Genomic DNA, 144,179 nt, shown 5'->3' on the forward strand with positions numbered 1-144,179 from the left:
TCTTGAGGTCAGATAACAGAACGCACATTTACCCAGGAAGAGAAATCATAGGCCTTTCTTCCCAAAATTGTGAGGCCTGATAGTAAAAGCAGCTGAATCCAGGCAGTTGATGAAGCAAAGCTCTGGGAGTGCAGCCAGCTGGATGGAGAGCCCGATGGCAGCCAGTCAGGCTGTGTTCGGAGCACAGGGTCATTGGTAGTGGCTCCTTTGCTGGGTGACTACCATGAGGGGACTTAAGAGAAGCCCCTGAAGATTATCGTTTCTACTTCTAACGAGCCCAGGAGAGAACACAGTTGTCAAGGCTTCCTAGATAGCTGACTTCTAGACCAGTGGTTCTCAAACTTCAGTGGGCATCAGAATGACCGGGTGGTGGGGGCGGAGGGGGGTGGTGAGGCTTATTAAAGCACAGACTGCTTGTCGGGCCCCACTCCCAGAGTTTCTATCAGAAAGTCTGGGGTGGAGCTCATAATTTATGTACATTTTTTTTAAACGTTTATTTATTATTGAGAGACAGAGAGAGGCAGAGCATGAGCAGGGGAGGGGCAGAGAGAGAAGGAGACACAGAATGCGAAGCAGGCTCCAGGCTCTGAGCCATCAGCAGAGAGCCCCATGAAGGGCTTGAACTCATGAACCTCGAGATCATGACCTGAGCTGAAGTCAGCCGCTTAACCGACTGAGCCACCCAGGTGCCCCAATTTATGTGCACTTTTAACAAGTTCCCTTGGTGACGCTGCTGGTGGTCTGGGGAATCACACTTTGAGAATCACTGTGCTAGATTAAGATGACAGTCTTAGAACAGGAAAAGAGTAAACATAACCTTATATTTTTCATTGAATTGTATTTGTAGAGCGGATTACATCACACGATATTGATGAACAACCACAAGACTTACTAAAGAAGCTCAAGCTCTGAGGTTGCCTTGGGTTGATGTTTTGGGAGTCTCTCACATCCCCAGGGAATTACAGACCAAGAAATCTGCCCTTTAAGGGCTGAGATATTGGTGGACCCAAAGCCACCAAGATAGCTTGAGAGGAAACTCTGGTCCTATATCCTCAAGGGTACATGGCTCACTGATTATCACAAGCTACAGTGGCTTAATTTGGAGCCCTGCCCAAGGTCAGATCTGCAAATCCAGGAGTCCATGCAAATCTTTCTGATGCCAGATTCTAGGGCAGAGCACCCGATGAGTGATATCCCCAGAGGCTGCTGACAATGACTCTCAAGACGTGGCTTCAGGCAGACCAGAGGATGATCTCAGCGCATTTGTTCTGAAATGATCCATAGACCAAGAAGAGACACATTAAAATATATCCCCAAACAATCCAGCCCTCATTCGTGCTATACTGAAGAGTTTAACAGGTATTTCCTGTAGGATGGGCCAAAGAAAGAGGGGTGGGGGGTGGAAATCCCTTGCACAGCATGTTATAGTTTACAAAGCAATTTTCACATATATTGTCATTCAGTTTTCATAATCCTGCAAGGACAGTAGCATCGTTCCCATTTTACAGATGAGGAAATGGCAATCGGCAAGGTGTGCTCAAGTTCAAAGACCAGAGATTCAAACCCAGGCTGCACAAGCTTGATGCCTGATGCCACACTGCCTCTCAGAGGCCATGAACAGATGTACAGCAGCAGCCCCGGAAAATGTGCTACACAAAAGTCAGGAGGACAACCAACACAAAGCACTTTAAATTCTCCACACCAAGCAAAGTAAGAAGTGAATGAGGCAAGGGGAAAGCTGTTTGGCCAGCAAACGATGGAGAAGCAAATAAAAGTCAGATACTATAGGATTGTTTTTTCTTTTGAAAGACATTTATACACCGATCTCACAAGAACAAAATAAGAGATTTAACTGAAGGTACACTTCAAGATTCTTACATGAATCCCTGAGGGATCCTTAAGCCGATCTCTCACTCACCAATGCTCCCACAGACATATTTAATGCTCAAATTTTGTGGGATTTTTTATTTTAGGATTTTCCAGGAAGAATTAGTACTACAGGAACTAAAATTGCTTTTAAAAGTGGTCAGTTTCTGAGAGCCAGTGATGTTGAGAATGCTTGTCGACACAGTTTTTAAATATGTATTCATGAAGTTACACTTCTCTCCTGAGCTCATTCTCCTCCTTCCTTATCTCTCTTATGTCCTGGGTCAGAGCCAGCCCTAGGCAATACTGACAAATACAAGTTTATTTTCAGCACCATCTCCTCATTCCTAATCTCCACCCTCTCCATCTTCTTATAAAAACCCCAGGTTCTTCTTCCTACCTCCCTTCACCCAAGAACTCAGTTTTCTCTCCTTTCCAATCAGAATCTGCCCTCCAGAAAGGATATGATCAAAATGTTCACATTTGTTCTAGACCAGTGGTTCTCAACTTTGGCTGCACATTAAAGTCACGTACAGTAAAACCTTGGCTAGCGGGGCACCTGGGTGGCTCAGTCGGTTAAGCATCCGACTTCAGCTCAGGTCACGATCTCACGGTCTGTGGGTTCGAGCCCCGCGTCGGGCTCTGGGCTGATGGCTCGGAGCCTGGAGCCTGCTTCTGATTCTGTGTCTCCCTCTCTCTCTGCCCCTCCCCCGTTCATGCTCTGTCTCTCTCTGTCTCAAAAATAAATAAACGTTAAAAAAAAATTAAAAAAGAAAAAAAATCCTTGGATAGCAAACAGCTTGTTCTGTGAGTGTTCTGCAAGACAAGGAAACATTTCTGATACATTTTAACTGGATAAATGAGTGATGTCTTGCAATACCAGTCGTCGGTGACACTGAACATCACATGAGCACAACTGAGCCAATGGTTCTTCTCTTTCTCTCTCTCTCTCTTGCTGTGGGACTGTGCGTCATCGTCTCCCATGCTCAGATGCTCGGTCTCAGGCCACGGTGTTTGGCAGAAATCGGTGATTTTTCAGAATGTTGGAAGATGCCCACGACCGGCACTAGTGTATTTTTTGTCACTTCAAAGCACCTATGGACAGTCCTTCGCTTTTCCATCCAAGAGGAAGCTGAGGAATGCTTTGCTTCATTCTAGGTCAGGCTGCCTGCCTGTATAGACCCTTTCCTCTGCTGTCTTATTGCCAGTTACATTAAATACAGTATATGACAAGAGTTTATTAATACTGTACTGTAGTCAACATCCATATGAGCATATACAGTGGCCCCCATGCAGAAAAAGATTCTGTTGAGCCAATAGATAGCAGTGGTCCTGTTAGTGATAGTGAAAGTCATCCTACACAATAACCCTCCTCTCTCTAGTTTCCCTCACACCGGCCATGACGGTTTTCCAAGGTAAGTGCAGGTTAATTTATTTTTCTTCATATTTTATATTTTCTTTATTATTTTGTATTATATCACAGTATTGTAATCATTTTTATATGAATATTTTTGGGTTGTGGAATAAATCATCTGAGCTTCCATTATTTCTTACGGGGAAATTCACTTTGATATGCGAGTGGTTTGGATTACAAGCATGTTTCCAGAACAAATTATGGAATTATGCTCACAAACCAAGGTTTTATTGTGTGTGTGTGTGTGTGTGTGTGTGTGTGTGTGTGTGTGTATGCCTGAGCTCCACCCTGGACTAATTGAATCAGAATTACTGATATGGAATTCTGGCTTCTGTATTTAAAAAAAAATCACCCCAACAGATTCTACATAGCCAGGGTTGAGGATCACTATCTATACATAAATGGGTAGGCTTATTATATAAGTCTTTCTGGAGATTTTTATTTCATATAGTAGCACAGCCTTAGTATTGGTATTTTCATGCAGCCTCTAAGATTAAGGCAGAGTAGAGGAGAATTAGAGGGAGAGGAGAAGCGTTACTATGAAGTCACTCCCTGTATCCTATGATTGTCATCTCCACTAGTGAGCTTTGTGGGACTGGTCATTGGAAGGTCCTTCAAACATGTGTATTTGGCTTAAGGTCATTCTATCTCATGGTTTGCCTCTCACACACACCACCCTCTGACTGGTGTTCATGTTGCCTACACTCAGAGACCCTTCAGTTATCTCTATTTTTCCTCCATGTTGTCAGATTATTTTCTTTTATAGGCTTGCTTCAAATACCTGCCTATGATTTCCAGCATTTGCCTGGAATAAGGGGCCCCAACTTATGAAACATGGTAAATGCTGTGGCAATGGACCCCAGGTCTTTCTGTAAAGAGAACAATTAAAGCTGACCGTCACTTTCTGGACAATTCTCATAGAGTGGCAATTTGGTAGGATCGCTGAGAAAGTAGGATCTGTTTCTCAGCTTTGGGGGCTCTGAACCACAGTTTTATTATTGTGCCTGAGAGTGATCCAGCTTCAAGAGGTGGCTCATACTAATTTACCCCACAAGTCATAATCCCAATGGACTCATTTTTATTGAGATATTTGATTGCTAAATGGACTACTCCCATTGTCCAGGCTATCCTTTAACTTAGAAAATTAAATTAAGATCAAGGGCTTTGTTAGTGAGAATAAAGGTAGAGCAAAAATATATAACAAAGCAGTGCCTCCACAAAGTACTTCCTGAGATTCCATCTGGAAATTCTAGAAAATATTTAGCCATACCCACTGCCTCGTTTTCTCCTTGCCTTTGAAGTAGAGATGTGCTTTCTGGAAATCAGACTTTGGGAGTGGCAGAAGGATCAGTCCAAGAGGACACTGTTGTTGAGGGATATTGCCAAAGACAATTAGTTACCTGATGTCTGATGTAGTCTCTCCAACCAGACCAGTGGTTCTCAAACTCTTCTGCACATTAGAATCACTTGGGAGCTTTAAAAAATTCCTGCTACCTAAGGCACACTCCAGACCAATTAGGTCAGTATCTGTGGGGTGGGAACCCAGGACATCAACATAATGGGGATTCTAAATATACTTTAGAAATGTGTCTCCAGTGAACTCAGGTTATATTTTTAAACTCCCCCAGAAAAGCCAAGTTTGTGAACCACTGAAGTAGGTTAAACTATTAGCATATCCACAGATTCCCTTCTTCCTTAGACAAGGCTGGAAATAACCCCCTACTTCCTTTTTCTGTCTGCCATCCTGTTTAGGAGAGTTCGGGGTAAGGGAAGTATATATTTATATGGCAGACACTGAAGAGGCCTTTATATATTTTGTCTCATCAGTCTGAATGTAAGCTCCACATTCTAATCCACAGGGCTGAGCTTCCTAAAAACACATTATGTCCACCACAACCCTCAAAACCAAGGCTGAGAGAATCACTGAGCCGCATAGATCCCTTCGATCTTTTGGCACTTATCATAATAATATCAATCGTTATATAAGCCAGATTATGGGGTGTCCCATCCAGACAGACACCTGGTAACAATATAACAGAAGTGTTAAAAATATCACAGAATATATTGCCAGTGAACTCGGGTTTGCATACATACCTCCTAAGATGAAGAGCAAAATGTAACATGGTTCCATTTCTACTGAAGTAGAAGACCTTCCAGAAGAAATTAAAATGGAGAAAAGGAGAGGAGAAGAGGGGAGGAGAGGAGAGGAGAAGAGAGGAGAGGAGAGGAGAGGAGAGGAGAGGAGAGGAGAGGAGAGGAGAGGAGAGGAGAGGAGAGGAGAGGAGGGGAAAGAAAACAAAAAGGAAAAGAAAAAAGAATGAAAAGAAAGGAACAGAAACAGAAACAGGAACAGAAAGAAAAGCATTCTTGCCAGCGTCGACCCACATCGCTAAACAAATGTTCAAATGTTACTATAACTTGCTTCTTACTAAAACCCTTCCCACGTAGGCAAAGTCCCACGTAGGCAAAGTAGCATTCATTGATTCATTCATTCACTCAACAAGTATCGACTGCCCGTTGCAGAAAAAGGTGGTATCTGATAATAGTAAGTACACAGGCTTTGGAATAATACAGCTTGAACTTGAGTTCCTGCCCTGTGAGCTGCAGGTTGTATGCCTTTGGACAAGTGATTCACTCCTTCTAATCAGAGTTTCCTCCCATGTATAATAGGATAATAACGTCACCATAATGAGCAACTCATTAAAATACTGAACATAATGTCTGCTAACTCTTCACAAAGAGTAATAAGCATCAGAGACTTATTATTGCTACTATGTGTACGAACTGTGCTGCTAGACTAGGTGCTAGACACCTTTATCTCACGAGCAAATTCACCCATCCATTTGTTTATTCATCTATTTAGTAATTCAGTCAGTCAACAAATCATTTTTTAATGCTGTGCTAGGCTGTGGGAGCTCACAGGAAAGGGAAACAGACAATAAGTAAATAGTGATGAGAGCGGCATCAGAGGTGTGTATGTGAAGCACCCTAGCCGTGCAGAGGGAGGGGCCAGCGACCTTGCCCAGGGCAGCAGGCAACGGTTCATGGCACAGGAGACCTCAGAACAGCATCTCAAAGGAAATGTGCAGCCAGTGATGTGTGGGTGGGAGGTAGGGAGGGGAAGAGGATGCCAGGCAGAGGGAAAGCAGTGTGACAAGATAGGTTTCTGGGACGATAGCCATCGATCGCTGACCAGAGAGAAAGATCCTTGACTTTTCCCTGGATATGGCATTCTGAGGAGTCGAGATCTGATTTTTGGCCCTGTAGACTTAGGTCTACCTACCACACTTCTCAGAAAATCCTCATTAAGCTTCGATGAGTTACCTATCCAATTCTTAGGAATACATTGAGCAAAGCTGTAGGCAAGTAGTGTTTTCATTGTGCAATCGCTCAATCGTTCACTGGCAAGAAACCCCAAGACCAAGGGCAAAAAGGAAATTTGGGTTTAATAACTGTTTGCAATGGATATTCCAATATGATTTTCATAGAATTTTCTATCACTTGGATTTATTTTGTTAGACTTTAAATATCAAACACATGATTCTGCAGCAAAAACAGGCTTTTGAAATGTTAACAAAAAGAGGTATTATCAACATTCACTTATTAGGTTAGAATATATTCTAAACACAAAGGAGCCCATCACCCGGGTTTCTATGGGAAGAAAGCTCTGCTGATAACAGCTACAAAGCGCAGACCAGACCTGTAGCATGGTGTTGCTCGCCCCCACTGCAGAGGCTGCCAGGCACCCTTTCTGAATTCTGCATGCTCCCAGCAGCCAGGATGTCTCCTGGGAAGTACATTTTAGCCCTTAAATCTGGATCTTTGCAACACACTAAGGAAAAAAAAAGAAAGAAGACTATACATGATAGTGATTGCCTCTGAAAACCGGGATTGAGGGCCAGATTTCTTTTTAAACTTTTCTGTGTTTTCCGATTTTTTGGGTAATGAATGGGCTTATTTCTTAAAAATTTTCCCCAAGTCATAATTAAAGACATCATAGCGGGAACACAGGTTAAACACCAAATCACTTGGGGTTCATATACAATTCTCTCTCACTTCTTATAAGCCCATCTTGTTTTGTTTAAGGCAACTGTGACAGAGACGTTAAAGCTAGTACTTACGGGCCTTAATGAAAATTACTCTATTGTTACTGTTGTAAAATTCGTCTTTCATTCTTGTGCATCTTCTTTTCTTATATTTTGTTTTGGAATTTATAATTTAATTAATTAGATTTTAATAATGTGTGTTCTTAAATCAATTTATTATCACAACCGATAAAACAATAGGAATTCAATAGCTGAAATTGATCCATTCCTTACAAAGGCTTTACTGGAAACCTTTACACAGGAGCAGGAGGCTTGGAGGTAACTTACTAGAATTTCTCCCAAGAACTTACAGCAAACTGCACGAAGTCAATAGTGATAACATTTGAATCACTTGTAAATACCAATGGCTAATACTATATTTTAAAAATCAAATCAGGATTACTATAATCTTACAGACTGCTTCTTTGCTCAAGAAATTAAATTACAAGGGAAAAACGTCATCTCCTGGTCATAGTCTTACACAGCAAGAAACATTTTAATTGTAAATGTGCCTTTTAGAGCCTTTAAATTTCAAAAAGATGATGAGGAGGACGGATCCTGTGTACTTACTAATCTGTAAATAGAGTACCAGGCCAGGAATCAATTCTGAAATGCGGCATCAATTGCACAGGCTTCCACTTAGTTTTAGTTGAATAAAAGCCCTACTAGATACGCAAATAACATCAAACTTGCCAGATTAAAGAGAGGCCCCTCGTACTCTAAATCATGATTGTCAATCATCACCCAGGATTAAGGGATATATTTTAAAAACCTAAAAGCAAGCGCTTCCTTTTAACTTCTGCCTACTGCACATTTTGGATTATCGCCCAGAAATAGTATTACTTGAAACAAGACTGCCTCCCTCCTACCATCTATGAGAAGTGCATTGTTACCATCTGCTGTTGTCTATTTGGAATAAACCTCAGCAAGGCATGCAGCTTAATGTGCAGAGCCCTTCAGCAGCCTGTGCTTGTGTTTAGAATGCAGCTTCACATTTAAATGGAGCTGATTTTCAGTGTAGTCAGTACTTTCCCAACACTCCTATCCTCCCCACCAGAAGGAAGCAAATTAGGCCAAGAACTAAGACTACCACAACATATTTACATTGTAAAGTGGAAACTTTAAACCCTGCAGTGACCAGTGAAGCTTTACTTGTAAACTCTCCAGGTTTATTCAGGTGAATAATTTTCCCATTTTGTATTTTCTCATTAGCGTCACCTGCTCCAGACATTCATATTGCTTTCACTGTTAGAAAATATTCTTTTAAAAGGCATGTGTGCTTAATGAATAACCACACCAAAGATGTAATCATCAAAGGTCTTAGATCTGTCTATCTATCTATATCTATATCTATATATACATATAATAGGGAAGATTTAAAACGAATTGTAATAGGTCTAAAAAAACCAACAGATTCCGAGAATGTGTATGAAACAGAAGTGCAAATAATCTCTCTAAAAGAAATACACAAGACACTAATAGCAGTTTTCTTCAATTAGGGGTGGGGAAAGGCTGATAGAGGGGGAAAGACATTTATTTGTCTATATTTTTTGTGCTTTTTATTTTTAATATGTCACTGTATTAAAAATTTTTTATTAATAGGTTATTTAAAATGGTGAGAAGACAAAATATATATACAGTTTCTTTAAATGTAAAGCGAAGTCACATTTCAGGCGTAATCTTACCAAAAAAATAACCTTTTAATAAGATTATTAAAACAAAGTGTTAATTTATGAAAAGTTCAGCGCTCTATTAAATTGCCAACAAAACACTGAATTACAACCCAACAGGTTGCTTCATTGAATTCATTCATGTACTCCTGGCAAAGACATTCCAAATGTGAACTTAATTAATATTCCTTCTCCTGGTTTCCATAGTTTCTTTTTAAACATGAGTACCAGCAGAAACTGGCAGTAACTTTACCCATATTCTCAATAATAACCCCCTCTGGCTGTCAATATGTATGAAAAGGAAAAATTTTTTTCATACCCACAAGAGCCTCCATTTTCATGCCTTTTGTTTAAAAATAGGCTGGTAACAGTTCTTTCTCCCTCTTTCTTATTTTGTGTATGCAGTTTGACGTACACAACTCTTACCCTGCCTGCGATTCACACAATGCTCAGCTGAAAAACGAATGCTAAGAGTGGTGTTACCATTCTGGATCCAGACAACAGCCTCCCATCCTGCCTTCCCATGGCTGCAAATTGCGGTGGCCTGTGAAACTGGGGCCTGACAGTTAAGTGTCCTGATAGAAACCGCTATCATGGCTTGACATTTATCTGGGTGCAGAAGAGGCTTTTGTTTCTATTCTCACTCCTGAATGAAGACTGCCTTGGCCACTGTAAACAAAGAAATATGAATTGGTAAGAAATTATACCTATACGAGTAGATGGCATATGTCCATTAAAGTGGTTCATTTGGACACAACTGATTCACTATACTCCACAATTTCTTAATGGCTAGGTATTCCCGTATAGCCCAAAGCAGAAAGAAGCATTCTCAGACCCGTCTTAGACCTCCTCCTCTCTGTGCCTCATCTTCTCTTGGATCCATGCTTGTCCTGGCTGGGCTGATTGCCTTCTGAGAATCCCAGTGTCTCCAGGAGTATGCTGCTGGGCTGGAGCAGTCTATGAGTACCTCTGTGTCCACTTAATTTTAGTCTAGAATATCTACCTCTTTCTGCCCTGATGCTATTTTTCAGATTTTGCTCTCATTTTACATCTGGCCGTTCCATCTCTGTGTATTTGCATGTTCTATACTGCTGGTGAAGATACTTCTGCTGATTCAATACGTCTGTTGTGGTTTACAGTAAGACTTATAGCCTTATTGATCTGGGATGAGCTCCATTTCACCTGGTTGGCACACATCAAGCCTGGACCACACATCACATCAGCCCCTATGGTTCCTGCTTTTGCTGCTCTTTGCATTCAGTCCTCATTGGCCATTGGTGTCAGCGATGCATGTGTAGACCCCACCCAAAAGGCCATGGGGTCATTGACCTCTCTGGCTATTTCTCTTTGGTCTTGCTGACAACCATGGCTATCCCAACAAGTAACCACAGAGCAGTCTGTTCTCATGGCCAATATAGACTTTGTCTTGTCCACTACTACTCTAACTTTCAGACTCACTGATCTCTCTGTTTTCCCCTGAAAGGGATTATTTATCTAACTCCAACAAGTTTGATAATAAACTTGCAAGCAAAGGACAACTAGGAATACAATGTGCCAGGAAACACGTTTCTAGTTGTATGTTTCTCCAAATATTTTCTCTCTTCTCCTATGATTATAAGTAAAAGGACAAAATACAGGAATTTTTTTAAAAGTTTATTTACTTAGGGGTGCCTGGGTGGCTCAGTCGGTTAAGCGGCCAACTTCAGCTCAGGTCATGATCTCGAGGTCTGTGAGTTCGAGCCCAGCATCGGGCTCTGTGCTGACAGCTCAGAGCCTGGAGCCTGCTTCGGATTCTGTGTCTCATTCTCTCTCTGTCCCTTCCCCACTTGTGCTCTGTCTCTCTCTGTCTCTCAAAAATAAATAAATGTAAAAAATTTTTTTAAAAAGTTTATTTACTTATTTAAATAATCTCTATTACCCAACATGGGACTTAAACGTACAGCCCCAAGGTCAAGAGTTACAAGTGGCCCCAACTGAGCCAGCCAGGTGCCCCCAAATGCTGGATTTTAATACAAAAAAAGATGTGCTTTGCATTGAAACTGCTGTTCTCTCAGAAAAGTCCTGCGAATAAATTCCAATACAATTTAAATTAAATAAATTAAAAAGAAATGTGCTGACCTTAAACAGAAAATACCTATGTAATATCACTGAAGGACATAAAACCAGATAGAAAATCATACCATCTTCTTGAATGGAAAGAGCTTAATATTTTAAAAATACAATTGTCCCTAAATTAATATGCCTATGTACTACACTTTCAAGTAGAACCTCAACAGACAAAAATTGTGCATATCCCCTCTGCTTATACACATAACTCCCTTGTTCCATCAGACTTCACTTAAAGAACGTTAAGTTCAGGGGCACGTGGGTGGCTCATTGGGTTAAGTATCTGACCTCGGCTCAGGTCATGATCTTATGGTTCATGAGTTTGAGCCTCGTGTGGGGCTCTGTGCTGACAGCTCCGGGCCTGGAGCCCGCTTCAGATTCTGTGTCTCCCTCTCTCTCTGCCTCTCCCCTGTTCATGCTCTTTCAAAACTAAATAAACATTAAACACACACACACACAGAAATTCAAATACAAAATTAAGACTTTCAGGATGTCATTAGAACGTCAAACCAAGTTCAGTCCCTTCTGAGCATGGGCCACGTGCAATTGCAGATTGCACTCATATGAAGCTGACTCTGCCATCCTGACGTCCATATTTAAAATGGAAATTCTTCCCTGCCAAGTTTTTTTCTCTATACTGTGATCAATTTTTCCTCCAAAGCACTCATCACCTTCTAATGTATTGTAGAATTTACTTATTTATTATAGTGATTGGCTTCTGCTGCTGGAATGTAAGCTCAACAATATTTGGGGTTTTGTCCACTGATGTATCCCATGTGCTTAGAACCCTGCATATAGTAGGCGCTCAGTAAATAGTTATTGAGTTGAATGATAAATCCTCAGTGCTAATAGGGTCTCCATCCTAGACTAATAAAACTCTATGAGGTAGTTTGTGATGATTCCTCACTAGAAATGTGCTTTGGTAATTTGTGAACTTTGGGCACCCTTCCACAAAGAGCAAAGGAGACACTGGAACCTCTCCACTCACACACTTGTATTGCTGCTTATTTGCAGATTGGTTAATTGGGTAAAAGTATCCTTAAAATGGGCCCAAGTTGTCTTTACTGCCCATCTTTGAATCTGGACAAGGCTCTGGGTGTGGCCTAGCCCAATATTTAGGCAACATTATCAACAATGAATTTTTACCCTCTGGCTTTTTAAAATAAGAAAGGCAAGGCTCCTTCTCTAAACTCTTCATGTTGGTTTAGATATTTCCAACCTCTGCTCATGCTATGAAGGGCCATATTAATGTTCAATCTGCTGCGTATTGAAGTGTGAAAAATATGGATTTTTTTAAGGGTAAGAACAAGTTTTAAAAGTAACGTCAATCAAAATCCATGGCTTTGACTATTAACAGAGTTGAGGTCAGAGCAGAATTGCTGGGAATTTTCACTTTTCCAATGTTTTGGTTCATTGGTTTTGTAAATGATCTAGCTTTTGGGGGTTGCTGGATAGTTTGGATTCCTGGTAGAAGGTAAATCCAATATAATCCGAGATGTACCCTTTGGGGAAAATTATCTAGGATAAACTCTTCACCAGTTGATCTTGAAGAAACCTCTGAAGTCATCAGAAATCTAAATCTGGACGTTATAATCTGAGGGACTGTTTTTCTAAGAAACGTGACATCGTAGAATTAACAGTATGGGCACCAATGTCTCACTATGTTTCATTCCTGCTCTACCTTCCCCTACCTGGGTAAATTTGCACTGGGTTTGCCTTGGTTCTTTCATCTACAAAATTATGACAACAGCATCTATTCATGGAGTTTTTGTGTAGATTGAATGCAAACTCATTAAAATAACATTTGGTACAAAGTAATGATCCATGAGTGTTAGCTATCATTAGTTCTGTTTAGCAACTGAACGTGGTTGGTGTTGGCTGTGCTGGGCTCCTGAAACATTGGAGAAATACTTCCCTATATGTAGATTTAGATAGAGGGTTCTCAGTGCTCCTGTGTGGCTATTTAAAATGAACTAACTTGGGCTTTGAGAAATCCACTCTACTGTAACTGACCTTCTACTCCCTCTCTCAATCATTTTAAAGCAGAAAAATGAAGGGGCCTTGGAATTAGCAGTGTGGGAGTGGGACAGAAAGAGCCTCTTTGGGTCTGGATTTGGAGCATGAAAGTTCTTGGAGAGTTTCTTGATGGGCGTTAAATTGGCCTCAACATCTGGGAGCCTGATAGAAACTCCACAGGGTCCCTGATATTGAATTTGGGGCTCATGAACCTGAGAAAAATCACTGCCGATGGCAAAGTAAATCACTTTTAGAGCTGTTCTTTGGTTATCCCCCAAGCATGCAGTAAAGCTTTACTAACATAACTTTAGGTCTGGGGGGAATGCAAGGTGTTAAACTGGAATTGTTAGAATTTCAATATTTTTAAAAAATTGACCTTTTGTGGACCAAGCCAGTAAAGCAGTGCCCTACACTATACATTTCTGGTTATACTACACTGTATATTTCTGTCATGTTTGGAGTACTTATAGTATATACACATCATTTTAGAAATGAGAAAAGAGAAAAATTGTTATATATACCTGTCTTAATCAATCTACAAAGGGATTACTATAGTAGGCCTATCTTTTGAGGTCAGATGACATTCATTATTGAACATGTAAGTGATCCAACCATAGGAAGTCATCTACATACTTCCCAATTTAAACTTTCTAAAGGATTGCGTCAGTGGGGAGGATGGGGGACAGGTGTCATTCCATTTAATTCTACCCAATATATCTATACACTAAAATGCTAAATATTTTTTTGTTTTGTTTTGCCTAAAGTAAAAACCAAACTCAACAACTATACAACCATCAAATAATATATTATTCAAATTTCAAAATCATTCTATGTTTCAGAGCCAATGGATTTTTTTCCCTGCCACAACTTCTAGTATATCTGAAAAAATGCAGAAGATTGAAAACTTTAAATTTTTTATATGACCTTAACCAAGTTCTCCTGGTGCAAGAAGATATTCTTCCGGCATGCTTGGACTCTCCCCCACACCTATTTTGCTAATGTATACAACATTATATATTATTGTGTAAATTGACAATGTTAGCATTCACCAAGATATGTAAGCTAAAAATCTTGTAATCATCTTTGATTCTCTTCCTTGCCCTCCACATCCAATAAGCAACAATAAATAGGTTCTATTAGTTTAATCTTCCAAGTGTTTTCTGAATCCATCGCATCCTCTTCATTCCTATGCTACGCTGTTCAGGCTTTCCCCATCCAGACTAATGCAGCAGCCTTGCTTCTGCTCTCTTCTCCCCTCTGAACCACTGTATGCATTCCTGTCATCCTTTTAGAGCTGTTCATGTCATTCACCTAATCATTAATGGTCGATTTTGTCATCTTCCTGATACAGCTAAACAATCAGCATAACATTTAAGATTCTTAATAAGCTAACCCTGACCCAAGTATTCCAACTTTACCTGCCTTTTGACAGACCACACACCCTGAGCTCTACTCACGTAAGTCTTCCCATTCAGTGAATATACCAGTGACTCCCGTGCTAAACCCTTGCAAGTATGAGTCACTTTTACCTGGAATGCCCCTTCCCCTGCCCCATTTCCTAAAATGTTCCTTGCCTTTTAAAGTTCAATTGAAATGTTAACTTTCTTTTGCGAAACCTTTTTAGAGGAAATAAAGTGGTTAAGGCATTGGCTCTGGGAGCTTGTGGGTACAGTTTGAATTCTGACTCTATTACTTTTTAGATATATAACCTTGGTCAAGTTATTGAACTTTTCAGTTCCCTTTGTAAAATAGGAATAATAACACTCTTGCAGTGTGAGAATTAACTGAAATAACAAATGTACTTATTAGCAAGCTGCTTGACTTAGTATGTATTTAATAAATGGTCACTTTAGTAGCTTTAATGACCTGCCTCACCCCCTACCGGCCCACAAACTTAATCACCAGCTCCTCTGAGCTCTTGCAGCACCTGGTCCCATGCTACTATTACAGTACTTATTACAGATGTAATAAGTATGATTGGTTGCATACGTTCTCACACTAGGCTAGATTCTTGAGGGCAGGATCTTTTTAATTCCCTTTAACTTCTAATGCAGTACCTGGCAAAAAACAGAATTTCAAAATTCATCCGATGAAGAATGAAGTGATCCCCCAACGGATTAGAAACCCCTTTAAAAGGCTTATAAAAATGGTGAGAGTGAAAAATGATCACAAATATTTCTCCCCACTTCACAACATTTGTAACAAGGTCACAGAATTAATAAGCTACAAAGCCAAGATGCATATCTGCTATTTGTCTGATCAAGAGCCTTAGCTCTTCATCACAATGGTATATGGTCATTGCGTGCTGGTAGCATTAGGGGAGGATTTGGCTCTTATACATTCATTCTCAGTTGGGCTTGGAGGTGACTTCTTGAGCTAATCTACTTCTGACATCACTATAAGCTCTTAATAGAATGCCTGCATCTTCCTATATTTAGAATTATAGAATTTTAGTAATCACAGACACCTAACAAGGAAACTGAGAGTTGACTAATTTGTTCATGTAGACTCCCATTTCACATTAAGTTTATTATAACATCTATTAAATTCATCCCAGATATCGGTTCTTTTCTCACATAAAGTCTATCTTACTTAAATGTATTTTTATTTTGGCCTGTGAGAGGACAATTGTATGATCATTTTCCCTCTGAATTTTACTAGTAAAAATACCCTATTGGTATTCAGTCATCAATGGTCAAATTTGCATTCGCAGTTTCTCTGATGTACTGTAATTAGCAACTACTCATAGTAGCAAAAGATACAGAAAAACATATGCATATGCATGCACTTCAAATTTAATTCCTTCAAAATGTTAAGTGCCATGTTTTGGAATAAACACTTTAACCTTTCTCGATTTGGCTTTACTAATTTGCTTACAGTAAAAGAAAACACACCAAAATATAATTGTTTCTGAGTGATGAAATTATGAGTAATTTTTATTTAGAATCTTTCCATGCTTTCTGTAGTAACCATTTTTCATTCCCCTTTATACTAAAGCCAAAACTCTGGTAACTGAATGGGGTAAGGAAGGCTTCCTCCTGACTAGGAGAAACCCAATGTGGGGTGCTGGAGCTCAAGTGGAGAAGGGTGTCAACATAGGAGAGTGTACGTGTATGTAAATTTAAAAAACTTAATTATGTGCCTGTATATACACACATAAAGCCCCATAGCACTGTCCCCTGAGAAGCAGCAGTAACGACACCTCAGTCATGATAAGCACAGCTCACGCACAAATCATGGCTTCTAAATACCAATTCCCACCAAATGGTAGAGAAATAGCTGATTCTAAGGCTGGGGCAAAGGCAGTACAAGAAGAGTTTGGAAAACTTGTGTGGCTAAAAGTAAGAAAGTGCTTTAAAAATGATGGCAACATATCAAAAGGGCATAGGAGCCAATGTGAAAGGGCTCCCAGTGCCCAAACATAGGACAATTTGAGATGCAAAATAAGTAACAGATTATAACCTATTGACTAGACAACCATGGGTGTGCCTGGATGGCTGAGATGGTTGACATCCGACTTCGGCTCAGGTCGTGATCTTGCAGTTCAGGAGTTTGAGCTCCGTATAGGGCTCACTGCTGTCAGCCTGTCAGCATAGAGCCTGCTTTGGATCCTCTGTTCCTCCCTCCCTCTCTGCCCCTCCCCTGCTCATGCTCTCTCAAAAGATAAATAAAACATTTAAAAAAGAAAAAAGAAAACCATGAATTCACACTGACATTAATAAAGTGAAGATTTGATTAGGTGCAGGATATATACATAGCTTCAACTATTTTCCCAAAAAATATTTACAAAGAAAAACCCAGTAACCTTACAGTGGAAAAGCATGATAGGTAAGCAAGAGATCAAAATCAAAATGAACATCATCAGAAATGGGGCAAAATGAAATTGTGCACTATCTGACAGAATTGGTTCAGTAATATTCCTGCAAAAGAAATGCAACTAGAATCTAATCACAAGGAAACAGATAAATCCAAATTTAGGGACATTTTACAAAATAATTGGCCTGTAATCTATGGAAGTCGAGGGTAGCAAAAGTCAAGGAAAGACGGAGGAACTGCTCCAGAGCCAAAGAAATGAGAGACTCTGCAACGTTAAGACAACGTGTGACTTTGAACTGGATCTTTATAAAACATCACTGGGACAATTAGTGAAAATTGGGCAGGGTCTGAGGAAGTAATACACCAGTGCTAATTTCCGCTAATTTCCTTATTTTGATGGTTGTATTGTGGTTATATGGAAGAATTCTTTCTTTTTGGAAACGTAAAAGTACTGGAGGGTGATGGGGCACCATGACAGCAGCTTACTCTCAAAGCAGAAACATTTTATTTGTACAGTATTTACAACCTTTCTGTAAGTTTGAGATTGTTTCAAAATTTTTTCTTTAAAAAGCAGAATGCAGAGAACTAATCAATAGATCATTCTTAAAGAGCTGATAAAGTAATTCAATGAGATATAGAACTCCAAAAAACATAATTTTAATTATGATGAACTTTGTCCAATTCCTGTGTCTGCTGTGCACATACAGGTTCTTCAAAACGGTTTTAGTTTTGTCATTAATTGACCCAGAAATTTTTTTCACACGACTTTCAGAATCGTACACACACACACACACACACACTCACTCACTCCTATTAGGGTGGTGATAATGTTCGTAAGTGCTGTTCAGTAGAGAAAAACAATGTGAGTTCTATTTTTTTTTTAAATCAAACAAAAATGTAGGTATTACTATAAAAATAACTTCTCCCCCTTGTGGCAAAAAATGAAAATACATTTTACTGAAGAATCCTAATATAGAGGCACTTAGTATTACTCCTTCTAAAGTATTTTCACATAAACTCATGTGATCCTCTAAATAGCACACAACATTTGCAAACAATATACTTAGAGGTAGTTTCACAGTTCTCTTAGGTCAGCAGTGTCTAGATTCTGTGTGGATACTATTCTCTATAGCAAAAAGCTGCAGGTTTGATAAAACTGCCACAACAAAATACTACAGTTCAAAGGAACGAAATCTACCCACAGTATAAAGATTAATATGATAGGCAGATAAAAAGGGATGGTTTCACTTAAAGGTACCTGCCTATTTAAGATTACAGGGGCACCAAGAAGGCTTCCTACCTCTCAAAGTTTAATCCAAAAATTTTGAAAATCCACCATTTGAGATTAATTCCTCAGAGGTGGTTCCATCCAATCTGCAGACTTAGAGTATTAATACGAAGATACGCTGGAAGGGATAAGACATTTTCCTTCATTTAAGATTGCTAATAGTTAAAATAAAAGGAAGTCATTCATCTGAGCTATAAATAAATGAAACTTAACTTACTCATTCCAGATTCCTACACCTATTCTTAACCTTCCACACTTCTTCCAATTAAGTCACCAGTCACTGATAATTCTATGTTTTACTGACCTTCCAGTGATTATAAATTTAAGTGGTTTTTCAAAGTAAACTTAATTCCAGTTTCAGACTTTTAAATTAAAAGTGGCTCAGTTGGATACTGTTTCTTCAACATAGTAATATAAATATTAGTATCCTGGCTAAAATGAATTATTGACAATTTTAATACATGTTGCACAGTACATATTAATATAGAAAAATACATGTTATCAGCAGCATAATGTTGACCATGTTCTAATCCATTCCACCTGCTCAAATATTAGTGCAAATAATTATATATTTGTAATGCATCACTGCTGTCTAGCACAAATCTATGCCTTCTGAATAAATGACTTTCCTCTGAGGTTGTTTGCTGTTTGGAGTATGATGTGATATATTCATATTTAAATTGGCTTTGTACGGTGAGGCAGACTGCAACCATCTAAAAACACTCAAAAAATGAGTAAGTATGGTTAATTACTTTTCTCTCCCGCCACAAGTGATATTCATCTCAAGAACTGAAGTTTACTGTTATCACCCAAATATTAGTGTTAAAGTATACAGGGCCAAATATTCAAAAATATCAATCTTGTTAAAGCCCAGAGTTATCAGCCTAACTGCTCCAAATCACCAATTAAAATTCTCACACTCTAACATGTCAGGTTTCTCTCTCATATACACTTGAGGAGTTGTTTCCTCCCTAAATTTGGAAAGAGAAAGGACTGACCAGTGGTAAGAATAAAAGTTAAGAGTCTTAACTCTTAAAAGATTAAACATGCATGTTTCCCCCTATATTTTCACTCCAGCATTAGCCATTTAAAAACTACCAAATGCATTAAATAATTAACACAATTGGCAAACGTATGACATTAAAATAGTCTGTGTTTGAAGGTAGAAATACTGATTTGCCCATATTTTCCAAGGTAGAGTTGTGATTTACTCCTATGTTATAAAACACTTGGACTCTTTCTTCTGTAAAAGTTAAGCAGATATAGTACTGTAATTGTGTAAAATACTACTACAGAGAACTTTTTGAAAGATTTCTATTAAGTACAAACTTAATATTAAATTAAAATTTCATGACCACTTATAAAATTTTAAAAACCAAATTTAAAAAGTATGACCACACATTGGGAACATTAAAAAATCCAACAGTAAATGAAATACTGATCCTGTGTAGCAACTTCATAGCCTAAACACTACAGTGGGAAACAAACATTGAATGAGAAGGAAATTAGACTAAGGAAAACTAATGAGTCTATCAAAATAAAAGACCTATTTAATGTTACATAAGGAGAATAGTGCACAGAACATCAAGAGTGAGTGAGAAAGATTTAGGTTTCAATCTGAGCCTTTTATTACCTACAGACCTTTAGCAGGTCTACTTAATGTTTTTTGTGGCTTAGATGTTTCATCTGTCAAATGGAGATAATACTACCCAACTCTTAAGGCTGTTTTGGAATCAAATGAGATCATGTGTACAAATGATTAGCATAGTGCACTGAATTTGAACCAATAAATGTAGCTAGAATTATCTTTATTATGCATCAATATTTAAAAATTGTTGTTTTACTTTATGTAGAATTATTTACTCTAACAATATAAACTGGTCTTTTCCTCCAAAGCACATAACGTATTTCAGGACCGAGTTTCTCAAGCGGAGAGAAGTACTACCGAATGGAGTATACTGAAATTAACTGGATGAAAGCTTAAAGTGCTTTTGATATCAAATTCTCCAATAGAAATCAGGAGAATTCAGTACACTTCTAGAAAGTACCTCACACTTCTGAGTCAATGAATAGTATGTGGGTAATATGAAACCTACTTTTGTATTGATAAAAAAAAAGTTAAATCCCAGATTTGAGCTTTTTAAGTTAATAACAAATTATGCACAGAGTGAACCTTGCTGACTCTCACATAACAGTTGTTCAAGCATGTTTTAGGCACTACCTTATAAACATGACCACCTTAAAAGGTTTTGTGGCATTTCAGGAACCAAAATCTCTTTATCTGGATACCTGTAAATATTCACCATCTTAGATGAGAAAAAGGCATTTTAAGGAAGCAGTACATTCTCCACTTTGAATCAATCTAATAATAAAATTATTTCACTGTAAGCCAGAAGGCTGATGTTCAGATAGTGAAAATTTAAAGTGAAAGAGGAAAGAAAATCATCTAAATATATCATAAGTTAATGTATTTAGCAGTTCTTTTTTAAAAAAGGAAGGTGCTAGGTACTTGCAACCATGGAGATGCTCAAAATGAGGCTAATACTTGTCTTGAAATAGTCAATGAGTCATCTAAAGATTCATTCAACTGTTATTTTATAATTCTTCATAAGGACTATTCATCTACTGTGGTCGACTGTCATTTTCATTACCATAACTTAAAGAGGCTAAAACCTGTGTCCTGTATTTTAACATAATATACTTAAGTTTCAGAAAAATAATTTGCAGTGTTTTGGAGCATATTTTCCACTTCAAAACATTACATAGATATTGTCTGTTAGCTCCTGTAGAAATGCAGAAAACTATTAAGGATTCTCTTTAATCAAATGTTGTCTAATGTTACTAATATACAAAGTTCCATTATTGCTACTTAAAATTTTATCATGTGCATTTGAAAAACATCTTACTTATTGATCATCTTTTTTGAGTCATAAATTGTGGGCAAAATTTTATAGTGGTCATAAATATAAAAAATGCTTTAAAAATTGGAATAAAAAGAATGCAAGGAATGCACAGGGCTTTATAGAACAAAATTTTTTAAAGAAAGATAATCAGTTAAATTTCTAATCTTAGAAAAAAAAAGTATTTTTCTTCTAAAAAAAAAAAGGAGGTGAGAAGACCTATAAAAAATAAGGAACATCTTAAAAACTTAAATAGCAATAATTTAGAAAATTAAGTATGGATATCCTTAAGATGTAAAAAATGGAGTGAAATAAAAAAACAATTGCAGGGAATTTGTTTATTAAGCATTAATGTTAACACTTCTAAATTAAGTATTCACTTATGAGTTTTCTTTGTCACTGCCTTGGTCAATGGACATAATGGAAAATATTGCACAAAATTCAAGCATGGAAATAATAATTAACAAAATATTTAAGCAACATGTTTATGTTTTACATTTAAAAAAATTAATCCAAACAAAATAATTTGAAGCACTTCTCTGATTTGGAAGTCTTAAAATGTTCTCTTGTGTTTTATTTAAGATTTTGTTTTCTCTTTCTCTCTCTCTTTTTTTTTTTTGTTTTTTTTTTTTTTTACAAATTGACACTGTACAAAGAGTTCAAATGGCCAGTAAAACTACTGCTTTAAAATTGTTGGCTTTAAGTAACAGAGGTATAATTTGAATTCACATCAGAGCTTTCTAAAATGGCAATAGTACAAGCATATGACTTTCTCTAGTATCCAAAATCTGTTCTGGCTCTCCCCTTGGCTAGGGAATAGAAAACTAGACAGCTTTCTAAAGCTGCCATAATTTTCTAAAATGCTTTGATAAAAGTTGGCATACTTTGTTTCTTTTGCTTACCTTGATAACACTGGGCTAAACAGAAAATTAAGAAAATTCAGTCAATAGTAACTTAAACAGTAGGTAGTGCTGGATCTGGAAGTTTTGGTAAGATTGATGACTATTCAGAAACATAGTCTTAAAAGAAAAGTAGTTTGCCAAAATTAGGCCAAAAAGCCTACATTAAAGGAAAAAAATGCCAAGAATGAGCTGAACATTAAAGTTTATCTGTTCTTAGAAGATTGCGAACAACACAAAGGGAACTGAAATACTACACACAGATAAGAATGAATTCTTGCAGAGCAAGTTTAGAGAGATTGTAGAGTAAATAGCCTTGCTAAATTTCCACTTGACGTTTAAAATTTTATAAGTGATTTATTATGTCACCATATTAAGCCAATTCAGTTAACTCCATTCAAGAATTGCTTCAGAAATGCCTTGAAAAAGATGACAGAAACTATAGATCTGAAAAGCAATCAGTCTTCACAAAGCTTGTCTCCAGACTTAGAATATATAATGCTATCTATCAATTACTGATTCCCCTTAAAATAGATTATCAATGTTCAGCCATCCCATCTTATTCCAGTTTAGTATTAAGAAAGTAATCTTAAAGGGCTGCATTGTTGCTAAACACTGTCAATATTTCTCATATTCACCATTTAGACTATACCTCAACTTTACTTCCCTTATAATATTAAAATAATGAATAAATATGGTCCTTCAGTTAAGGTCCTCCACCTTACCTTAGGTGAAATATAAAATAAGGTAGACTTATTAATTTCTTGCTAGCATTGGCTTAAAATCTGTTTATGAAATAAGAAATAGTAAACTTTAAGTTTTTTTACCCAGAAAGCAGATGTATTCTGATCCACTCCTAATATCTACATAAAACATTTCATCATATTAGTTCAGTTTATAACATTTTTCTTGGAATACTATTGTTGTACCTCAGGGAAAAATCCAATTAACCAACTACAGAAATTATGCTCAGTTGTTAACCTTTTGAAAGAGGCAAAAGTTCTTTAAGAAAACCTAAAATAACAATTGGTTAACAATTACCAAGTGCTGAAAAGGTCTTTAAAAATTGGTAAATAATAAATGCAGTTTTGCTGTATTTTACCATCAATGAAAAATAGGATGGTGAAACTTCCCAATGGAATATGTCAAAGAACATGAACTGGAACAGTGATAACATCTCATTTGTCTTCTGACACCAGCATTTTCCAGGATGAAAAGAGTGACACGTAGTTTCACATAATTTGAAATTTAGAATTTGAAATTTGTTAAGTTCAAGAATGGAATTAAAATTTAACTTAAGGGGAAAAAAGCAAAATATGGCTGGGTAGTGTCCAAATTTCAAATAAAATCTCAAGGGTAAGTATGGCTGCTGTTTTTCCAAACAGTCATTTTTCCATAAAATGTTGGCTGTGTCATAAGAAATCTCCTGTGCTTTCTGTCAACCAAGACCTGCTGAAGTACAACATGTTTCCCTTGTAAATTCAACCTCAGCTGAAATGTCGAGCAAGGCGGGCAGATCTATAGTCAGCACGAAGTTGTACGAAGGAGTGAAGAATGTTTTTGTCCAGATTAGCAAGTTGTTCTCCTGAGCAGACTTGCTTTAAATTATCTGGGGCGACTACCAGAAGATTGCAAAGTGCATGCAGAGTATCAAAAAGCTGTAATACCAGTGGGATCTGAATTAAGGAAAAAAAAAAAAAAAACAGCATTGAAACAAAACGATTTCTAGTTTTACAATTAGTTTTTAATCCTTCTCACTTATTTACTGTTATTCAGGAGTTACTAATGTGGGAGAGGTTCAATATATTAAAAAAATTTTAAAGCTTCAGAAAGTATTAAAACTCAAATATTTCAGACATTACAAAAACGTGGTATAATCTTTTTGAAAAGATATATAGTATGCCAGTTTTCTTCAATAGTTAACAATCATTTATACTTCTGTGGATTAGAATTAGTTATCATTAATTTAGCACTTTTCTTAAATAATTTAAACCTTAAGGAAAACTGATTTCAGAGAGATGTACATGAAGAAAGAACATATTTTCCTGATGTGTGATATATACAGCTTTAGTTATGAAAGTCAACAATGTCATTTGAATTGTGGAACTGAAATATGGCCTTGTCTAAAATAAAGCACAAAGCAAAAATGTGTTAATACTGAAAATATGATTGGAACAACACTTTTCCAGTTAGAAAATGTTAGATCTGTCTCGCTACAATATCAACAAGTTGTAAACTTTTCAGTAATGACAGTAAGTCAGCATGCATTCTTAACGGTCTGACTTATGTTCCTGAGCCTACTTACAAGCTTCAGATTTGTGAATACGTACCTTGAAGTCTTTGGCACACTTCCTATATTCAGCTACATCACAAATTGCTAACATGCCACCCATACAACTGTAGGAATATTGTTGAAGATGCTCATAAATAAGTCGATGAAAACGTACGCCAAGTTCCATCAAAACTGTATCCACATTCTTCCCATCCATGGAATTTTTAATCTTTTCCACTTGCTTTCTCACGTAAGCACAGACTTTAACACAGGCCTGTAAAATTTTTTCTACACTTATTACATAGAAATGGATATCAACTTAGATGAGGAGAAAATACATATAGTGTCTCACTGATTTCTAAGTATAAAAGAAAATAACTTAGAGCACAGTAAGATGCACCAATGAAAATGTTAATGAAATTATTAAGCAAAGCAGATATTCTTACTAGTATATTGAATCATTTTACTCACATTAGTATATTGAATCAAAACATTGTTTTCATCTTCTGGCTTAAAATCTGTTTTCTTTTGTTCTGCAGCCAAGATATGCTTCATCTGTCCAATCATACAATTTAACGTCCTAGAGAATTGAGAACACCATATATTTGATCCCTTTATTTAAAAATTTTTAAAAAATGTTTGTTTATTTTTGAGAGAGAGAGAGAGAAAGAGACAGTGTGAGCTGGAGAGGGGCAGAGAGAGAGGGAGACACAGAATCTGAAGCAGGCTCCGGGCTCTGAGCTGTCAGCACAGAGCTTGACGTGGGACTCGAACTCAAGAACTGTGAGCTCATGACCTGAGCCGAAGTCAGACACTTAACCAACTGAGCCATCCAGGAGCCCCTTGATCCCTTTATTTTATATTCACTTTATATTATTTATACTAAATTGAAATTATTTAATTTCATAGCTCTGTAAAATTATTTACTGTTGGTAGACTTCAGATTTTAGAAAAAATAAATTCTAGGTCTTGCTATCAATGAACTCTGGTTTTATTTAGATTCCTGCTCTTGCCCAATACTTTATTTAAGGTAATATTAAAGATCTTAGAAATCTGTCACTAATTTATTTCCTTAACAATTATATACAGAGAATGGTTAGCAAGAGGGGAAGATAGAGGGTTTAAGACGAATGGCCAACATTTGGAAGAAGACGTGAGAAGCATATGAGTTTATACTCTAAGGACAAGCAGTAGGCTGAACAAGTGGTACTAAAGACCCAGTTGAGAAAGGAGAGCATGGGTTTGTAGTGGTACCAATAACATTTGAGTTATGTGATATTCTCCAACAGCAATCAGTCACCCAGTTATGGTAATAAAAGAGACTGCACTGATCCAAAACTTAGGATCTATAAGATAGTTATAGTTAATGGAAATATATTTTAGGGGAATTAGAAGGGACTAATTCAAGAGCTGGGTCAAGCAACCTAAGCATAAAAATAAAGTAAAGCTAGGAAAAGGGTAATTGGCAAACGATTAATAAATTAAGGGCTAGAGCTCCTGCTGAGGTCAGAAAGCAGGTTGTGGAGTTGGAAGAACAAGAGGTTACGAGCAATGAGTGGGATATTCAAGTTTGAGGTTTTTGTTACCAATGATAACAAGGTCTAGCAGGATATGAGAGTAGGTAGCTAAAGTGAAGATGATCAAGAAAATGAATGGGTCAGACACAAGGAAGTGGAAATAACCTACACTAAGGTTAAAAGAAAAACTGTGAGCCTGTTGCCCAAATTCTCAATAAAAACAGGGGACTAACATAAATGACTGAGAGACAACAGCAATAAGAAAAGATGATGTGAGCTTCAAAGGCAAAGAGGTTCTGACCTAATACCCACAGGTGGACACTGGTCTGAAAATACCAGAAGGGATCAGGTGGATGCTCTGCTTCCCTCTTTTACCCATTATCCATGGAAAATGGGTAAAAAAAATTAGAAGTTCACATTCATGAGACCACTACAGATCACTGTGCTTTCAATTGGTCAACTAGTACAAAGACTTTGAGACCAAAGCTTAAAAAATTTTTTTAATATTTATTTATTTTTGAGAGACAGAGCACAAGTGGGGAGGGGCAGAGAGAGAAGGAGACAGAATCCAAAGCAGGCTCCAGGCTCTGAGTTTGTCAGCCAGAGCCCGATGCGGGGCCCGAACTCACAAACCGTGAGATCATACCTGAGCTGAAGTCAGACGCTCAACTGACTAAGCCACCCAGGCGCCCAAGACTAAAGCTTATATAGAAAGATATTAAGAAGATGCCTAACAAATACATCTTTCCTGTACCTCTGAAAGCTTAATGTATCCAACCTCCCCACGTCCCAAATATGATTTTTAGGTATTCTGAGGCAAACCAAGAAGAAACAAATTAAGTTAATATGAGGGATTTAGGTTAGGAAAATACACACTTCTTGAAGGGATGATTATAATGTATATAAACATATTACATTACGTGAAATACTGTGTATGTATAATCTCCTGTTGTCCTGACTGAAAGCAAAAGGTAGAGGCCAGTTTTTAGGATTATTCTAAGCATATAATCAGTAAATTAAGCTCAGTAATTAATTCTATAACATGCCCTTTTCCCAGTTTTATTCTTTAACTTTATTTTTCTTTCCCTCATTATCATATACTCTACGGTATATTGATCTTAGTGAAAAGGTAATTGGGAGATGACCTGCAAATTTGATACTACTAATAAAGTAAAAATTATTTACTTTTTCACAAATTAGAGTGAATTCCAGGCTATCCTTGTGACAGCACTGTTAACTAACTTGCACTCAAATATGCTTTGTTGAATAAAGAGAAAGGAACAGAATTACAATATATAAAGAAGATATGCCCAAACCTAGTAGCAAGGGCTTTAGCATTTGAATCCTAGCTCTACCACTACTAACTGTGCAATCTTGAGCAAATACTTTATTTCTTTAAGCCTCCATTTCCTCATTTGTAAAACAGAAATAGTATTTTCTACCTAATAAATAACACAAGTGAAGGTCCTTAACACTGTGCCTGGCACACAGCAAAAGCCTGATAAATGGTAACTGTCATCATCATTAGTAAGTATAAGACCACCACATCATCTCAAGAAAAGAGACCCACTGCTCTATACCGTAAACAGATAATTAACTACAAAAACGGTTACAAAAATTTTTGAACACAGAGTTTGCATTCACTTAATGAAATTTACTTACAGAAAATTAGCATATTTATTTAAAACATTTCAGACATAACCCTGAAAATTCTAAATGAAAATAAAATCCTCTATGTTACATACCATTTTTAAGGAGTTCTGAAAGAGTAGGAGAAAGGAGGAGGAGGAGAAAACGGTGGCTTCCAAGAATAGTTTTCAACTGAATCTAGTTTAAAAGAATCTAAACATACTAAAAACCATTTTCATGCTGCATTTATAATAGTGTTTTTACAAAAATTTTAAAATTTTTAAAAAAATATTTATTTTTGAGAGAGAGAGACAGAGTGTGAGGCAGGGGAGGGGTAGAGAGAGAAGGAGACACAGAATCGGAAGCAGGCTCCAGGCTCCGAGCTGTCAGCACGGAGCCCAATGTGGGGCTCGAACTCTCGAACCATGAGCTCATGACCTGAGTCGAAGTCGGACACTTAACCGACTGAGCCACCCAGGCGCCCCTAGTGTTTTTACAATTTAAAAAATATAAGAGGCAAGCGGGGGGTGCCTGGCTGGCTCAGTGGGTGGAGCATGTGGCTTTTGGAGGACTGAGAGTCCAAAGCCCACACGGCGGTGTGGATTTTAAAATAAAATCTTTAGGGGCACCTGGGTAGCTTAGTTGGTTAAGCATCTGACTTCAGCTCAGGTCATGATCTCATGGTTCATGATTCGAGCCCTGCATCAGACTCTCTACTGTCAGCACAGAGCCTGCTTCCAATCCGGTCTCCCTTTTCTCTGCCCCTCCCCTACCTCGCACATGGTCTCTCTCAAAAATAAATATTTAAAAAAATAATAACATAAAATCTTTAAAAAAAAACTAAAAATAAAACTAACAACTTGCCTATCAATGCCAGTATCCAATTTCATCTCCATTTGTTCAATTATTTCTTTTTTCTTCTGAAGGCATTCAGATAACTTAGGAGAAGAGCTATTCAATGTTTAAAAGGAAAAAAAAATCACGTTAGTAGCCTTATAACTCTGAAAGTTTTTCATATGCATATGTATATTGCTATAAAAATTTATAAATACACAAACATACATATATATTATTTTAATTTGCTTGCAAATCCAAGAAGCACGTAAGTAGTAACTACAGTGCCCAATTCAAACTAGGAAATTATGCAGTATTACTATGCCTAATAGTCACACTAGGAAAAATTAACCATTTAGAAGAGAAGGAAGAGGAAGATTTAGATTCATTACTTTTTTTTTTAATATATGAAATTAATTGTCAAATTGGTTTCCATACAAAACCCAGTGCTCATCCCAAAAGATGCCCTCTTCAATACCCATCACCCACCCACCCCCCATCAGCCCTCAGTTTGTTCTCAGTTTTTAAGAGTCTCTTATGCTTTGGCTCTCTCCCACTCTAACCTCTCTTTTTTTGGATTCATTACTTTCATCTCAGAGAAGATATCCCTCAAGAATATAAATATATGTGATTTTGAAATTTTGGGATTGTTTTGTTTTCTTCTTGTTTTGTTGTTTTGTTTCCTTTTTAATTAAATAACAGTAAAAAATAAAAAAATAAAAAACAAAAAATCCGTTGGATAGCTTAAGAATATAATCAATTATACTAATTAAAGTTTGGAGACTACAGCCAATCCAGTTGATTTAGCTTTCCTACACTAAAAAATAATTTTGACAATCATATTTGCCTTCTGAATGCCACCTAAATGTCAAAAACACACAAAATATTAAGGAATATGCAACTCTAACAGTTATGTGGATTCTTTGCTATGTGGCATTACAGTTCTTAAATTAGTACATTTCCTTTCAAAGTGTGATTTAGGGATTACAAGTGATCTTATCTTTAAGACTGTTTCTAGACTAATTTTTTGGCATATCCATGTTTACAATAAAATGTTTAAAATATTATCTTTTATATATTGTTCATCTTGTAATAGTACACATATAATTTTATAAGGCATGTTCACATATACTCCACCTTATTTAATCCTCACATGCTTGAAAAGTTCACATAAACTGATAGGAAAATATAAACCAAACCTTAATGTCGTATATTAAAATCTGTCCTATTAATCTCATGAAATTTTTGTTGTAAGTCTTTATATGTAGAGAACATTATAATATTCACTGACATACCAACAAAAATCAATTTGACTAACCTTATTAGTGGCATAAGGTGATCATTAAACTGCTTGTCAAAAAGATGAAAAATAGTATTGGCCTGTTGCACAACATCCAAAAAATAGAGATTTGCATTCCTAGAATCTGAAGAAGGAATTCCTAAAATTGGAAGGCATGTATGTATTAGAATCACACTTGAAGAAATTCATCTTGCTAACTGAAAAAATGAATGTGATATTATGAGTAAAAGCAACTGCTATTTTAATAAATCAGCAATGATTTTTGTGGACAGAAAAGTAAAATTAAGCTTAATAATAAAATTAATCCAAAGTTTTTACACACGAAGTTTCACCATCTACTCAGTTTTCATTATTTGCTGAGATAAGCAAAAAATACATCAATAAATGAATCATCTTGGTCTATATCTTTTCTTTCCTACTCTCTCATGCCCAGTGGTTCACATGAGCCATGAACCACTTCCACCATTTTTCTTATAACAAGGCCTCATTATCTCAGTTAAAATAATTTTTTTGTTACTTTCCTGGGTTCAAATCACTTTATCTTTTCTGTTAATATATTGTTGCCAGAGTAATATATTTAAATTTACACATTTCACTCATCTTGCTCTCTATTATTTCTTCAAAAATATTCAAAGTCTCCTCGCTGTCTACAAAAAAATTCTTGATTTTCCAGCATGCTATTCAGGTGACTCCACATGCTGACTCCAAAAAAGAGAGCTGACCTCTCCAGATTTCAGATTCATCTTTTTTGTAGAAGAGCAATAGATAAACTCTAAGATACATTCTAACCTTAGATGTCTATGTTTCTAGCGAAAACTAAGAAGCATAATGGGCTAAGGAAAATATTCATACATGAGAAAATAAAAGTTTAATACCTAGAATTCTTTATGGGATGATGATTTTTTTTCAAAGTTTTAAAAATGAAAACAAAAGGGGTGCCTGGGTGGCTCAGTTGGTTAAGTGTCCGACTCTTGATTTCGCCTAAGGTCATGATCTCATGGTTGTGAGACAGAGCCCTGCGTTGGCTGCATGGAGCCTGCTTACGATTCTTTCTCTTCCTCTCCCTTTGCCCTTCCCCCACCTGTGCACATGCTTGCACACGCTCTCCCTCTTTCTCAAAAAAAAAAAAAAAAAAAAAAAAAAAAGAAGATACGATAAAATCACCAAATAGTAAGAAAACTAAAGACTCCAACACAAACTTAGAAAGAAAATTAAGTCAGTACACATGTAGAAAATACCAATCCTTATTATTAATGGAAGATACAAAAATTAAGGTAATATTTATGTGTGTTTTCAACCATTAAATTAAAGGTTTTTAAAGAATATCCAGAGGCACCTGGGTGGCTCAGTGGTTGAGCGTCTGACTCTCGATTTCATCTCACATCATGAACCAGCAGTATGGGACTGAGACCTGCCTCAGGCTCTGTCCTGAGCATGCAGCCTGCTTAAGATTCTCTCTTCCTCTGCCCCTCTCCCTCACTCATGCGTGCGCTCCCTCTACATAATTAAAAAAAAAAAAAAAATCCCTTTATTCTAAAAAAATATTCAACACTATGCAAAGAATTAGTACAATCATAAAGGTCAATAACAGTGTAAATTACTGCAAAAAAAAAAAAACCCTTTTGCAAAACTGTATATGTATAGAAAATTTGAAATTGGTAACACACTTCGTGTGTGTGTGTTTTTGTAAGTAAACTCTGCCCTCAACGTGGGCTTGAACTCATAATTCAGAGATCAAGAGTCACATGCCCTACCAACTGAGCCAGCCAGGGGCCCCAGGTACCACACTCTGAACTGCTAATTTCACTTCTGGGATTTCATACGAAGAAAATAATTCAAAATAAGGAAAACACTCTAAGCTCTACAACGTTCACTGCAGCATTATTTATATTACTGAAAAGATTCAAGATATCTAGAAATAGGGGATAGTTAAGTTTATTTAACTTTATTATATATATGCATGACAGAATTTTATTCTATCATTAGAAAAAACAGCATTTAGTAAATACTAACTAAATGGCTGCATGGAAGAAAGTTTATGAATATAAGAAACATTCTCACCCCTAAGCCCTTCCAAATTGTGAATACATACAACTATTAAAATGAAGATGCTAGATTTCCATATGAGCTTAATAACAGGTCCTTCATACCATATGGATTCAAATTCATGTTATCTTTTTTCATTATCTTCTTTAATCTTCATACCTTTGAGGTATTATTACCCAATACAAATTGCCACATTAAGTCATTTGCAAATGGCAAATGCTAAATACTCGATGTCAAGATCTGCTGTAATTAGGGCACCTGGCTGGCTCAGTTGGAACAAAGCATGTGACTCTAGATCTTGGGGTCGTGAGTTTGAACCCTACGTTGGGTGTAGAGATTATTTAAGAAAATGAATAAACTTAAAAAAAAAAAAAAAAGAGTCTGCTGTACTTAAGTTAAAAAAAAAGCAGGCTACAAATGTTTATCTACATCATGAGAGCAAATAAAAAAATGGGTAAGAATAAACCACAAGGTTACTGAATTATGGGTGAGTATGCTTCAATGTTAAAAACTTTATGAAATGATGTGACATACAGTCAATAAACATTTTTGAGCATCTACTATGTGCTTTCTAGGTGCCAGACAATAATGGTGAATAAGAAAGATTAAGATTCCTAGCCACAAGAGCTTACATGCTGTTCTCTTAAAATACTGTCTCCAAATTCTCAATTCACTCCTTCACTTCATTCAGCTCTCTGGATCATGTCTCCTCAGACAGGCAGTCTCTGACCATCCTTCCTCAAAAAAAAAAAAAAAAAAAAAAAGCCCTCTGTTCCTGAATTTCCCATCCCAATTTCCCAACACTTCTCATTAACTCTTACTCAATTTTACATTGCACTTTCTAGTCATTTGTCTATCCTTTCCCTGAGATTGAAAGCTCCATGAGTGCAGGAGTAGGCACTTAAAAGGTATGTGTTGAATTAATGAATTCTGGTTAGCGGAGGCAGATGTTAACAGATGAAAATTTCATTGCGAGAAGTGCTATGAAAAACATTAATTCAGTGACGAAATAATGAGTTACTGGACTGGGAGAGGTGGGCTACATTGGCTAGTGTGATCAGCAAAGGACTCTTTGAGAAGGTGACCTCTTAGTTGAGATCAGAGGTTGAAAAGCCAGGCATTGAAGAGCTGAAGGAAAAGGATTTGAGGGACAGGGAAACACCAAGCGCAACAAGCCTGAGTGAGAAAAAAGAATGAAGGCCAGAGCGGCTGAGATAGTGAGAGGAAGTGCAATAGGAGATGTGGATGAATACAGAAGAGGAGGACAGATCAAAAGCCATGCTTTTGTGAAGTCTGTTCTTATTTTCCCCCTAAAAGTAACAGGAAGTTACTAACGGGTCTTAAACAAAGAAATAATAATCAAACTGACTGTTATGTGGAGTCAGTACTGTGCAGAAGTGAGAATGTACACAGAAAGGCCAGTTAGGAGTAGACAGAGATGATGGTATGTATGTATGTATGTATGTATGTATGTATGTATTTTAAATGTCTTATTTATTTTTGAGAGAGAGAGCGAGCGAGCTAGGGAGGGGCACAGAGAGAGGGAGACATGAATCTAAAGCAGGCTCCAGACTCAGAGCTGTCAGCACAGAGCCTGATGCGGGACTCGAACTCACAAACCATGAAATCATGACCTGAGCCGAAGTCAGACGCTTAACTGAGCCACCCAGGTGCCCCGAGATGATGGTATTTAAATTAGAGTGGCATCAGTAGACCTTGAGAAAAGTAGATGAATTTGAGTTATGTCTGCAAGTATACTAATGGGATTTGCTGATAGACTGGCTATCAGCATTCATGAAAAGGAAAAATTATGGCAACTCCTATGTTTGGGGCCTGAGCAACCCATAAATAGTAATACCTTTCAAACACATGGAGAAAAATGGGAGTCAAACATATTTAGATGGAAGATAAAGAGCTTCATTAGGCATATGTTATATCTGAGATGCACAATAGATAGGTGGAAAGTTCAGAGGCAACTGGATTAATGGGACTGGGATTTAGGGAAGAAGTCATTATTACCCTATGAATACCAGTAAACCCAAAAGACCAAAAGCAAAAGAAAAAATTTTAATATGAATTCATTCCTTTCCAGGCTTATTTTGGAGTATTTTTCTTTCTACACCTTATATTACTCAATTGCCTCAACAAGAATTGCTGTCATCCTTATTTCTGCTCCCTTGACATTTTATAACTTATAGCATTGTACTACAGTCTGCCCATACGCTGCAGTAACTTATGTAGCTTGCCCTGCCCTGCTTGATGTAAGAAATATGAGACAACTGTGTCTTTGTGTAACTTTCAGCACCTGGAAAACCCTTGCATTAAAGAAGCTCAAAAAGCATTATTCATTGCATTGAACTGAATTCGATGTATAAAGTTGAGTATATATAAAACATTATTATGCATACAGTTAACTAAGCATGATTAAAGAAATTTAATGCAAATTATAAGACAAATAAATATACTTACCAGCAAGTCCTGTTTCCAAAGCATAATCGATATGCTCAATACATAAAAATTCCACAAGAATGGTAAAAATTCTAAAGGCATTCCTTGGTAAATCAGAAGGATCAGAAAGCTTTAAAAAGAAAAACCAAACAAATTACTCCTCAAGTCTATCTTAAAAAAAAAAAAAGCAACTTTTTTTTTAGCAATCAATTTTGTCTAAGATGTAGCCAGTGTTCAGATATCAAAATAACTTATACTCCCATTCCCACCCCCAATGCCTCTCTCACATACATAGACATATAGTTACAATGCTCCCTATTTGTCTACAAGTCTCCTGGCTTAGACTAGATCAGTGTTTTTCTCACCTGGATTGCAATCCATTAGTGGATTGTGACAAGAAAGAGAGGAGAGAAGAGAGAATCAATAGAAAATGAAGTATAATGTACATATTAAAACCAAATATAGTTTAATGAGATGCACATACACGCAAAACATCACACATACACAAACATACATATAACAAATGTCCCCTGGGCTGCCATGTAAAACCCATTTCCTTTTTTTTTTTTTTAATGTTTATTTATTTTTGAGAGAGACAGAGTGAGTGGGGAAGGATCAGGGGGACAGGGGGACAGGGGGACAGAGGATTCGAAGCAGGATCCATGCTGATAGCAGAGAGTCCAATGTGGGGCTCAAACTCATGAACTGCAAGATCATGACCTAAGCCAAAGTCAGATGCTTTAACTGACTGAGCCACCCAGGTGCCCCTGTAAAATCCATTTCTTATTGTAGGTTGTGGTGAAAGAAGTTCCAGAGCCACTAACTTTAACAAAAGCTATTCTAGCAAAACTCAAAATAAGAAGGATTCTTTATTCTACTGGGGGAGGAGATGGGGAAATCAGTAGCCGATGCACTAAACTATGACAGGCTCAAATCCCAGCTTCATCACTCCCTGGTTGAGTAACCCCTTAAGATGTTATTTAACCCCACAAGGCCTCACTTTCTCATCTGTAAGGTGGGAATACTATTAGCAGTACTTATATCCTAGTCCAGAGGTGAGAATAAAATACGAAAATGCACATAGAGTATTTTTAGCACAGTGTTTGGCACACAGTAAACTCACAAGTGTTCATTTTGCTGTTGATGTTGCTGATGATTACTCAGTAAAAGAATTATTAACATCACAGTGAGAAAATGAAATCTCTATTTAAAAAGTTAGAAAATTACCTCTCAACTTCTTATAACTGCTTCCTGTATTGTTTATCAATTGATTGTTGCCTCTTTGTAGTCTCCATTCATGTACCTTTCTCAGAGTAATGATTATCATCTGATATAAAGAGGGGTGAGTTGAAATACATAGCCCACTTTAAAAGATCTATTATAAATACTGATTTGATATTACTCGATTCCCTTCCTGGTCTTCTTAATACCACTCCCCAAAGTTTATTCTTCACTAGTCACTCTAACCACAACCTTCACCTCTCTTCTTTGCTCACTGATGCTCAACAGATGCCCTTAACTAGCTATAAGCTAGAAAGGTCTCAAATCAATGACCTCAGTTTCCACCTTAAAAAACTAAACAAAGAAGGGCAAATGAAACCCAAGTAGGTACCAAAAAAAGAATAAAGAGTGGAAATTGATGAAACACAAAAGAACAGAGAAAAATCAAAGATACCAAAAGCTGATTCTCTGGGAAAATCAATAAAACTGATAAACCTCTAGCTACACTGATCAGGAAAAAAAGATACAAATTACCAATATCAAGAATGAAAAGGTGACATCACTATATATTCTACAGATATTAAAAGGACAATAAGGAACTATCATGAACAACTTAATCCCAATAAACTCAACAATTTATGTAAAATATACAAATCCTTAAAAGACACTACCAAAGTTCAATTAAAAAGAAATAGATAACCTATTTCTAAGTCTATTCAAGAAGTTGAATTTGTAGTTAAAAAAACCCTCACAAAGAAAACCGCAGACCCAAATGACTTCCCTGGTAAATTCTCCCAAACATTTAAGGAAAAAATAATACCAATTTTATACAAACTCTTCCAGGAAACTGAAGAGGAAGGATTATTTTCCAACTCATTCTACAAGGCCAGTATACCCTGACAACCAAAACTAGACAAAGACATTATGAGAAAAAAGTATATGTATTAAGTCAATATCCCTCATGAACACAAACACAAAAATTCTTGACAAAAGTTCAGCAAACCTAATCCAACAAAATATACATGGGATAACACATGGTGAACAATTGGGGTTTATCCAAGAAAGGCAAGGTTAACTTTTGGAAATCAATGTAATTCAGCACATTAACAAAATAAAAAGAAAGCATTTGACAAAATACAACACCTAATCTTATAAAATTACTTAGAAAACTAGAAATTAAAGAATTTTGTCAATCTGATTAAGAGCATCTGTGAAAAACCTACAATTAGTATCATACTTAATGGTGAAACAGTGAATGCTTTATTCTTTTTTTGTGTGTGTGTGTGTTTATTTTTGAGTGAGAGAGAGAGACACAGAGAGAGAGAGAGAGAGAGAGAGAGAGAGAGAGAGAGAGAGTAGGGGCATAGACAGAAGGAGACACAGAATCCGAAGCAGGCTCCAGGCTCTGAGCAGGCAGCACAGAGCCCGACGTGGGGCTCGAACTCATGAAACATGAGCTCATGACTTGAGCCGAAGTTGGATGCTTCACCGACTGAGCCACCCAGGTGCCCCCTGAATGCTTTATTCTTAAGGTTAAGAATAGCACACAGGGTTTACTCAAACTGCTTCTATTTAACACTGAACTGGAGGTTCTGACCAATGCAATGAGGCAAGAGAACAAAATAACAGGTTTTTATACTTGAGTAAGTAAAACTGACTTTATTGGCAGACAACATGATTGTCTATTCAGAAAATCCTGTGGAATCTACAGAAAAAAAAAAAAAAACTATTAGAACTAATAAGTGAGTTTAGTTAGGTTGCAGGTATAAAATCACCATATAAAAATCAACTGTTTTTCTATACACTAACACAGAGTATCAAAAATACAAATTAAAAAAATACTACTGACATTACATTAAAATAGCACAAAAAATCCTAAACACTCAGGGATAAACCTTGTGTGCTAAGAATTAGAAAACATTGCTAAGGAAAATTAAAGAAGATCTAAAAAAATGGAGAGATATACGATGTTCATAGACCAAAAACTCAATATTGTTAAGATGTTAATTGTCCACAAACAGAACTACAGATCCAATGCAATCAAAATCAAAATTTCAAACTTTTTTCCCCTGAGACTGACAAACTGATTATAAGGCATATGAAAATATTAGAGGACTTATACTACCTGACTCAAGACTTATAGTGATCAAGACAGTGTAGTCTTAGCACAAAGACAAGTAGGTCAATGGAACAGAGTCCAGAAATAGATCAACATATAAACTCTCAAATGGTTTTTGACAAAGGTTCCCAAGCATTTGGTGGAGAAAAGATAGCTTTTCAATAAATAATGTTTAAACAGCTGGATACTAAATGCAAACAACAACAACAACAACAACAAAAAAAACCCCAAAACAAAAAAAACCCACCTCTGATCCATGCATCACATGACATGCATAAGTTAACTCAAAACTGATTAAAGACCTAAATGCAAAATCTTAAACTATTAAACTATTAGAAGAAAACATAATAGGAAGTCTTTGTGTCCTTGGGTTAGCCCAAGATTTCTTATATATGATACCAAAAATTCTGATACCATCCATAACAGAAAAGTGTTGGATTTCACCAATATTAAGAACTTCTCATCATCCATATTTCATCAAATGAAACACTACTGTTAAGGGATTAAAAAGACAAGCCACAGACTGAAAACATTTGCAAATCACATATCTGATAAATGAAATGTAACCAGAACACAGAACTCTCAAAAAATAAGAGAACTCAATTTTTAAAATGTACAAAAAATACCTCAAATATATACGAATAGCAAATAAACACATGAAGACAGTCAACATCATTAGTCGTTAGGAAAATGCAAACTGAAATCATAATGAGATATCACTATCCACCATTAGATTGTCTAAAATTAAAAAGACTGATCATACCAAATGTTGGAGGTCATGGGGAAGCAAATGAAACTTTCACATATTGCTGGTGGGAATGTCAAATGAAACCACCACCTTGGAAAACAGTATGGCAGTTTCTTTAAAAGAAATACATGACTCACCTGTATTACTACTAAGTCTATATCCAAGAGAAATGAAAGCTTATGTCTGCATAAAGACATATGCATGAATGTTCACAGCAACTTCATTCATTAATAGTCAAACAATGAAATCAATCTGAATGTCTATCAATAGGTAAATACATAAACTGTGGTATATTCATGCAAAGACATACTACTCAGCAATAAAAAGGAACACAGTAAATAATATACACAACATGGATGAATTCTTAAAGAATCGTGCTGAAAAAGCCAGAAACACATGTACATATATTCTATATACCATTTATAAAATACTATATTATAATATCCTATATACCATTTATAAAAAAAATTCTAGAAAATTAATCAACCTCTCGAAGACATCCTATTTGGCTTTCAAAACTCAGTCCTCAAATGTCAACTTCTTTTTGAAAATGAATCTACAGTGACATAAAGCTGTTCAGTCTCATGCAAATGAGAACAGAAGTGGAGGGAGAGGAAAGGGAGATTATAGAAGGACAAAGGAAACTTTTTGGGGTACTGGATCTGTTATCTTGATTGAAGTTATAGCTTCAGAAATGTAGATATAACTTATCAAAGTTATCAAATCATGTGGTTTAACTACATGCAGTTTACTGAATGTCAAAGATATCTGGAAATTATTTTTTAAAAAAGGAAAAAAAGGACCAATTACACTGCCCTTTTTAATATTTTAATTTTGTTTAAATCCAAGTTAACATAGAGTGTAACAATGGTTTCAGGAGTAGAATTTAATGATTCCTTACTTACATGTAACACCCAGTGCTCATCCCAACAAGTGCCCTCCTTAATGCCCATCACCCACTTAGCCCACCCTCCCCCACTCAACACAGCTCCAGCAATCCTCCGTTTGTTCTCTTTAAGAGTTTCTTATGGTCTCTACTTTTATTTTTCCATCCTTTCCCCTAGGTTCATCTGTTGTTTCTTAAATTCCACGTATGAGTGAAATCATATATTTGTCTTTGACTGACTTATTTTGCTTAGCATAATACTCTCCAGTTCCATCCATGCTGTTGCAAATGCCAAGATGTCATTGTTTTGATTGCCTAGTAGTATTCCACTGTATATCCACTCATCTTCTTTATCCACTCATCAGTCGATGGATAAATGGGCTCTTTTCATAATTTGGCTATTGTTGATAGTGCTGCTATAAACACTGGGCATTTTTGTATCCTTTGGATAAATACCCAGTAGTACAATTGCTGGGCTAGAGGGTAGCTCTATTTTTAAGTTTTTGAGGAACCTCCATACCATTCTCCAGAGTGGCTGCACCAGCTTGCATTCCCATCAACAGTGCAAAAGTTACACTGTCCTTTTTAATTATCCTTTAAAGCTTCCATCAACTACAAGGTCAAGTCTAAATTTCTAAGCAGAGTACACAAAAAGTTTCTGTCTACATTTTCAACTTCCTTTTTTATTACTCTCCAATGTACATTTTTATTTCAAGCATTTTATGCTGCACAGCCAATCTTTGTGTATGTCTTTTTTTTTTTTTTTTTACAGGAGGAAAGCCATTTGACATCCACCAAGGATTTATTTTTTTTTTATTTAACATTTTTACTTATTTTTGAGAGACAGAGAAAAAGAGAGAGAGAGAGAGAGAGAGTGCAAGCGGAGGGGGGGCAGAGAGATAGGGAGACACAGAATCCAAAGCAGGCTCCAGGCTCCGAGCTGGAGCACAGAGCCCAACAAGGGGCTTGAAGCCATCAACTGTGAGATCATGACCTGAGCCAAAGTTGGACGCTTAACTGACTGAGCCACCCAGACAGCCCTATGTATGTCTTTTTATATGTAGTATTCTCTCTGCAAGAATTACCTTCTTGTAGATATCCTATGTAGCTTTCAAGACTCAGGCCTCAAAAGTTCCCTTCTTGTAATCTTTTATAAAAAATACTCTTCTTCAATTCCTTCACCAGGCAGAGCTGGTTGCATCTTCTTTGGTCCCAGCACGATATACCTACTTTGCACTGATTCTTTATATGCTACCTCCTTTCTCCACACTATTCAAAAGTAAGGTATATGTCTTTCATTTATATCCTCAATGTCTAACATGGCAGCTGGTACAAAGTAAACACATAATGTTGCTGGATCAGAATGCACTGAATTGAACTAAATTTCTATCTTGTAAGTTTCCAGACAAAGGTCATGATTTAGAGCTAGTTACTGTGACTCAAACAATATAATGTTGACAGTTTCAAGTTCGATGATCTTTAGAAATATTTTAACCTATTTCCAGCATTCAGAAAACTAGACACAGTAATTTACCAAATATATCCATAACCCCCAGATGTGTCATATCTTAACATTTTTCCAAATGTACTTCAGATCTGGGGGTGAGGGGGTCCTACATTATAAATATGGATACAGTCCCTTAGGTACTCCTCCTTCATGGCAACCACTATCCTGAATTTATCATGCCTATGCTTGTCCACATCCCTAAACGATATAAGGTATAGTTTTACTTTTTAAAAATTTATATAGAGGTATTATACTGAATATATCTTTTCCCCATCTTGTATTCAACATTGTATTTCTGAGATTTGCTAATGTTGATACACGTAACTCTAGTCATTTAAATTGTTATATAGTTTTCTAGTGTATCAACAATGTCAGTTTATCAATTCTCTTTTTGAGGCACACTTAATTTGCTTCTAATTTTTTACCATTATAAACAATGTGGCACATATACCTATTAGTTTCTCTAAGGAATTCTCAAGTTACTATCCAAAGTAAAGATACAATTTCTATTCCAATGGCAGTGCATGAAAATATCTATTGCTCCCCATCCTTACCAACACTTGATATCATCAGACTTAATTTTTGCAGACTGAATGAGATACTATTTTCCCTATTTTACGTTTCATTTTCCTATTAGTGAGAGTGAAAATCTTATTGGTAACTTGCATTTTCTCTATTTGTTTATGTGTAGCCTTTGTTTCCTATTGATTTATGTGTGTAATTTATACTGATTTACCGTCTGTTAATATAAAATATATAAACCATATACACATCGATACAAATAAAAAATTAAGATGCTCTCAACTCTCATTTCCACTGCTTAAGAGGTACATATCTCAGTTTCTTCATCGGTAAAATGGAATAAAAACCTCACAAGGTTGTTACAATGATTAAATGAGTAATGTATACCTAAAGTGCTCTGAACATGGTATGTGCTATACAATTATGTGCCACTATTATTTGTTTCACATAATCTTCTGCTGGTAATACTAGCTATAGATACTTCTTGCAGGCTGTGACTTATCTGTTTACTTTGTCAAAGTGTGTTTGTTGGTTTTAATAGAGTCAACTTTTCATTCTTTTCCTTTAATACCTGGGTTCTTAAAACATCCTTCTCTCCCTAATGCTCTATATTTTTATAAGATAGTTCGAAACCTCCCTTTCATGTATCGATTTAATATCTTACAAAAAAAATTGGTATATTCAACTCGTAAAATTATATTAAAATATACTTCTAAATAACTTTAAAAATAATTCTGTTCTTCAAAACAAAAACTCTATTACAAAAAATAGTTGTACCTAACCAGATAGCAGATTTATATCTTATTACAAGGCAAAAATTAAAATACACAACTATATATAAATAAAATAAATTTACAGTTACTCTTACCCTATGACATCTTTCAAAGGCTTGTTTGGTTTCTTGTAAAAGATTAACCACCACTTCTTGAGATAGGAAAGTTTCCCCATGAGTATCGATACTTGGCCCCAGTGGTAAGTTAGTACGTTGTCTAATTCTCTCTTTCAAATCTTGAATACTAATGGATCATGACAACAAATAAAAAGAGAACACTTTATTATACACAGATTTCAATTTCAAATGCTGTTCAACTTAGTATACATCAACAAAGAAAAATGGACTAACTGCCAGGAGACCTAAAACTTCTAATTCCAATAAACTCTAGTTCTATAAAGTGAAACAAGCCTTAATGTCTACACGGAAGACTTTCATCTGAAAAATTAGTATATTTGGAGTTAGGACTTTTAAAGTCTTTTTCAGCTCTATAATTCTGACTCAATAGCCAAAAACTCCTTATTTGGTTTCCTTAGCAAGTGGACTATTCCAAATTAGTTAATATAACTAAATGGTCCTTCTTAAACTTTAAAAATTTAATGCTTTTTTAAATACATTTAACCATTTTAACATACTTCTTATTTCTTCATTATTATTAAATAAGATATATTAACCATAATATAGCTTTTCTTAATGACTGAGTAACCAGTCACTTTGAACATTTATTATACGGTGGTATCTTTAGGTTAAACTTCTTTTGCTCCTAGTATACCTAACTCTGGAGTACTGTGAATATTTTTTTTTTAAAGTAATCTCTACACACAATGGAGGGCTCGAACTTACAACCCTAAGATCAAAAGTTGCATGCTCCACCAACTGAGCCACCCAGGAGCCCCAACCTAATTTTTTTTTAAAATTCTCATGGTTGTTCTTTAGTTTTTTTCTTCCCTTATTTGCTGCTGCCTTTCAGATGTCACTTTTTATTTATTTTGAGAGAGAGAGACAGAACACACGTGCACACACACGTGCACACGAGCACAAGCAGGAGAGAAGCAGAGAGAGGACAGAGAGAGAATCCCAAGCAGGCTCTACATTCCATGCTGAGTCCGACGCAGGGCTTGATCTCACAACTATGAGATCATGACCTGAACTGAAATCAACAGTTGGACACTTAACCTACTGAGCCACCCAGGTGCCCCCAAGATGTCACTTCTTATTCCTAACTATAACTTCTCCCTGATCATTATGTAGTATATGACAAACTGGGAATCAAGAAAGTGATTTGAGTGTACTCTGGACTCTAATTACATGGCTCTGCATAAGTCATTCTGCTTCATACTAAAAGTGACTGGGTTCCACATAGTTGAGATCTGGATAACTAAGATGCCACCAATTCTTAGAACAAATCATTTTCTTCTAGTATGTGAATAATCCCAGGCTTTAGGTATTAATTAAGTAATTTTATGCCCAAGTCATTAAAAGCTCAGGGTACTTAAAAAGTAAACTATTTGCTATTTTTTTTTTCCACACCTGCAACAACAAAAAATGATGTGCTTCCTAGTTAATAACCTGGAATAATTTATTCAGTCTAGGAAAAAAAAAGGCGACTATTTATAGTGCTGGTATTCTGCTTTACATTTTAATTACATCATGTTAGGTCATTTCAATACATGGTTCAAGAGACAGGATTTGATCAGTGGTGTCATAAATAAGCTGGGTTAAATGAGTTCTTCATAGAAAATTTCAGTAACTGTCAATATTTGACAAGTTTGTCCAAATACAATAAAATTCTTAACATCTTTAGTTTTAACTGTAACATTTAACAAAAACACTTACCCTCCTGTGCCAATGGATCTCTTTTGATGGTTTTTTGAATCATAATAGCGCTGTAGGATCATAGCACTTCTGCTTTTCAAATATCCAGTCTCTACCTCAATGTAGTTCTCCAAATAGGAAATGAAAATGGATTTGATAAGCTTAGACAAGAAAGTCTGTTTATCAGTACCTAAGTTAAACTCCATCAACTTGCTGGAAAGATTTGTGGTTCTTTTCATGGAAAAAGGGAGAAAAAGATGAATGTATATTTTAGGTATAGTAATAACACTGAGGAATACATATTTTTACAATGTAATTTTAATAACTTATGTTAAACCACCATTTCTTAAACCTTGGGAAGGTGCTTAGGATACAGAGAGAAGCTGCACAGCGCTATATATAAAGTAGACTGACATCACAAACAACATTGTGGTTTTGCAAACTGACTAAGGATAATCTCCTAGGGATAGGCGACTTAAGAGAAAAAATCTAGGCAACCAACCAGTCTAGAAATGACAACAGTGGCAGAATGACTTCAACTACACTCTAATGGCATTCATAACATAGTACCCAAGTCAGAATACTGAAAGATCTACTCTCTGTTCATTCTCCCTTTTGTCTTTGCCCATGTGGACTTTTCTTTAATTTTCTGTTTTGCATTGTTAAATACAGACTCACAATAAACGTTGTTGGGATGGACTTCCTGATTATAGTTACTTTTGAAGACCCTCCTCCCAAAATGACGTCACTGACAAAGAACAATAGGACTGGAAAAAAACTCCATTAAGAAGCTTCTGATATAATATTTCTAAGTGTAACACTTTCATTTACAAAAGCCTAAGGCAAATTTTCATATCAAACTTAAGGCTGAAACTAATTTGTTAAGAATTTGTGACTTTCTCAATTTCTAAAGATTTAACTGCAGATAAATATAATCATACTACCTCTTAGAAAAAAAATGATAGGGAACTAGCTTACAATTAAAATTCAAAACAAAATTCTTGAGTCTTAAACAACATAAACAAAGTTTCATTAAAGTACATGACTATAAAGAATATCTGATTCCTTAAGTTAATGTGCTAAGAATGCTGCTCTTTCTATAACAGTAATCTACGTAACCAAGTATTTAATACTGAAAGGTAAATTACTAACAAACTTTTACTCAAAAATACCTGAATACTTCACCATTTTCTATTAAAAAAAAAAAAGGAAAGAAAATCTGAGATGTTACTATTTTCTAGTAATTAAAAACATACCTTGTATATAAATCATAGAGATTTTTGAGATACTGCTCTGCATCAGACTTCCTACATTCTTCTAACTGGTCTTTCACAAAACTCTGGAGGGGAAAAAAAAATGGCCAACATTATGTCAAGTAAACATTATATTTTTTCTCTAAATTACTCCACATTCTGGGGCTGTTCTTACTTAAAATACAATGGAAAGGCAATGCATAAGAAGTATACCAATATAAAAAAATTATTAATAGGCTTTTAATTTTTAATACTTCTCATATTTACATGTTCATCTATAGCAGTCTTGGGAATAAGTATTAAGAATTTCAAAATTTCTTTTGAGACTGGCCTGTCTTGCTTTTTAAAGTACATTTAAAAAACAAAACTCAGAAGCACCCAGGTGGCTCAGTTCGTTAAGCATCAAACTCTTGATTTTGGCTCAGGTCCTGATCCCATAGTTCCTGGGATTGAGCCCCACATCAGGCTCTATGCTAATGGAGTGGCACCTGCTTGGGATTCTCTCTCTGCCCCTCCCCTGCTCATGCTCTCTCTCTCTCTCAAAATAAATAAATATTCAAAAAAACAAGAAACAAAAAAACCCCACAAAACCCAAAAAACAAAACCTGATGCTGTATCGATATAGTCAATTCCTTAAAGCAGCATTTCTCAAACTGTGGCCTGGCTAACACTAGTGTCCCCTATGATTAACAGGCATTACTCTAAAATTGGGAAATGCTGTACTTTACATTCCTCCTAGAGAATCACAATATGTGTTAGTACTTTTAAAGGCTATAAAAAGTTCTGAATTGTGTTTTAAAAACAAAAACTTCTTTTATGTTGCTTAATCCAGTAGAAAACATAGTTTGGGAAATGTTGCCTTAATGTATAGTGCTATGGGAGTCCAGGTTGTACATTAAATTACTGTTTTCGGGAGGAGCCAAGATGGCGGAACAGCATGGAACTTTTTTGTGTGTCTCACGTCCATGAAATACAGCCAAAACAACACTAAACCATCCTACACACCTAGAAATTACTATGTTTTTTCTTTTCATATTAGTACCATATTATGAAAATTCTACAGACTGTGCTTACAATTCTTACTCAATTTCATAAATACATTCATTGGTCAAAGTGAGGACCCAATAAAAATAAAAATCTGAGGCTACCAGGGCACCTGTGTGGTTCAGTCAGTCGAGCGTCTGACTTGGGCTCAGGTCATGATCTCATGGTTCATGAGTTCAAGCCCCACATCGGGCTCTCTGCTGTCAGTGCAAAACCTGCTTTGGATCCTCTGTCCCCCTCTCTTTCTGCCCTTCCCCTACTAGCATGCTCTCTCTCTCTCAAAAAAAAAACACCACAACAACAACAATCTGAGGCTACCCCTCTACAACCTTTTATGACTTGTACTGCTGCTACACAAATTTTAAACATGTGCTCTGATGATGCTTGGTGGTTAGCACCTTTTTTCTTGGTGAACAATATTTTTTTAAAAAAGCATGACGTTGTTATTCTTTTCCCATTCACTGAATAAGGAGATTACTATTCCAAAGGGCATTACATGAGTAAACCAAAAATTAAAAAATAAATAAATAACTTTCAAAACAGAGAAAAAAATCACTTATTGCCTTAAGAATTACTTAGTCATAGTTTAAAATTACCTGTAGTTTGATTTCAAATACATTTTGAATAAGTTTAGCCAGTACTGTTTCTGGATTACTAAAGATATCTCCAACTTGTTTGTTTACCCGTTGACAGAGTATTGCTGCATCTTCAAATATATCATTTCTCAAGTAAGCACCCTAAACAGAGGCATTTTACATAGTTAATGTATGATTTTAAAATGGTTTTTAAAACACAAATTAGCATAAAATAAAATCCAGAAAAGTGTACTATTAGGTTACCTCCTGGCACTGTTTTATATAAACATCAACACAATGGGAATAACCCTACAAAGAAGAAAGAAATACATTATCATAGTTCTGTTTTAATAACAATAATCACAACAGTAATAATCTCAATAAAAATTATTATATGTAATAAAGCTATGTCTATGCCCTAATAAATCACCAATAATAACAGTTGTTGGATTTAAATGAAATTCTCTCAGTTGCTTTTTATGAAATTGATCACCTGGTTCATATCCTTGCAAGATTTTAGAATGAAAGAAGAAAACTGGTATGAGTTTTTTGTAGTCATTTTGCCCTATGATCACCTAGCCAATCTCCCTCAACTCCAAAACATGTATATGCATGCATGCACCCACACACACACAGATTCAGTCTTGAGAAAAGGTTTTTAATATATATAAATAAATACATTATGTATTTCATGTTAATATATATATATATTTCCTTCTTTCCACTCTTGGATTCAAAGCATTTGTGTTCCCTTGCAAGACTCTGAACAGAGCTGCATTTAACTGGCATTCTGGAAATTTACTTTTAAAATTAAATCTATTTTAGCAGAATGTATTTAAACAAAATAATGTGTCATATTAAGCTCTCTATAATGATTTTTGTCCATTAACAAATCATACATAAAAACAAGTAAAGTAAGCAATGCCAAAGTACACTATTGTGTCAAGAGCCATTCTCAATACTTAATATGTTACTTGTAAGTGAAAAGTCCAACAAAAAACTCCTATTTCCTACTCAGATACAAATATAAACAGATCGGGGGTACCTGGGTGGCTCAGGTGGTTGAGAGTCCGACTCTTGATTTCGGCTTGGGTCACGATCCCAGGCTCATGGAATCAAGCCCCATATCAGGCTCTGTGCTGAGCCTGTTTAAGATTCATTTTCTCTCTCTCTCTCCCTCTCCCACTCCCTCTCCCTCTCCCTCTGCCCCCCTACCCCATTTGCATTCTCTCTCTGAAAAAAAAAAAAAAGGAAACAAATTGCAAAGCACTATTTCTTTAATTTCTTTATAGGGATTCTCTCCCTAATTCAAAATCCAAGAAGATAGTATTTCTTTGTATTACCACCTAAGATCTTCTGGATTTAAGTCTTTTACTAATTATATTCCATCTAATCTCTGGCTCCTACATTCCACCAGATATTTAAAGCTAAATCTTTTTACTTTTGACCTATTTCATAACATGTTTGACTGAAAAAATAAAAAGACAAGAAGACAGTATGATTTTCTCTGTCAACCAATATAAAACGTCATTGATAAAATTTTATTGAATATAATATTAAATACCTAAAATTTAACATAATTTATGGAAGAGATATGAAATATACATTTAAATTGTTCAAAACAATAAAAATAATCACTGTGAGAGTCATACAACTAACAGGATAATCGGTGACTATAATATATAGAATTTATATAATCTCCACAATCTTGAAGATTAATCTTCATTTCTAATAATTACTATTTACCTTAAAATGAAGCAAAACTGCTGCTACTTCTCGCATTCTGGAGATTTCACCTCTTCTTTGAGCACTGGTAAACTCCTGAATCAGTTGGCATTCTAAATCATGGTATTTACCTAAAAGTAAAAAGGAAGTAATTCAGCTACAACGGGACAATGTATGCAAGTTATTTACAAGCACATGAATTATTTACAAATATAATGACTATGGATCTAGCCTTCTTTTGAAAGACTTATAAAAACAATATGTGATTATACGCAATGAGTCTAGCCCCTAAAATACACTATGATATAATATAAATCTATATTTTTAAAGACAAAGAAATCTTCCCAACCAGGAAAACAGCTGAACTCCCTTGGTCTGACTACCACTTATCACTGTTACTTAAAAAAGCAGCTGACTGAGATAAACCTCTGGATGTCATTTCTGATAGTATGAGATAGGAAAAATCTTAAACATAAAGCTGTAGAAATGGTGAAGAGGACTACAGAACTCTTTACTAGAATTCAGATGTCTTTACCATGAACTATCGTGGATTTAACACCAAATATCACCTTAAGATAATACATGGTGTCTGATTCACTACATTATTGAGGCTACTAATGTTCTGTGTGAAAACCTGAATGCTGTGTTAATCTTACAGTAATCAGAAACGTTGCCAAGAAGTCCAACTATCTATGCCATTCTTATTGTAACACTTTTGGGAAAATAGGTGGCTCTCTGAACCTTCTATGCAATGGTCTCCCAAACATGACTCAAATTACCATGGGAGCCTGCAAATATAATGGCTTTTCCAGAGACCCAGAATGATCTGCTTAAAATATAATCCAAAGACTGGAAAGGATAAAACTAATCATGTAAGCAGTTATAAAGATACTGAAATGCTCACACAAGCTTTTAAGTTAAAAGCTCTTAGCTTTTAAGACAAAGAACCTACTTTACAGATACATGGATACAAAACAACCTCCAAGATACACTGTTAAATTAAAAACACAAGGTATAAAGCTATTTGTATAGGATGCTACCAATTATTTAAAAATAACCAGGGACAGGACTAAATTCTACACATGTATATGTGATTTATGTCCTATGCTTGTATATCCATAGGATATTCTAGAAGAATACCTAAGAAACTGGTAATGACTGCTTCAATGAAGAGGAGTCAAACTCAGGGATAAGGTGAGAAGATAACATTGTTCCCACTATCTCTCCTTTTACTATTTTTCTTTTATAGAAGTATTTTTATCACCTATTCACAACTATTAAATAAATCAAACTCCACTTACTCGCAATTTTGGATTTTACTTCTGAAAATCTGGAAGATAAAAACCAATGATGAGGTTCATACTAGAGAAAAATGTACCACAGTAATCTAAGATGTTAATAAAAGGGGAAACGGGGTCTGGGAGTATAAGGGAAACCTTTGTATTAAAGGTCATCATCAAGGAAAGAAGGAAGGGAGGGGAAAAGGGAAGAAGAGAGGAAAGAAGGAAGGAAGGGAGGGGGGGAGGGAGGAAGGAAAGAAGGAAAGCAAACAAACCAGCTAGTCAGCCAACCAGGAGGGAAAGAGTATTGATAGTAAACATGCCAGGTAACAAAACTGAATTTGGGCCATTCAGATGGGGCGGCTAGTTCTCATTTATGAAATTCACTCTGAATAAACAATAACTTGTTAAAGAGGGAGATGTTCTATATGAGGCATTAACAACCCCACCAGCCCCAACACTGAGCTATTGTCTCTGCTTATATTCACTAACAAGTTTTTAAAAGATTTTTTTTTTAATTTATTTTTGAGAGAGAGAGTGTGCACAAGTGAGCGAGGAGCAGAGAGAGAGGGGGAGAGAAACTCCCATGCAGGCTCCACACTGTCAATGTGGAGCTCAGAGCAGGGGCTCAAGCTCACCCAATGCAGAACTTGAACTCATGAAACCTAAGATCATGACCAAGCTGAAGTCGGATGTTTAACCAACTGAGCCACCCAGGTGGCCCTATTCGCTAACATTTTAAATTCCTATTTGTTTATTTGCCCCTTCTGTTGGGATTTTTTTCATAAAAAAAATTCCATTACTGTTATTTAAAAGAAAAATAACAAGAACAGTATATGAAACATAAAATAGAAGTCATAAAAAGAACCCAGCAATGTGTGTTACAGACGAACCATCCAATCTTTGCAAATTCAAAAACTAAAACATTACATACTACCATACACTAGAATTTTTTTTTTAATTTTTTTTTTTTTAACGTTTATTTTTGAGGCAGAGAGAGACAGAGCATGAACGGGGGAGGGTCAGAGAGAGGGAGACGCAGAATCCGAAACAGGCTCCAGGCTCTGAGCTGTCAGCACAGAGCCCGACGCGGGGCTCGAACTCACGGACCGCGAGATCATGACCCGAGCCGAAGTCGGCCGCTCAACCGACTGAGCCACCCAGGCGCCCCTACACTAGAATTTTTTAAAATCTTAAATATCAAGGGAGAATGTACATTATGAAAAAGTAATGTTGAGAGATTCTATGTAATCAGTTTGGAGAGAGAGGAGGATGGTTGGCAAAAGAGATGGCAAAGACAGATAAAGAAGGTGACAAAAATGTAGAGTTGTACAGGGGCACTTGTGTGGCTCAGTCGGTTGAGCATCCGACTTTGGCTCAGGTCATGATCTCACAGCTTGTGAGTTCGAGCCCCACGTCGGGCTCTGTGCTGACAGCTTGGAGCCTGGAGCCTGCTCCAGATTCTTTGTCTCCCTTTCTCTCTGCCCCTGACCCACTCTCACTCGCAATCTGCCTCTCTCTCAAAAATAAATAAACATTAAAAAAATTTTTTTTAAAAAGTAGAGTTATACAAAACTGATGTATCAAAGTCATGGTGGAATAGAATGCATGTAAGGCCATACTGATCTTTGTGAAAGAATTAAAACTAATTAGGACATATATTCAACTCCAAGGCTTGGCAGAGACTAAAACAGAATTGTAAGAGAAATATGTAACTGAAAAATAGGAGAAGATGAGTATATGCAGAATAGAATGGAGAGATTATCCAACAATTATCAGGCAACCTATTGTGATCTACACATTTTACCCATTTAAGGAAATGGTCCAATTTTGAAGTCCCTAAGGAGGAGTCTGTGGCTAGGCTAAAGAGTCTAAAATTCCATGAAGTTGCTTATAACAATCTGTGTGGATCTGAATTTTCTGAAGAAACTTTTTTAGCTTTCATCAACTTTTAAGGTGTCTAAAACTCCATAAAGTTTAAGGACTCTCATCTAGATATAAGAAAAAGCAGCTGAATGGCCCCATGTTTAAACTTTCCCCATTCCCTCCATTCCAGCTTATCAGAGTCCAAAAAAAAAGAAAATTTAAAACATCACTTTAGGAAATTTCAAAATTCTTCAGCAATTTTTTTTTTTCAGAAGAAAGACAAAGAGGGGCACCTGGGTGACTCCATCAGTTAAGTGTCCGACTCTTGATCATGGCTCAGGTCAAGATCTCACGGTTCATGGGTTCATGAGATCAAGTCTCGTGTCTGGGGGTCTGCTGGCAGTGTGGAGACTGCTTGGGATTCTCTCTCTCCCTCTCTCTCTACCCCTGACCCGTTTACGCACGCACTCTCTCTCAAAATAAAATAAACTTAAAAAAAAAAAGACAAAAGGTTGAAAGTATTTCAAAGTATACCACTAAATTTAGATATTAAGAAACTATATTTTTTCAATCAACTCTTATATACTATGCTTGTACAAAGGAGGTATTCAATAAACTCTTGTTGAATAAGCAAAAACATACAGGGAAAAATAAAACTTTATAAATTATAGCATACATGCAAATTAGCTCTTGAGAAATGAACTTGCCTGTCAAAAGGTAACTCTTGGGCAATTAGGTGCAACTTCTGAATGATGTCTGCTGCCTCCTTGATCTATTCAAAAATAAATGAAAGCAATAATTAAAAAAACAAACCCTATACATACCAAATATATCTTTATATTTGAAAATAATAATAATCCCCTATGTATGCCAATAGACCCTCACTCCAACAATTATCTTTTAAAATCCATACAAATAAAACCTTGTGAGCAACGGAAATACATTATCATCAATAAATGAATCAATAAAACATAAAAATCTGTCTTTCTGGTATTGAAATTTTGTGATTTTATAATGCCATAATCCCTTCCCAGTGAAACTTGCAGTTCAAGTTTACTCTGAAAAAATTAAAATCATTCCTTGCTGAAAGCCTAAGTGTCTCTTCTGGTTTATGAACCCAAAAAAGACAAACAAGATTTATGAAAATAATTCAGATCATATTGCTGCATATATCCCACTTTAAGCTGAACTGAATGAATATAACGAAATAAAACAGCTAAAATACCTATCATTTAATAAACACATAAATTTATAAAACTTGTTCTAAAAGCAAATATAGAGTTGAATATGAAGCCTCCTGAATGAAATATGGTACAGAGGTGCACTTCTTTAAGTGGTGGAACTAAAGGATTCAGGCCAAGGGTCTAAAGTCCTTGAAATGCAAATATTGGACCATGCTTACTTACACTAATGTGTGGGGGGAGTTATACAATATTCACTTTTTCTTTAAGTTTCAGTTAAGTACTGAGTTTTGGCACACCTTCAGTAACTGATTTATGATCACTCACTTTCTTTTACACTAAAAAATAAAGAGACTCTTACAAACATGAAGCAAGAGCTAAAAACATTAACACAGATCTTTCTAACCAAGCACTCATGTGAAGTCTGGCAAGCAAAGTGGACAACAGCAGGGCCCAACAAACTGTTGCCAAACAATAGTGAACATAGCATTCTGGTTTGAGTTATCTCTTCTCTCCTTGTCTGTATGTCACTGTGATTTTCAGTTATAAACACTCACTCCATCCTGCTGCACATGGGAACAGGTACCACTCCAATATCACTTTGCACCATGCCATTTAGTTGGACTAGCAATGTCCAACCTTTTCTCCTCACCAATATCCCCTTCAGAAAAGACCTGCCTGGTCTATAGCCAGTTCTGTTTCCACCAGGAATCTGTCCTATTATTTTAAGAGATGGAAGTCCCCATTATGTGCTGTTTGCAAACTTTCCTTAATGTAGTAGGAATATAGCAATAAATAACACTTGACTTTATTGAATTTCCACAAGTAATTATTATTTTTTTTTTTAAATTTTTTTTTTTCAACGTTTATTTATTTTTGGGACAGAGAGAGACAGAGCATGAACGGGGGAGGGGCAGAGAGAGAGGGAGACACAGAATCTGAAACAGGCTCCAGGCTCTGAGCCATCAGCCCAGAGCCTGATGCGGGGCTCGAACTCACGGACCGTGAGATCGTGACCTGGCTGAAGTCGGACGCTTAACCGACTGCGCCACCCAGGCGCCCCTCCACAAGTAATTATTTTATAAAAATCATTTAAAGCACAATAGTTGTCAAGGGCATCAATCAGTTACAAGTATAGTACAAAAGTACAGAAGTTGTCAAATCCACAATCTAATAATTTGTCTACATGTAGAGTGAGAGGCCACCCATGCAGCAGTGTTAAAGATAATCAAATCATCAGGCATTATCTACATGAAGAACAATAAGCTGTGATTCTAGGGAGTAAAACAACTAACAAACTTTGTAAGAATAGAGGTAAGAGGGAATATATATGACATGGACAGAAAATAGGTTTTTTAAAGCAAAGTTAAAAGAAATAAAAATGACTATGGAGCAGGAAGAAGATGTGTTATCCTATTCTAATTCCTCCTGCAATCACACATCTCTCTAGGTGTGGGTGATTTGCCTTTTCTTTCCATTGGGAAGGGAGAGCTGGCAAGAGTATAGAAACTGAGATAGCTAGAAGTTTATCTTGTAATTGGCAATCTAATACCAAATGTAAGTTCTTAAATGTAGTTAACTGTGATAATACTAAGCCAAAAATAATGATTCATAACTAGCAAATAGTAACCCCAAACTTATGGAAGACATGAGAGAAAAACAAGATGATTGGGAAAAAAGGAACAAAACATAAGAAAAAAGGAATACAAGATGAAAGAAAACGGAAAATAGAAGAGAGTGAAGCAAAGAAGAAGAATTCACTTAAAAATTACTAGTCTAAAAAAACAAGAACAAAAAACTGTTAGTTTATACTTGCACCCTAAAAACTACAGATAAATGAGTGAACAAGTGAATGAAATAGTAATATGAAGACTTTTTCTTTCAATTAGAACTTAACAGATAATACAAAGAACTACACAATGACCTGAGGATAATTATAATGTTTAAATAAGCGTATAAAGAACTTAATTTCATGATGTAAAACATTACAAGCAATACAAATCAGATTAAAAGTATGTATGATCAGTCAATTTTAAAATATTTTTTTCTCTAGACTCTAAATGGCTACTTTGAGCTGCCTTCAAATAAAAGGCCAACTCACATTGGGTAAAATATCTGCATTTGGTTTATAACAGCATAAACAGATTACACAATCCAACAGGTATGATACCAGGTAATCCACGTTATAAAATTTAAATTACATACAATTTTTCATATATAAAAACATATTTTATAATATGCATAAATATGTACTTTTATATTATAACCATATATTTTTATATTTAAGAAACAAAATAAAAGCATTCCATAAACTATCCTGAAAAACAGTTCATTGCTCAAGCTTTAGGGTGTGTGTCTGTGTGAGTATACTTTTATACTTAAAAATCATATAAATGTAACAAAAGCTAGATATTGCCACTGTCTTACAAGTGTTTAAGTTCGACAACATTCTTAATGTTAATCTTGTCAATTCTACCTTTATACAATAAATAGAATTCCTTACACTCATTATTTAAAATACTGTCTTTTCCTTAGAGGAATTATGTATAATATGTAACTGCTTTTTCTGTAAGCTTATACAGTTCCTACTTACAAAAAACAGTGTTGCCGAATTCAAAGTAAACTTCAACAATACTTAGTTTTTAACATTCCACTATCATAAATATCCCATGGAGTAAACTTGGAATAATGCAGGAAGACTGTATATTCAATGTATTAGTGGACAATGTTACCTTGTGCATATACTATCTATAAGAATGTCTATTTCTTCATGCATTTTGAATTTTTCCCCCTCGGGGGGCGGGGGGAGAAAGTCAGCTAAACAACCTTCTTTCAAGATTGCAGAACAGTCAATACCGTGTACCCTCAGACCAGTATTAAGTGACTAGTGCCATGAAAAGGATTAACATAAACAATTCAGATTTTTCCAATCTCTTTGGTCCAAACTAGAGCTCTTTATTCAAGCAACAGAAACCAGAAACTCTGAATTCCTTGTGCAGAAAGATATTTCAGCTTATCAATGATTTAGGTCACACCACCCCCTAAACCCAACAGAATATAACTATTAAATTCTGTTAATATTAAAAGTCAATTATGGGAAAGAACTATTAACATAGTTAACTCAGCATTTCCAAACCACACATAATTCTATAAATAAAAATGCCAAGACAATCCCGTAGTTAAAAATGTGAATATACACACTTCATCAGGAATCTGCAGGCAAGTGTACTAATACACATTTCAGGACAATAAAAAGTTTCAATAAATCAGCTACTCAGTGATTTGAAAGTAATAATTAGGCATTGCTATTAATGATGCAGCTTGCTTTTATCATTCTGATAGTGCTCACCTTTTCAGAATTTGTAAAAACATCAGATTTCAGTTCTCCATCTAGAAACTCATTGAAGTATTTCATCAATTTCTGAGCCTCCACTGCCCGTTGTCTAGGTGTGTTTACCCCTTCCAACTGGTCTCCAAGGTGACAGACCTTGGTTGCTACATAGCTGATGTGCTCATCTAGTTCTTGGAAATGTTGGAAGGCAACCTAGGAAAAATGTACACAAGCATAAAATATAATCAGAGAATCCAGTTTATAAATTAATTCATATCAAACCCAGAGCACCAATCTCATCCCTACTCTCTAACTTAGGTAACTGAAGATAATATAGGAGTTATATATGAGGTAAACTACAAAAACAAACTTATGCCCATTAGCAGCATAACATGATCTGAAAACTTTTTAACAAACTTGCACACTTTTATACCTTTAACTATTAAAACATTTTATCAAGAACATTTGTTTAGAAACAAAACAGTATCCTGTTTAACAACATTCCCAGTACCATTTAGTCCTGAAAACAATGAACTAAGTATCAAAGGGACCCATGATCTGGACAATTTGCTTGCCATCACGCGGAGTCAAAATACGTCAGATGGGAAAAACACTAATTAAAAATAGAATATTGGGAGACCTGGGTGGCTCATTTGGTTAAGCGTCCAACTCTTGATTTTGGCTCAGGTCATGATCTCATGGTTTGTGAGATTGAGGCCCATGTCTGGTTCTGCGCTGACAGACAGAGCCTGCTTGGGATTCTCTCTCTTCCTCTCTCTTTGCCCCTCTCCTGCTCGTGCTTTCTCTCTCTCTCTCTCTCTCAAAAATAGAGTAGTTAACATATATTTTAAATATTTGAAGAGCAATGCCAACATTAGAAATAAGGTAAGATGGTTCTTGCCCAGTTTTGAAAACAGAAAAGACTATAACAATTATTTAAATGAAGCAAAGGTACAATACTTCCTAACATATTTTTCCTCTTTTCTGACTACAGAGATTGTTCTGTGGTGTATGAAAATTATACACAATGAATGCCTTAGAACTGCCGATAACAAAATTGGTGATAATTCAGTATGACACTTCGTTCTTACTTTAAGTTAAGATGGGGGTCGGGGAGGGAGAGGCAAACATTCACTAAGGACTTCCTCTGGGCCAGACACTGTTCTAAGCATATTATATGTATTAACTTATTTAATCCTTGTAACCACCTATTTTTATAGATGAAAAAAACTAAAGCACAGGGAAGTTAAGTTGCTAGTAAGTAGCAGAGCAGACTTATCTCCAGAGCTTGTTAGGTTAACTAATAATACCATTATTATTACCAAGAGAAAACTGCATTGGAAGTATTTGGAATCTATCACTTGGACTATGTAAAAACACATCCTCTATCTTACGTAAACGACTGACTTTATTAAATGCTTTCTCACAGCCATATATGCTTGAGCGAAGGAATCTAACTAAATAAAATCTGAGCAGAAATCAGTTTGCTAATCCCTAACACTAAAGAACAAACAGCCCCTGGGAGGCAGCAATGCTACACAATGCTCCATGAACTACACTTATACAGGGCAATCAAGTTCCAGATCAGGCCCAGGCCATAAAAGGGGTTCACAGATTCCAGATTCAGTGTAGGACCCAAGAAGGGCTAAGAAATTTGGCCTACTTACCCCAGGGCCAGGCTGTGATTTGATTTTACTTCAAAATGGATTGAGGAAGAGTACTGCATTCACTTTCCCCACGTTATACTACAATTCTCATGGGGACACATATTCCATGACTTCTGTAAAACTTCCCAGATCAGGGAAAAATGTGATCCAGGCAATACTGTTCTGTTATTGCTTTGTTTTATGTTTAAATGAGAATGCAAATGACACTTAAATATCCAAGCTAATCATGAGCCCCCAAAAATGCAGGTCAGCTAAAGTGACATTCTTCAAAGAATGCACTGTGACTGTACTGGATGCCACTCCAACCTCAGAAGGGAATACTGTGATCCCAAACCATGGATCAACAGCAAGTCTGTGCTAAGAGTGCCTCACAACAATTCATTGACATTTTCCCCCAGGGATGCAAACGGTGGAGAGAAACCTCAATGGTTACTATTATTTGACTAGAGTTCGTTAAGAACTTAATAGTGGAAGGGAATAAAAATATAATCTGTATAAACTATTCATTGCTTAATTAGTGTTTACCTGATTGCTTTTCTGGAGCTCTTGTACCTTCTTGGCAAATTCCTTGGCTTCTTTCTGACACTGTTGCTCTAGTTTCTCTACTTTCCTTTGAATCCTTTCATCCATTATCTGGAGTTCTTGAATATGATTTACAAATTCTTCTAATAACCTAGTAGAGGAAAATCAGAGTATGTATCAATCCATCTATGATTAATCATTAGGAACTGACCAGTTCATCTGTAACAGAATATTAATAAGCATTTCTTAAGGTAGGAATGATGTTAATTTTCTCTATAGCATCTTAGGAATTATCTTTAACATGAATGAAAACCTCACTCAGAATCTCTGCCAGAATAGAAACCAATTTTATAGAAAACAGTCAAAACGATAAAGATGCTATATAAAAATAATACTGTGCATTCCAGGGAACAATGACTTTCTGTTCCTCTGATTTATAACTACACTTAAAACAACATATTCAACATGTTTTTATTTTACAGGTAGAACCAACCTTTTCTGATTTATTAATTGAAGAAAATATTAAATTCTTATAACACAATAAAATTCCTCCCCTCATACCAGTTAAAATCCTTCTCTAAAAGAAATATAAAAGAAAATAAATCAATCCCTGACTTCTAATGCTTGTGTCTTTATCGTCCAACTGTTAACTAAAACCCCTTTACATAAACGTTGAAAGGAATTTCAATAGTCACCTCTATTCCAAACACAAACTTGAACTAGGTTGGATCTATGGGGAAAAAACATTTTACTTCACCTTTTGGGATCAAAAGCTTCAGGTCCCCCTCTAGAGCCTCCTCCTGGGGTTCTCCACACAAGTCTTTCAATATACTCATCTGCCACAAAAGGCTCCTAGTATACAAAATAAGTGTTCTTTTAAAAAGTTTCATAGAAGATAACTTAATGCTACTTGCAAAAATTAAACAGGTTCTACTATGTGAGAACTTAAAATAGAATTAAATTATCATTTAAATACATCTACATTATTAAAATGTACAAGGCTTTTTCAATTGAAAAAAATCAAATTAATAAAAATTAGGATATTAAAATATCAGAACAGTATCATGACTAGTTAGAACATCCCAGTGGGAAAATGAGCAAAGGACACAATTTATAGAAGAAATACAAGAAACATGAAATATATGTGGCTTCACTAGTAATCAAATGAGGTCAAATTATCACTTTTGTTTTTAACCTCACACTCTGGCAAAGTGGGTGGGCTTTTTTGTTTTGTTTTGTTTTGGTTTTGTTTTTGGTAATTATAATATGCAATATCGGAGAGGGTAAACTGAAATTCACACTCTCATCTAATCTAACATGTACAATATTTTTAAAGGATAATAAATAATGATTTAGTAACATAAACAGTATTACAAATACTCATACCCTTTAACCTAGTAATTCTACTTTTAAAATTCTAAGGGAAAAGCAGATATGAACACAAAATTTTTTACAGAACATCCACTAAGTATTATGTACAATACTGAAAAATTGTTCATATAAGTACTTAATGAAATCATTATTGAAAATTTATGACAAACTTCCAGGATGAAAACCATGTTCCTATTAAAATCATGCTGAAAAATCATGCAATGAGAAAAAAATGTTCATCTATAATACTGAAAAAAGTAGGATACAAAATTTTCTAAATTTTCTGAGAAAAAAAGCATTTATTATGAAAAAAGGAATATTAGAGCAGATGACCCAATCAAGAAAATAAACACTCAAATGTTTACCATTAGCAGCTGACAATGAATTTTTTAGACTAATACACGCTAGTGTACATATTTTTCATACCATCTTCTTTCATGTAAATGGGTATCCTGTATTGCTTCCCACTTAGCATGTAACTTAGACTGCTACCATTTGCTGGTGATTCCAGTCTGAATTCTTATTATCTGCAAAATTTCCTCTTTGTTAATCATATCTTAAAAACATATTTTCATTGATAAACATTCATTAAACAATAAAATTTCCAGTGCCAAGCACGCTGTTAGGCTTTGGAATAAAAAGATGTATTAAAAAACTGCAACCTCAGGAAACTCACAACCCAATAGAGAAGAAATTATAAAGAATGCAAAAGTATGTGATAAGTAAAATTAAGAACCTGTGCCCAAACTTTAATATTAACACTGCTGAACAAGTCGCTACCTCAACAGGTAGTTGGGACAACAAAAAAGGGGTTATTTATTAATTCAGCAAATTTTGCTGAGCAACTGCTATGTGCTGGGCACAGTGGTGGGTATTGAGAATACAAATTGTAATTCAATAGACAGGGTTCCTGAAAGGCCTCAAAGAAATGATCTTCTAGGTAAGGATGCCAACATTAAACAATTACAGAAATAACTAGTTACAACTGTGATAAATGTAAGGGGAAAAAAAAGTCCTGGATCCAAGACTATACAACAGAAACAGAGATGACAGGAAGACACTAAGGGATAGAAGACTGGTAAGACACAGGAATTACAACTGGCAAACTTTCTGAGAGCTTAACACTTAAGCTGAGACCAAAAGAAAGAAGAAAAATCATCCAGACACAAATGGAACAAATATCTTTCCAGATCATTAGGGAAAAAGAAGATAGAACTTAACCTAGTTGTGGAACTGAGAAGATGGATAGATCACAAAGAGCTTATCTGGATGGAACAAGAGAGGTGACTATTAACGCCAACAGGTAACAAGTTTGCTCTTTTTATCATTATCATCACACTGGTACTCGAGAGACTGGTTCACTGACGTGAGTCTGATGTGAGAGGAGGAATGGGAGGATGAATTTCAGTCAGACTATGGATAACCATCATCATAAAAACAGGAACATGTACCAAAAACAGGAATACGTACCAACAAGAATAACAGCTCACGTAAACAGTTTACACGCATTACCTCATTTACTACTCTCTTCATAAGACCTAGAAGGGAGGTCCTATTTCATCCTCACTTTATGATGAGGAAACTGAGAGTAAGAGAGGTTAATTACTTACTCAAGACAACACAAGCTGGGCTGAGATTTAAATCATTCTATTCTATTACTAGGTAAAACTGAACGGCAAATATGGGAAACTACAAGTAGCTCCTTGTACCTAAAGTTAGGTGGTAAGGATAACAGGTGAAGCTAAAAAGGAGAAAACTGTCACATGAAGGCCCACACACATCACTGATCATGTCTTTTGAAATTTCTACTTAAATTTATAAACATTCTAATTGTATGACCCATCAATAATGTAAACTAATAATTTTCTCAGACAACTGATAAACTGTCACATGCCTATCTATACATAAGATCTAATATCAACTTTCAAACTGGATGATATCTTATAAGAAAACCATACAGCTTTTACGACCGTTAATATCGCTGACTGCCCCCCCCCCCAAAAAAGTAAACACTAAACAGTAAGAACACAAAATAATATAAATGGGCATTAAAAATTTTTAAAGACTTTTTATATTGTACCTACAAGAGGCTCTTTTATAGTGGTCAAATAACTAAAAAATAGCAGTTATATTAATCCAGTTTCTCTCATAAGATTTCCATTATAGGAAAGCTATCTGATACGAGGAAGGCATAGAAAATAAAGAATATTGTTAACTACTTAAAAAATAAATCAGTTTATCCATGTGCTGACATGTTTGAGAATTAAACCCTAATGATGAATTAGATATCCTGCAAAGGAAAAATTTTGACCCTCTGAAATAACAATTAACTCATTTAGCAAACATATCATCATTTAGATAATCATACCTCTCTTTAGTCAATTTCATTTGTGTTGAAACAAAAGTTGACATATGTCTAATACTTTTTAATTTATATACATAAATTGGGAAACATTGACTCAAGATCAAGGAATTTATGTTTAGAGCGAATACTTAGATCTTTAGAAACTCAGCTACTTACAAACTTCAGGAAATCTGACAAGCATATGAATTACTCCTAAATAATGACAAAATGCTGACAGCAGCTAATTTTTAAGTGTTTATTAGGTGCCTAACACTTTACATACTTAGTATCATTTAATACAACTCTATAAGGTAGGTTTTATTAACATTCATTCATTTTAGACCTGTGAAATTGTGTGATACAAAAAGGTTATTTAATCCAAGGTCATATAGATTTATCTGATTTCAAAGGTCCAAGTTTTCAGTTTTGGTAAAATCCAGAGTTTTTTCTTCAAAAAAAGCTAAATTAATTATGAAGTAGTCAGCTCTTCCAAAACTCCACAATACTTCCATTAAATAGCTTTACCTAGTAATGTTCTTTTTCCCTGTCAGTTTTTGCACATGCATACCTATGTAAATACTTAATAATCATAGTTCTCATTTGTTAATTTTATTTATTAGTTATTCAGTAGTTGCAATTTTTTTTTTCAATATATGAAGTTTATTGTCAAATTGGTTTCCATACAACACCCAGTGCTCATCCCAAAAGGTGTCCTCCTTAATACCCATCACCCACCCTCCCCTCCCCCCCACCCCCCATCAACCCTCAGTTTGTTCTCAGTTTTTAAGAGTCTCTTATGCTTTGGCTCTCTTCCATTCTAACCTCTTTTTTTTTTTTTTCCTTCCCCTCCCCCATGGGTTTCTGTTAAGTTTCTCAGGATCCACATAAGAGTGAAAACATATGGTATCGGTCTTTCTCTGTATGGCTTATTTCACTTAGCATCACACCCCAGTTCCATCCATGTTGCTACAAAGGGCCATAGTTCATTCTTTCTCACTGCCACATAGTACTCCATTGTGTATATAAACCACAATTTCTTTATCCATTCATCAGTTGATGGACATTTAGGCTCTTTCCATAATTTGACTATTGTTGAGAGTGCTGCTATAAACATTGGGGTACAACTGCCCCTATAGTAGTTGCAATTTCTAATTAAATATGTTACACTGTTCATTAATTTCAATACACAAGTTTTATCAAATGATATATGCCCCAAAACTCAAACATCGACAAATATTACTGACATGGAGAAAAATAAGAATTTTTCACATGAAATATTTCAATTTTCTCAAAATACAATATTCCTTCATTCAACAAATATTCATTGAGAGTCTACTAGATGTTACTGACTATTGTATAAACCAAGGAAATAGCAGTAAACAAGGCAGGAGAAAATCTCTGCCCTAATGGATATCATGAAAGGGAATGACAGACAAACGAGCAGATACATGATAAATAAAAACTATGAAGAAAATTAAAAAGGATGCGGAGTGATGGATTAAAGTGGTTATTTTGGTAAACGTGATCAGACAAGGTCTAAGAAAATAAATTTTGAACAAAGACCTGAATACATCTAAAGGAATAAGCCATCAAGGAAAGGAATGCTCCAAGTACAGAGAACAAACAGTATGTGAGCAATGACAAGAGACCAGTTTAACTAGCAGAGTGAGTGAATGGGAGAACAGTTGTAGATAAGGTACAAGAGGTAGTAGAGCCCAGAGATTGTAGGATGCACCTTGATACACTTTCAGCTATGAACGAAGAAAAGGCAGGTTCCCAGGATGAAGGACTCTGCAATATACTAGCAAGTATATGCAGTAATGATTCTACTATTCCTTACCCCCGCCAAAAGAGGTACAACCATTTACTTGAATAACTAACTGTACACAAGGTAAAGGGAAATACTCAAACATTTTGAGGTCTGTTGTATACAGAGTCCTAGTTGATTCCGATACTTGATGGACTCCAAGCATCATGCACTCAAGAGAGTGAAGATATACAAGAGCCAAGATCCAGCTCATCACTGATCCAATGGGTCCATTAGCCCAACTACTGGCCATTTTCCCAGTCCGTAAACATGTAAGAGGGACAGGCACACTTGATGGCTGATATAATTCCCACATTGGGTCCGTGGTCTATAGAGTAAGAGCTTTCACAGTAGGGAAGTCCAAGAAGTCTCTGAAATTGCCCCTCTGTACTCAATGTAGTAAATCAAGTGGAATGTCAAAATTTAGTGCCATTCTTAAGGCTCTAAAGCAAGGATCAGCAAATTTTTCTCTCAAAAAGCTGGACAGTAAGTACTTTACAGTCTTTCTTATCACCATTCAGTTCTATAGCTGTAGTACAAATGTAGCGATAGACAATACATAAACAGATGGGCACAGCTGTATATCAGTGAAACTTTAAAAACAGGTATCTATCCCAGGGCCTATACGTTTGCCAACCCCTTATCTAAAGGATGTTCGGGCAATATTCCCCACAATTTTCTAATTTAATTCATCAGTCTGGGTTTTTACAAAAACCAGATAAATCCTGAAAGGTGTTTATCTCAAAATCAACAAAAAAGTAGCCTATTACATCTGTCATGCCAGATATAGTTTCTCCAAGCCTCATGGTATATGGCCAATGATTTGGCAAATACATTATTTTCTATGGCAAATACACTATTTTCTGTCCCTATTGGGGGGGGGAAAAAAAAAAGAGGATCAGACAGTTTACAGTCACACAGAACTGACAGTGGTATACAATTATAGCTTTGCTTCAGGACTATGTGAACTCTCCTACTATAACATGATTTGTACCATATGAACATTCTGCAGAACACCTTACTGATCCATCATACATAACTGACATCATTGGTGGAATCTTGGTAAGATACATGTACTCATGTATATACTATACAAAGATTCCAGGGCACACTGAATCAGTAAAATTTTAAGGTAGTCAGGGGCCCTCCAGGACATCTCACCCAAAGTAAAGGACAATTATTGTACCTTGCACATCCCACCACAAGGAAAGACACACAATACCTGACAGGACTTTCCAGGTTCTGCATGCAGGGCACACATGCTCTGGCACATATACCAAGTGACACAAAAGCAAGAAAGGGCTCTGAAGAAGTGGGGGCCATACAACCAACCTTGCTGTCTGGGCCATACAACTTTGCAGACCCTATGGTATTAAAAGAATCAGTCTTAATTTAAGTATTAAAGGTATCAGTATTGGGAAACAATGTCACATGGAGTTGTGGCAAACCTCAGTGAATAATCACAACACAAATTGCTAGATAATAAAGCAAGATCATGCCATCTAAGGCAGAGGATTACACACCTTTTGAGCAATAATTCCCAGTGTGCTACTAGACCCTGGTAGAGACAGCACACCTAACCACAGAGCAGGAAGTGAACCTGCATCCAGAACTACATAGCATGAGTTGGGTTCTAAAAGACTCACCAAGATATTATGTCAATGGACTGAGAAACTATTTAACCTAGATGGATGTGGTAGACCCAGAACCAAACATGAATAGGACCAGAAAGCAAACTGCATAAGCAGGAAGCCAAACTTCTACCATTACTGTGCTAGCTTCTCTCCTTCAATTTACATGGATAGCCTTATGGGGCATCTCTTACAACCTGCTGATGGAGAAGGAAACAGCCTGAACTTGGCTCATGCAGAGAGTTGGCTAGGCATGTGGGTGCCAACTAAAAATGGACAGCAGCAGTAATTAAAAATTCATTCAGGGGAAGCCTTAAAATTCAGTGGCAAGAAAAATCCTCTCAATAGTCAAAGTTTTGGTAAAGACATCTGGCCATCATCTTGGGTAGACAGAGAACTGACCTTAGTTTAGAATATATATGGACTCACAGACAATGGCAAAGGGCCTGACTATGAGAGGACAAAGACTGGAAGATTAAAGACAGAGAAATCTGGGATAGAGGCATGTGCATGGACACATGAAAGTGGGCACAGAGTGTGAAGATCATTGTGTCACATGTTAACACTCGCCAGAGGACATCCACCATGGAAGAAAAATCAAACAACCAAGTAGACAAAATGATTCTGCCAGTTGACGTCAGCCAGCCTTTACCCAGCATTAGCACACTGGGGACATGAACAGAAAGAACACAGTACAGAGACAACATGGCCCCCATAGCATGAGGTCCTACTTACCATGGCTGATCCAGGTACTGTCAAAGCTGAATATCTAGCCTAACAGTGATAGAAACCAACTCTGAGCCCCTGAAATCACCCCATCCTTCAAGAAGACTACTAACCCAACCACATGGTGGCAAGTTGATTACCTGGTTCCTTTCCATTTGGGATGAGTAATTCATTCTGACAAGAATAAAAACATTCAAGTTGGGTATGCCTCCCCTCAGAGGGAGTGTCTGTTCCTGTGGCACTGGATCCCAAATATCACATCAGAGTAAAGGACCCATTTTACAGCAGACAAGGTCACCATGGATCCACTGGTCATATCACAAAGTACACCACCCAGAAGCTGTCAGTCTAATAGGGCACTGGAACAGTCTGCTGAAGGCATAGCTGAAGCGCCAGTTCAGAGACAATAACTCAATAAAGATGGAGCACTATTCTACAAGATGCGGTATATATTCCAAATTTAAAACCTTTATATGAGGGACACCTGAGCGGCTCAGCTGGTTAAGCATCCAACTCTTGATCTCCGCTCAGGTCATGATCTCACGGTTCATGAAGTCAAGCCCCATGTCAGGCTGTGTTGATAGCGTGGAGCCTGCTTGGAATTGTCTCCCCCTCTCTCTGCCCCTACCCCACTTGTGCTCTCTCTCTCTCAAAATAAATAAATAAACTTAAAAAAAAAAATAAAACCTTTACATGATGCTGTGTTCCCACAGGAAAAACAAGAGTCTGAGAACAAAGTATAAAAGCAGAAGTGGTCCTGCTTATAATGACTCTCCATTTGTACTTGCTATTCCCACAATTCTGGAGTCTACAGGGCTGGAAGTCTTGATCTCCAAAGGCAAAGATCTCTTTGCCTGAGAATATAGTAAGAGTCCCATTAAACTATAACTACAAGTGCTGCCTGGGCTTTGGCTGCTTATATCCAGAGGATAAAAGGCAAGAAGAGGAGTGACCATCTTGGCAGAGGCAACAGATTCTGATTACCAGGAGGCAGGGCTGCTATTACACAATAGGTGCCGTAACAGTATTTGTGACACACAGATATATTCGTGGAGTACTCTTGGTACTCCTTTGACCAATTCTGAAAGTACACGAACAAGTGTAGCAACCCTGGCCTAAGATGGGTATGGTAACCAGTTAAGCCACCAAGAGTAGTGGAGGCACTAGCTGAAAGTAAGGGGGTATTAGAATGGAGAACAGAGAAGGGAAACATAGAAGAGAGAATTATCAGTTGCAACCTGAAACCAGTCACAATAGTAGGAACCACAGTTCATCCCACTAACCTTCTTCTAATTTTCCTCCCAACTGGAATGCCAAAGGAGCTGCTCCCCAAATGCGTATGAAAAAGTGGAGCCTTGTGGCACAGGAGTGGTCTGTGGTAGACACACTGATGTATTATCCAGATCTCCCTTCAAGAAGGGACTTGTTCTAGCTGCTACCAGTGCCATGCTGTCAGTAGAGAGCCTTCAGCTGGCAGTATTTTCAGGGATCACCTCAACTGCAGAGAATCAATTCACTCAATATCATACCTTTCCCAGTGTGGTCTATATAAATGACTAAGATAGGGACAATTTTGGTCTAAAGCAGGACAACGCTGACAGTTTATTTTTGTTTCAGAACTCGCCCCAGGGGCCAAAAACACTCTCACTGGGCCAACACTGTAACTCTATTTCTCCATACGTCCGATCTTGCATCCTTACTCTGTCCCTTCACAGATATTCACACCAAGGGTATCTCCTAAAAAATATTCTGCACACGAAACTCTGTCTCAAAGTGTGCTTTTCAGAGAACTCAACCTGCAACACTGTAGTAGTCCAATGGAGAGATGATGATAATGGCTCAAACGGAAGTGACGGTGGTGAAGATGCTAAAGAATGGTCAGGTTCACGACATTTTAAAGAATGTATTCACACAAATTGCTGGATTGGATGTGGAGACAAAGTTAAAAAGGAAATCATGATTATTCATGATTCATGAGGAACACAGACTGAACAACTGTGTGAATGATGGGTAGTGTCATTTACTGAGACTGGAAAGAGATGCAAGAGGGAGTGAGGAAATGAGTTCTGTTTTGCATATGACGTGTTGTGGAGGCTTATTAAATATACAGTAATTGAAAATAGCACGTGATTAGAAAAATAAGTTTGTATTACAGGAAAGAAACTAGAGCTAGATATAAAATTAGAGTTATTTAAAATCTCAGAACTAGATGAAATTTAGGAAGGAGAAGAGCATGCCAACAACATTCAGAGATAAATGAAAGAAAAGGATCCAACAAAAGAGACCAAGTAGGAGGAACTAGAGAAGGAGGAAGAAAACTCAGGAGTGAAGGAGTGTCCTGGAAGCAAAGTGCAGGTTTTATCTCAGAGGCAAATTATCACTAGAGTTTAAGATAAATCAGCTACTGCTCCCAGTGGAATGAAAGTTCCAAAAAAGCAAAAAGCAAAACCAAACAAATGAATCCCAATAACTTGCTCTCTAATACTTAATGTTGCTGCAGAGGCATTTACAATAAGAAAGATAGCCAAGTTAACAGATTTTAAGACCTCCAAATGACCAAGTCACCCCAAAGGATTCTCAAAAATACATGTAAATAATCCCCCCAAAAATCTTTCAGAATTTCACAAACCTGACAAAGTTCTATCTTTACCTTCTATTTCACTATAGTAATTAAAAGCAAAAATTGTCCCAACAAAAACAAATACCTATGAATTACGCACTATAGACTAAAATGCTATTATATTAAGTTCAACTTTATGTAACTCATTATTGTAGTCAAACTGATTTCATATTTTTTACAAATGCTACCAATGACAAGAAAAACATGGAGTTTGTAGTTATTTCTATTAAAAACTAAGACATCAAGCCCCTGGACAGGAACATGAATCCCTAATTTAACACTGTTTGAGAAAAGTGAACTTTTATATTTTCTTATAGCATCCTTTCCCAAAATAGATCCAATACAATGTGTTACAACCACCTAGAAACTCAAAGAAACTGTAATATTTTGCCCTAGCCTATGTAAGAAAATAAATAAATATTAATTAATTATTTAAAAAATAAGGCTCAAAGGATTTCCGAAAGAAGTATTTCTGTATCCTATTAAGCCAACAAACCATGGGTTCAAGTACTACCTACAAGGTATTTTTCTTAAATTTATTGTGCATATCATGCCAAACTAATCTTTAAAACACTGCTTTCTGGGGTTCCTGGGTGGCTCAGTTGGTTAAGCATCCGACTTCAGTTCAGGTCATGATCTCATGGTTGGCGAATTCAAGCCCTGCATCAGGCTCTGTGCTGATAGCTAAGAGCCTGGAGCCTGTTTCCGATTCTGTGTCTCCCTGTCTTTCTGCCCTCCCACGTTCGTTCATTCTCTCTCTCTCTCAAAAACAAACATAAAAAAATAAAATTCAAAAAAAGGCACTGCTTTCTTTTCATCAGAAACTTCCCTATGCAATTCCTAAACTATCAAGTTCACACTCTTCTGTCTACCCTTTTAGATTCTTATCTTACATTTCCTACCCAACTTCTTTGCTCCCCAAAATGAACAGCCACACTAGCTAGCATCAGCCAATTTCAGTCTTCTCTTCATACCCATGCTACTTCTGCTTCCTTACATGTGGCCAGGTAACTCATCCCACAAGGCTATTCTTTCTCCTCCCACAATTTAAACACCTCTATATAATTATTCAAAGCCTGGCTCAATTCCCATTTCCTCCTTGAAGAATTCCTTCCCTACATGACCTCCACTGATTTCTTCACTCTTTAAACCCGAAAGAGGCTTAGAAATTCAAACCTCAACACAGAACACTATACTATTATCATTTATTGTTTTACAATAACTTTTGTAAGTTTCACTCTTCCCCACACTTAAATTGAAAGCAGAGGCAGCATCTGCTGAAATGTCATACATTTCTCTTGCTTTCCAACTGTGGTCAATAGAATAATGTTGAGCACCACAGATGCACAATAAATCAAAACACTTGCTAGTTAGGACCATGGCCAAATCCCCTGCAGAAGATCTTGAAAATCAAGCCCTGATTCATACATACAAAATCAGAAAGGCAGTACTACCACCCCACATGCCAAAAATAAAGAACAAGCATTCTATGGTAGTATAAATCCAAAATTTTATCAGAAACCAAATATGAACCTTATGCAATTCTAACACTGGAACTAAATGAGTTTTACTACATTTTGCCTCTCCTTTTTTAGCCCCACTTGATTTGGTTTTCATGAGACTATGTATTTTATGACAGATTAAGAAATGAATTACATTTATTGAGTATTGGTGGTTGGTTTTTTTTTTTAAAGCACACAAAATGGATTCATTCTACCTAGGGAAAGGTAGGAAGACAAAGCACATTAAGACACTTAAATACAGGAGCACCTGGGTGGCTCAGTAAGTTAAGTGTCTGACTTCAGCTCAGGTCATGATCTTGCACTCCATGAGTTCAAGCCCCACACTGGGCTCTGTGCTGACAGTTCAGAGCCTGAAGCCTGCTTCAGATTCTGTGTCTGTCTGTCTCTCTCTCAAAACTAAATAAACATTTAAAAAGATTTTTAAGGGGCGCCTGGGTGGCGCAGTCGGTTAAGCGTCCGACTTCAGCCAGGTCACGATCTCGCGGTCCGTGAGTTCGAGCCCCGCGTCAGGCTCTGGGCTGATGGCTCAGAGCCTGGAGCCTGCTTCCGATTCTGTGTCTCCCTCTCTCTCTGCCCCTCCCCCGTTCATGCTTTGTCTCTCTCTGTCCCAAAAATAAATAAAAAACGTTGAAAAAAAAAAAATTTAAAAAGATTTTTAAAAGACACCTAAGTACAACTAAGGCAAACTTTTACAAGGTTAAATTTGAAAACTACTTGCAACACTGAGATGAACAGTTTTAGTTTTTTAAAGTCATTTAAAAAAATTTTTTTTTAACAGTTTTTATTTATTTTTGAGACAGGGAGAGACAGAGCATGAACAGGGGAGGGTCAGAGAGAGGGAGACACAGAATCTGAAACCGGCTCCAGGCTCTGAGCTGTCAGCACAGAGCCTGACGCGGGGCTCGAACTCACGGACCGCGAGATCATGACCTGAGCCGAAGTCGGCCGCTTAACTGACTGAGCCACCCAGGTGCCCCTAAAGTCATTTTTAATATCCATCTTGAAGGAGATGGCAGCTCTTTAAACTATGATAAAATGAGCCAATTAATCTTATTAGCAGAACTGTTTTGAAGACAATTACATGGTGGTACTTTAGACTCCTATGAAACATTTTAGTTTCTCTTACACAAAATCTCTCTTCAGAATAGAGTATATCTCACTTCTGACAGTAAAGTAGTATCTGATTTCCATGCCCAAAAGAGAAAGGTAACAGAACATTACAGCATTTTTTATACCAGTCTCAAAAGAATCACAAATTAGGTTTAAAAATTTTAAAGCTAGAATGGTTATTAAATATCATCTTACCCTAGTCCCTTCAACTCCTTTTTATATATAAGTAACTGAGGCAATGAAATTTAAGCCTTGTCAAGGTATTAATCCAGTATTCTAACCAGAGATTTTTCCATTCTATTACAGTATCTTTTAAAATTATACAAAGACCATGAAAATCATCACCTAGTGTATGTAACAATATGTTACATTAGCATTTCAAATCAAATCAAATGCATTTACCAATTTACACATTCAATGTATTACAGGCACTTAATAAACACTTCTGGAATAAAATTAAGCATGTGGATCCAAGGAATTGTTCATTTTTTTGATTTATTATATCCTTAACAAAAATGTATATATATGATATAGTTAACTATATTGTTATTACTATTTTCATATTTCCATTCCAAGGAAAGAAAACAGAATCAGAACACTACAAGTTTTTAAAATATCTTATATACATAAACTTTTAGCAATCAAAACTTTTAAATTACATACCACTCAGCTCCGGAACACACCAGGGACTCAATATTTTACACTAATTACACATACACAGTCAATAAATGATCCTCCACTTAAAGGCTTGTCCATTCCAAAAGTTCACTACCAGGTTGGCTTGACTGCAAAATTCAGTCTACAAAATACTTAAATATAAAACCATTATTACTCTTTAAGCATCTGCCTCTACCTCCACCACTGTACTGAGAGTGGCAGAAGCCTACTAAATCTTGGTGTAGATAAGGAGTTGATCAGCCCCAGTTCCAAACATCTATTGCTGCATAATTACCACTCCAATAAATTAGTGGCTTAAAATAACAATGATGATTATTTCTTCACAAACCTGCTATTTGGGCAGGACTCAGGAGGGGAATCTTGTCTCTGTTCCATGTCACATCTGCTGAAGCAGTTCAACTTGGCGCTAGAAGATCTACTTTCAAGCTAGCAAGTTGATGTTGACTATGGGCTAGGAGTTCAGTCAGAACTGAAAGCCTTGGCTTTCTCATTGGACTACGTGGTATGGTCACTGGGTTCTAAGAGGGGGAATCCAAATAAGGTCAAGCATATCGCCTTTTATGACCTAACCTTGGAAAGCATATAGCATCACTTCTATAGTTATAGTCCTGTCTAGATTCAAGAAGGCAACATGGACCCTACCTCTCAACGTGAGGAGTGTCGACATCTCATTATAGGATAGCAAATTGTGGTCATCCTGGAAAACACAAGTCTCCATGTCACCTTTTTGTAATTCTTCCCCTAGTGTGATCTCCTACTTCCAGGATTATTTCTTCTTAGTCTCCTTTGAAGGCTTTTCCTCCCTGACCTATTCTCAATCTAGTCCTGTTCTCAATCCACTTACCAATATTAATTTTAAGAAGCTACTACTCTTCTTTTTTTAATTTAATGTTTTTATTTATTTTTGAGACAGAGAGAGACAGAGCATGAGCAGGGGAGGAGCAGAGAGAGAGGGAGACACAGAATCTGAAGCAGGCTCCAGGCTCTGAGCTGTCAGCACAGAGCCCAACATGGGGCTTGAACCCACGGACTGTGAGATCATGACCTGAGCTGAAGTCGGATGCCCAACCGACTGAGCCAGCCTGGTGTCCCAAAAGCTACTACTCTTCTAATGGCATTCTTCTAAGCAGTTCAAACATCAATTTGTTTAATCTTAGAGATAACTCTCTAAGGTAGGTACTGTTACTATCCTCATTTTACAGATAAGAAAACAGGTACAGAAAGGTCAGGTAACTTGTCCAAGATCATAAAATAGTAAGGGATAAAGCTGAGAGATGTCATCCATTCCCAGGTCTAAACAGCCACACATAAAAGATGAAGATTCCCATAATTTGTTATCTCCACCTGTGGTGTCTTTCTGAAATACTAATTCATATTTCCAACTGCCTTCTGGACTTCTTCACCAGGATGTCTTACTAAAAACTTAAAATATATGTTTAAAAAATGAATACATGATCCCTTCCCTCTGAAAGGGTCCTTCCTATTTTCTCTGTCATAGTTAATCAATCACCAACCACCTACTTTTCTAACTTCATAAATTTGGAATTAACTCCTCAGTAATCAAAATCTTTTGATTCTTCTTCCAAAATGTCTTCCCAAATTTCCTGCTTTCTCTGTCCCCACCGAATTAGGTCAGAATGTCACCTGCCTAGACAAGAACTATGCCTGGCAGGGTATGACTTGTATTTTACCAGCTAACAATTTCTTCCTCATTGAAGGCCATTCTTCACAGTAACATTAAAATTATCTGCCTCTCCACTCCTACCCCCCTCCAACAAAAGTCATGGCAGCCCCCATAAGCATGGCCTATAAGGCTTTCTCAAAGATTCCCCCAAACTGCCTCTGTGGTCCGAATGCCTTGCTATGAACCACCATTCCACATGCCTAAAACATGCATACACAGACCCGATCTCTTCTCAACTCAATGTTTGCCTGAACACAGCTCACCTTAAAAATTAGTCACTTCTCTCTCTGCCTTGGAATGCCCTTCTTCTGCTTGAGAAGTTTCTAGTCATCTATCAATACCCAGTTTATATGTCAATACTATATGAAAGCTTTCCTAATTATGCCAGGAAGAGATTGTGTACTTGTACTACACTGTATTATCTGTTAATATATATCTCCCTGTAATACTGCAATATAACAAATACATATATATGTATATAAAATATACATATTTAAAAAAAATTTTTTTAATGTTTATTTATTTTTCTTGAGAGACACAGAGACAGAATGCAAGTGGGTTAGGGGCAGAGAGGGAGACACAGAATCTGAAGCAGGCTCCAGGCTCTGAGCTGTCAGCACGGAGCCTGATGCGGGGCTCGAACTCATGAGCTGTGAGATCATGACCTGAGCCGAAGTCTGACACTCAACCGACTGAGCCACCCAGGCGCCCCTAAAATATACATACTTTAAGAAATACACATTTTAGTCTTTGCACTTAGCTCCTGACTATAGTTTCTAAAGCCTTTGTTTTTTCCTAAGTGAAAAATGTGCTAGAGGCATCTTTTGTTCTAATATTTGGTCTTTAGCTCTGGTTCCAGATGCAGAGCTCCTAAAACCCTTGTAATTTCTTGAGTGATGTGGCTGATAGGAGCATCTGACGTAGAGCACCTAAATCTTGGAATTTCCTGGGTGTCTTTTGTTCTACTGAAGCAACAGGGCTCCTGGATGGGGGCTGGTTGCCAGAAAGATCAAGCATGATTAGAAGCCCCTCTACTCTTGAATTAACTGAGTTAATAATTGGTTATTCCTAAGTGATAAAGCCTCTATAAAAATCTTTAAAAAATCTCTAAAGTATGGGGTGCAGAGAACTTCCAGGTTGCTGAATACATCAAAGTGCTGGGAGGGTGGTACACCCAGGGAGGGAATGAAAGTGCTATGCTCTTTCCTCTATACCTTGCCACATACATCTCTTCCATCTGGTTGTTCCCAAGTCACATCCCTTGGTAATAAACTCATAATCTAGTTTGTAAACTGTTTTCCTGAGTTCTGTGAGCTGTTCTAGCAAATTATCGAATCTGAGGAGGTGGTCATGAGAACCTCTAATTTACAGCTAGTTTGTTAGAAGCACAGGTAACAACCTGGACTGCCACTGGTATCTGAAGTGGTGGCATTCCTGTGGTACTGAGCCCTTAACTTGTGAGATCTGATGCTAACTCCAAGTACACCGTGTCAGAATTGAACTGAACTGTAGAACACCCAGTCACTGTCTGCTGGAAAACTGCACTGTTGTGGGTAAAAGCTGTACACATCTGGGGTCAGAAATGAATAATTGAGACTAGTGATAGAGTGTTGAGAGAACAGAGTTCTTTTCCTTTCATTCCCCCAAGCAGGTTTTAACTCAAACCATCTTTTAACTCCAGTACTTGAAATGACTTCTGTCCTAGTACTCAATAATTGTTTGGGGAATAAACACATTTCATAAAATACACAATAATTAATTAATTGGTAGCCAGGTTCCACAAACCCTTATCTAACAGCTAATATGGCTAAAACAAGAAGCATTTCAGCAGTGAGAAGGTAAAGGAGTGGTACTTACTTGCATATCTCATGTTGACTTATATTTAGCTAGTTAACTGAACAAGAGAGATTTTTCAGTACATTTAAATAACTTTTGTAACTTGGTTTCAAAATCCAAGAAACATAAATGTGTTTGTGTGCAAAAAATGTGTTCTTGGCTATTTAAGTTCTAATCTGGAGGTCAAAACAAACATTGTTACCACAGTTAAATTACTTGACTTCAAACACAATTATCAAGATACCTACATTCACAGGAAAGAAAAAAGTCAGATTCTTAATCCTGGCATTTAGGACCTCCACAATTAAACCCCAAATTACCTTACATGCCACTCCTCTTCTTCATGCATGCTATACTCCAGCCAAAGTGGAACTCTTCCCCTTGCCTCAAGGATCTATACTTGCCTCCCTTTGTGTGTTGGCTTTTATTGTCTACTTTATTAGAAAGTCCCTCCATGCAGTTGCACAAACTCAAATCTAACAGATCCTTTATACATCATTCAAATGCCACCTCTTAATCCTTTTCCACTTCTAGAGGTAATCTTTCCATCTTCTCAACTCCTACAGCACTTTATCTTTGACACCATTTACAACTTTGTTTCAAGTGTACACAGTTATGCATCTATATTCTCTCTCCATATTTAATAATAAGGGCAAGTTCTATATGTAATTAAACATTTCCCAAAGTATGCTCCATGGAATTCACAAAATTAACAAGCAGTAGAAAATATAACAATCTTTAATATATGAAGGTATGTTGTAAACCTCTAATGAAACAAAGTATGCCCATTTCCAAAACTTATTTGGCCTTTAAACCATTTGGGTTATTTTGCAGCACATCTCATAGGATTAATATTTCTATGGCATTCCTTTTGAGACATGCAGTCTCATTAATCTTGGCATCTTCTCTTGAACTTAATAGGAACTCAACAAACATTTGTTGAATGAATGGGTAATGGACCTGGTTAACAAAGAACTCCTCCATAAAGGTAGCCTGCCCAAAAAGAAGACTCCAAGAATGACAGCAGAGAAAAACAGTAAGAGTACAATGTCCTCGGTAATGCAGTAAGAGAAGAGAGGAATATCTGTGACAACAGAAGAAGAATTTACTACCTCAGCCACTTTTTATATGCAGAGGACATAATTCATCCAAACCACACAGGAATTCCTATTTACAACGCCCATCCTGAGGTAAACATGGAGATAGAACTTTTCAGCAAATCTGTCAAAAAGGGTTGAAACTATGAAGACACATGTTATTAAAATAACTGAAACATCTATCACTAAATCATATCCTGGAGTTTTATTTTGTTGTATGAGGGTGTTTACATGATAAGAGGAAGTCTCATAGGATCAACAATAAGACTTTAAAAGGGGAGTTAACACTTTATGAAATTTCATGGATTGAAAGCATAATTTTGTATTGATTTAACCTCATCTCCAATGTGGAAAAATGAAAGCAGAAACCAGGATGCATAAAAACAAAATATCCTGACTACATTCTGACCTGTTTCCTACAGTTCTCTAGCTATGTCTAAAAAACGGGAAGAGAAAAAGACCCTCCCTAACATGTCCTACAATCTAGATCCCATGGTAGTAGCAACAGGAACCGGCAGCGATGACTGGGGTTTGTTTTTTGTTTTCCTCCTCACTCAAAAGCAGAGAAACCAACTTTTCACTGAGGGATGAAAGCTTACTCAAGAGTAGAGTCCACTGCAGGGCTGAAAAGATAAATGCATTTCTTAATCATAACTATTAACATTTAATTGTAACTTTTAACACAATATGCTTTTAATTTTGATGAAGCAAGAAGAGAAAGTCACATGAATTAAGATCTATGCGTGTGTAAGGTTGTCCTATGAACCCTGTGGCCACAGGACTAGTCTGCCATCACTGATCAGTTAAGTGAATGTTACCAGCTATACATAAGGAGTCACTCAGTTAAGTTAAATCCTAATTTGGTTTAACTACTTTACTAAATGGCATGACCCTAGAAAGCAAATATAAATATTTACTCCCCCCCCCAAATATATATATGTATTTCTCTACCTCCTCCCCTCTACCCCAGGAGGGGAAGGAGGGCAGAAATCAAATATATTTTAAAGTTAGGTGGACTCATGTGGTCAAACATTTAAAGAAAAATAGATATAAGATGGTCCAAAACACAACTGGAAACGTCAAGCAGGATTAAGTCACAGGTTAATGCCTTATGAATCATGTAACAGAATAATAGTTTTCTGTTAACAGTATTTCATGAAGTATATTAAAGATCTCAACTTCATGAACAGTTTTCTACCTTTATGAGACGTGAAAAATAAAACAAGAAACTACAGAACTATTTAGTATCTTGCCCAGGAACATACAATAAAAGCTTTTAGCAAAGGAGTGTCTTCCTGCTCCTGAATCAATCAATAAACAGATGGCACAATTATGAAATTTGAGAAGTTAATATAATCTACCTCCCAACACTTATATCTGAAAACATACAATTAATATTCCCAAATTCTCTCTTGTAATTCTCTCTCTTCACTCACAAATTGCTATTTGATTATTAGCTATTATAACAATAATAACGTTATTCCTCTCAACAAAAGCATGATCTATCCAGGAGCTGAAAGAAATCCAAAATATAGTAACAGTAACATATGAAAAGTTCCCAATTGTTGCAAAAACTGTGGCCAAATTTCAAGCCAAAACTGCTGACTCTGAAGCAGAAAAATCCAATCTTCACTTGCGGAGAAATTCTCTATTGTCAACTACAGTCGTCTCAATTATTACACTTTTGCTGTGAAAGACGAGCACACACAAAAAGGGCCTTTCCTTCCTTTTTCGTTACATCTGTTTTCACTTCTTTCACAAAGGGAGAGCCTTTATAACGTTTCATTGTTTGGTGATCCAGTTACAATTTCCTATTCTAGTCATCTCAAACACCACAGCTTCTTACATTGGATTTCACTAAATTAAATTTTAAGTTTCAGAGAGCGAAAACGCTCAAGGAAAGAAACACAATAGAATGCTCATTGTCTCAGGCACTAAGGATTCTCTAGCTAGCAGTTAGGTGGTTTTATAACACATTGAAATTCCTGGAGACCCGAACATTGATGTTTACTTTCGCTCCCCCCGCCCCCCTTCAGTCTGAAGGGCTAAGTGGGCCTTTATTGTCCTAAAAAGCATTTCAGCCTCTTCGAATGTAAGGTAAGGGGAAACTGGCAGGCACCTGAGTGCCACTCGTAACGTTCACTAATGGAATAATTTTAATGACTCAACAGCGAGAAGCCCCCAGTCGTCCCAGTCTCAGGTGGCCCCCTTAGAATATTATCTGAGGATCCAAGCGACAAGACGGGAGACTCGCCCAACCCGGGGCTCCCGGCTGCTCTCTCCGCGCCCTGAGCCAGCCTTTCCCACTTCTCATCCCCGGTACATCTTCCAACGCCCAAACCTCCGACGCTCCCCTCCAGCCCCGCGGACAAAACCAACCCTCCTCCTTTCCCATTCCGGGCTCCCTTCCCTGCCCACCTCCCCACCCAGGTCCCCAAGCCACCCCTCCCCCATTGCACGCTCCGCCCGCGCGGCCCCCAGAGCCGCCACCCCACCCCTCGCCTTTCCCACCTCTCCTCCCAGGGCCGCGCCCGCGCCTCCGCCCGCCCGCCCACCTCGCGGCCCGCACTCCGGGCCTGCCACTCCCCGGGGAGCCGCCGGGACTCACCTCGAAGAGCTCGGCCGTCGTAGCCATCCCGGCCGGCTGAGAGGCTCGCCTCGCACTGGAAGCCGTCTCCTCTTCACATGCTGCGCCTCAGCGGCGCCGCGCACAGCCCCCTGCTCGGCTCGCCAGCTCTGGCTCCCGGCCGCCGCGGGCTCCCCCACTCCCCACAGAGCCCAGGCGGGGCGGGAGGGCGGCCATGAAGCGAAGGCGCAGACGCCTGTCAGCTGCCTCCCGGCGCCGCCCGCGCCGCTCCCATTGTCACCGCCTCATACGCCGGAAGTGGAGCTGCGCGCGCCCGGTTGGCTGTCGGGAGGGGCCGGCGAGGGAAGCCGGCAGCCGGCGAACCGCAGAGAGGCTCGTCGCCTGGGCGAGTGAGGAACTGTGATCCTTGCGGGCCACCGTCCCGGAAGTGGACGGTAGAGGAAGAAAGCAGTGGGTTGGTGGGGAGGAATGTTTCTCGAGATTCTAGGTGAGGAGTCACAGAACTTTTGTGGCGTGTGTTGACAGGACGGACTCAGAGGTTTTAGTCACTTGACCAGAAGGAGCCAGCGTCTCTGCAGAGCCCGACCTGTTTGTGGTGAGGCAGAAGGTGGCTCAGGTTGAGTGAGCCCCGGGTCTTCTGGTAGAAGTCCATCTGAGAAGACCAGTCCTTTTTCCGTAGAGACCTTAGGGATCAGCTGATGCTTTAGTGGCTTAATGGCCCAGCGGGCAGTGTGGCTCATAAGCCGCGAGCCGGGAACTCCATTTTGTGGCACCGTCAGATTCTCCAGGTAAATGCAGGTCTGAATTCTCAGAGGTGTTGGATCGGAGGAATGGATGATGTATTGTAGTTTGGGGATGTGTCTTTGGTCCGCCACCTTGGGCAATTAATTTACTTAACTTCCGTTTCATCTGTTAAATGAAGATCTTAATACTACTAAATAGTGTTGTGAGAATTAAATGAGTTGATGCTTGGCACACATTAAGCATTATGTGTTCTGCAATATTGTTATTACTTTCTCTTAAAATAATTCCACCTGCTTAGGATTGAGATGGAGATGACCAAAGGAAAGAAAGGAAACTTACTGAGCACTAAACAGGTTTCACATTCTTCTTTTGTTGATAAAGATCATTCAAGGACATTTTAACTCATTCTTCCGGAAAATCTTTGCTGATCATTAAAAGACTGTTATTTTAGAAATTTTTAGAAATTTTCAGATGGATTGTTGAAGAAAATTGAAAAAGTACAAAAAATTGAACCGTATTCACTTTTTCTTAGATGGTGTGAGCTGATCTGGCCCCACTTTTAGCATTTGCCACACTTTATCAAAAGAGCTCTGTGATGAGAATTATACAATAACTCATTGTAAGATATAGGTGGCAATTCTGTGACCTATGACCTTTTATTCTCAGTGGCTATGGACGTTTCTTTCTTGCCAACATTGTTACTCTTCCCTGGGGAAAGCTCTGTAGGGAGGTAGCATAGCCCTGAATTGCAGATGAAAATGAGTGTGATTTTATTATTTTTTATTTATTTATTTATTTTTTTAATTTTTCTTTTTTTAACATTTATTTATTTTTGAGACAGAGAGAGAGCATGAACGGGGCGGGGCAGAGAGAGAGAGGGAGACACAGAATGGGAAGCAGGCTCCAGGCTCTGAGCCATCAGCCCAGAGCCCGACGCGGGGCTCGAACTCACAGACCGCGAGATCGTGACCTGAGCTGAAGTCGGACGCTTAACCGACTGAGCCACCCAGGCGCCCCCGAGTGTGATTTTAAATGAAAGTGGTTGGCAACGTGGATATGAAAAATTCCCTCCTGGCAACCTAAACATTTGTTTTGTTCCTGAGGGCATCAGAGTTATAGTTTATCATTTCCCCCTAATATACCTGGCTTACTTTGTTGTTGCTGTACCTCAAGCAAGGAGTTTTAATAGTATTCATTGGTACGGTTAATCAGCCTCACTGGTTTATCCAAGAACTTACATATTACCTTGAGTATCCTTATTTCTGCCACTCTCCTCCTCCTCACAGGTAACTCTCATATGTTTGTTGCTACCCTTTTATTTCTGTGTTTGTCTATGCATTTTTCAAATTACACAATTAAGTGTGCTATAGACTTCATTTCCTTTTTCTGCATTTGCCAGACTTCTCAGCACTATTTTAAAGAAACGTCCATGTTACTTTATGTTCATGCAGAGCAGCTCTGCCCAATAGAATTTTCTGCAGTAATGGACATGGGAAGTGTTCTAAATCTGTGCTTTTTAATATTGTAGTCACTAGCCACATGTAGCTATTGTGCTTTTGAAATGTGGCTATTGTAACTGAGGAACTCAGTCTCGTTTAATTTTAATTTAAGTTTAAATCGTCACACGTGGCTAGTGGCTCCTGTTTTGGACAGTGCAGATTAAGCCCATTGCTCTGTTGTACCCTGTGGTCTACATCCTCCATATTTTACCTATATCCTTCCCTTAATGATGATATCCTGGGTTGCTTCCAACTCAGCCATCCAGAATAGTGATGCAGTAGATAGCCTCAAAAGGTCCATAGGACATATCTTTGCTGATTTTGACTAAATATTGCCAACTGATTAGCTCCTCGGAATACTTTAACAGTCAACACTCTTCTCATCAGCAGTGAGCAAAGGTTCCTATATCTCCATTCCATCCCAACATTTATTCCAGTTTTTGCCAATATTGGTGTAAAGGATATCTTATTTTCATTTGCATTTCATTGTGTAGCAATGATTGTTAGCCCTTTGGATTTCCTCTTCTGTGGATTGCTTGTACATATCCTTTGTCCATTTTATCTTTGAGAGTTGCTGTTTGTTTTCCTGTTAATTTGCACGAGTTCATTGTGTATTCTTGACATTAGGCCTATGTCATTTCTAGCTACGATAGATATTTTCTCTCATTTGTTGTTTTCAACTTTATCCCTTGGTTAAATAGAAACCACTAATTTTATTACTATCACAGTAGTACTTTGGGGATTTTGTAGAAGTTTTTCTCTACCCTTATTTCACAAGCTATATTCTTAAATTATCTTCTCTTAACTTTATCATTTTGCTTGTCATGTTTAGAACTTTAATCCATCTTCAGGTGTGGTGTTAATAGAGGAATCCCCTTATATTTTTCTCTATTGTGTGGGCCAGTTTTCCTGCATATGTTTAGTATATTTTTTCAGTATATATATTTTTCATTGATTTCTGGGATTATTGATAGTTGATATGTCTCCCATATAAATATTGGTCTGTTTCAGTTCTATTACTTTATTTGCCTATTCTTGCACCAGTACCATACTGTATTTATATCTGTGGCTTTGTAGCTTATCTTAATATCTCACAGAGATGAGATTTTTTTTTAATGCTTATAAAAATAAGTTCCTTAAAGAAGTCATGGTTGTTTTCAGAAGATTTTTCTCAATTGTACTTAGGAATTTCAGAAGAAAAATTCAGATATGTTTGGGTGGGCTTTTCAACATCTCTGTGGAGGCAGTAAGTTTTATTGTTTTCAGTTTTCTGATTCCTTGGAACTGATGTAAGGGCTAAACATAAATGCTCCGGCATATTACCCATATATATGCCAAAGGATAATGGCTATCATTTAAGATTTTTAAAAGCAGATGACCTTTCCTGCATGTGGTTACTTTTTCCCAAAACAAAACTTGGTCTAAATTCTGATTTAGAAGTTTACTGTCCAGATACACAGTAATAGTATCAGCTTAAGTATGGCTTAGGTTGTTATTGTACTCTATGATTATAGGGCCAAGGTCTGAGTTCTATTTTAGAAAAGGTATAGAATAAATCTGAAATGATAGGTTGAGTTATCCAACAAAAATATTTATTGAGCACATATCAAGGCATTATATACACTCCCAGATTAACTTCTTATCTGTACATTCAATATTGAGATTCTTACACTTAAGAAGGACTTTAATTATCCTCTAGATAACCAGAGGATAAGACACTGGGCTAGAGTTTAGTTCAAAATTCTCAACCTTTCTTATCCAGAGAAAGAAAGAGCATTCTTTCTTATCAGAGAAAGAAAGGGCATTCTTTCTAAGCCATTACTGGAGAGCTAATTATTTTCCTTTCTCAATCAAAAAAGTGCATCAGAATATAAGTGAGTGAGGTTCATTAATATATAAATAACTTTGAATACATTCTTATTTTTCTTCTTAAAAATTATTAGTAAACATCAATAACTTATTAGTGGTATTAGTGCAAAAAAATTATTTTGGCTAAGTTTGTTCTTGATCCTTGGTGAGAATTGCTTATATATTCTTTAGCTGCCCCTTTATTTTACAAATAAGAAAATAGATTTAGGAAAGTGGGTGATTTACACAGAAGTTAATAGCCAATAAATGACTTTATTCTGGACATTAGAGTGGAGGGAAAAAGAGTAGGAAAAGTACATTTTCTTTTAAACTGTAACATATCATTCTGCAAATGAACAAAAGCATCTTCTAGTCTTTTTCCCGCCAAAAGGATAAATTAGTAACTTACTATTAAGTCTAGGACATGCAAACCATAAAAGATTATTCAGTTTTTATTATTTTTATTATCTCATAATATCTTTCAGGGCCATAGAGATAAGCAGTTTTATTACTAAAATGTTCTTATATTTTAAGGAGTTGGCAAGAAGACTCAGGGTATTTTGCTATTCACTATTAGTTGAGTAGAATAGAACATTCCTTTTACATTTGTATCATCTCAACTAGTGAATCCAAAGTTGTGGAGGGTTAAATTGAACCTGCTAAAATGGAATCAGAAAAAAAGTCCTTATAGATGCCTAAAATGTATCCAAGTATGTGTACCTGGCTGACCAAGTAGGAATCTGAGTGGCCAAAGAGACTAGAATTTTGAATGAGAACTGTGTGCTATGCCTATTTAAAAAATTAAATTGAAGTATGTTCAGTAATAAATGACTTTATAATTTGAGATAATATGCGAACAGTTACATAACTGTTACACAAAAGTTAGTTGTTACAGTAGAAATTTAACATGGAATATATTTTTTTGGTTATGGTTTTTGTGGATATGTGTATGTATTTGTTATCATGTTTTGTTATTACGGTTAGCCTTGTGTTTTAGGGTTTTTTTTCTATTTTTATTTTCCTTGGAAGAACCATTCATAATATTTTTGTTTCCACAATAAAGACGGTATCCAACTGTTGAAAAACGAGCCAAAGTCTTCAATGGAGCAAGTTATGTGCCTATTCCTGAAGATGGTCCCTTTCTTAAAGCACTACTCTTTGAACTTAGATTATTGGATGATGATGAGGACTTCATAGAGAGTCGTGATAGCTGTTCACACATCAATAAAACATCCGTCTATGGGCTCCTCATAGGAGGTGGAGAACTCTGGCCAGTTGTTGCTTTTCTGAAGAATAACATGATATATGCTTGTGTTCCACTAGTTGAACAAACTTTATCCCCTCATCCACCGTTAATTAGCATTAGTGGAATTTCACAAGGCTTTGAACTTCTTTTTGGAGTACAGGATTTTCTTTCCTTGAGTCAAAAAAATGACACTGAGCTAAATACAAAATTGAACCAATTACCTGATTTGCTTCTACAAGCTTGTCCATTTGGAACTTTGTTGGATGCCAATTTACAGAATTCATTGGATAGTATTAATTTTGCTTCTGTGACTCATTCACAAAAACAGCCAGCCTGGAAAGTTGGAACATACAAAGGAAAACCACAAGTTTCTATTTCTATCACCGAAAAGGTAAAATCCATGCAATACGATAAACAGGATATAGCAGATACATGGCAGGTCGTTGGAACTGTCACTTGCAAGGTAAGATTTTCTCTCATACTTGTTTTATCATACCATTTAACACGTACGGAGAAAAGTAAAATTTTCTGACTTTATTTTACATTGTTATATGACATTCTTGATTTTTCTCATAAACAGCAGTCATTAAATGTTAGATTTGTGTGAAATTTTGTAATATTACCTTTTTGCATTCCTTATGAATTGTATTAGTTATATATTGCTGCATATTGATTTGCCTCATTATCCCCCAAATAAACATTTATTATCCTCATAGTGTTCTATGGGTTAAGACTTCAGGAACAGCTTAGATGGGAACTTCTAGCATGAAGTCCATCATGAGATCACAGTCAAGATTGCAGCTAGAGCTATAGTCACCTGAAGGTTTGATTGGGGCTGGAAAATCTACTTGCAAGGTGGCTAACTCACATGGCTAGCAAATTGTTGGTGGGAGGGTTCTGTTCCTTTCCATGTGGACTTCTCAGTAGGCTATTTAAAAATCTCCTCACAACTTGGTAACTAGCTTCCTATAGATCAAATGAGAGATCAGATGAGGGAGACAGAGAAAGAGAAAGAAGGTGCAGGTAGAAGCTATCCTTTTTATTACCTAAGCTGAGGTCAGATGACATTACTTCCAACACTTTGTTCATTAGGAAAAGGTCACTAAGTCCAGTCCACATTCAAGGCAACTAGAATTAAGCTCCATCTTTTGAAGAGTAATGTCAAAGAATTTGTGAAAATATTTTAAAACCATCATGCCTATTTTCCATTTTCTCTAAAAAGGATGAAATTGACAAATCTCTGACTTAATATCTAAAACCATTTTGAAGGGCTCTTGTATTATTTAAACAAGTTGGTAGGTTAATGTAGGGTTCTCTGGTTTAAGGTTAGAAAATAGGAAATGACAATAGAAATAATACTATTATCACTTTGGGATCCCTGGGTGGCTCAGTCCAGTTAAGTGTCTCAACTGTTGATTCTGGCTCAGGTCATGATCTCACAGTTATGATATCAAGCCCCATATTGGGTACGACTGGGCGTGGAGTCTGGTTAAGGTTCTCTCTCTCCCTCTCCTTCTGCCCCTCTGCTGCTTGTGCTTGCTTGTACGCTGTCTCAAAAAAAAAAAAAAAAAAATCAGGTAAGTTCTAGGTCCCTTCTGTGTTTTATAATTCCTGGTTAAAAGTTCAAATTTATATATGCCAGGTTTGTTTAAAAGATAGTTTTCAGGTTTCATCTAGAATTTCCTCATTTAATAGTAAAAGACTGATGATCTGATATTTTAAATGACTAGATGGCAGATAATCCATTGGTGGTTTTCGTAGTGGTTGCAATTTTCCGATCCCTTTAAGAATATTAGACTGTTAGGGGGTGCCTGGGTGGCTCAGTCAGTTAAGCATCAGACTTCAACTCAGGTCATGATCTCACTACCTGTGAGTTCAAACCCTGCAACGGACTCTGTGCGGACAGCTCAGAGCCTGGAGTCTGCTTCAGATTCTGTCTCCATCTCTCTCTGCCCCTCCCCTGCTTGTGCTCGGTCTCTCTCTCTCAAAAATAAACATTTAAAAAAATAAAAAAAAAAGAATATTAGATTGTTAGGATATTAGACTAATTTAATAAGCACAAACTGAATATTTAAACATTGTAATAGTATTTGCTATTAATATTTGCTCATTTTATTATCTCCATAAATATCAAAAAAACCTTTTTTTTTTTGGTTCTTGCTAGTTCACATATAGAGAGTGAAGTAGCAGATGGTTTAAAAGTCAAAACACTAAAATATTTTTAAGTTTTATGGTAAGGTTATTAGGCATTTTTTTTCCCAAATGTGATAGACATTATTGTAACTGTTACCAAAAGACCTTTATGAGGTACTAATTATATGTGGTACTGTTCATAATGCCTGCCTGCTGTCTAAGTGCTTACGTTGTATAGTAGATGTATTCTTGAATTCACACATATGTCAAGCAGTAGATAAAAGCATAAAAAAGTGAAGCATGTCATATTAGAATGGAAAACAAAGGTGGGGTCCACAACTAGAAAAAGATACCTAATCAGTAAGCATTTTTTGAGTGTCTCTTATACATAGCAATGTGCTAGGCACTAGAAATACAAAGAAAGATATAACAATTTTTGCTTTCAAAGAACTTAAAGCTTCAAGAGGGAAACAAACAGGGCACAAATACCTATGGGGGTGGGCAGTTATTGCATGATGCAGACTATGTATATGATAGAACTAGCTGCTTGCATTTGAAGCTGAGCATTATACCTGCTGGGTTCTACTGACTCTTAAAATACTTGTTCATATCTAACCAAACAAAACATATCAATAAGCCTTTATGGCCCAATTGACTAGTTTTAATTGGGGGTTTTAATAGAGGGAAATGTCAAGTTAGAGTTGATAGAAAGGAAGAACCCGATTATCATGAACATATAGGTAAGGTGTATCATTCTGGTTGGGTCAGAAAAAGAGCCATTAGGGGTACCTAGGTGGCTCATTCAATTAAGCGTCCAACTCTTGATTTCAGCTTAGGTCGTGATCTCACAGTCCTGAGATCAAGCCCTACATCATGCTCCACGTTGAGCGTGGAGCTTGCTTAAGATTCTCTCCCTCTCCTGTACCTCCCCTGCTTGCACTCCCTCACATGTACTCACATGCTCTCTCTCTCTCAAAAAAAAAAAAAATTACAAGTTTTAGGGGAGTAAAGGTATTTAATATAGGATTTAGGGCTTACTGAAAATAATAGTTAATTTAAAACATCATGAAAGTGTGAAAAATGATTTTGAAATCTGTGAAGCTCATACCAGATGGAAGAGGAATTGAGAGAATAAAAGTTTCTGATCTTCTGGCTGCAGCCTTCTAGAAATAGTCACTAATGACTGTGGTCTGGAGAAGTCAGAATTTGCAGAGAATTCTGAGATGCCACCATGTTGACAGCCTTGAAGAAATTCATGGAAAGGACTGCAAAGTGCTACATTTGGCCAGCACAGCCTTAAAGCAGGAGCTCAGGGAGAGGTTCTGTGAAGCTGTCATATCTGGCTTCCATAACCTTCCCAAAACACTGGCTTCACAGCTTCAGGGTAGAAAATGATGAAAGAGGTAGATTGGGAGCCAAACAATGAAGGACTTAAAAGTAATGCAAAACTGAGGGGGAACTATTGAAACACCTTGAGCATGAATACAATATATTTAAAGTTCTGTTTTGTTAAGATAGCTCTGGAGGGTGGATTGATTAGAGGAAAGCAAATCTAGGGACTTAAAATAGCTTTTCAAGGGTTTACAGGCCTTTAGGAAGTCTCTCCTAGTCTCTGGCTTGGAATCTGAGTATGATAGAACAACTAACCAGAACACAGAAAGCAAGAGCAATACCTTGAAAAGTGAGTTAAGCTGTGAGAAATGACTTAGATAAACTCAGAAAAGCCTCACCCAGAAGACGTATGCTTCTAAGATCTTGGTAATATCTGTTTCTGTTTTCATTGCAGTGTGACTTAGAAGGAATCATGCCAAATGTTACCATCAGCTTGAGTCTCCCCACCAATGGGTCTCCACTTCAGGATATTCTAGTTCATCCTTGTGTGACTTCTCTTGACTCTGCCATTCTGACTTCTAGTAGCATTGATGCAATGGATGATTCTGCATTTAGCGGACCTTACAAATTTCCACTCACACCTCCCTTAGAGTCATTTAACTTATGCTACTATACTTCCCAGGTAAGCAATCTTGGCAAAGTTGAGACTTTGCCAATCTTCATGTTTATGAATCATTGTAAACAAATCATTCATACTTTTGGCCCACATGAGAACTTTTGGTTATTTATTTACCAGATAATAATTGATGAATGAAGATGAAGATTCAGTTCTTTGAATAGGATGCCTCTTTTCTCTGGTGTCTGTTACAGCACTGAATTGTTTTCAAAGTCATGGGAGTTATTTTTTTTTTAATGCTTCCTAATAAGGATTCCATGAACATAAGGTAGATCCTACTATGATGTCGCCATGGTTTGAATCATGAACATAAAATACCTGTAATCTCAGGCAACTGTTGTTACAAATAGATAATACTATTTTTAAAGGTTGCTTATTGAATAACTGCTGTGTCAGACACTGTCCTAGGCATGTTACATGTGTTTTCTCCAGTACTTTTAAAACCTTTAACGTAGGTATTACTAGCCCCATTTTACAGATGAAGAGAGTCTCAGAGAAGTTAAATGACATGCCCAGGGTCATATAACTGGTAAATAACAGAGCTTAGATTTGAACCCACACTTTCCACACTCTAAAACCTAACCTTCTTTTTACTATACCATTTGTCTCTTGTCCTAATTGTGAATCAGTAGATTAAAAAAACCTACTCTGGGAATGCAAGCTGGTGCAGCCACTCTGGAAAACAGTATGGAGGTTCCTCAAAAAACTAAAAATAGAACTACCCTACAACTACCCTACCTACAACAAGCAATTGCACTACTAGGCATTTCTCCACAGGAAACAGGTGTGCTGTTTCGAAGGGACACATACACCCCAATGTTTATAGCAGCACTATCAACAATAGCCAAAGTATGGAAAGAGCCCAAATGTCCATCGATGGATGAATGGATAAAGAAGATGTGGTATATATAGACAATGGAGTATTACTTGGCAATCAAAAAGAATGAAATCTTGCCATTTGCAACTACATGGATGGAACTGGAAGGTATTACGCTAAGTGAAATTAGTCAGAGAAAGACAAAAATCATATGACTTCACTCATATGAGGACTTTATGAGACAAAACAGATGAACATAAGGGAAGGGAAACAATATAAAAACAGGGAGGGGCACAAAACAGAAGAGACTCATAAATATGGGGAACAAACTGAGGGCTACTGGAGGAGGTGTAGGAGGGGGGATGGGCTAAACGGGTAAGGGGCACTAAGGAATCTACTCCTGAAATCATTGTTGCACTATATGCTAACTAATTTGGATATAAATTTAAAAAAATAAAAAATAAAATAAAATAAATTTTAAAAAAGAAGGTAGAGGCAACCAAAAAAAAAAAAAAAACCCTACTCAAGCTAGCTTACATAAAAGGAATTTATTTTGATAATGCAAGAAGCAATCTTGTCATTCAAGGATAAAAAGCATACCTAGCCTGTACTAGGAATAGAACCAGAAAATGAAAATTAAAGTCACTCTGTACCAAGGTGTACACTGTCTGTCTCATCTCTGCTTCTCAGTTTCCTCTTCCAACTTGATTTCTCTGCTTCCACATGACCTATAGCTCTAAGTTATACTACATAAATAGAGTCTACTTATTACTTTAGATATACTAGAAGAATGATTGGCTCTCTCCAGCCTACAGATAGTTTCTCCTCCAATTGGTTATTGGTAATCAACTGAGTAAGCTACTGCTGAGCCAAAGGGTGGGTAAGTCCTGCTGTCATAGGACAGCAGGAGCTGTGAGGAGGCATCAGTGAGCAATATGTCTAGTGCATGTCTTATGTTGCAGGTCATAGAGAACCTGGAGGAGGGGAAGCTGGATGAGTAAGAGGAAAAACGATGTATTGCATACCTTGTAAGGCACCTTTCTCATCACTGGAAATAGAAAAATTCCTACCTTTAGAACAAATAGAGCTCCATCATCTATTATCAAAACAGTTTGGAGTAATCTGTATATAATAACTACTGCAAGGCCTTTTTCTCAATCATCATTGCTATTTTAGATCCATTAACCTAGGAATTATACAAAAATTTGTTTATGTTTGTTTCCAGGTCCCTGTTCCACCGATTTTGGGTTTTTATCAAATGAAAGAGGAAGAAATACAAGTAAAAATAACAGTTAATTTAAAACTTCATGAAAGTGTGAAAAATAATTTTGAGTTCTGTGAAGCTCATATACCTTTTTATAATAGGTAGGAATAAAACGTGATGCCATGATTTCTGCTTTTCTTAGTACATTCCCACTGCCCTACAATAAATTATTTGTCTTTGTTTTTTACCTTATTTTTAAGATCTAAAAATTTTATTTTATTCAAATGAATCCTGATTCTGAATCAAAACTTAGTCATATAAATAATCTCTTTAAGAGACTTGTTTAAGACCATGTTTAAGAGATTAACCTAGTTTAATCTCTAAACTTGCTAGTAAATATAAATTTGAAAGCAGTGTAGCTTCTTTAGGGATTATTTCACTCCTGGCTTTATTTCTAGCAATTTCTCTGTGCTGTACGTACAAGTCAACCCAACTATCAGCTACCTAGTGAATTAAGCCAATCATATCATAAGATTACATTGTCATCAGTTCTGTTTTTATTTGTTCTACAGTATAGTTCTTTTCACAGGATGCCAAAATCATAGTTTTAATGCTATGTCAATCTATATAACTGTATTAATACATGCTATATGATTTTATAGTTGTTTTTAGAATTAATAATGAAATGCACATCATCACCAAAAATGTTTATTGTGTTTCTGGTGTTTTTTGAGGTATAATATTCGTTATTTGTTCTACTTTATTCTGCAAACTTGAATACAGATCTGCTTTGTATGTTATACTTATAATAAATAACACTAGCAAGATTTGACTTAGATCTCTTAAAACTTTTCTATTTATGATCACTTGTTCTTTCAGTTGTGTCCTTTTCTTTTTTAAAGGGGTCCAATCACACATGTGGAATACAAAGTGAGTTTTGGCCAGCTTGAAGTATTTCGAGAGAAAAGCTCATTGGTCTGGATTATTGGTAAGCTTCTATTTATTAACTTTTTTTCATTCATTTGTTGTAGAATAAAATAGTTAAAATTGTTAAATAGTTAAAATGGTTGATTGGTAGGGGCACCTGGGTGGCTCAGTGATTAGTTAAGTATCTGACTTCAGCCCAGGTCATGATCTCACACTTTGTGAGTTCGAGCCCCACATCAAGCTCTGTGCTGACAGTTCAGAGCCTGGATGGAGCCTGCTTCAAATTCTATGTCTCCCTCGCTCTTAGCCCCTCCACTGCTCACACTCTGTCTCTCTCTCCTTCAAAAATAAATAAACATTAAACCAATTTTCTAAATAAAAATAAATAAATAATAAAATAAAATAGTCAGTTGGTGCATTTGTGTTCTTAGGACAGAAGTTCCCCAAATCAATGGAAATTAATCTTTCTGGAACTGTAACTTTTGGAGCCAAGAGTCATGAGAAGCAGTCATTTGATGAGATTTGCATTGGAGGTACAGCATATTTAAAGGTAAATACATTTATATGGCTCACCACATTAGAAAACTTGCGTTTCTTTTTAAATTTTAAATACATCTAATTGATTTTTAACGTTTTCTAGGCATTTTTTGTTGGAGAAACTTCTTGTCTGCGCTAAGTCCTTTTTAAGATTTTTTTGTGCAATTTCTATTTAGTATTAGTCACTTTCTGTTTCACTTAATATGTAACAAATTTTAAGGTGAAACACTTAACTATAACTTTAACACATCAAATAAACCAAGTTCTATCTACCCAGCTCTTAGTTATCACATTCAACATTTGTATACAAAAAATATAAGATGTAGCCCTTGACCTCTGGGATTTTCCACCAATACATGTCAATAATTGATCAATGCTAACTGCTTTTGGTATTTGAAGGAAACAGTGAGCACTTCTGACCAAAGTGGTCAAGGAAAGTTTTGCAGTAGAGATGGAGTTTAAGCAAAACTCTGAGGCCCAGATAAACATGAAAATGAAGCTTTGAAGATTGATGAACATTTATATAGGTAAATAAATGACTTAATCAAAGGAATGAATGGTAACAAAGCATGCTTAGGGGCCGTGCTAGAAACAGTAGTAACACATAAGGCTGGATAAGTGATTTAGGTCTAGATTATAGCTTTGGAGGGTTTGCATTCTAACTTTTATTCTTTTGTTAGAAAATGTTATACTTTTTTTGAATATGGGAGTGGTTGGTCTCTCAGAAAACAATACTTTACGAAGATCAATCTGGAATGGATGTGAGAAGGTAGGTAGAAAAAAAATAATGAAACTTGAGAGAGAGGAACTATTTTTTAGCTATATTAGTATTCCTGATGAAAGGTAGTAAGTTAATGATGCTGAAGGTCACAGAAAGAGAGACTGCTGGACATGCTGTGATAAAGGTAAAGTATTCATCACTAATTAAATATAGAAACAAGAAATGGTTTTAAGCCCAAGATTAAAAAAATAAAAATGTGGCTTAAATCACACTTGAAACTCCAAGAGGGCAGAGACCATGTGAGTGTCATACATTCATTGTTTTATCACCAACATCTAGTTCATTCTCTACCACATAAATATTTGATGAAGGATGAATATATTTAGAAGAAAGTACTAATATGGAGAAAGTTGGGAGGAAGTGGGTTTCATATCATGTATGTTGCTGGTAATAGCAACATATCTCAGTGTAAGTGTCCAGTAGGCAGCTAAAAACCTGAAGCTTGAGTCTCAAGAGAGAGCTCAACAGTATATAATGGCTTAGGTGTTATCTGTGCGGAAAAAATAGTTGAGGCAGTGGAAATGAATAAGATCAGAAAAAGAGAAAATAAGAGAATGATTTAGAAGAACCAGTGAGAAGAATTGAAGGGGTGATCAGAAAAGTAAGGAAAATCTAAATAGAATGGTAAAGAAATCAAAGAATAGAGATTGAAATCTATATATAAAGATAATTAGAGGAAATGGTAATGAAGTCTGAAGTACACTAGTGATATTTGTTTCTTCCATCTTGACTTCAGCTATGCCCACAAGCTTTATTTCAGAGATTATTATAAAAATTCCTATTTCCAGATAGTTTTCAGAAAAAATGTGGGATGTCACTACATTGTAGGTCTTGCAAACGTAGGGATTCTGACTTTTGTAATTTATTTTCATCCCCTACTCAGTTATATGTATAAACATAATACATATTTGTGTTTACTGAATAGATTTATTTTTATAATATCTAGTTATGTGGAAATCAATCTTGGCATAACTTTCAGCATCCAGAATTATACCAAACAAACAAGCAAAAGCCCTTTACTATTAAAGTTTGAGATGCAATAGGAAAAAAATTGCTTTGAAGACTTGAAAATTTACATTCTATGTATGTGGATCAGTTAGTTTGGCAATCAAAAGGAGAAACTTAGGAAGTGGGAGAAAATTGCAGGGATGGGAGCTAGAAGAAAAAAAAAACATAGAAAAGGTATCAGGATATTACAAATTTGGGAGCTTTGAGCAGCAAATATGAGAACCACAGCAAAAGGAGACTGGTGCTCCCTCATAAGACAGATACCTTTCATAGTTCATCTGAATATCATTGTGACTCAGGCACCCCACCACTATGCCTTCAGAGAAGGTGTTAAGAGCCCTTTCTACAATATAATAATTGGCATTTATACCGATGATGCCACATTATCAATTAACTCCAGAAATATGGATTACATTCTAGAAAGGTTTTATAGGTGAGAGAAAGGATGATTTCTAAGCTTAATTCTATAAAAATTAAATTTCAGTTTTCTGGAAAATTAAGCAGAATATCTCATTCCCTCCAAACACCAGATAAACTGTTTCAGTTTTAGTAATTGCATTGTTGGGTTTTGCTAGAAAAGTGTATACATACATTTCTGCCTGTAAAAGAATTATGATCTGAAATATATCACAGCAAGATAGCCTGAGAGCTAGAGAGGACATACAGAGCACCAGACACCCTAGGGGAAGAAGCACCAGCTTTTGTTGTCATTTGGGTCTGAGTTCAAATGCCAGCTCTGCTCCTTACATTCTGGGATGCTAATCTTTCCCATCTCTGAACCTCATTGCCTCATTTATAAAATAAGGATGCTTTGCAGTGTAGATTAGTGTCCATATTAGTGAAGCATCTGGTGTATATTAAGCACTTCATAATGACAACTTCACAAAGAAATGGTCTTAATAAAGGGGGAAAAAGTGTATATGTTTATGCATGCATGTGCGTACACACATTTTTATTTTGAGAACTGTGTGAAGTAAATTCCTAAAATTGTGTCAAGGGAAAAAATGTAGCCATCACTTTTACCAAATAATCATCTCAATTTGGTATATTTCTCTTCTTTTTCTAGCTTCATTTTAGGATCTTAGATTATACACTCACTGGTTGTTATGCGGATCAGCATTCAGTTCAAGTTTTTGCATCAGGAAAACCAAAAATAAGTACACGTAAGTTGTAGAGATTCAGATTAACTTGAGGGAATAAAATGGTGCTATGCATTTACTACCTAAGATAAAATCTAACAGAAATAGATTAGAGAATAATGCCAATTTGTAAAAATTTTGACCTGATCCTATCCTGTGTAATAGTGTGTGTACTTTTTTGTTTTTTTAATTTTTTTTAATGTTTATTTATTTTTGAGAGAGAGAGAGAGAGAGACAGAACATGAACAGGGGAGGGGCAGATAGAGAGGGAGACACAGAGTCCAAAGCAGGCTCCAGGCTCTGAGCTGTCAGCACAGAGCCCGATGCAGGGCTGGAACTCACAAACCAGGAGATCATGACCTGAGCCGAAGTTGGACATTTAACTGACTGAGCCACCCAGGCGCCCCAGCAGTGTGTGTACTTTACCTTGCACTCTGCCTTCTCTTGTTTATACAGTGGTCTGGATGAGCAAGGACTGGCATAGAGGCAAGCTTTAGCATAAAGTTGGATTTGTTTTGCTATGGTTATTCTTTGATTCAGAAGTTGTTCCCAGGGGCTTTGGTGTTGGACAGACAAAGGTTTGAGTCTGGTTCAGACAATTTATTACCAGTGTAACTTTGGGCAAGTTAGTAAACTTCTCAAAGCTTTAGTTTCCTCATCCATAAATGGAAATAATAGTGCTGTTTACCTCAGGATTGTTATGAGATTTTGATAAAATTATATTGACCGAGTACTTAGCATGATGCTTATAGCCTATAGTATGGATTCAATAAATGTTAGATATGATTATTACTTAAATTTTTAAATATTTTTAGCAAATGCTGTAGTCAATGAGCAGTATTTAGCATCCTCTGCATTTTACAAATGGGAGTGCAATAGAAAGTTTCCAGCCTTCAGTGAGTTTGTTGGTTGTAAATAAATATATATACTGTATTTGAAAATACAGGGAGACAAAAAGATGATTCATTTATAAATGAATCAGAATTATTTGATTCAGATCAAATATTTATAATAACATAGAACAGAAAAGTAGCTAGAATGAGGTTAAGTTAGTTAAATGTAAGCAGACCTCTTTACCTCATGTATTAAGAAGAATAAAGGTATTAAAATCAGATATATAGTTCTTAAACTAAGGATTGTAGTCCCCAAAATAGGTAGGATAAGACAGGACTTTGTACTTGAAAGTTTCAAAAGAATTACAGAACTTAGAACTATAGAAGTCTAAGCAATTGTGAATGGCAATAATAAATTCTGTGTAATGTAACCAGAATAAGTCATATTCTTTATCTCCCTAGGATTTCTCTGTTCTCTCATTCATCATTCTTTTGGTTGTATTTTAAAGAAATGCATAAACATGAAAGAGTCTTCATAATGCATTTTTTTAATGAGGGCAAAATATGAGATATATCAGGTTAGACAAACCAGTGGTTTTGTCTAAATACAAATATTTTGGATTCTATCTATGGGATACTGAATGCAAACAGATAAAATTTTAGACTGTGGGACAATATTTTAGGTTGTCTATGTTGTCTCTTTAGGTAATGTCTAAAATATTTTAAGTATCTTATTAATATTAACATATTGTAGTAATTCTCAGGGAACATAATATAGGATGGGACATTTCAGTAATATACCTGCTTCTTAATGTAATTAATTTATATTTTAATATAAATTAATATGTTACTATGTTGAATAAAAGATCATTTTAAATGCATAATTATGACCAGTCTTTTATTTCCTTCCTCTGTTAGTTTCAGAACATGACTACCACTTTGTGCATCTTCACAGTAAAATCTATTTTTGTAATATATAACTTAGTTCTGAAACTATTAACGACGATAATAATGTTTATTTAAGTAATAGTAGCTAACAGTTATTGCTCACCTTGTGCCAGGCACAGTTCTAAGTATTCTATGTGTGTTAACTCATTAATCCTCATGGCATCCTATGTAAGAATTATCTCCATTTTACAGATGAGGATGCTAATGGAACGTGGGGGTTAGGGTCACATAGGTAGTAGATGGCAGGACTGGGACTCAAACCAAGCAGGCTGGCTTTGGAGCCGGCACGCTTAACCAATATGCTGTGTTGCCTTTCGATGTTACTAGGTTCTCAGACTGAAAAAGATAAATCAATAACAAGGTAATACATCCTACCTTTATCTTCTTCATTATGAAGAAGGAAGGTAAAAAAGGCAGAATTAGATATTTAGTGATATGTGTCATAACTAGAATTTACATGGATCTAGCTCCAAGTGAGCATTATTATCTCAAACTTACATATCAGAAAACTTGAGTTCGGAGAGGTTGTCATTTGTTCAAAGCTATAAAGGTATTAAAACAAAAAGCTTAAATTTGATCAGAACTTTAAGAAACCATCGAAGCAACTTTTTAAGACTATTACTAGAAAGTTGGATATTTATTTCTATCTCTGAAACTTTGAATGGGAAAAGAATAGTAAGATCAGAGTTAGGACCATGGTAAAGAGGTTACTGAAGGGAAACCAATAAAAAATTTTTAGTTTTTTTGTAGTTGACATAATGGTCCATAAGAAACAATTTAGGGAAACCATGAGAAAATTGATAGAAGTAATATGAGTAAGGGATATTGGCATAAATTTGGCATAAGCTCAAAGATGGATTCATATATTTAATAAGTCCATATTTTTAAAGTTGTAAAAATTATAATGCCTTGATAAAGTGAAATTAAAATGAATATTTCAGAGTGTTGCCTTTCTTGAAATAATTGTGTCCCACAATTCTAAAATATCATGACTTTGCTGTCTCATTGAATTTTTGTTAAGATAATACAGTCTTACCATTTATTTCCTTTTTCTATAGACCGGAAACTAATTTCTTCTGACTATTACATCTGGAATTCTAAGGCTCCTGCTCCAGTAACATATGGATCATTATTACTGTAATTATCTCATATTTAAATAGGATTTATATAATGGTAACATAGTTCAAATCATTTGTCTTTTATTTTTAATGTGTATGCATATAAACTATGAATGAAAAAAAATCATTGAGTGATTTAATTATAAAAATGTTATTGTTTAATGTTTTTAGATTGACATAGTTTGAAAGAACATTTTAAAGGCTAATGTCTCCTATTTTGTTACCCTTTGATTTTATTCAAATAAGATTCAGAGCATAAAACAGTCATGATTCACTTTAGGCTTATTTTAGACTAGTCCTGGGTCACTCTACCATACATGCTCTTTCCTGTCCCTGTGGCAGACATGGCCAATCAGTCACAGGCTTCTTTCTCCACTGAGCCTTCCTGGATACGGGCTCAGTCTCCTCATTGCAAAGGTGCAGGCAGCCATTCCCAATGGATTGTAGATGGTGTGCAAGATAAAAAAACTCTTTAACCTTTCAAACCTGAGTAGTAAGCTCCTAGTACAGTGTGTTGTTGCAGAATACCAGATACCACATCAGAAACCACTGTCAGTCTCTTGGAAAAAAAACAAAAACAAAAAACAAAAAAACAGTCAATGAAAACAAAGTAATGTTGTTTAATTAGTAACCTGTTCTTAATCAGAACTATCTTATTGACTAATAAAGAATCTGCATAATTCTATATAAGGTGTTTGTTTATCTGTTCTAGAGTTACTTTACTTTTCAGGTGAACTTACTAATCTGCCACAACAACATTTTGCTCAGGATGTCAGTAAGCATACTAAGAGGAGTGGGATACCTTCAAAAAATGAGCATAGTGTTTTTGTGATCACTTAATGCGTGCAAATTTTTAAAAATAAGTTTAGGAATAATACTGTTTTTCATGTTTATTATATGAAAGTTCTTAATGAATTCAGGTAAAAATTCAAAAGCTGTTCTGTGAGTAGAGAGTATTAGTCTTATTTCAATCTCATGTGGCATATTTTGTCACTCCTGCTTTCTTATTAGCATTCTCTTGATTTCTTTAGGAACCACCTGTACTCTTTATTCTCTACCTGTCTTTACAATTATATGTCTCATTCTATTTTCAAAGCAGTTCATTGTCAAGTTGGACTTAAAGTGACCATTCAAGAAAACATGAAATCTCAAGATCCTTAAAACTTAATCCATGTCAAGTTTCTTTTTACAGAATAGCATTAGAAGCATTATAAAAAATATGCATTACAGATTAATATTCAATTAAATTATCTCTTGGTTTCTATTTCTTAATGAGTCTCCTAAGGAAGAGCTTAAAGAAAGCTTCTAACTCCTTGAAAGAGAGCGATGATAGTTTGAAGGGATATTGCAAATAAATTTAGGATTTAAAATATGATTTTTTTAATTAGGGTCAATCTCACTCATTATAAATTCTCATTTTCTCAAGGCATTATCATGGCAGAATGCTCCATGTTCAAAATTATCCCAAGTAACAAAGAAAATAGAATAACTGCCTGACCAGGACTTTAACTTATTATTCTAGCTTAATCATAGATAATCAGTAGTAAAAACTTTTCTTTTGAAAGAAGGAAAAAGCCATTTCCCTTAAGTTATTTGATCTCTCTTAAACTCAAGGGAAGCTTAACATTTAACTTATGTTAATATTAATGGAGCCATTTGGACATCTTGATTATTGTATAAATGTTGGGTAGAGTACACTACGATAGGCAAGAGGCATTTATCTAGTAAGTACACAGATAGTCAGTATAATAATCCCCTAGGGAAAACTTTCCTTACAAGCTATCAGAAAAACCAGTGAATCTTTGGTTTGACATTTCTAGAAGCCTGAGGAAAATGTAGGGAGTCCTGGAAAAGTATAGGGCGAAGGGGAACCTGATGCCATCTGTTGCCATTCCATTCTAACATAATGCTACAGAACTAAAACCAACTCATGTTTTCATCCTGTTGAGATCAGCTGGGCACACTGTGATGCTTTTGATTTTGTCTAGAAACCTGTCACTTCAGGATAATTTCTGAAGACAAAGTCTGTTTCCCGTTTGGTAGGTGACCTGTTTAATGTTTTCCCTGTGTCTGGGAACTCCTTAGTGTAATTAGCGACCTTTGAACTCCACAACTAATCCTGAGCTATTTTGTATTCCTTACTCATCTTTAAGGCTGGACCTTTCTTTTCTTCAGAGTCCGCTGCCACAATTAAAGAAGAAACAGCTGCATTTCAAAGGGATTCCGATTCCAGAAGCTTAATCGTGATTGACATGTTCTTATTCTAAGCTATAAGACACTCTAAGAGTCCTTTCTTGGGTTAAAACTTCAATCATTTTCTAAAAAATTATCTCACTATGGATTTTATTCATTTTCTTTGATAACTATTCTTTGCATTTTTTAACTTGAAAGATGCTTTGCGTTTGTGGTGAATATGAGCATCTACTTCCAGTTAAAGATTTGGATGGTGTCAGACATACTCTAGACGCAAAATTGCTAAATTCCCTTTTAGTGCCAAAATATGATTATGAAATCTGATGTCTGTCGTAAGGGTAATTATTCTTCAGTAGACCCCAAAGGTACAAAAAGTGTTAAATTTCTGAAAACGGACTCAAAAAAATAATTCATGATTTTCATAAAACCCTTCTTCATTTTTTACTAAACAATATTTTTAAAACTTTATAAAGCCAGCAGTACTCTTAGAGTATAAGTTAATACCTTTACACTGGTGGGCACTTTTTACTTTTCTTTTTTAGATAATCAGTGTGAACGTCAGGTTTGAAGTAAATGGCCTTCTCAGGAATTCTTAAGAGAATTATTTATATAAAAAGGCTTTTTTGATTAAAGAATAGTCTGTCTCATAAACTAATTTTTTCACACCAACTCAGTGTTTCTCAGTTAAAATTATTGTCGTTTTTATACATTGTGTGATTTAAGATCTTTCAAAGCACAATTTTATATACAGTAACAACTAATATTTTCTTTCATGTTGTATTATAGTATTTCAGGCTGCTTTATAGATATTCATATACCCCTGTACCACCCCTGAGAGGTAGGTAGGTCGAGTTATCATCCAGAGCCTCTGTGGGGACTGCTGCCATAGCAGAACGGTCGTTTCTAAGACAAAGGTCAGAAAAGGGATGTTAATAAACAGTCCTCAGGTTTAAGGGACTTTTTTAGGATTACATCTTAAATTCCAACAAATCAGATTTAGGAGTTACTGAAAGTGAAATTGATCCATCCCTCATCCAAACTTTGCAATACTTTCCTGTTCTGACATCATTTAGATAGTTAGCTGTATTATCAGATTAGAAACCATTGTACCCAGCTGCTGAAAGGAAAAGGAGGCAAAAAGCTAAACATGGGATGAATTCTGAACCTTTTAACCTGGCTGAAGTACGTTGGTCCCTGTTATGCAAATACCTTCAATCCTCTGCTAAGTTCAGTGGAAATAATTTTCTTGAATGACAGGTTTATTCAGCAAGGATTCAGTTGGTGATTAATCCCCCTTTGATCTAGGGTATTTCACTTAACTACCAGTTACCTCGTTCTGACAAAGTGCAACTGAGATTAGGGAGATCACTAGAACACTACCAGGGTGTGCGTTTATTCTCTCTAACCTTTTAAAGCAAGGGCCAAGAATGCAATTTATTTTCAGTATTTGAAGATGTAAAGTCCTGTCTGCTAAGTTAGAAAGTCAATTGAATACCAAATGAAGTTTATTTCTTACGTAATAGAACAAACATTTCTTTTTGCTTTGACTAACAATGATTTTAGGCAACATAGGCTTTGAAGAAAGAAGAAACAAAGACTATATTCTAAGTATATCTTCTAGTTTTATTTCATGTACTAGAGTGTATACTTATTGGCCCTGCGATAAACCCAAAATCAAAGCAATGGCTACAACTTAGGCTGAGAAAATGCTTCTATTTTTATTAAACTGCATGGTTTCTCCTCGCCCTCCCCCCCATTAAAAAAAAAATGTCATGCTATGTGGTAAAGAAATCCAATGGGGGAAACATGTAATACACAATTATTCATCTTAAGACTTAGGGTTTCAAAGCTTTATTTGTTAACTTTGTTCTTTCTTGAGGAAAAAAGGCTTGTTACATTGCCATCATAAGATAATCATGTTCTTTTTCAGAATGATGTTTTTTTCTATGAAGGTAAATGATGCCATTATAAAAACAATTCAGATTATTTTAAATTATTAAAATAACTGCCTCCCACTGTATTGCTCACTATTTTTTCTGCCTTTTTCTCATTTAATTGAGTACCTCTTCTTCCATAACTTTAAACCTTAAAATATTTTATGTAATTTTGCACAATATTTTAAGAATAAAATATTAAGATGTGTTTTATGCTAGGTTTCTCAAGAAGTTCACTTAAAACTATTATCAACCTCAATGTCAGTATTTATCATCCAAGATATCAAATTTGGAGATTTATTTTCAAGTATATTTCAAGTAGGTTTCAAGACTGACTCTTAAAAAAAGAAACAATGGTGTGTAACAAAATTGTTTTTTAGTATTAAATTATTATTAATTTTATTATTACTGACAGGGCATTTTTTAAATGCTTAATAATTGTTCATTATTCTAGTAGCAGTTTGCATTGTAAGTTGCATATATACATAACTTTCTTACACGTTTTTTGGCTCAAACATTTTGTGATCCAGTTTCTAAATTGAAACAATGTCTTATGCATATCTAATTCATGTTGGTGCCGAATCAGTCTCTCTAGTTTCAATTTAGTAACCAATCTGTTTTGAAATATCTTTTGATACCAAGTTACTTAGCCAGAGGAAAATTGAAAAGCAGAAAAAGACTTAAGATGGAAGGGCAGGATCCCCTGGCTATGTTGCTAAGAAACTAGTATTTTTAATAATTACTACTCTATGCAGTCAATATTTAGTTAATAAAATGTAATGTATTTTGAAATATGCTGTCAGAGAAAGACTATATCAAACGTGTATACATATGTACGTGTGTATTTGTATAATGTATATGTCAGTATGTGTGACTTGGTGGGTTTCCCTATGAAATATTTGTGTATCATGTCAAAGGAAGAATATTGAAGTCAAGTATCTTCTCTCTAAACATATTTATTAATAGTGATGGAGAGGTTCATTAAAATGAAAATTGCCAAAGAACTCATGCAATTACTCTAGAAGACGGTTACAGCTCTTAGGAACTGAAGCCTTTTCAACTAGTTTCTAATTTTTTTCATCAGCTATTTTATGGAGATGATAATATTGTCTATGTGTAGCCTGGAGAAGTCAATGCCTTTTCTGTATGATCAGTTTACTCTGAGGTCCAGATTGACTTCTCTAGGCCCTGACTAATCTGTGTAATTGTTGGCAGTGTGGTGCTAATGTAAGATGCACGCCATTTATGGATTGTCAGGTACCCTGGGATGGAAACCACCTGCTAAATTGTTTTTTCCAGTAAGACATGTGGAAATTTATATGTCTTAATAATCCACTAAACGTTTGAGGTCAAATTGTATGTTTCCTTTATATGTGTCTTCTTTTTAAATGACAGTTTCTGTAAAAACAATATTGCTTAGTTAACATACTAATAATAGAAATGAAAAATAAAAAAATTATTATCCCTCTTAAAATTTTTACTTTTTCTTTCAAAGGACTTGAGTGCCCTCTGCAGGCTATAAAGAGATAATTAATGACTACATTTAAACCCTGTGATTTTTTCCCTTTTAGAAGCATAGCCTGGATTAAGTGCAATCCATTTTATTTATATTGTTAACTCTTTCATTTGCCAGTGATTGAAGAAAGAGTTTCTTTTCTTTGCCAGTAGTGTGAAAAATACTACCATTGAATTTTCCAAATCACTTAGCTGGGACTCTTTAAATGTTGGAACTATACACATTGGAACTAACCATACACATTCCCTCAAAGAAAGGAGATCAGGAAAACATTTAGCGATTTTCAAATTTGTTGGAGATGTGGAGAATAACTTGATTATTTCCCATTACATTTTAGAATATTATACATTTGATAAAGCCTTTTTCAGTGTGCACCATGTAAAAATTTTAAATTACATATGAGTTCTATGTATTGATCTTATTGATGAGTGATGATTGTGTTCAAGTTAAAAACCAAGGCTTCTTAGAATTTCTTTAAAGAAAGGATTGAACAGATAATGCTTCGTTGCAGTATTGTTGTATAAGTCTGCTAAATAGAAGGATCATTTCTATTGGAAGAGCAAACGGCGGAGGTTTCATTGAGTCCCTCATTTCAGTGTACCCATACTTTCTCAACAGGTGTAACAGTTCTGTTCTTAAAGATCTAGAAGTTCATTTTGTATATAAACTATAGAACTGAAGTGCCAGTGGCTTTCTGATTCACTTAATGCTACCAGGGAAACTAAATATGATGAGAACAGGAATGACTGGATCAAATTAATAGAAATAGATCTTTTTGCAAGCAACATAATGCTCCTGATCATCAACCTTGAAAAGTAAATTAGAACAAGCAAATTACTGTTGAAAAATTCTTTCAGCACTCTGCTGTTGCTACTCAGCTAGTCATGGCTTAGCCAGAGGCAAGGGAAAAATGCACTCAGTTTTGTATTAACAAAGGAAACATTATTAAAGGGAATGTTTACATTGTGTTTATTGAAGTGTTCAAAGAATATTTGTTGCATCTTCAACCTGCTATTCTCTAGCCTAGTGCATGAGTCATAATAAAAATGAGCTGTGTGTACATTTTAGAAAAATAACTGACATTTAACTTAATTTGTTTCTGATCTATCTTCAAAATATTTAAGTATCAGACTTTAATACTTTCTTTTTTGAAGATTTTCATCTAAGAAATGTATCCCATAAGAAAAGACTCATTTGCTTGAATATACCTTCCAATTACTTCTAAATGCTTGGTAAAATTTTCTTCCCCAAAACAACAATGCATAAGAAATAATGAGCTAAAAATAAACCAAAAAAAAAAAAAAAAAACAGCTGTGAAATTATTGAAGTGAATGTGTAACAATATGTAATATGTATATTGGAGAAAGAGCATGATAATTGTGAGAGCTTTTGTGAGTTGCAGTTATCTTGAACTACTTCATAAAAACTAAGTTGACAATAGACAAGACAGCAAATGATAACATGTCAATCTAACATTTAAACATTTAAGAAGTAACGGGGCGCCTGGTTTGGCTCAGGTCATGTACTTATGGTTCCTGGGTTCAAGCCCTGTGTCAGGCTTTGTGCTGACAGCTCAGAGCCTGGAGACTGCTTCAGATTCTGTGTTTCTGTCTCTCTCTCAAAAATAAATAAACAATAAAATTTAAAAAATTTTAAGAAGTATTGTATGTACTGGTAAGATGGGAAATTAATAATTAAAAGTTCAGAAATAATTTTAGCCTTTCACCTATCTAAAATGAACAATTGAAATCACTTTTATATTTTAGAAGTAGGAAAAGTATAGTATTTAACAGGGATTAAAATACCATATTTTACTTGGTCTCTTAATAAGTGTTGTTGAGTGTAATTCAGTATTCTGCAGTCTCTTATGGATTGACTAATTTTTGAAGACAGTTTTCTTAGATTCACCAATAGGACAGGTTGTCAATCTTCTACATTTCAGCCTAAAAAATAGATCTATCACAATTAGCAAAGATCATTAGCACATGCTGTAGGCTATTCAGAACCTCTCAGCCAGATATTTTATTACTTACCATTTCTACAACATATACTTTAAAATCCAGAAAGAATTGATAAAAATTACTTAAAAGTTATGAATTGCTATATTTAAGTTTATATTTTAAATGAATTTTATTTAACATTACTAAAAAAACTTATCTTTGTCCATATTTAAAAAAAACAAAAATTTTTAATCTGAAAAAAAGCAAATGCCTCTAACGCTGATTTTACTAAGGAAGTAACCAAGGAAAAGTGGTTAGTAATGTGTATAGCTTAGTTAATACTGGCAAGAGGACTTTTTTTTTTTTAAGTTTATTTATTTATTTTGAGAGAGAGAGGGAGAGAATCCCAAGCAGGTTTCACAGAGCCTGATGCAGGACTTGAACTCACAAACTGTGAGATCACGACCTGAGGTGAAGATGGACACTTAACCAACTGAGCTGCCCAGACACCCCGCAAGAGGACTTTAACTGATGTGGCTATCAGTGGCTTCATGTCCATAATATGTATTTCCTTCATATTAAAAGCACAAGTCATTTGATTTAACATTAAAGGCCTAAACACAATTGAACATAAGGTATGACTTGGAACTAAAAACTGCTGAGTAATCTAGTTGAGACCTTAATTTGGTCAATAAAAATTCAGTGTTAAACTTTTATTGTACTCTTATTAAATGCTACTCGAGAACTAGACGCAAAGACAGATAATATCTGATTTTGAATGATACCTTATAACTCCCACAATGTATTAGCATTGTAATATGGAAGACTATTTCTATACATTTATTAATACAGAACTTGTTGAAAGAAGTGGTAGTAGATGTTCACCAGGCAAACAAAGAAGGGCATCAGAAGGGCAACATCATATCTGTGTAGGTCTATCTGACAAACAGAATTCCAGGAACCTGAACATCTAACGTGGTAAGTGTATACATGTAAAGGAATATTTTTTGCTTCCAAATGTCTGAAATTTGGAGGGAGAGATAAATACAAATTTCTAAGCGAAACAGTTGTTGCAATATTTAACTTCCACCCTAACATACGTAATATATGAAAGCACTTCTACGTACTAAGTATACATTACCCTATTTTGTTTCCCCTTCTCCCCTTCCTTGATAATTTTGAATCCATAGTTTGAGATTTGCCTCTGTAATATCAAGGAAATAGGATGATGTATAAATAGGATTATAAAGAAAATTATAAGTGAAGAATTTATATAACTTGATATGGTAATATATGTTATAGTCAATTAATAAGCTAAAATTTTCTCTAGTTCACCTGTAGTAGAACTGGTACCTTTGGAACACATTCTTAGCCTTGTCTCATTTGAATAAATATACATGCACACATATATATGTGTATAAGTAAAATAAGAAAAATACAAGTTCTCAAGCACTGGTCTCATGTATTAGTTTGCAAGCCTTTCCCCTGCTTCCCACACCAATATTTTGAACTTCTTGAGGACAATGACCTCTTCCCATCTTTGTATTCCCCATGCCACAAAAGAAGCTTAGTCTTGATTCAATGAAGTAGCAAAATGTTAAATATATAATAAAGCAGATTGTCTTTCCACTTAAATCAATGATGTTTCAGTGATTATGGTTTTGCATGTGTATATAAAAAGTTCATTGTGCAAACAGTGGTTCGGTCCACATTCAGCATAGGTGATTTCTGCCCCATGACTGCCATCTGTAGCACTACTGCAAGAAATGCCACCATTTATGACACTTCTTCAGACACACTGTGCAGAGCTTTGGCTCAGCCTGTTGGGCCAGCAACAGCTGAGCCCTGCAGTTGTTGCCCATCATAGGACACATTCTTTGCAGTTCTGCTTCAGTGAACCTTAAAGCACTGGGCATTTCCATCTTAGAAATCCCTTCTGGAACTCATTCTACAATGGCTTTGTGAGTTCCCCACTATTCAGAGTTGATCCTGATTGTATTCAATAGAGTATGACCTGATCTGCTATGACTCCTCTCATCCCATAAAGCCACAGCTTTCAGTGATTCCCTATACTGATGAAATAGAGTTGCTAGTATCCAAGAATCCCAAGTGATTATCTTGAGCATATCCATTAACATATATGGAACATATCCATATAATTAAGTGCTGTAGAGGAAATACGTGATCTTTGAAGTCATACACAGCTGATCCCAAAACCCATCTCTGCTATTTACAAGCTGGGTGGTCCTGGATAAATTACTTAACTTCTGTGAACTTCACTTTCCTCCTAGCCTCATAGGGTTATTTTGAGTATTAAAGGATACCAAGTCTTCTGCATGGGTATTCAATCAGTGCTTTTTCCCTTCTGTAGCAAATGTTCAGAATGGCCTTTTCATGCCACTGTTTCTGCCCATAGTTTGACAGTTATGCCTTCAGATTCTCCAAATTGTATGAGTTGTCCATTTGGGACAACATTTGGCCTTGCTGTTTTTTGTTTTGTTTTGTTTTGTTTTGTTTTTTAAGTAACCTGTATGTCCAACATGGGGCCTGAGTTCACAACCTCGAGATCAAGAGTTGCTTGCTCGATCGACTATGCCAGCCAGGTGCCCCTATTTGGCCTTGGTTTTAAATGTTCAGCTTTATGTTATATTGCAGGAATGCCTACTCCGTTGCTTGACTGGGTGCTTGGAATTAATAAAATGGCTGTAGAACTGAGTGGGTGTAAGTTTTATAAAGCTCACTGAAGTTTAACAATTTGTCATTATTCCTGGAAGGACATTCACTCAAAATTTACATATTATAAGGTTTGAAAAAATAGCAATCTGCCAAAAGTGAGACTGAATGAAAATAAAATCTATCCACAGGAACACTGAACAAATGCAGTAATAGCACAAACTATTGATAGAGCTTAATTCTGGAAGTCTTTTCTGTATCTCATCCAAGATATAGTCTGTGCCATTCATAACTAATAGGTACATGTGAAAGTCATTTCTTCATAAGGTGAACCACTGATTAAGCCTGAGTCTAATGTCTGGTAAGGAAATGAATACATTCAGAATATTCTGAAACACATATTTAATGTAACCTACTGTACTAGGCTATAGGAAAAAATGTAAAGATTAAGTGCTTGCTTTCCCAGAATTTATAATCTAAGATATACAAAGGCTCTAAGTTGTTATCTTTTGGATTTTCTTGAAACTTTTTCCTATAAATAATAGAAAAAAATTGATTTAGTTGACAACATAATTTTTTCTTTTTAATGTCAAATTGCTTGATTTATTGAGTTAAAGCACCATTTGAGTTGTCAAATTTAGCTGGAGATCTGAAGTTACAGAACCAGGCAATTAAATCTTAGTAATGCTAAAAAGGGTTGAAAATAGTTTGTTCTTTCCCAACAGACTAGGAACATTTTGTTTTGTTTTGTTTTACTGGACCTTTTGCCCAAATGAGCTCTGTTGAATACAGTACAATAAGCTGCGGCTGCAGGGTGCTAATAGCAATGGGTATATTCCTTCATCCTCCCAAGGTCTGAGTCTCTCTGCCTGCTGTCTGAAAGTGGAGAAGTGAGGAACAAGATAACATCGAGGCCTATGCGACCCTCAGGAAACTCCCGCTGAAGACCACGCCCCTACACCCATGGAGGGGAGGGGCTTCCTAAATTCCCAGTCCTGCGCTGGAGGGTTCCCTATGGTTGTCCGGTTGGTGGCGCCTGAGAGCTTCCCAGGGGCTGCTCGAACCCACAGTTCTCCTAGGTATTTCTCTTTTTGTTTCTATTTCTAGCAAATACACTGGTTTTACATTTTTAATAGTGATATAAAGTCTCCTCCTTAAATTTAAATGAAAAATGAATATATAACAGTATTAAGTGTACTGGAATTAAAATTAAATTTAAAAAATAAAAATGAATACACATAAAGAAAAATATTGAGTAAATAATAGTTCAGGTGGTAAGTGGTGAACAGAAAGGTGGAGACACAGATGAGTGCACAAAAATTATTTAGGAGCTCTTGGAAAAGCAAAGTTTGACACTTAGGGAATCTAAAATAGGAATAGCTCTTCATTATGCTACTTGAGATAGTTTTTCAGTCAAGTCCTCAGAGGGGCTGATAAGCAGTGTAGTCTACGGAGTATATACTCTGCCTTTTGGGTTAGGCAGACACAATTCAAATACCATCTTCATGTAAGTAAACCTTGGGCCTGGGGTCCTCATTTGTAAAATAGGAATCTTACCTTATAAGATTGGTATGTGAATTAAATGACATAACACATATAAAGAGGATAGTGCATAGGTGATCTCATTCGTTCCTTTCGACTCACCCTCATATAATGTGAGCTGTTTCTATTTTATTAATGACTTGTGAACTGGAAGTAGGTCACAATTATTTCCAGTCCTTTTTTTTTTTTTTTTTTTGGAATGTCTTAGCAAAATAGAGGAAAGCAATATATTGAATTCCCACATTTAGTGCAGCACAGAAAAATTAAAAGTTTGTGTTATTGGCGAAGTCAGATGTAGATTTTCATCTAGTGAAGCTAACCAGCCTCACTGCTTCTCCTCACACACACACACAGTAAGTGAACCTACACACGTACTCATTCTTGTAACACACACAATTTTCCTCTCTGCTTTGGTAACTAAAAGTTAAGAGCTGAGGGTGGCTGGGTGGTTCAGTCAGTTAAACGTCTGACCGGCTCAGGTTATAATCTCATGGTTCACAGGTTCCGGCCCCGCATTGGGCTCTGTGCTGACGGCTCAGAGCCTGGAGCCTGCTTCAGATTCTGCGACTCCCTCTCTCTCTGCCCCTCCCCATCTCATGCTCTGTCTTTCTCTCTTTCAAAAATAAACAAACATTAAAAATTTATTTAAAAAGACTAAGAATTGACATGTTGACCTTATTTGACCTTTTCCAGAGCTTTTAAAATATATTTTTGGTTATTATTTTTGTATTGTATTCCTTTTACTATTTTGTTTTTTATTTCAATGCATCTATTTTTATTCTATTATACTACCTTATCCTATTATATTGATCTTTATTCAATCTTTATTGCTATTATATCCTTTATTTTAGTTTCCTCAAGTCATTTTTGGAATAAGGTTAAGAATAATTATATAATTATTTAATTATATATTTATTTATATTTAATAATTATATCCAAAATAGTGTTATTAATCTACAACTGATAAAGTTCTAGGCAAAATTTAAAAGAAAAAGATTAGAGAGAATTTAATATGATCCTGAAACTGATCATGTCAGACAGTCCCCTGGTGACTTCTAACTTTAAGCAGTTCATTCTTGCTAAAACACAGTGAACTTAGTTATGCCACCAATCATGACTTTACGTCAAAAGCCATTAGAATCTGTTTGACCATTTTTTAAAAATGAGACTCACTTCACTAACTCTACCAGCTTATGTATTCACATACATATTGTCTTTCAAATTAGTCTCCTCCAGAGATGATTCTAGTGAAACCATCATAGCTAGAAAAGTAATGAGGGGACTTCTCTTTGCAAAAGCCTTCAAAGCTAAGTTAGACGCTGCAGAAGAAAAAATGAACTTTCTGATTGCCTCTTTAAATAACACCCACTTTATCTAGCTTAATCAACCATCTTATATTCATAGGATTCAATTTTTAAGAAGTCAAGTATTTGGAAGAGTATGCCACATGATTTGAAGGCCAATCACAAAGAAAAAGGGATTTCCAGAAAGATTTGGTATGAGGACAGAAATCACTGGAATAAGTGTGTAGTTAACCAAAGAGACAGTTTTGGAGCTCTGTTGCAAGTTTAGGTGTGTTTGTTTTTAAATGCATCTCATTCATAAGCACACCCCATACAGCATAATTCTGCTTGTTTCTTCTAGGAAACCAAAATATTTTCAATATCAGGATATTTGAGTTTTGTTTGTATAAAGCATAAAGATAATTTTTTCAATAAAAATAACAATTTGAGGCCCTTTTAGAGCAAAGATCTATTTTGACAGGAAAATTGCAGCCATCAAATCTGTAGTGTGTAGGACTGGAACTGCCTAAAAAGAAGGGAAAATAAACGAGTATTCATGCATGTGTTTTCATATTCTAATTTGGATACTCTCAAGAGAAACTGAAAATGATGTTTTATAGGTCCTCCTTTTCCTTATAACAATCTTGTGATTATTTGTATTTAGTGTTAAATATTACCTGACACTTTTACTTCTATTATTTTTAGCTGTTCACACACAAATGCAGCGAGGCTGACATAATTACCCCTTTTTAATTCACAAGAGACATGTATTTACGTATTTGCCATGGCTTTTCATGCTAGCATGCTGTTTCTGTGACAAGAGTACTTTGAACACACAGTAGGTAAAGTAATGTCGTCTGTTGCACAGCAACCTCAATAGCTGAATGTTAATTTAACCAGTAAAGACAAAGTAATTCCAATAATAAGAATTCCTTTCTTCCGACGAAGTTAAAAATGGAACTCAAATTGTTCTTATACAGCTCATTGGCTTAGTAATCCCTAGCAAATCAACCAAAATGCAAAGCCCACTTGCAAAGCTGCAACTGGTTACTGGAGATCCTAGTTGAAGATCTCAGTATAGACTCAGTGTAGATATTAGTGGCATACTAGGTTATTTGACACCTGGAGTGGATTATTTTTAATACCTATCACCTCCATGTGGTTTTCAGTGATAATCATGAAAGGAATAAGAATGATGGCCAGAAAAGGAGTGCAGATAAATGAAAACTGTCTTTTATTGAACATTCATGTATAGATATTTTGGGGGCTTTTTACTGGCATAATAATTATGCCAGTGGGGGAAAAAATAAAATGGAATACTTAGTGCAGAATAAGTAAAGAAAAAATACTAATACTTTTAAATTACACTAATGTACTTGTTTAATGTTTATTTATTTATTTGAGAGGGGGTGGGGAGATGAGCAGGAGAGGGGAAGAGAGAGAGGGAGAGAGCAAAAATCCCAAGCAGGCTCTGCGCTGATGATGTGCAGACGTGGGGCTCTAACTCATGAACCATGAGATCATGACCTGAGCCGAAATCAAGTCAGACACTTAACTAACTGAGCCACCCAGGTGCCCCTAAATTGCATTAGTGTGTTTTAAAAGGTGAATTTATACCTTCACATTGGCTTGTCACAGTAATGCATTACAGTAACTGATGTGAATTTTAATAAAATCAAAATGTCTACAAAAGGTACAGTTTAGACAACTAAATCATACCACCATGATGTAGCCTTCCATTTTCTTGAGTTACTATTTAGTTGAAAACAAATGATAAACAATAAAAAGAAGTATTATTCAAATTTAGTAAAAGATTTGATGTTTGAAATAAGATTTATACTTCTCAAACAAAAAGTTCACACTTCAGGTTTAGCATGCTGTCTTGCTATTGTAATAAAACTTCCCAGAATGACTGGATTGAGATGACTCAAGTTCTGTTTCTTATCTTTAAAAATCACTGTGCTAAATTATTAATTTCAATAGGATTATGTAGGACCATAAAGTTTGTAGATAGAAATTACCTGCAAAGCAGGCTTTAACAATCCACAACTGGGGTGTCTGGGTGACTCTGTAGGTTAAGTGTCTGACTTCAGCTCAGGTCATGATCTCACAGTTCGTGGGTTGGACCCCCACGTCAGGCTCTGTGCTGACAGCTCAGAGCCTAGAGCCTGTCTCAGATTCTGTGTCTCCCTCTCTCTCTCTGCCCCTCCCCTGCTTGCACTCTGTCTCTCTCTCTCAAAAATAAATAAACATTAAAAAAAATTAAAAACAAAACCAAAAAACATCCCCAACTGCTATTACTATGTAAAGGAATGGATGCAACCAAGTCCGTGTGTGTAGGCTGATGGTATAACTGGGAATTCTCCACATTAACTTCCATGCAGGATGCATTGTTTATTAAAGGATAAATTATCAAAATGTGCTAATCTGAAATTTACATATATTTTATTTCAACTCTACAATAACTAATTATTTAGAATTTAGACACACAAGAGGTAGTTTGGGAGAGAACTGTTTTGGCACTAACATTGTTTAGAATTATTGGCACATGACAATAAAAAGCAAACCCATGGTTGGTCAGTTTCACTATTGTGTTTAAGCTTCTCTACAGACAATGTCAGGAGGGCACCACCCGGCCCTCAACACATGACTGCATACTTTCATTTCATCTCTACCCACAAAACATGCTTTGTTTCGTGCCAGGTACACCAGCTGCAGAAAATATCCAGAGATGCTCTGCACCGATCTTTACACGTTCATCAATACTCAGTGAGGAGAACCAAGGGTTAATTAGTAAAATTAACAGTTGTTAAGTAACTGTGTGTCACTGCTTCCCAGAGCCACTATACAACATGATTAGTTCGGCATCATATCCCACCATTGACACTATAAAGCCTTTTTAAAAAACAAACAAACAAACAAACAAAAAAACCCATTTAACTGGAGAAGCAACTCAGAACTCCTTAAGTTCTCTGAGCTCTCAGCATGTTTGTTTCATCTGAGCACAACCTAGTTTCCGCTCTGTTCTTTCCCCAATCCTAGAATCTCAGTACTCCTGTGAAATCCCAGAAATCTAAGATCACTTCAAAGTTTGTGTCCCCACTAAAGTATTAGGAACTTTGTGTGTTCCACCATTCAGAGGATTCACTTTTCAAATAGGATTGCAGAGTGAGTAAAGCTTAGCACAAAGACCAAAGGTGCAACTTCTGACGTGGAGAGTGTTCTGTATCCTGCGTTATAGGGCCTCCATACCACCTCTCAGATCAGATCACACCACATCCACCACTCTGCTCATCTTACTCCCATGGCCTGCCTGATACAGTGACTTAGCCCATGTCATCACCTCAAGATTGCAAATGGTACATGAGGGCTCATGAGCTTAGGGGAGCTTCTATCCTGATGAGGACAGGTTTGCAAATATTTTTCTAAAGTCACAAGACTTTTCTATCCCAAAACTAAAACAAAAGACAGCGCTGATGGCTATGCAATCATGACTATATCCTTTATTGTCAGTTTTTTCATTCAAAAAATGTAGGAATAAGGCACGATGACTACATAATCTCTAAGGTTCCTATCACTTTCTATATTTCTATTGTACATATAAAACAAATTTTACATAAACCAAATTTTGTCGTTTATAGGCACATAATTTTGAGGAAACAGAAGAGACAAATTGTTAATAACAGGAAAAAGTGATAGCAGTGACAATGATCACAGGGCTCATGGTTAAGAAAGCAAATTGTAGAATTATGAAAATCTTTCCTTGGGGCACCTGAGTGGCTCAGTCAGTTGAGTGTCTGACTCTTGATTTCAGCTCAGGTCATGATGCCAGGGTCATGGGATGAAGCCCTGTGTCTGGCTCCACACTAAGCATGGAGCCTGCTTGAGATTCTCTCTCCCTCTCTCTCTCTCTCTCTGTCTCTCTGTCTCTCTCTCTCTCCCTCTGTCCCTCTCCCCCACTTGTGCTTTTTCTCTAAAATAAAAAAATAAAATTAAAAAGAAATTTCTTCTCTTATGGAAGTCCCTTGATTGGGTCTCTCTCTCTTTCACACACACACACACACACACACACACACACACACATGATTTTGTGAACCTACAGATTCTTCTTTAATTCAACAACATATAGAGCATGTACTATGTTCAGGCACTAAATTGAGCACTGGGGATTCAACAATGAATAAAACAAACCCGCTGTCTTCATGGAACTTACATTAAGGAGAAACAGAAAATAGAGACATAAACAGGTGTTGAGAGTATAGCTAAACTACACTGTAAGATTGCTGCCTTGGCATCTATTTTGTGTGGCCAAGGTTCCTGCTGGGGTGTGGAACTCACACTTGCCCCTCCCTTGAACACACGCCCACAGTCACAAGTAAATCTAAGTTCCTGACCTTTGTGATAAGCAGTCTCTCCCATCTCCCTCAGCCTTCTCCTTGTGTACCCCTTAAGTGAGATGAAAACCCTGCTTTTTTTGGTTTGAATCGGCCAATCTGGCCAGGAACACCAAGGTCTACCTGCAGACTCTATTAAGGAAACACCCTATGTCTTACCACACTCTCTCCCCTGGCACCTTGCCTTGACCATCATGCGGGCCCCTTGAGGCGTGCCATGTACTTCCTCCAGGATCTGTGAGTAATTAGCTTCTCTGTTTTACTTTCCCTTGTGCTTTTTGTTGAACCGTGGCCCACCCTCCAACACCCTAGGGCTCTACTTAACAAATGTTAACAAAATCACAACAATAAGTAAAATATGTGGTATGTCAGTAGTGATAAATTCTTTACAGTTAAAAAAAAGGGGAAAGAAGAAGGATGAAGAGTTCTGGGGGATGGAAGCAAGGTATGATTTTTACATGATGTACAACTGTCACAGCAACTGAGGGCAAGAGTGAACCTTCTGGTAATCAGGAAGAGAGCAGCGAGTGCTGTAAAAAGCAGCTTCCACACCATTCGGGAAAGAAGTGACCTTGCTTGTCACAAAATGGCAGGTATCACAAGGACAGGTGAAGGTGTTACTGAGAAGTGCTTTCACTTTTTAAACTCAGTATCTTGATTCAAACTAAATGATATTAAAACAACTGGGGCAATTTCACGAAACACCTACATTCTAACTGCAGTTCCAAACTACCTTCTGAAACACCAGCACAATCCACAGACACTAAGGATAATAATGCTTGAAACACTATCCTAGGGAATAGTGTTTCTCAATAAGATAAAGTCTGCTATTTGACTTGCCATTTTTCTTTTCAGCTTTCTATCAGTAACTACTATTGGAAGTCAAAGGTTGAGAAATTGCAATCCAGGAAACCCTCCGGAGGGTGTTTTGAGGATTTAAACTGAGAAGTTATCTGATTCCTGGAGGTGTGAACTCCAGGGAAGGGTGAGAGAGGCTTCTGGGTTGAACCCACTCTGATCCAGAGTTACTGAGGCCAACGCGTGCCCTGGAGGCCATGGGGTATAAGACAGGTGAAGGCTTACGCTGGAAGTGCACATTTGGTCAAAGCTAGCTCCAAGGAAGAGGACTTGACCTTCATCTAAGAACTGCTTTGTGCTGCCCAGAGACTTCCTAGCGCTACGTGTCAGGCCTGTTGGACAGTGGAGCACCCATTTTTCGACAGCAACTCTATGTGGCAACGAGAAGCAGTCGCAGTAGTGGATTGGTGTGCTCAAGGTCAGTATTCCACTTCGTGGGGTGGAGAAGTTGGACCAAGCAAAAGCCTCTTGTGCTCTAGATGATGGGGGAGGGAGATACCCATTATTTGTCCACATTTATCCATATATTTATGGATGATTTGTAGAGCAGTTCAGATAGTTTCATCTCCAAATTGCAAAAAACATCTTTTACTTCTTAAATTGAGACGAAACAAAGTGAACTGTTCCCTGTCTACTGCCCAAGTAAAGTTTAAATCTTGGTCTCCAGAAGAAAATTTTGAGAGTATTCTTTGCACACCAATATTTACTTAGGCCATACAAATGCATACTGTTCTAGGCTGGTTCTGAATGTAGATCATAATAACTAACATTTGTTAAGCACTTACTGTTGATTGATCCCTAGGCTTTTTGTCTTTTAATCCTCCCAATAACCCATGGAAATTTGCTACCTGCACTTTGTAGGGGAAGGAAATTGGAGTTTGGTGAGGTGGAGTGGTAGACCAGAATCTGGACACAGGGGAGCCAGTCTCAGGAGCTCTCTCCTCTATAATGCCTTCCGGGAAGCAAACCTGGTTCTTTGGCAGTTGGAATGAGAGACCTCACATCTATTTCCAGCACCTCCCCCACAATTGGTCTTTCTAACACAGGTAACAGTGAAGTTACTCTAAACACTGAAATTACCAACATGGATCCAGTCCATCTTTTCCTAATTAGGTTGGCATGAACATTTCTCTGCTTTCATCTTTCAAAGCCCTCCCTTTTACAAACCCACCATTCAGTTTGTATGTACTCTCTGGCAAGTCTGCCAGTGACACTTTGCAGTCATCTATAAAATAAACTTTTAGTCCCAGCTCCATCTCCACAAGCAAATGACTCACTCAGATTCCATCATCGAAAGGTGGGGAATGTAAATGTGATGCTTTGAAATGTCTCCTTTGGGTTCAGGGAATGTACATGGTAGGGGCTAATTGTCAGGAAATTTAATTGTTACTCTGTGTATCGAGCTTCCCTTGTGTGCTGGGGCACACCATAGGTGCTAATAGTGAGAAAATTTGACTGTAGCTCTGCTGTGCTCTCTTCATTAAGCTAATGGAACATTTTCCTTTCATTTTCTCCCCAGGGTGGCTGTAGGAGTGCAACCTTATAATTGTTGCTCTTACTGTAATTGGAGGTAGTAGGAGTATATATAATCTTATTGTCTTTCCTATGTGGTGGTAGTTTATTTATGACCTATTGATAATTCCCAGCCGGCAGCAGAAAAACTCAGTGAGTATTACATTAGCATTCCCTACTAGGAGAGCGCCTACCAAACAAAGACTATTATTAACCAGGAAGAACACGTATGAGGGATGGCCCATCATACCAAATATAAACTTCATTACTGCAAAGATTGACCCTTCTGGGTATCATGGGTGATTATTTGTTTCGCTAAAATTAATAAAGCCATCGTCTCTATCTTTCTTTAGATGTATGAATATAGTTTCATGAATCTTTTTGGGAGGCTCTCAAGGCTACCGCATATCTTCAAAGTGATAAGGAGTTTTATTTGGCCATTGAGGTCCTTGGAGTGTAACGGGCCATGCGAAAAACATAAGTATTTAGCATCTACCACCCTGATTCAGGGCACTGGGGTGTGCTGAGTACAGCTTAGGGCCAGCAGGACCCTTCCCAAAGGGCATCCCAGGGGATGACCTGGGAACCTGTTGCCCCAAATACAAATGAGGAGATCTGCTGAGGCACAAACATCTGTGTTGTCAAATCTTGGCCTCCTACAACATATTTTGATGAAATAACCTTTTAATTTTTACAAGATGTAACATTTTTTAGGACACTGAGTATTCTCTGGATATTGTCCACAACCTATGTGTTCCATTTGGCTTTCATTAGAGTCACTGAAGAGAACTAGCATGTTAACTATTTTGCTGTTTAAAATGGTTCCATTCAAGGACTGCCCTTTACTTCTGAACAGAAAGTATCTTCTAAGGTCAGTACACAGAGCTCATAAATATAAACAAATTAGGTTGGCATCCATGAGAACATAGAATTATGTATTCCACCCCCATTAGATTATTGAATATCAAAGAATTCAGTAGTGGACTGAATGCATAGTCAAATATCTAAATTGTTAAAACTTAAAATCTGAAAATTGGCATTTGGTCAAGTAGCTATTACGTGGCAAGCACAACACTATAAATCTCCACAGATATTATTTCATTTTATACTCCTGTAGTAGGGCAGAATAATGGCCTCCAAACATGTCTATGTCCTAACCCCTGAAACCCCTGAAAGTCTCTTACCTTCTATGGAAAAAGAGACCTTGCAGGTGTAATTAAGGTAAGGATAAGATATTGGAAAATTAACCTGGATTATCTGGGTGGACCAATATAATCACAAGGGTCATTATAAGAGGGAAGAAAGAGGGTCAGAGTCAGAAAAGAAAATGTGACACCAAAGCAGGAGTTGGAGTGATGTGGCCAGGAGCCAAGGAATGTGGGCAGCCTCTGGAGGCTAAAAAAGGCAAGAAAATGGCTTATCCCTCTAGAGACTCTGGAAAGAATGCAGTCCTGTCAGCCCATTTAGGACTTCTGACCATCAGAATGGTAAACGAGAAGGCTGTGTCATTTTAAGCCACTAAATCTGTGGTAATTTGTTATAGCAGCAACAGGGCACTATATAACTCTCCACAATTTTATAAAACAGGCCTATCTCCATTTTGCAGATTGAGGAAATGATATTTCAGGGACTCAAGTGGTTTAACTCACCCTGCTTCCTCTCCCAGTGCATGGAGTGTAGCTATTTTTGAGCGTACCTGTGTTTTCTCTTCAAGTAGTTGGGTTCTCCCAAGGTTCCGAAAAAGCTGCAAGACGCATGAGGTAGGTAATTCACTAACTGCACATCCACACTTTTGTCTTCAACATAAGGTTAGATGACTTTCTAATGAGCTTAGCTGAGTTTTTTCTTTTCTAAAAAGTTGGCCGTTTTTGTGAAGATTAATTCAGCATTTCTGAAACCGGAGCTTCCTGTATTGCTCTCTCTTTTGGCAAACGTTTTCCTTTGTCTCACCATTTAAGTTTAGATTCAAAAATTAGACCAGGAGGGAATAAACAGTCTGTGAGTGGAAGGGGTTTAATGTGTTTCTCAGTGTGCAGTAGTAACTTCAGTCAGGTAGGGTCTTAGAGAAAGATGTCCTATTCCAGTTTTAACTTCAAAGCCCACAGAAATGGAGAGCATGCTTTTGGAGAGTTAATGGTCGTTTTCCATATCCTTAGTATTGTGGCTCCCTGGGTTCTGCAGCAAGTCTAGATATAAAGGTCTGAGCCTTTAGGTTTGTTCTGGTTTTAAGCACATTTGGTTCTGTAGTAGATATGTGTTCATTACCCATCTCCCCTAGCTTGGGGGAATATTCTTCCCCTTTCTGTGTGGTATGATGAGTGAGGGCAACCTAGCCATCCCCTTGTGATCTAGGCTTGGCCAATCAGAATACAGTATGTTATATCCTGACTACAGTGATTGGTTCAGGGATCAAGAAGGATGGTGCAGAGGTTTATATGTAACCTTAAATATTTTCTTCATGCATATATAAGCAACTATAAAAATACATCCCTATTCTCTCTATTTTAACACAGGAAGTATATTAGACATACTGTTCTCCAATGTGCTTTTTTCATCTAACAATGTATCTTGTCAATCTCTTCCTATCAATAGATAGAGAACTTCATCCCTTATGCAGCTAGATAGTATTACGGGATCCATTTTGATCGGAAGGACCTTGGAAAACCAGGTTGATTTTGAGGAGTTGGGTCAACTCTATATGAGAAAGGAGTGGTAGAAGGTTATAACTGGATCCCATCCCTTCTTCTACCTGGCAGAGAACCAGTACCTGATTCTCTTACCGAGCTAGGAGAAAGAGGGTCCCTGGACTGGGAGGTGCTAGAAACAAGTTAATGGTGTTGACCTTATTTTGAAAGGATGAAGTTAAATAACGTATACATGCTAAATGTTGAAACTACTGCCAGCATGCCTCCCAACTTGGCTTCTAGACAGCAGACAGTTACTTTTATACCACTCAGGGAGGAATGAAAAAGGTTCTTCTTCAGAAACCTGACCCCACCAGGAAAGATGACCTAGAAATACTGCTGTGGGCTGGGAGTTCTCATCAACAGCCTGATCACTCTAGAGTGAGACCTTAGTCATCAAGCCTCCCAGCTAACCAGAGAACTTTCACTGAGCTTTTAAGTAATCTACTCTTAATTATCATCAAGCAGTTAAGAATTCTTAGATATCTGAGGGAAACTTCCAAAATAAAAGATATAGTCCAAAATGAACCAAAAGCAAAACATAAGTAAGTTGCTGCTTGGAGGAAACAAAGACTACAGGGGGAGCTGAAAACTTTTTTAAAAAGCTATCATCAAAATCTTCAGAGAAATAAAAGATGATACTGCATCCATGAAACATGTTCTATTAAAAAGGAACATTCAGAAAAATGTAGAAGAAAAGAATTATTGGAAATTTAAGAAAAGAGAAATTCAGTAAATGGATTGGAAGAGAAATTGAGAAAGTCTTCCTGCAATCAGATTAAAAGGCAAATAGAAAATATAAAAGCAGACTTAAGAAAATTAGAGAAATACAGAATGTCCCTAAATATGGGTTTGTCTGATGTTTATTTTCATGGCTAGACTGGGGATATGGGTATTTGTGAAGAAGAGCATGGAGGTGAAGTATCATTCTCGTCACATCATGTCCGGGGTACACGCTATCAATGTTACATCACTGATGCTGTTAACCAGGATGACCTGGCCCAGATAGCATTTCCCACATTTATCCATGTAAAGTTACTTATTATTTCTCCTTCCCCTACTCTACTCTTCAGAAGCAAGTCACTAAGCCTAGCCCACGCTCAGGGGTGAAGAACTGAGACAGGTGGTGAGTATCTACTTAAATCGTTTAGAATTATACCCTTCTCCTTTATTTATTTTTTATTTGTTCAGTTGTATATTCTTTGGATTATAATCCGATACTACCTTATTTATTTTGTTGCCTAAATTTTTCCAGGTTTGTCCACTGGTGATCTGTTAGGTTGGCTCCTGTTCCCCTTTGATGTGCCTCATTTTCTGTTTGTTTTTTGAGTACTTCTCTACTCTCTGGCATTACAGGATCCTCTGAGTTCATCTGGAATATTTTCTCCCTCAGCTCTATAATCAGTCATTTTCCCAAGGAGTCTGGTTCATTTTATTAGAGAATATCATATGCCCCTAATTTATTGCTGTGATTCTTTTTTTTCTTTTTCTTTTAGGACTCTACCCCCTGTCAACTTAAGAGCTATTGGGAATATCAGGGAAAGAGCAAAATTTTGACAAGTTTCCTCAGGATTAAGGTAGACTTTATTTTAACACCTCACTCTAGCTCCTTACAAGACAGAGGCTATATTAATTGTCACTTATCCTAAAAGAACAGTATTAGAAATTGGAATTTTCATCCTTAACCTTATACCCTCAGAAATATTATTTAACCAGCATTTTACAATTCATCCAAAGAATGCTAAACAGGTATTCCAAGAATTAGATTCCATGATATTAAGTATTTTAAGAGCAGGAATCCCATCAATACATAGGATAGTTAACTTCTTAGTCTTTGCATTTTTATTAGGAATATCTAACAGATTTTATAAATCCCATACTCTGAGTCATTCAGTGTGTGCACAGCTAGTGTCATTTTTTTTTTTTTTTACTTAAGAAAAGAAAAAGATGTTTTCACTCTATACATAAAATGAATAACCAACACTAGAATTAAAAAATTACTTTAGAAAGAGGCAGTTCAATTAATCTGAAATCTATACTATATAAATGTGAATTCAAAGTTAATTGTATTCTTTTTCCAAAAAGCTACATTTGCACTTACAGATATAAGGCTCAACTCAACTGCGTGTGTCAAATGACTTAATCTGGTTATTGGGTTTATGGAGGGATTTAAACATTTTAGTGAAAGGAGACAAATACAACATTCTTTTGTTTAAATTAAGTTTTGTAATTCAAAGGATTTGTTCATTTGGGCCTTCAAGTTCCTTCTTTCAACACAAGAGAGTCTTGAAGGTAAAATCATTGCTTGAAAGGCTTTTGCTTTCGCATCTAACTTTTACTTTGAAACTAACCAAAAAGAAACTAAGTGTATCAGAAGCATACCTAATCTCCTGGAAGTCAGCATTGCATCAAGTGTATTAAAATTAAAAACTACTCTTTTTTTTTCTCCTCCTTAAATAGGCATCTGGTAATAAAAGGCCAATCAGCTGGGTTAGGATAAAACAGACAGTGTTTTTCCTTCACTAGTTCATTTGGAAAAGTCGCTTTGCTAATTGAGAAAATTTTAATGAATTTTACTTGCATTAAAATAAAGGTGATTGCTTCATGGCAACAATGTACTCATTTGAGAAAGTCATTACATTTATGTATTGTGTTTTCAAGTAAATACTTTTGCCAAAATGTATTAGCAAGGAATATAATATTATGGTTCATGGTTCTTGTAGTATCTGAAAAGAATAATTGTATAACCAATCACTGAAAACAAAGTAAATGTTCCTCTTGGGTTTGTACAATAAAAATGGAATTAAAATTACTCAGGCTCAAAAATGCAAATATAATGCATCTCTACAGCAGAAAAATAAAAATTTTAAGAAAGAACTTTGTCTCTTAAGGCCAGTATTTCAATTCCTCTTAAAGGCTTCATTTGATTCCAGAACTGATCACTTCAAAATTCAGTTCCATGCTGAATTTTGTAAAGTAATCAAATATTTCACTGCTTTTAAAACAAAATTATCATTCATTCTCCTGAACAAGCTCACTGATATTCAGAACACATTCTGGGGAAAATTAATGCTAATCAGCAACCAAAATAGCACTTTCATGTATTAGACAGTAACATAAGATTAAATTCACATTAAACTCAAGAGCAAATAACCCATATCAATTTAAATAGATTAAATCCTGGGAAAGGGCAAAGGTGAGAAATGATCTGAAGGGATAACCAAATTGTACTGAGAACAATAGGCCTTGTATTAGACAACAGCAACCCCTACCGGAAGCCTGAGGCTGCCTGGACAGGCATTCTTGGAGGCTGCAGGGGTGGGGGGGGAAGGGAAGGAAGCTGAGAGGATGCTCAGACCTCCACCTGGCAGATGGAGGCATCATCAGTCTCAGAATCACTTCTTCTCTATTGTGTAATCATAAACCTTAGGTATATATCACCTAGAATTTGTATTATTTCTCAACTACAATTCAGAAGGAAATTGATTCTGAAGGTTTTATTAGTAAACATTTAGAGTGCCTTTTTTTTTAAAGAAAGCTCAAATTCTGTGATAAATACTTGATATGAGAAAGTAATATAAAAGCAATATCTGTTCATGCAGTGGTTTTAATTAGGCTTCCTTAGAATTTCCCCCACAGTGCTCAAAATTATTCCTGTCCTTAGTAGAGAATGTTTCATAGGGTGCCTTGATCTAATAATACTTCAACAAGCATGCATGGTGGCTATACTTAATACATCTTTATACAAATACATATGTACACACATATAGCATATATATACATATATATACACACATACAGTATGCATATACACATGTGTATATATATATACATATGTACACACAGCATATATTATGTACAAATATACATGTATATATCGCACATGTATACAAATACATATGTACACACAGTATGTGTTCACACACACACACACACACACACACACACTGTGTGCAGTCTATGGTTCAAAGTGGACCCTTGAGAAGCCTTGGTGAGATGGCAACCTTTCATCATCAATTTGTCCCTTAGGGTTCAGGTTTACAGCTTTTTTTTCTATGTTATACTTTGAGTGACTAAACAACCTTAAAGACCACAAGAAATACGAAAACTTCTGAGGAATAGTAAAAGGCAATCATTTGACAAACAGACTAGCCATATATAAAACATCCTCTTTTTAAAATTAACATAGGGGCATCTGGGTGGCTCAGTTGGTTGAGCATCTGACTTCGGTTCAGGTCCTGATCTCACAGTTTGTGAGTTCCAGCCCTGCATCGGGCTCTGTGCTGACACCTTAGAGCCTGGAGCCTGCTTTGGATTCTGTCTCCTCTCTCTCTCTGCCCCCCCCTCACTCGTGCTTGCGCGCATTCTCTATCTCTCTCAAAAGTAAATAAACATTGGGGCGCCTGGGTGGCGCAGTCGGTTAAGCGTCCGACTTCAGCCAGGTCACGATCTCGCGGTCCGTGAGTTCGAGCCCCGCGTCAGGCTCTGGGCTGATGGCTTGGAGCCTGTTTCCGATTCTGTGTTTCCCTCTCTCTCTGCCCCTCCCCCGTTCATGCTCTGTCTCTCTCTGTCCCAAAAATAAATTAAAAACGTTGAAAAAAATTAAAAAAAAAAAGTAAATAAACATTAAAAATTTTTTAAAAAATAAAGTAAAATTAATGTAAAATACCCAACAGTATTTTGAATTCAACAATTCATATAAATAAAATATTTTTAAACTGGGTTATGTTCTATACTAAAGGACACCTCAGTCAAGCTGATGTGCTAAACATGTTTAAATGCCATAGCAATAAGTACAGAAATCAGACAAACTGAAGACAAATCAGGGGAAATCATTTTAGCAGATGGGGGCAGATACAGAGTGACTAGGGGAGAAAAGGAAATAGAAGCAAGCACTCACACCAGGTTTGGTTGAAAAGAAGCCTAAACTATTATGAAAAATGATCATGGAAACAACTCTCATCTTTGCATTTTATTTTCTGAACACCCACCCCACCACCTCCAGCACCAAATGCTTTAGTTCCATGACTAACCTGTGAATCGTTTTTATAAAAACCTACCAGGGAGGCCCATTCCCCAACCAAATGGATCCTATCTCAGAGACCGTGTTCATGCTCCCAGCCAAACGAGAAGGTGACTTTCCCTCCCTGGAATTTTTGAAATGTGTGGAGGAGGCCAGGGGCAGCTGACTTGGAAGGTGCTCTGTTTAATTCTCTTGCCTGAAATATGGAGTAAATTCGTTTCAGAAAGGAGCTAAGTAGCTGTTGGGAGTTGTCTGTAGGTGGGAATGTTCATTTCCTGAGGCTAGAAGCTCTCAACACAGTTCTCAAAGAAACAAGATCAAAAGTATTTGCAATTACAGGTGCCTGAGGGAAGCAATTTAGTAGCTGGAAAAAAACAAGAGTGGTGACAGAGGAGCCCAGACTGCTAACCCAGCTTGGCCCTGCTGTGTGTCCCTGAGTGTCGTTTAACCTCTCTGTGCCTTAGTTTCTTCATCTGTAAACATGAAGACCTCTATTTCCCAGCTTTTATAGCAAAAGAAATTTTCATGAGGGTACCGTGTTCACACAAGACCTGATCTAGCAGTGCTTCATAGAATCATCGTTGGTCAGGAAGAGAATGGGTTCACAGAATCGAAGAACTAAAGTTAATGGCACATCTTCCCTGGGTTCACTCCTTCATTTATTTATTCTTCAATAGCTATTTATTAAGGGTCTACTATGTGTCAGACTCCAAACCAGGGGATGGAATACAAATTTGAACAAAACCCAATCTCTTTCCTCAAAGAATTTGCAGCTTAGTAAGGAAAAAAGACAATTAGACGTGTTTTCACAGCATAGGGTAGCGAGTCCTCTGCTAGTATAGACCACAGTGCTGTGAGAGTGTGTCCAGAGGATCTCAACCAGGCAGGCACGGGTGAAAACTGTCACCCAGGATGTGTGGAACAGCCCTACCCAATTCCCACCTTTAACCATGAACAGGAGTTAGCCATGGGAAAAAAAAAAAAAAAAAAAAAAAGGAAAACAGGTATTTAAAGGTATTTTAAGCAAAGTGAACAGCCTAGAGCAGGGAGAGAACACCGTTCAGGCAACTGCAGACTGTTCAGTGTGGCTGGAGGCAAGATTGTGTTCAGAGAAGAGGCTGCAGAGGGAGCAGGAATGTCCCTAAAGTGCTGAAGGAGAAAGCTCATTCTGCCTGGGGTGAGGCTGGGCATGGGGACAGAATGGAACAGATTGAAGGTTTTTAAGACTGGCGGCAAGCAGACCAGTTAAAAGCTTGTGATGAAGAACTGTACCAAGACCACAGCAATGGAAATAGAAGAGAATAAATGTGCAAGTATTTATAAAGTAGAATTGACAGGGTTTAGTGACTGATTGCGTTTGGGGTGAGAGAGAGGGAGATGTTGAGGATGCCTTCCATATTTCTGGCTTGGATGGCTGGACACTGACAGCAATGTTGGATGATCAGTTTGGGCAGGAGGTGAGTGCATTGGCGGGGGGGGGGTGTGTGAAGAATTCTGTCTGGGTCATTGGTTGATGAGGCATTCAGATGGAGAGGTCTATAAAAATTCTAGAGGATAATGGAGAGATTCAGGTCAGAGATACAGATTTGGGAGTTGTCTGGAGCGTTGTCTAGGACAGTGTAGTGTATCCTCATAGTTCATTGCCCTGAGAGGAACTGCCTTCTACCTTCTAAGCACCACCCACTTGCCCAACTAAGTACTGAAAAATCTTGTGGAAGGATTCTGATTGACTTGGATGGTATGCCCAACCCTATGGCCAAGAAGGCAGCCTCTACTAGGACCATTTACTTGAAAGGATTATTTCCCAAAGGGTATAAGAGTGCTGTGGAAAGCAACAAATGTTGCAACAAATGTTCCCCAGTCAACTCATTTTTTTCCCATTTAGTATTCAATACATATCTGTCAGGCAAATGAAATTTTCAGCAGACATCCATAGCCTTTAAATTTCTATTCCGTGAGCATTTTAATAAATAGAATGAAACCTTTTAATCCTCTCTTGACAAAATACCCAACCAACAGGGTCCATTGAAGAATATGGCGAGGAAGAGGTGACCCAGTTACTCCTAGAGTTAAGTAAGTCACACCTACATAAAATGAACATCAACAGCTACCTAAGGAAATAAACCAAGATATTATAAATATGTGACCTAAATCCCCGCAGTTAGGAACACCCTCAATTCCAATCAAGGTGATCTGGAAATTGTGTTTAGAAAGGATAAACTTGTATAGTAAATTAATTATGTGGTACCACAACTGGAAATAGAGTGTATGAACTGGTGAGGAAAGTAAGCGACCTCTGTGAATACGCACTTACATTTTACCTGATTATTTGATTATAAGAAGAGAATGTACTAGTTTTGCAGATAAAAATGCACCATCTTCCTAGCAGCTATATTTCTCTGTATTTCTCATTGCCAATGAGAAATTTTGTATTAATTTGCCCATGTGTGTCAAGAGTAGCTCTAGGTACTTTATAGAGGTACAAAAATGTATGCAAAATTCTTTCCTTGAAATCTTATTTGTAACGATGTGCTATGGACTAAACGTTTGTCTTTCCAAAATTCAAATGTTGAAGCCCTAATCCACCTCCAGTGGTATTTGGAGGTGAGGCCTCTGGGAGGTGATTAGGTCATGAGGATGCGCCCCTTGTGAGAACAGAGCAGGCTCTCACCAGACACTCTATCTGCGGACATTTTGATCTTGGATGTCCCAACCTCCACAACTGTGAGGAATAGCAAATATTTGTTGTTTAAGCCATCCAGTCTTTGGTAATTTATTATAGCAGCCCAAGCTGACTAAGACAGTGAAGAACTGGAATTAACTTAGACATTCAACGTGCAGTAATAGAATGTGATCCCAATTGGTAAAAACATATAAACGAAGAGACTGAAGAGCTATACATCGAAACATTAATGGACAGGATCAGGTGTCTTTTTTAATAATCTGCTTTGTTCTCTTATGTATTTAAATTTTTTCTACGGTGAACATATATTTTATAATGGAGACATTTTCTTTCACTATTAATTCCTAAGAAGAAACTTCAATATTATTGTGTAAGTCTACAGAATCTTCTTCAGATTTTATTATTTTGAAAATGTAGGAGTTCTTATATTGAATTTTTAGAGGAAATACAGTTAGACTATCTCTTCGGTTTACTGAAGACTTGATTCGTCATTCTGCTTATACATATTTGGTTCTTCATTCCCAACAAAACCAATAGCGCAGCATCAGCCCAATTTTGCTTCATTACCATAGCAACATAACTGTGACAAAAGCACACAGGCCCTTCTCTCCCTCTCACATATGTGCCTTCTTATTGTTTCTCATCTAGTTTCATTCATTGCCATTTTCTTCCATCCTTTTTTTTTTTCATCCCTTTTCATATATTGGTTCCTTCTTCCCAAAAAAGTTCATGTATGGCAAAAAAAAAAAAAAAAGAGTCCATGTGACTAATCAAAATGCCCTAAATTTTAAATGCCAACTTTGTTTTCTCGTTTTGTTCTCTTCAGGGATCCTCCTCATTAACCCTAAGTAAGGAACAGTTATATTTTTCCTGGGAAGCTTGTCTAATGCAAATAGTTTCAATATTCAGAATTTAATTCAAATTAACTCTTAAGTAGAAGGAGAGAATGCATATGGGGGAGCTGTTAGCAGTAACTGGGTTTGATTGGGCTTTGTTCCTCTTCCCACAAATACACAATAAATTCACTATTTGGGGAGCTGTGAAGAGATGAAACTATAACAAGAACCATCACAGACAGATATTTTCTTTACTTTTTTTTTTAATGGACAGTATCCTGGCATATTTTTAAAAATTTATTGTCAAATTGGCTTCCATACAACACCCAGTGTTCATCCCAACAAATGCCCTCATCAATGCCCATCACCCACTTCCCCCTCTCCCCCACCCCCCATCAACCCTCAGTTTGTTCTGTGTATTTAAGAGTCTCTTATGGTTTGCCTCCCTCCCCCTCTGTTTGTAAATTTTTCCCCGTTCCCTTACCCCATGATCCTCTGTTAAGTTTCTTAAGATCCACATATGAGTGAAAATATGGTATCTGTCTTTCTCTGACTGACTTATTTCACTCAGCATAATACCTTCCAGTTCCATCCATGTTGCTGCAAATGGAAGGATTTCATTCTTTCTTATTGCCAAGTAGTATTCCATTGTATACATAAACCACATCCTCTTTATCCATTCAACAGATAGATATTTCAATTGTACTTAAAATCAGAGATGTGAACATTGTTGTACTCTATACAGAAGGATGGCACCTGGGTGGCTCAGCTGGTTCAGCATCCAACTTCCATTCAGATCGTGATCTCACAGTTCATGAGATGGAGCCCCACATTGGGCTCACTGCTGTCAGTGCAGAACCTGCTTTGGATTCCCTGTCCCCCTCTCTCTGCCCCTTCCCCCACCTGCATTTTGTCTCTCTCAAAAATGAACAAACGTTATAGAAGGAGAAGAAGAAGATGAAGAAAGAGGGGGAGGAGGAGGAGGAGAAAGAAGTGTGCAAGTGACCTTGCCTACCACATCCACCCTGGGCCCCTCCTTTTCCTATGCCTCTTCCTCCTTCTTATGAGTTCTAACTTTTGTCAGGTGGCTGCTTTCTTTCTGGAAGCCATGTCTTTTTGGGAGAGGATAACTCCAGCCCCAAACCTAGATGGTGAACCTTGATTGACACAAGCTAATTATGATGGTACCATTCCTTTACCAGGATTGGCCTAGGCATGGTCATGCAATGCTTGTCTGTCCAATAAGACATAAGGGAAGGTCTGCTGGTGGCTTCTGAGAAAAGTGACTGAGAGGTACAAGAAAGTGGCAGTGTCTCCTTGTTGCCCACATGCATGCTTCACTTAGCCATAGTGGTAGAAAGTTTCGCTGGGCACACGGACATCCAGATTAAGGAATACATTTCTGACTCTCTTTTACAGCCCATTGTAGCCTGATAAGTTCTTACCAATATGATAAAAGTAGAAGTGTGGTGTGGCAACTCCTGACAATCTTCCTTATTAGACACTGACATGTGCACTTTACCTTCTTCCTTTATTCAGCTGTATGGAATGCAGATATGATAGCTGGAGGTAAAACAATCACTTGGGACTGTGGACAACCTTGGGAATGGAGACCATGTATAGAACAACAACAGCAAAATGAAGCCACACCTAACCCACTGTTATTTTGGGTGTTCTGTCATTTATAATAAAATCAAACACTAATTCAAAGAAAGAGAGAGGGGGCCTGGGTGGCTGAGTGGGTTGAGCATCCAACACTTGATTTCAGCTCGGTCATGATCCCAGCGTCATGGGGTCGAGCCCCACATTAGGCTCCATGCTGAGTGTGGAGCCTGTTTAAGATTCTCTCTCTCCCCACCTCTGCCCCTCTCCTCCACTTACACTCTTTCTCTCTAAATTAAAAAGAAAATGCCTTTTAATTTAAAAAAGAAAGATGGCCTATTTTCAGCCTCTAAATGTTGTTGTTTCTAGATGTGATGTCTGGAACTACTGCAGCCATTGTGCAACCATGAAGGAACTAAGCCTGAAGCCTGGGCCAAACATAAGAATGGCAGGTGGTAAGACAGAGCTACAGAGTTAACCAAACTTCCAACGATTCCTGTGGATTTTTTATTATGTAAGAAAATATTTTCATTATCATTTAAGTCACTGAGTTGGTGATCTGTTTCTTGAAGCTGAAAGAAATCTAGCTGGTACAGAATTTAATGGTTTCTAATGATTGTAAACTACATGCTCCTTCAGCAAAGACTTAGCTAACCAAATATTTGGAAGAAACAGAATTAAATATGAAGAGTTGAAAAAGGTGTGTTATAAAATATTTAGAAAATATAAAATGAGGAAAAAAAACCATAATCTTACCAGTCCCAAATGACCAAGATGAGAATTTTGACCTTCTGGTCTTTAAAAAAAAAAACAAATGGCACCTGGGTGGCTCAGTCAGTTAAGCATCCAACTCTTGGTTTTGGCTCAGGTCATGATCTCATGGTTCTGGGTTTGAGCCTCGCATCAGGCTCTGTGCTGACAGTGCTGAGCCTGCTTGGAATTCACTCTCTCCCCCTCTCTCTGCCCCTCCCATGCTCTCTCTCTCTCAAAATGAATCAACATTTTTAAAAAATATTTATATACGATCACATATATTTTTACATAATGTAATCAAACTCTATGTTTAACTTTACCTCTCCCATCGAATATAAATAAAAACTCTGGACAAAAGACAAAAAGCAACTGCCTGGAGACTCTGAAAAATAAAACAGGGCAGATTAAGGTGGGAATTCAAAATTTGGAAGGGAAAAAATACCCGCTGTGGTGGGGGCAGTTTTTCTGCTGAGAGTTTTGTGGGGTTTGGGGCCATTTTTTGGTTTTTGGCTTTCCTGCTTCTTAATCTCTTAGCTTTTACTGGAGGGTGGGCCAGATCAGTGAAATGCTCCGTAGTTGCAGACAACAAACACTTTTTGACCAGAGGACTTAAGGAGAATCCCTACAAGCTGAAGGGTAAGGGAGGAGTCTTGTTTTTCTATTTTCTATTTCCTCTCCCAGCCCTAACCTGAGGCACTGTCACTGCATGAAAAGGGTGTCTTGTTATGTGAAGAGTATAGAGAAAGCCCCATTATTTTTCTCTCATTTTTTTCTCACTTTTTCACCCTGAAGATGGGTCAGTTGTATGGACCTGGGATCTCCTTTAACACAGGAGGCTAAACCCCTTTTGTTGAATCTTTTTTTTTTTTAATGTTTATTTATTTTGAGAGAGAGAGAGAGAGAGAGGGAGAGAGAAGCAGCAAAAGGGCAGAGACAGGGAGAGAAAGAATCCCAGCAGGCTTCATGCTGTCAGCACAGACCCCGACGTGGGGCTTGATCTCACAAACTGTGAGATCGTTGACCTGAGCCGAAATCAAGAGACAGACGTTTAACCAATTGAGCCACCCAGGTGCCCCAGGAGGCTAAAACTCTGAAAGAAAACCATTCCTATGCCCAGAGGAGCCTGGAAAAAAGATCCACGGGAACTGGAGAGTATGAAGAAAATCTCCGAGAAGAGAGATCTGAAGAATGAACCTAACTCTGTAAACAAACTGACACAAGTCCCAGGCTCTCCTACAAGCATCGTGAAGGCTTTGAGAACTGAACTGATATTGGAACCACACCACCCACAGATGGGCTAGAACTTGTGATTCAAACTATGCAGGCTGATCACCTGCCGGAAAAATAAGTTCAACATTTTCTAGACATTTTAACAGGACCCAGAGAATCACAATGTAATATTTGAAATGTCCAGGATACAATCCTAAAGTATTTAACATATAAAGAACCTTGAACTCTGCCCAATTCGCATGAGAAAGACAATCAGTTAATGCACCTCCAAAATCATCCAGATGTTGGAATTAAAATACAAAAACTTTAAAGAAATTTTATAATCAATGTCTAGGAGATAAAGGTAGATATTAATGAAATCATGAATGGAAAGATAAATTATTTCAGCAGAGAAATAGAAAGTATAAAAGAGAACCAAGTGGGAATTTTGGAACTGAAAAATATAATATCTGAAATTAAAAAAAAACAACTCACTGGATAAGTTCTGTAGCAGAATACAGATGGCAGAGCAAGGAATCAATATGCCTGAAGACAGATCAATAGAAATGATCCATTTGGAAGAGAGAACAAAACAAAACAATAGCTTCAGGGACCTGAGGGACAATATGGGAGGTGTAACACTCATGGTATTGGAGTCGCTGAAGGAAAGGAGAAAGTGATTGGTGGAGAAAAAATATTTGAAAACATAAAGGCTGAAGAGTTCCCAAATTTGGTGAAGGATACAGATTTACAGATTTCAAGAAGCTTGGTGAATGCAAAACAGGATAAATTCAAAGAAAACCATGTCCAGACATCATCCAAACCGCAGAAAACCAAAAGGTAAAGATGGCGGATGAGGCTGTGAAGGGGAAGGAGTTTCAATACCTGAGAGTTGATGGATAAATAGAAAGATGAAAATGAGGCATTCACTAATTTTGAATGAAATCTGTGGTCTTACAAAGTAGCCCCAATCTCCACACTGTGTGAAATTCAGTGTGAACTGCAAAACTCTCTGATGCCTTGGGGTATGTGCCTGCTTCTGGGAAATTGTACCAGAGTCCTACTTCAGCTTCGATGAGGGCGAGACAGAGGCTGTCCTATGTCTTTTCATTTCTGATCACACACTCTTTCACTTGACCTTGCTGCTTGCTACCTGCTGTTCACTTTCTCTCCTTCTGTCCTTTTTCTAGATGGGAGTGAGCAACATTTTCTGCAGGATGGCCATCTCAGAAAAAAATTAAAATCTGAAAGCATATTAAAATATTATGTTTTAGACAAAAAAATATAATATCTAAAACCAAGCTTAGGTATTGAAACTTTTTTCCATTTCACTAAAGGGTTTCTCCTTCTTTGCTTTTTCTTTCTATCTTTTCACTTTGCTCGAAGTTCAGAAACTACATAATTCGTGCACATTGGAATATCGATTATACATTTCTGTAAACAAATTTTGTTGTTACATTGTTTTGGCATCTTTTTATTTTTTTGCCTCTTCTTGATTTACCTTTTAGTACACCTTCAAGACAGTATGATACTTACTACCTTTTAGTCTACTTACTTGCAAATGTTGATACCTCAGTAGGCTCCTTAAAATTGTGCTTCTTAAAACAAGAGATTTTCTGGAGTATTTAAGTGGCTCAGTTGGCTAAGCAGCCAACTTCAGCTCAGGTCACGATCTCACAGATCGTGGGTTCAAGCCCCGCATCAGGCTCTGTGCTGACAGCTCAGAGCCTGGAGCCTGCTTCCAATTCTGCGTATGTGTGTGTGTGTGTGTCTCTCTGCCCCTCTCCAGCTCGCGCTCAGTATCTCTCCCTCAAAAATAAACATTAAAAAAAATATTTTTTAAAAAGAGTTTTTCTTCTCCATTTTAAACAAGGTAAACAACTATGTCCTAATCCTCAGAAGAACTCCTTGATTCACTTATTCCAAACCATACATTTCATAGCAAAGATTTCCATTTTCATTATACTCCATATCCAGCCAATTTGGCCCCATGACCAGCAAGAAAATTCAATCCATTGTTTTCTTCTGTCTCCTAGGGAGGACAGAAACACTTGGTTTTCCAAAATAGGAGGTGGGAGCAATGACCAGATGGCTGGCTGACTTTGGCCATCCCTGGGCTCTTTTCTCCCATCTCATGAACTAAAGGATTCCTGAGACTAGATGCCAGGCCACAGCTAATCAAGATGGCCTCACCCTCACTGCCAATGGGCAAAGAACGTGAGGACAAATCAAAACAGAGACAACACTGGATAAGGAGAAAGAGGATTGGTGTCATCTTGGCAGCAAAATGTTCATTAATCCTGAAGAGTAGGCCACTGAGATGGTTGGGATGTTTCTCTCCCTCCTAGTGAATGGATTTTCTGATAATCACAGCTCAAGAGTTGCTCCTTTTCAAGCAACAGCCTTTGGGTAGTGTCCTTTAATCAACTCTAAGTAATGCTTATTTTAAGATAACACTAAGGGGGAGCCTGGGTGGCTCAGTCAGTTAAGCTCAGGTCATGGTATCATGGTTCCTGAGTTTGAGCCTTGCATCAGGCTCTGTGCTGACAGCTCAGAGCCTGGAGCCTGCTTTGGATTCTGTGTCTCCCTCTCTCTCTGCCCTTTCCCACTCACACTCTGTCTCTCACTGTCTCTGAAAAATGAATAAATGTTAAAAAAAATTTTTTTTAAAAAGGTAAGTAATATTGAAGAAGACTAAAGCAAGAGGCATCACAATCCCAGACTTTAGCCTCTACTACAAAGCTGTAATCATCAAGACAGTATGGCATTGGCACAAAAACAGACACGTAGACCAATGGAATAGAATAGGGACTCCAGAACTGGACCCACAAAAGTATGACCAACTAATCTTTGACAAAGCAGGAAAGAATATCCAATGGAAAAAAGACAGTCTCTTTAAGACACTGGGAGAACTGGACAACAACATGCAGAAGAATGAAACTAGACCACTTTCTTACACCATTCACAAAAATAAACTCAAAATGGATAAAGGACCTGAATGTGAGACAGGAAACCATCAAAACCCTAGAGGAGAAAGCAGGGGAAAACCTCTCTGACCTCAGCCACAGCAATTTCTTACTTGACACATCCCCAAAGGCAAGGGAATTAAAAGCAAAAATGAACTATTGGGACCTCATCAAGATAAAAAGCTTCTGCACTGCAAAGGAGACACTCAACAAAACTAAAAGGCAACCAATGGAACGGGAAAAGATATTTGCAAATGACATATCAGACAAAGGGCTAGTATCCAAAATCTATAAAGAACTCACCAAACTCCACACCCGAGAAATAAATAATCCAGTGAAGAAATGGGCAGAAAACGTGAATAGACACTTTTCTAAAGAAGACATCCAGATGGCCAACAGTCACATGAAAAGATGCTCAATGTCGCTCCTCATCAGGGAAATACAAATCAAAACCACACTGAGATACCACCTCACGCCAGTCAGAGTGGCTAAAACGAACAAATCAGGAGACTATAGATGCTGGAGAGGATATGGAGAAATGGGAACCCTCTTGCACTGCTGGTGGGAATGCAAACTGGTGCAGCCGCTCTGGAAAACAGTGTGGAGGTTCCTCAAAAAATTGAAAATGGATCTACCCTACGACCCAGCAATTCCAGCACTGCTAGGAATTTACCCAAGTGATACAGGAGTGCTGATGCATAGGGGCACCTATACCCCAATGTTTATAGCAGCACTTTCAACAATAGCCAAATTATGGAAAGAGCCTAAATGTCCATCAACTGATGAATGGATAAAGAAATTGTGGTTTATACACACAATGGAATACTACTTGGCAATGAGAAAGAATGAAATGTGGCCTTTTGTAGCAACGTGGATGGAACTGGAGAGTGTTATGCTAAGTGAAATAAGTCATGCAGGGAAAGACGGATACCATATGTTTTCACTCTTACATGGATCCTGAGAAACTTAACAGAAGACCATGGGGGAGGGGAAGGAAAAAAAAAGTTAGAGAGGGAGAGAGCCAAACCATAAGAGACTCTTAAAAACTAAGAATAAACTGAAGGTTGATGGGGGGTGGGAGGGAGGAGAGGGTAGGTGATGGGCATTGAGGAGGGTACCTTTTGGGATGAGTACTGGGTGTTGTATGGAAACCAATTTGACAATAAATTTCATGTTAAAAAAAAAAGGTAACAGTGAGAACAAATTTTTAAACATTTTCTGTTTTAGTATACACACGATTCGTTTTTCTAAGTGTGCTATTTATGTTTTTTTAAAAAATAGTCCTGGGGCGCCTGGGTGGCGCAGTCGGTTAAGCGTCCGACTTCAGCCAGGTCACGATCTCGCGGTCCGTGAGTTCGAGCCCCGCGTCAGGCTCTGTGCTGACGGCTCAGAGCCTGGAGCCTGCTTCTGATTCTGTGTCTCCCTTTCTCTGACCCTCCCCCGTTCATGCTCTGTCTCTCTCTGTCTCAAAGATAAATAAACGTTAAAAAAAAAAATTAAAAAAAAATAGTCCTTTTACCGTTAATAAGGGAATTGAGACAGTTCTGACATTTAAAAAATTCATGCTGCTTTTTTACATTTTATTACTTGTAAGGCATTTATCTGTCAAAAGTGCAAAACATCTTTGTAGATACCAAGTGCAATTTTTAAAAAATGGAGTCATTTCAGAAGCTAACTGTCCAAATAATTGTTAAACTGGATATGCATAATACAGCGATGTGTAGACAGATATTTGAACTATTTATAAACTTCAAACGTAGCAAACTGAAGATTACCCACGTTTAAAAAAATTCTTTGGCCTGACACAGCTTGCAAGGTGATAGCTTTTTGTGTAGTCTAAATGTTCCTCCTAGTTTTATAGAACAGAGACTAGAAAAGGTTCACGAATGAATAAAAATAAAGGAGAATTTCAGGTATGAACAAAAACTGAAAAAGAACGGAAGCTGTTACAAACCTTTACCAATGCATTCATGCTGGCGGCACTGCAACGAAAGTGCTAGAAATGTTTGTTGTGATCAGGATATTGCAAATCAATGAAAAGCCAGGGAGGTACATAGAGAGAGCTGAGCTGCCCTACACCAAGAAGGCAGAGCCTGCGGTCCTGTGGGGAGAGGCAGTGCTCAGGGCACAAGGGCAGGAAGCCCAGGGGAGTCTGCTCTCAGGAAGGCCCGACTGTCACCTAGAGAAACATCCATCTCCCTTATTACCCCACGGTGCTTTTCTGCCACACATCAAACACCAGATGGACAGCCAGCTGTCAGCACACACTGTCTGCCTGCCTCCTAAATGGAAGGATAGTGTGCGGAAGGTGCCGTTTTAGAGTCTTGTACTTTCATGTGAGAAGAGCTTGTAAGGCAGCAGGAGCTCAGGGTGGTTATGTGTTGCAAAAATGTTCAGAAACATCAAACATTGCGCTCTCTGCAGAAAGGTAGACTCCAGCTTCGGCTGCTGATGCTTTTGGCTCAAGCTGAGTTAAGTAGTACACAAAGCATAGACAAAAGCCCGCAAACGACTGGCAGTCGCCACAGGAGACGACAAACCAAGGCCAGCCGACTCCGGACATTGTTCCTTCTCTGCAGAAGACAGGCTGCACCTGTGTCTGGGTGAAGCGTGGCCGCATCTCCTCCCACCTCTGGAAAACTCTCCTCGGTGAGCAGGCACGACTCTGGCCACTGAAGCCCCTGGTTTCTGTACGTGTTTGAATGTGTATGCAGATGGAGATTTTATTCCTCAGGCTTCACCAGTTTTAAGCTTGAGCTTTTTTTAAATGAACTATAAAATGAGGCACGACACACTGTTAAAAATAATTTCTCCTTCAATAACTGAAGCCCAGTGCAGTTTCCTTTTTCCAGAGGATATGGAATTAGCCATGTGCCTTGGATATTAGTTCTATCTCCCACATTACTTGTTGACAACCCAGACTAATCACTCTTTCAATTATCCACTGACTGTTTACTGCGAAACTAATCTTCACAGACCACTGTTCTTCTGCCCCTTGTCATGGTATATCAACTTTTTGAAAATATCATTGTTTTCTTCAATAAGAAGTAAAACAAAAAAGCATTTTCTTTCATTTAATATCACAGATGTCAAAAATAATAAGATACTTATTGGATCTTAAAAACAGTGTGCTCATAGGGTTTATTTCTTAAGTAAACATTCTTAAATGTGTATAGAACATCCCATTCCGTAAGAATGAGGCACCCATTACTCTATTTTATAGAAAAGGAAATAAAGGCCAGTTGCATGATTCCTACAGACCCCTACCATTGTAGTAGGGACATGAGAAATTCCTGCAATACTATCCAAAAGGTGATTTAACTGTATTATTTTGTTCTCTTTCAGTGCAGGAATAGCATCAAGAAATCTGCACATTTCGATTCTTTATATGGAATGCAAAATTGTGGAAAGGAAAAACACTTCTCTCACTACCTCCCCTTTGGGTTTTCTCCCGTGCTAACAGTAGGACAGGACTGCTGATCGCTGTTTACAGCTCCAGTGTGATCCTGGGCATCTCGAAGACAGGGCCTCCCTGAGTGGGAGATGTCTAGGGGTGAATGGAACCCTCAGCGTTCTGGAACAGTGGACACAAGGAGGACTGGTCTGTCATGTTGGGCTTTCTTTCTGATTTGTAGCTGTGTAGTTGGAAGGCCCTCCTTACAATCAAGGGTCGGTCTTCTTCTACACAAGTACATGGCTATTTTTATGTTCACAAAGCACTCTCTTCAAAAGTCGACCTTCATGGATGTAAATTAAAAAAATTAAAAAAATAAAGGAGAAGTCCCGAGAACAAGTGAGATAGCTGTCCACTTGTAACTGAGATATTTTCATAACTCGTTCCTAAGAGCTTCAGAGGAAATACTTTGATATTCTTGGTGCTGACTGAGGAGGGCTCCTTTTGTTCGAGATAGTGATGGTTCCCTGCCCTTTTGGAACGTCTAGCCTGATGATTAAAAAATATTGGCCCAAACAAACAAAAATTCGACCTTCTAATATCCTTGAAGGTGGAAAGGCAAACAAATGTGCTATTGTTCACTTAGATGGCATGAGGCACCTCCCAACATTTGTTCTAATCTGCTAATACCCCGTGGCAGGTGGACAGAGTCAAAAGAATTCCCACGAGAGCCATTTTCTTATTTGAACAAGATGGAAATGGTGCTGGATTAAGTTCAAATATCGTCTGTGACTGTAGCATATAAAGACATGCAAGAAGTTTACAATACTGTGATGACTACCCTTGCAACTATTACTCTCTTAAAATTCACCCCTCTAGCCCATTCCCACAGCTTGTTAAGAAAATACATTGTGAAAAGGTCAACAGCATAGCTTTTCACAGTATAGCTAGTAATCCACATATGGTTAGCAATTCATTCAGAGTCCAACTTAAAAAGACAAAACAAGTAAAAATGACACTGGGATTGTTTCATTCATGGTCAATCACACAATTCCTCAGTGTAGACATGATCACCACCATGAGACACGCAAGTGCCACCAGGGGCAGTGGTGGAAGCAAAAGTTTCTAGAAGATACAAGTCGATCACTTGCCAAAAATAATTTCTATGGAAGGGCGCTTGGGTGGCTCAGTCGGTTAGGTGTCTGACTTCCACTCAGGTCATGATCTCGTGGTCCATGAGGTCGAGCCCTGCGTCGGGCTCTGTGCTGACAGCTCAGGGCCTGGAACCTGCTTCAGATTCTGTGTGTGTTTCTCTCTCTTCCCCTACCCCACTGTGTTGTATGTGTCTCTCTCTCAAAAAAAAAAAAAAAAATCATTAAAAAAATAATAATTTCTATGGAAATTCACAAGAGAAAAATTCCTAGACAAGAAGACTTCAAGAATAAAATAGTAGATCTGGTTTCTGAGTACAACAATGAACATATATATAGAAAATGTACAAGTATTGCAGTACTGATGAGATTTTAAGTTCTGATAACTTGTACAGTGGTAAGCCAACAGACTCAACACAAATGTTCTACGATTTTAAAAAACCAATTAATTTTTGGAGAAGTAACTGATACCACTGTCTCAATAAAAATATTATCACAAAGGTAAGTAGACTAGTTTTGGCAGAGGAAAAAGTTAAATGAAGAAGCATAAAAATAAGACAAGTTATCTTAGTAAGTCTCTAGTTTCATGTACACAGGTGATACATTTTAAAGACAGTTCAGATAATATCTTAAAGATATTTCTATGCTAACAAATAGTTATTAAGTGCATGGTGTTATGCATTTGTAACTGTTTCAACCAAGAAGCAGTTGTAGTAAAAACATGAAAACATGGAATATGGTATTTCTGGTGTCTTAAAATACAGCCTTTATTATACAGCAAACATAATTAATTTTAAACTTGATACTTTATTAAATCTTTATTATCTCTGTTCTATTGTTACGTTTTGAATGAAATGTACAAATTGGCCTGAGTAGTATAATACATCCTGTGGCAAAACAAGATGAATAGTGTTATAATACACGGAAGAATATTCCATAGTTACCAAGAAAGACTTCAAGTGGTCCTATTTAATGGGAAAAGGAAAGAAAACACGAAAGAGTCCTGACCATGGAGATAAAGATTTTCCTGACATAGCAGTATTCCAGAGAATAAAACAAGGGAAAGCAGATAGAGTGATACCGGAGTTAGTAAAAAGAAAGTAACATTTGAAAACCAACTTAGGTTAAAAGAAACTGGTGGAAGTGTTGGTGGATATTTGGTTGGTTTTCTTCCGTGAAAAGAGATTTTTAATTATGCGAATAGGTGTAATGTATAAAATAGTCCATGTTGAGAATAAAATAGTATAATAAATGTGAGACCCTGTGATAAAAAAAGAACTATACAACTGCAAAGTATATTTGCATTCATTTTGCCTTCATCGAGATGCCCATTTTGCTGTCATTTATAATCGTCAGCATTAATGTGATGCTGTAGGATATTGACAATAATTAATGCATATTTAAACAAATGTTTGCCATTGCTATTGAAGTCAATGTAAGTTTAACTGTTCTATTAGAATTCTTTAAAAAAAATTTTTTTTAACATTTATTTATTTTTGAGAGACAGAGCACAAGTGGGGGAGGGGCCGAGAGAGAGGGAGACACAAAATCCGAAGCAGGCTCCAGGCTCTGAGCTGTAAGCACAGCGCCCGACGTGGGGTTTGAACCCAGACTATAAGATCATGACCTGAGCCAAAGTCAGATGCTTAACAAACTGAGCCCCCCAGATGCCCCCTAGAATTCTTAAATAAGATATCCCTTCTTTGTATATGCTTGATAATGTGCTTAGTTTCACTTCTGCTGCAGAAGGTGTATTAATTTCAATTGGTCATTTTTTAAAAATTGTTTTTACTTGCTTCATAAAAATGAAAGTCTATGACCATAATTTTGGTAATTTTTATATTATTCTAGGGAGGTTACTGAGCATAATTTATTATATCCCTCTTTATCTCAGGAAAATCAATATGGGGTAATTATTCACTATAATAATTTATGCCTATAAATAGTGCTCCAGCTGAAGCAAAGGAACTAGTCTGTGGAGATGGTCATCTGGAAATTCAGAGTTTAAAAATTCAGGTAACCAGTTAAATAAATCCCATTGTTTTTGTTTGTTTAATAGAGACACATTTCGAGCTCAGTCTCAATATCATTACATATTTTACCTCTTTGAGACTCTGTGATTTCTTCACCTTGCCATTTCTCCAAGAAATAACAAGTATAAGAAGGATATATATTAACGTATCTTACGTTTGTCTCTTGACTAAGCCCCCAACTTTTTTTTTTTTTTAATTTATGAAAACGTAGAGACTGTACTACCAAAATACACAATTTCAATACATTTACACGTGCTTCTACTTCCAGGTGAGAAATGAAACAGTATTGCTGAGAAAATTATTAGAAATATGAGCCACATCTCAGTTGTGATTGCCTTAAAATCAATATCCTTTTATTTGAACAAATAGCAGCAAGAATCATTAAGATAGGACCCTAGCAATTCAGGATAAATTATAGCTCAATGGTGAAGTTGTTATATCATTTGAACAAATTGTTTCAACAACAATTGCATTTCTGCCTCTTGTATGTATAATAAGCATAATCATCCTTGCTGGATGCTGTGACTTTGAAGAACATGTTTTTTGGAAAAATGTTTCTAGATTCTTAGGTATCTAATATAAGAGAAGAAAGATACTGCTATAAAAGTATTATCTGTCAAGAGGAAAGTTTTCATCACATATATATGAGACCATGTCCTTATCCCCATGTGAGTAGCATTCTCATACAATTTCAGAGGAACACAGTACATGAAATCAAACCCAGAATGGCCTTAAAAAAAAAAAAATAAATAACAGGGCGCCTGGGTACCTCAGTCAGTGAAGCATCCAATTCTTGATTTTGGCTCAGGTCATGAAGTCACAGTTCCTGTGTTTGAGCCCCGGCATCAGGCTCTGTGCTGACAGTGGGGAGCCTGCTTGGGATTCTCTCTCTCCCTCTCTCTGCCTGCTCGCTCGCTCTCTCTCTCTCTCTCTCTCAAAATAAATAAAATAAACAACTTAAAGTTTATTTAAACAGCTAGCATGAGCAGGGAAGGAGCAGAGAGAGAGGGAGAGAGAGAGGATACCAAGTAGGCTCTGTACCATCAGTGCAAAGCCCAAAGTGGGGCTTAAACCCACGAACCGTGAGATCATGACGATCCAAAACCAAAAGTCGGACACTCAACCGAGTCACCTAGATGCCCCAGTAAAGTAAACTTTAAAAATAATCATCATCATCATCATCATCATCATCATCATCATAAAGAGCTTGAGGAATAAAGCAGATGAATTGATTTAAATGCCTGAATCCTGAGGACTCTATTCATTCCACATAGTATTCAAAACATGTTGATTCTATAAATTCCTTGGCTGATCTTGTTTTGAACTTCCCAAGTGAAAAACATAACCAAGAAACAAAATCCAATTTATTTGATTTATATATTTTTTAATGTTTGTTTATTTTTGAGAGAGAGACAGAGAGTGAGTGGGGAATGGCAGAGAGAGAGAGGGAGACACAGAATCCAAAGCAGGCTCCAGCCTTTGAGCTGTCCACACAGAGCCTGACACAGTGCTCGAACTCACGAGTTGTGAGATCATGACCTGAGCCGCAGTCGGATGCTTAACCGACTAAGCCACCCAGGCGCCCTACAAAAACCAAATTTAGAATGAGCTCTATTGAGAGCTGTAGTTGTGACTGGTCATGTTTGAACAATGGCCAGCTTCCGCCTGCCTATGCAGGCCACCCGGCTGCCCCTCATAGCCCCCCGTTGTTCCAGGGATGACATTCCATGGCTATCATCCGCCATCTCTCCGCACCTACAGCCTATCAGACAAAACCCTCTGCTATTTCAGAGTAACAGAGTGCTTGCAAAGCCACGTAATTATCCTCCGTAGCTTCAATTTCCAAGAATTTGAGCACTAGCTAAACCAACCATTTACCTAACTGTTCTCATAAAAATTATTTTCAATGTTATTATTTCTAATGGTTTCAACATTACAACATCTGCTATTTCTACTCCACAATGCACATCCTTTTCCATTAGCTCTAAGTCTACCTGAAATCTCAGCTAACAAGATCACCAATAAGGGGTACCCGGCTGGCTCAGTAGATAGAGCA

General features: G+C 36.9%; 2 protein-coding genes across 7 annotated transcripts; one reads left to right on the forward strand and one right to left on the reverse strand.

Annotated features, from left to right (window-relative positions):
* Positions 1–17,455: 17,455 nt before the first annotated feature.
* Positions 17,456–79,422, reverse strand: EXOC5 (exocyst complex component 5). The gene is made up of 18 exons (XM_053889451.1): positions 79,176–79,422; positions 58,898–58,992; positions 58,144–58,291; positions 55,970–56,164; positions 52,147–52,211; positions 49,595–49,623; positions 48,315–48,424; positions 46,833–46,877; positions 46,590–46,730; positions 44,953–45,035; positions 43,718–43,927; positions 41,978–42,125; positions 34,128–34,236; positions 29,631–29,751; positions 28,343–28,429; positions 24,804–24,912; positions 24,391–24,606; positions 17,456–23,736 (listed from the first exon to the last, which is right to left on the reverse strand). Exons 1-18 carry the CDS (start codon positions 79,200–79,202, stop codon positions 23,548–23,550), a joined length of 2,127 nt encoding a protein of 708 aa, XP_053745426.1. The 5' UTR covers positions 79,203–79,422; the 3' UTR covers positions 17,456–23,547.
* A 108-nt stretch (positions 79,423–79,530) lies between these two features.
* Positions 79,531–109,282, forward strand: AP5M1 (adaptor related protein complex 5 subunit mu 1). 6 transcript variants are annotated; one of them, XM_019451702.2, is made up of 9 exons: positions 79,531–79,942; positions 84,309–84,954; positions 88,411–88,638; positions 90,675–90,814; positions 91,556–91,641; positions 92,012–92,130; positions 94,973–95,069; positions 97,885–97,963; positions 109,054–109,282. In XM_019451702.2, the coding sequence occupies exons 1-9, from the start codon at positions 79,869–79,871 to the stop codon at positions 109,142–109,144; spliced, it is 1,560 nt and encodes a 519-aa protein (XP_019307247.1). In that variant the 5' UTR covers positions 79,531–79,868; the 3' UTR covers positions 109,145–109,282. The 6 variants fall into 6 exon arrangements, 4 of the variants coding, with proteins under 4 accessions (XP_019307247.1, XP_019307248.1, XP_019307249.1 ...); XM_019451703.2 differs by lacking the exon at positions 109,054–109,282 and adding an exon at positions 100,120–106,976; XR_002080648.2 differs by lacking the exon at positions 94,973–95,069 and having other exon boundaries at positions 109,054–109,149.
* Positions 109,283–144,179: the final 34,897 nt, after the last annotated feature.

The sequence above is a fragment of the Panthera pardus genome, unplaced genomic scaffold (assembly GCF_024362965.1).
Source record: "Panthera pardus isolate Hobbes unplaced genomic scaffold, ASM2436296v1 HiC_scaffold_24, whole genome shotgun sequence".
NCBI lineage: Eukaryota > Metazoa > Chordata > Mammalia > Carnivora > Felidae > Panthera > Panthera pardus.

What these genes read in the sequence shown, in the direction of transcription:
- EXOC5 (XM_053889451.1), bottom strand. Translation starts at nt 79,202, where the DNA reads ATGGCTACGACGGCCGAGCTCTTCGAG. An exon ending in TTTTTACAAATTCTGAAAAG is followed by an intron (nt 52,212 to 55,969) that starts GTGAGCACTATC and finishes ATTTTTGAATAG; the next exon opens with ATCAAGGAGGCAGCAGACAT. An exon ending in TTTGGAAACAGGACTTGCTG is followed by an intron (nt 29,752 to 34,127) that starts GTAAGTATATTT and finishes TTCCAATTTTAG; the next exon opens with GAATTCCTTCTTCAGATTCT.
- AP5M1 (XM_019451702.2), top strand. Translation starts at nt 79,869, where the DNA reads ATGGCCCAGCGGGCAGTGTGGCTCATAAGCCGCGAGCCGGGAACTCCA. An exon ending in TATGCTACTATACTTCCCAG is followed by an intron (nt 88,639 to 90,674) that starts GTAAGCAATCTT and finishes GTTTGTTTCCAG; the next exon opens with GTCCCTGTTCCACCGATTTT. An exon ending in AAAACCAAAAATAAGTACAC is followed by an intron (nt 95,070 to 97,884) that starts GTAAGTTGTAGA and finishes CTTTTTCTATAG; the next exon opens with ACCGGAAACTAATTTCTTCT.